Consider the following 132,774-nt stretch of genomic DNA (forward strand, 5'->3'; position numbering starts at 1 on the left):
TTTTTGTTTTTTTTCTTTTCTTTTTGTTTTTACACAGGATTAATGGAAAAAGAAGAAGACGAAGAAGAAGAATCGGAGGAAGAAGAAGAAGAAGAAGAAGAGATCGGAAGAAGAAGAAGAGATTGGAAGAAGAAGAGGAAGAAGAGGAGGAAGAAGAAGAAGAAGAAGAAGAAGAAGAAGAGATCGGAAGAAGAAAAAGAAGAAGAAGAAGAAGAAGATGATGAAATCGAAGTTGATGAAGAAAGAAGAAATTGAAAGAAGAAGAAATAAAGAAGAAGAAGAAGTAGGAGAAGAAGGATACTCAGCACTCACCGTGAACCTGAGGGAAGAGGTGTTGTGGCGACCTCCACCACCACTGCCATCGCCGGAATAAGAATCTTCCACCACTGCCGCCGGCTGGAAAGAAGAAAGGAAGAGGAAGAAGGAGAAATTAGGGAAAAAGTTAGCCACCGGCAATGGTGGAGGGAAGAGAGAAGAGAGGAAATAATGGGGAAAAGGGGAAAAACGGCTTCAGCCGTGAATGAGAGGAGGCGCCCTCTCTTTCTCTGTTTTGGGGTTTTTAAAAACAAGCAAACCGGTTTTGAACCGGTTTGCTGTTTGTTTTAACAAAATCCAAACCGGTTCCACCGGATTGTTTTCTTTATTTTGAAATGCAAACCGGTTTGTGATTATTATATATTTTTTTCAGTTTAAAAAACCAAATGCAAACCGGTTTGAACCGGTTTGTTTTATTATTTTTTTTTCTTTTTTAAAAAAAATCTAAAAAAAAAACAAACTATTTAAAAGAGTATTTAAAAAAAAACAAACTATTTACTAAAAACCTCAAACTAACTAACTACTCTAAAAATTTATTTACACTAACCTTATTTCAAAATATATCTAACTCTATTTTTAACTCTAATTTTTATTTAATTTTTATTTTTATTTTTATTATTTTTATTGAAAACTAAAACTAAAACTACTATGACTATAACAAAAACTAAAATATGCATAAAAATGTAAAATAAAACTATTTTTCATGCATTTTCTATTTTTAAATCATTTTAGCACATTTACTCGAAAACTATCATAAAATTGGGTTTTTGAAACATTCTTTTATAAAATCATGCATATTTAAATGTTAATAATCCCTGAATTATATGCATGATCAAATACCCCCATGCTTATGTTTTGCTAGTCCTCGAGCAAACTAGAAAAATGCAAGAAATCAAACTATCACCTAACTCACTTTCGTAGGAATCACGGTTGCATTTAGCTCATGCAACAAGCCCTTTCAACCCCTGGGTTACCCCAGTGGACGAGTAAGGTCTCGTGAGGGTTTGCAGTGATGCTACCCACAAACATCTCTGTCATGTATGCATAATATTACACATCTCATAAGCAGTAGGTAATTAAAGACTTTATTTTCACAAATATTTCCTGTTATTTCAAAATCGAAATATAATTAGAGTCTTTTATGCACCACCACAGAAAAGAATTTCTTTCACTTTTCTAAATATCACAATTATTTATGTTTTATTCTTAGAAAATCCAATAAACACATATTATTATTTACTTATCCTCACTCATATGTTTTCTGCACAGGTTTTCTCAATCACACTTCTAAGCATTGAACTTTTCTTTCTTTTTAAGCTCTTTTCTCTCTTTTTTTTCTTTTCACGCTTTTTCTTTTTGCGCACTTATTCTTCTCGTATAGCTTGCGTGTGGTCTGCTTTTATGCCTTGTGCAATGTCAATATCTTCTATACTTTTTCAATACATACCAAAAGATATCAACTAAGACATAAAAGTGACTTCCTTCATTCACCTTTATAACATGAGAGTCAAATATTTCAACTTGTATCTGTTCTCAGTTACTTAGGATCATGAAGTTTTCCACTCTCCTTTTTGAAAATGGAATTAAAAGTTTCAACTTACATCTAAGTTCCATCTACTAAGGATTGTGGAATTATCCAAACAACCTAACGCATGCTATATTTTTTCTTTTGAGCTCATTTTTTTACACTTTTGTTCATTTGCTTAGTTTTTTAAAAATAGCACTGTGCATATTCATATTTATGATTCAAAATAAACTCTAACATGTATCTATCATCATTTCCTCGAAATCCACATAAACAACCATAATTTTTAGATCTATGTCAGAAAAAATTTTCGTGGGGCTTAAAAATCCTCTTAAAACATCAGATTTGAAATAACATTCATATAAGTTCAAACTCTTTCTTTAAAACTCTACTTTTCATGAGATATGTGTAAACATGTGCAAGAACGTAAACAGAAATATCAAGGTGTGCATTCTACACCCTCCCCCATGCTTGAATGACACTGTCCCAGTGGCACTCCCCCATGCTTGAATGAAACTAAGTGAATGCACATGAGAGAAATAAATGAGGGAAAAGAGTAGAATGACCTGACATGAATTAAAAATACACGTTCTATGAATGTAATGAATGCAATGTATACATGACAAAACATGAAACTCATAGAAAAGATAGAAAACGAAAAATAAAACCAAATGAAATCTACAAATCCTAACAACAAATGTAAAACTGTACAGAATATGGGTTGCCTCCCATAAAGCGCTAAGTTTCACGTCCCCAGCCAGACGGATCCCTGGAAAAACCTTCATCGTCCATGAGATCAATGGACATGAAGTTAGGCTCAACCGGGCTCTATAAAGAAAAGAGTGTCATCTGTGACACTACGCACTGTGTTTCCATCCCTTCTACCTCCAAATTTAATATCATGACTCTCATGACATGAAGAACGTAGATTAGTCTCATTTGAAAGACTGGTCAAGAAATGAGAGTCTAGGACCGATCGAGTACCAATGAATGCAACTTCAGACAAGTGGTGAATATGATCAGGCTTGACTTGATCAAGCACCTTCTGCATCTGTACCTCTTGCTTACTCAAAACGATTGGTGATCCTAAAGGTTGAGAAAATGGGGCTTTATATGATGAAAATGTATGTTGTGAGTAAAGCCCTACCTGCTGAGGTAATATGGAAATCGACTCGTGAGTAGAAGTGATATGGGGCTCATGAGTCGATTCCTGAGTGGAGTGACACGCCTTCCCATACTGAAGGGATGTAATAGATTTGACTTGCTCATGATGTGAATCAGTGGGTTGCAAGTCAAATAACATTGAATCCTCTCCCTTTGAGACAACAGACTGACTATGAAGGTTCCCCTGACTTTGTCTACTCAATGTCTGAGCTAACTGTCCCATTTGAGTCTCTAGCTTGGCTATTGACTGCGTATGGGAACAAAGAGTGGCCTTGATATCAGAAAAGGCTTCTAACATCTTCTCTTGAAATGATGAACTTGGAATGGGCTCCTGAGGATGGGGTTGACAATACTGGGGATGAACCTGTGGAAATATAGGATGCGAGTAACCTTGTGAAGGGTTACTGGGTCTATACTGTGTCTGGGAGGGCTGATGGGATAGGGGAATGGATTGGTTTCGCCAACCTGGGGTATATGATGATGTAAACAAATCAGGCATGGGTCTAGCGAAACCTTGGGCAGCATTCACCTGCTCCTGAACGAATTCAGGATATAATGGTGCTGCCGGACAATCTGAAACACAGTGTGCAGGGCTAGCACATAGCTCGCACACTCTTTCTACTTGATTTCTCGAAGAATTGGCTAGGAATTGATCTAACTTCCTAGTCAACTGATTAACCTTGGTACGCAATTCTAATTCGGACCCAACTTCGGAAATCCCAACCTTCCTAGGACCACTAGACAGAGATGTAGTCCTATCGAGCCGTGAAGACAAGTTATGATGCATCGTGTTTTCACTCAAGGTCTCGAATAGAGACCACGCATCATCCTCACTTTTGAGCATAAAAGTGCCCCCACAAGACGAATCAACCATTTGATGATGCTTTTCAGTAAGCCCGTCATAAAAATACTGCACCAACTGCCAACGAGGCACCTGGTGATGGGGACACTTGCGGAGAAGATCTTTCAATCTCTCCCAAGACTCGTGAAATTGTTCTTCCTCAATTTGAGAAAAACTGGTTATAGCTTTACGAAACTGATTCGTTTTACTAATTGAGAAATATTTTTTTAAAAATTCTTTTTGCATTCCTTCCCAAGTAGTAATACGAACCGTCTCAAGAGATTTTAACCAGTGCTTGGCTTTATCTTTGAGAGAGAACGGAAACAAAGTTAACCTCATAGCGTCGTCTCCAAAATTATTGATTCGCACAGTCGAGCAAATCTCAAGGAATTCGTCGAGATGACGATATGGGTCCTCATTGCTAAGGCCATAAAACAAAGGTAACATTTGAATCACACTGGCCTTAATCTCAAAATGGCTCGCTCCTACATCAGGTCTCGTGATGCAGGAGGCGGGAGTATACGTATTTGGCATGAAGTACTCCCTCAAAGGACGGATCAATTGATGATCGTCAGCCATTGCGTACACCTTTGAGTAGACCGGTGTAGCACACGTCCTAACTTTGGGTTTTCTACCTAACTAACGCACTAAGCGGCCAAACCACGCAAACCACAAAGCGAGTGAACTAAAAACAACACAAAACTAAACAAACACCACGCAGTTACACATAAAAGAGATTATGCACAAGAAATATAAAATCTATGTGTACGGTACCAATCGTACACAGTCACCTCTAAGGGAATCCTAATAGGTGGCTGTGCAGAAAAGTAAGCTCGTCTCTAAGATATGCACATACGTGGTTCTAAACCTAAATGCACACAAACACTAGGCAATAAAGCGAATACTAATATTACGCCGTTCCCCGGCAACGACGCCAAAAATTTGATGTCTTTTTGCAATCGTTGTAATTTTGAAAAGATTTTTATATGAAAAACATGTGAAAACCAGACATCAAATAATAAAAACCGGTTCTCACTAGTGGATGAGACCGGGTCGAACTCAGGGAACGGGAATATTTCGTATTCAAGCACACAAATCTGAACTATTCTTTATTGCCGAATTATTTGAAATGTAAAATGTTCAGAAAAGGTAAAAAACAACAACTAACTATTACAACAAATGAATACCCTTCGCAGATGGCGTAAAGTGCAATATTTACAAACCCAAACAAATTCCTAATTCTAAACTAAAAAGTAAAAAGACGTTTTATTCTTTGTACTTCGTGTCACGTAATCGCTTCCGCTCCAGTCCTGTGCTATCCTGCACAATTTAGATGAACACGAGCAGTACCAGAGATAGAAGTAAACACAATATTAAACTAGCTAAATGCTAAAAACACTGAAATATAGCATCAAAAGAAACTAATGAACATTAAAACGATATTAAACTAATGTTAATGAACTATGTAATTCTAAAATTAAGAGTAAAATAAAAGACACTAAGCAATTTTCACAAACCGAATTTACTGAACTAAAACTGAAAACATGAATCGGAAATGAAAGAAACAAAAACAACTAGAAATTACTTGAAATTGATTAAGAGAAACTGAAACATGAAATAAAGCAAAAAATACAGGAAATGATTAAACTGAACTATGAAAAAACATGAAATTACAATATTGAAAACATGAAGAAATCGGAAGGTGCAGCCATTAGTAAAACTGAATTTTTTAAAAAAACAAACAGGAAATTGCAAAATTAAAAACTTAATGAAAGAAGACAATTCACGAAAACTAATGAGATGCACACAAAACACATAATGCAATGAATTAACAGAAGAAAACTACAGAAAAGAAAATAAAATAAAATCAAATGATGAATGAACAAAACGACAAATGAAGATCAATACAGAAAATTGTAAAATCAAAGGAACATTCGACTGATGCAAAAACAGAAATTCATTAAAATATATATATATATATATATATATATATATATAAAATGCACTATCAGACTTATAAAACTAATCTCTAATTTTAAATTTGTTGAAAACAGGAATCCGATACTAAATATACAGACTTTACTCTAATGCTTTTCTGTTTTTTTTTATTTTCTCGTTTTTGTTTTTTTTCTTTTCTTTTTGTTTTTACACAGGATTAATGGAAAAAGAAGAAGACGAAGAAGAAGAATCGGAGGAAGAAGAAGAAGAAGAAGAAGAGATCGGAAGAAGAAGAAGAGATTGGAAGAAGAAGAGGAAGAAGAGGAGGAAGAAGAAGAAGAAGAAGAAGAAGAAGAAGAGATCGGAAGAAGAAAAAGAAGAAGAAGAAGAAGAAGATGATGAAATCGAAGTTGATGAAGAAAGAAGAAATTGAAAGAAGAAGAAATAAAGAAGAAGAAGAAGTAGGAGAAGAAGGATACTCAGCACTCACCGTGAACCTGAGGGAAGAGGTGTTGTGGCGACCTCCACCACCACTGCCATCGCCGGAATAAGAATCTTCCACCACTGCCGCCGGCTGGAAAGAAGAAAGGAAGAGGAAGAAGGAGAAATTAGGGAAAAAGTTAGCCACCGGCAATGGTGGAGGGAAGAGAGAAGAGAGGAAATAATGGGGAAAAGGGGAAAAACGGCTTCAGCCGTGAATGAGAGGAGGCGCCCTCTCTTTCTCTGTTTTGGGGTTTTTAAAAACAAGCAAACCGGTTTTGAACCGGTTTGCTGTTTGTTTTAACAAAATCCAAACCGGTTCCACCGGATTGTTTTCTTTATTTTGAAATGCAAACCGGTTTGTGATTATTATATATTTTTTTCAGTTTAAAAAACCAAATGCAAACCGGTTTGAACCGGTTTGTTTTATTATTTTTTTTTCTTTTTTAAAAAAAATCTAAAAAAAAAACAAACTATTTAAAAGAGTATTTAAAAAAAAACAAACTATTTACTAAAAACCTCAAACTAACTAACTACTCTAAAAATTTATTTACACTAACCTTATTTCAAAATATATCTAACTCTATTTTTAACTCTAATTTTTATTTAATTTTTATTTTTATTTTTATTATTTTTATTGAAAACTAAAACTAAAACTACTATGACTATAACAAAAACTAAAATATGCATAAAAATGTAAAATAAAACTATTTTTCATGCATTTTCTATTTTTAAATCATTTTAGCACATTTACTCGAAAACTATCATAAAATTGGGTTTTTGAAACATTCTTTTATAAAATCATGCATATTTAAATGTTAATAATCCCTGAATTATATGCATGATCAAATACCCCCATGCTTATGTTTTGCTAGTCCTCGAGCAAACTAGAAAAATGCAAGAAATCAAACTATCACCTAACTCACTTTCGTAGGAATCACGGTTGCATTTAGCTCATGCAACAAGCCCTTTCAACCCCTGGGTTACCCCAGTGGACGAGTAAGGTCTCGTGAGGGTTTGCAGTGATGCTACCCACAAACATCTCTGTCATGTATGCATAATATTACACATCTCATAAGCAGTAGGTAATTAAAGACTTTATTTTCACAAATATTTCCTGTTATTTCAAAATCGAAATATAATTAGAGTCTTTTATGCACCACCACAGAAAAGAATTTCTTTCACTTTTCTAAATATCACAATTATTTATGTTTTATTCTTAGAAAATCCAATAAACACATATTATTATTTACTTATCCTCACTCATATGTTTTCTGCACAGGTTTTCTCAATCACACTTCTAAGCATTGAACTTTTCTTTCTTTTTAAGCTCTTTTCTCTCTTTTTTTTCTTTTCACGCTTTTTCTTTTTGCGCACTTATTCTTCTCGTATAGCTTGCGTGTGGTCTGCTTTTATGCCTTGTGCAATGTCAATATCTTCTATACTTTTTCAATACATACCAAAAGATATCAACTAAGACATAAAAGTGACTTCCTTCATTCACCTTTATAACATGAGAGTCAAATATTTCAACTTGTATCTGTTCTCAGTTACTTAGGATCATGAAGTTTTCCACTCTCCTTTTTGAAAATGGAATTAAAAGTTTCAACTTACATCTAAGTTCCATCTACTAAGGATTGTGGAATTATCCAAACAACCTAACGCATGCTATATTTTTTCTTTTGAGCTCATTTTTTTACACTTTTGTTCATTTGCTTAGTTTTTTAAAAATAGCACTGTGCATATTCATATTTATGATTCAAAATAAACTCTAACATGTATCTATCATCATTTCCTCGAAATCCACATAAACAACCATAATTTTTAGATCTATGTCAGAAAAAATTTTCGTGGGGCTTAAAAATCCTCTTAAAACATCAGATTTGAAATAACATTCATATAAGTTCAAACTCTTTCTTTAAAACTCTACTTTTCATGAGATATGTGTAAACATGTGCAAGAACGTAAACAGAAATATCAAGGTGTGCATTCTACACCCTCCCCCATGCTTGAATGACACTGTCCCAGTGGCACTCCCCCATGCTTGAATGAAACTAAGTGAATGCACATGAGAGAAATAAATGAGGGAAAAGAGTAGAATGACCTGACATGAATTAAAAATACACGTTCTATGAATGTAATGAATGCAATGTATACATGACAAAACATGAAACTCATAGAAAAGATAGAAAACGAAAAATAAAACCAAATGAAATCTACAAATCCTAACAACAAATGTAAAACTGTACAGAATATGGGTTGCCTCCCATAAAGCGCTAAGTTTCACGTCCCCAGCCAGACGGATCCCTGGAAAAACCTTCATCGTCCATGAGATCAATGGACATGAAGTTAGGCTCAACCGGGCTCTATAAAGAAAAGAGTGTCATCTGTGACACTACGCACTGTGTTTTCATCCCTTCTACCTCCAAATTTAATATCATGACTCTCTTGACATGAAGAACGTAGATTAGTCTCATTTGAAAGACTGGTCAAGAAATGAGAGTCTAGGACCGACCGAGTACCAATGAATGCAACTTCAGACAAGTGGTGAATATGACAAGGCTTGACTTGATCAAGCACCTTCTGCATCTGTACCTCTTGCTTACTCAAAATGATTGGTGATCCTAAAGGTTGAGAAAATGGGGCTTTATATGATGAAAATGTATGTTGTGAGTAAAGCCCTTCCTGCTGAGGTAATATGGAAATCGACTCGTGAGTAGAAGTGATATGGGGCTCATGAGTCGATTTCTGAGTGGAGTGACACGCCTTCCCATACTGAAGGGATGTAATAGATTTGACTTGCTCATGATGTGAATCAGTGGGTTGCAAGTCAAATAACATTGAATCCTCTCCCTTTGAGACAACAGACTGACTATGAAGGTTCCCCTGACTTTGTCTACTCAATGTCTGAGCTAACTGTCCCATTTGAGTCTCTAGCTTGGCTATTGACTGCGTATGGGAACAAAGAGTGGCCTTGATATCAGAAAAGGCTTCTAACATCTTCTCTTGAAATGATGAACTTGGAATGGGCTCCTGAGGATGGGGTTGACAATATTGGGGATGAACCTGTGGAAATATAGGATGCGAGTAACCTTGTGAAGGGTTACTGGGTCTATACTGTGTCTGGGAGGGCTGATGGGATAGGGGAATGGATTGGTTTCGCCAACCTGGGGTATATGATGATGTAAACGAATCAGGCATGGGTCTAGCGAAACCTTGGGCAGCATTCACCTGCTCCTGAACGAATTCAGGATATAATGGTGCTGCCGGACAATCTGAAACACAGTGTGCAGGGCTAGCACATAGCTCGCACACTCTTTCTACTTGATTTCTCGAAGAATTGGCTAGGAATTGATCTAACTTCCTAGTCAACTGATTAACCTTGGTACGCAATTCTAATTCGGACCCAACTTCGGAAATCCCAACCTTCCTAGGACCACTAGACAGAGATGTAGTCCTATCGAGCCGTGAAGACAAGTTATGATGCATCGTGTTTTCACTCAAGGTCTCGAATAGAGACCACGCATCATCCTCACTTTTGAGCATAAAAGTGCCCCCACAAGACGAATCAACCATTTGATGATGCTTTTCAGTAAGCCCGTCATAAAAATACTGCACCAACTGCCAACGAGGCACCTGGTGATGGGGACACTTGCGGAGAAGATCTTTCAATCTCTCCCAAGACTCGTGAAATTGTTCTTCCTCAATTTGAGAAAAACTGGTTATAGCTTTACGAAACTGATTCGTTTTACTAATTGAGAAATATTTTTTTAAAAATTCTTTTTGCATTCCTTCCCAAGTAGTAATACGAACCGTCTCAAGAGATTTTAACCAGTGCTTGGCTTTATCTTTGAGAGAGAACGGAAACAAAGTTAACCTCATAGCGTCGTCTCCAAAATTATTGATTCGCACAGTCGAGCAAATCTCAAGGAATTCGTCGAGATGACGATATGGGTCCTCATTGCTAAGGCCATAAAACAAAGGTAACATTTGAATCACACTGGCCTTAATCTCAAAATGGCTCGCTCCTACATCAGGTCTCGTGATGCAGGAGGCGGGAGTATACGTATTTGGCATGAAGTACTCCCTCAAAGGACGGATCAATTGATGATCGTCAGCCATTGCGTACACCTTTGAGTAGACCGGTGTAGCACACGTCCTAACTTTGGGTTTTCTACCTAACTAACGCACTAAGCGGCCAAACCACGCAAACCACAAAGCGAGTGAACTAAAAACAACACAAAACTAAACAAACACCACGCAGTTACACATAAAAGAGATTATGCACAAGAAATATAAAATCTATGTGTACGGTACCAATCGTACACAGTCACCTCTAAGGGAATCCTAATAGGTGGCTGTGCAGAAAAGTAAGCTCGTCTCTAAGATATGCACATACGTGGTTCTAAACCTAAATGCACACAAACACTAGGCAATAAAGCGAATACTAATATTACGCCGTTCCCCGGCAACGACGCCAAAAATTTGATGTCTTTTTGCAATCGTTGTAATTTTGAAAAGATTTTTATATGAAAAACATGTGAAAACCAGACATCAAATAATAAAAACCGGTTCTCACTAGTGGATGAGACCGGGTCGAACTCAGGGAACGGGAATATTTCGTATTCAAGCACACAAATCTGAACTATTCTTTATTGCCGAATTATTTGAAATGTAAAATGTTCAGAAAAGGTAAAAAAAAACAACTAACTATTACAACAAATGAATACCCTTCGCAGAGGGCGTAAAGTGCAATATTTACAAACCCAAACAAATTCCTAATTCTAAACTAAAAAGTAAAAAGATGCTTTATTCTTCGTACTTCGTGTCACGTAATCGCTTCCGCTCCAGTCCTGTGCTATCCTGCACAATTTAGATGAACACGAGCAGTACCAGAGATAGAAGTAAACACAATATTAAACTAGCTAAATGCTAAAAACACTGAAATATAGCATCAAAAGAAACTAATGAACATTAAAACGATATTAAACTAATGTTAATGAACTATGTAATTCTAAAATTAAGAGTAAAATAAAAGACACTAAGCAATTTTCACAAACCGAATTTACTGAACTAAAACTGAAAACATGAATCGGAAATGAAAGAAACAAAAACAACTAGAAATTACTTGAAATTGATTAAGAGAAACTGAAACATGAAATAAAGCAAAAAAAACAGGAAATGATTAAACCGAACTATGTAAAAACATGAAATTACAATATTGAAAACATGAAGAAATCGGAAGGTGCAGCCATTAGTAAAACTGAATTTTTAAAAAAAAAACAAACAGGAAATTGCAAAATTAAAAACTTAATGAAAGAAGACAATTCACGAAAACTAATAAGATGCACACAAAACACATAATGCAATGAATTAACAGAAGAAAACTACAGAAAAGAAAATAAAATAAAATAAAATCAAATGATGAATGAACAAAACAACAAATGAAGATCAATACAGAAAATTGTAAAATCAAAGGAACATTCGACTGATGCAAAAACAGAAATTCATAAAATATATATATATATATATATATATATATATATATATATATAATGCACGATCAGACTTATAAAACTAATCTCTAATTTTAAATTTGTTGAAAACAGGAATCCGATACTAAATATACAGACTTTACTCTAATGCTTTTCTGTTTTTTTTTTATTTTCTCGTTTTTGTTTTTTTTCTTTTCTTTTTGTTTTTACACAGGATTAATGGAAAAAGAAGAAGACGAAGAAGAAGAATCGGAGGAAGAAGAAGAAGAAGAAGAAGAGATCGGAAGAAGAAGAGGAAGAAGAAGAAGAAGAAGAAGAAGAAGAAGAAGAAGAAGAAGAAGAAGAAGAAGAAGAAGAGATCGGAAGAAGAAAAAGAAGAAGAAGAAGAAGAAGAAGAAGAAGAAGAAGAAGATGAAATCGAAGTTGATGAAGAAAGAAGAAATTGAAAGAAGAAGAAATAAAGAAGAAAAAGAAGAAGTAGGAGAAGAAGGATACTCAGCACTCACCGTGAACATGAGGGAAGAGGTGTTGTGGCGACCTCCACCACCACTGCCATCGCCGGAATAAGAATCTTCCACCACTGCCGCCGGCTGGAAAGAAGAAAGGAAGAGGAAGAAGGAGAAATTAGGGAAAAAGTTAGCCACCGGCAATGGTGGAGGGAAGAGAGAAGAGAGGAAATAATGGGGAAAAGGGGAAAAACGGCTTCAGCCGTGAATGAGAGGAGGCGCCCTCTCTTTCTCTGTTTTGGGGTTTTTAAAAACAAGCAAACCGGTTTTGAACCGGTTTGCTGTTTGTTTTAACAAAATCCAAACCGGTTCCACCGGATTGTTTTCTTTATTTTGAAATGCAAACCGGTTTGTGATTATTATATATTTTTTTCAGTTTAAAAAACCAAATGCAAATCGGTTTGAACCGGTTTGTTTTATTATTATTTTTTTCTTTTTTAAAAAAAAATCTAAAAAAAAACAAACTATTTAAAAGAGTATTTAAAAAAAAACAAACTATTTACTAAAAACCTCAAACTAACTAACTACTCTAAAAATTTATTTACACTAACCTTATTTCAAAATATATCTAACTCTATTTTTAACTCTAATTTTTATTTAATTTTTATTTTTATTTTTATTATTTTTATTGAAAACTAAAACTAAAACTACTATGACTATAACAAAAACTAAAATATGCATAAAAATGTAAAATAAAACTATTTTTCATGCATTTTCTATTTTTAAATCATTTTAGCACATTTACTCGAAAACTATCATAAAATTGGGTTTTTGAAACATTCTTTTATAAAATCATGCATATTTAAATGTTAATAATCCCTGAATTATATGCATGATCAAAAGGCAAGATAATCTATACCAGCGAGGATTTCTATGACGGCCTAAAAGGGGATGACAACCTGAAAGACCTTCCTCGAAAGTTCATTAAATTTGATGGAACCGGCAATCCCAAGGCTCATTTGGCTATGTTCTTCACAGAATGCAACCGGTTTGAAATGGACAACAGGGCTTTATTCATATGTTTTCCACGCAGTCTGGAGGGAATAGCAACAAAGTGGTATGCAGAGCATATCAATCCTATAGAGTTGCGAGACTTTGATAAGGTTGTCAACTTGTTCATCGAGCAATTTCTTTTCAATACTAAGGCTTTGCAAACCCTCAACCATCTTTGCAATCTGAAACAGAATGACAATGAAAAAGCCAGAGACTTCATTCATAGGTGGAGATCCACCTGCAATAAAATAAGAGATTCGATATCAGAAGGGCATGCATTGTCAGTGATCCTGAATAATTTTTCACAACCTTTGAGAGGCCTGATCTTCACTTCCCCATCACAATCCTTTGTCGAATTGATAGAATGAGTTGAATGACTCAGAATGGGGATGAAAATGGTGTATATGAGAGCCTCACACTCTCAAAGGGGAGCTCAAACTCAAAGAAGAAAGCAAATTTTACCTTCTTCGCCTATTCCGACATCAATAACACCAATAACAACAAGGGTGGCAAGAACAAACATATAGGTCAACAGGAGGAGCTCTTCAAGCAGAATGACAAGCCTATTCAGTCCAACTTTCAACAAAAAGAAAATATAAAGCGTGACGGTTGGGGTTATGACCGCAAGTTCACTCATCTAGATCAGTCCCTCGAAAAGGTCCTTGAATACATGTTGAGCAGATGAATAGTTAAACTTCCAAGAATTGTTGATCCTCCAGTCACCCTAAGGAAATGAAAAGATCACTTTTACAAGTTCCACCGAGCTATGGGGCACGATACTGAGCGATGCTTCATCCTTAAAAATATTGTCCAAGACTGCATTGATAAGAATCTTCTAGTGGAAGATGAGGAAGAGGATCAGCTAGCTGTCCTGACCAAGCCTTTCTCGAACCACTCAAAAGAATGGCAATGCCAAAGTTTTTATGCTTTCTTCATTTATGCCAGTCATCTTGTAGAGGCAAGTCAGTCTCAATCTTTTGTGTCCTTTGGTCAAATACCTGTAAATATTCAGTCCTTGTTATCAACTTTACTCATCAATGAAATGTCAATTTTCTTCATATCTTTGATGTTCAATGCCTCTTTCTTTTGCCATACTGAGGCATCTTTCATTTTTGAAATTCTATTTTTATTTCAAAATCTTTTCGCCACCGTCTATTAATCTTGATCAAATTTCTATTCTTTTTCCGTTCAGGATAAGGGGATAATCCTGAAAGTAGGCCACATACAACTAACTATGATGGTCCATTCAAATTATGAATTAAGATTTTTTCATCAAGAATTTCTATTTTCCAAATTCAACTCACAAAGTTGAACCCTTTTTAAATCAATTTCCTTCTTAAATTGTGGTTTTTAGTTTGAGTCCCTTTTCAAACCAAATTTTTTCTCAAAATTGTGATTCTTAGGTTGAATTCCTTTCGATATGGGTCTTTCATTAAAGATCCATGCTTAATCAATCATTTTTAGATCTTTGGGTCACCCAGTTTTTCAAACAGACCTTTTGGGTCAACCAATTTTTGCATTCTAACATTCGGGTTACAATCTTGTCAAATATCTCCTAAAACCCAACTTTTAAGTTGGTCTGATTTTCATTAAAAGTTTCGAGTTCTGACTTGAGCTTTCTTTCCCAAAAATCCAACTTTTAAGTTGGTTTGATTTTTATTGAAAGTTCCGAGTTTCGACTCGGGCTTTCTTTCCAAAAAATCTGAATTTTAAGTTGGTCTGATTTTCATTGAAAGTTTCGAGTTCCGACTCAGGTTTTCTTTCCCAAAAATCCAACTTTTAAGTTGGTCTGATTTTTATTGAAAGTTTCAAGTTTTGACTCAAGGTCTCTTTACAAAAAAATTCAACTTTTGAGTTGGTCTAACTTCTCTTGAAAGTACTAAGTTTAGACTCAAACTTTCTTTCACAAAATCCAACTTCTGAGTTAGACCTTCCTTCGAAATCCAACTTTTCGGTTGTCCCTTCCAAATTCAACCTTCAGGTTGACTTCAAATTCCTTTTCTTTTTTCTTTCAGGTTAAGGGATAAACCTGAACCTCGTTCTTCGAGGTATTTCCTTCCCTTTCAGGTTAAGGGATAAACCTAAACCTCGTTCTTCGAGGTATTTTCTTTTCTTTCAAGTTAAGGGATAAACTCAAGCCTCTTTCTAACAAGGTATTTCTTTTATCCCATTCAGGACAAGGGATAATTCTAAGACCATTCATAGAAGTAACACAATTCTCTATAATGGTTCATTAAAATTGTGAATCTTTCTAAGCTCAGAATTTTCACAAAAATATCATCACAATCATAAAAAATCCTCAATTCCAGCTTATAAGTCAAAATCCAGTTATCGTATTGGTCCTTTACCAAAATCCAATCTCTAAATTGGTCCTTCCAAATCCAGTTTTCTTACTGGTCCTTTACCAAAATCCAATCTTCCAAATTGGTCCTTCCAAATTTGGTTTAGTATCGGTCCTTCCATAAAATCCAGTTTTTACACTAGTCGAACTACCTAAACCCAGTTTAGCACTGGTCCTTCAAAATCCAAATTTTCAAATTGGTCCTTCAAAACCCAGTTCAACACTGGTCCTTCTAAACCCAGTTTAGCACTGGTCCTTCAAAATCTAAATTTTCAAATTGGTCCTTCAAAATCCAAATTTTCAAATTGGTCCTTCAAAACCCAGTTTAACACTGGTCCTTCCAAATCCAGTTTAGCATTGGTCCTTCTAAACCCAGTTTAGCACTGGTTCTTCAAAATCCATTTTTTCAAATTGGTCCTTTCAAACCCAGTTTAGCACTGGTCCTTCAAAATCCAATTTTTCAAATTAGCCCTTCCAAACCCAGTTTAGCACTGGTTCTTCAAAACCCAATTCAACACTAGTCCTTCCAAATCCAATTTAGCACTGGTCCTTCTAAACCCAGTTTAGCACTGGTCCTTCAAAATCCAATTTTTCAAATTAGTCCTTTCAAACCCAGTTTAGCACTGGTCCTTCAAAACCCAGTTCAACACTGGTCCTTCCAAATCCAGTTTAGCACTGGTCCTTCTAAACCCAGTTTAGCACTGGTTGTTCAAAATCCAATTTTTTAAATTGGTCCTTTCAAACCCAGTTTAGCACTGGTCCTTCAAAATCCAATTTTTTAAATTGGTCCTTTCAAACCCAGTTTAGCACTGGTCCTTCAAAACTCAGTTTAGCACTGGTCTTTACCAAGACCCAGTGTTTTCACTGGTCAGAATTATTAAAATCCAGTTCTACTGGTTGGGATTTCCAAAATCTAATTTTCAACCCAAAGGTCCCATCAAAATTGATATTCAGTAATTGTTTCACAAGGGATTTTTGAATATTTTGCCAATTTGCTAAAAACATTTGTTGATTTCAAAATTTTACTGCACAAAAGAATCACCTCAGATTACCTCTAGTATTATTTCCAAAAAGGTGAAGCTTTTTGCGAAGAAGGGCAAAATTCAAACCTTTTTCCTGTTGATCAACCAAAAGGATAAAAGAAATATCTTTGGTATGATTAGCGAAGAAAATTTCAATGATTTTGAAAAGTTGGAAGCGAATTAATATTGATTATAGCTATTGTACATTTTAAAAGATGATTCTTCTGGCAAGAAAGTAGTGGAAATATCCTGAGAAATAAAAAAATCCATTCAAAATTCTCAATAAAGCAAGTATAATTAATTATCTGCAAAAAGGAATCTCTCGAATATCATCAAGTTGAAGACATATATGCGAGTTAGACCCCCGGGGATAAAGAAGATTTGAAATATCTCCAAGTTGAAGGAGTATATGACTTGTTCTTCCAGGGAAAGATTAAACCATCGCCAAGTTGAAGGCTGATGCAATAAACCTCCCGACCAACCCTAAAAGATATTTGATTCATATTATCAAAAGATTTCAATCGAAAGAGATATCTTTATCAATTTCTGGGGACAAGGAAGACCCTGATTATCTCCAAGTTGAAGGAGTATGAAGTGTTCTTCTATGGAAAATCAAAACATCTCCAAGTTGAAGGATGATGCAATGAAATTCCCACAAAACCCCAACAAAAGAAATCATTTTTATGTCTTAGAAGGTGCAAAAAAGTATATCTCAGATATCAAATTGCCAAAATTGCCAAGAATCATCTTCTCGCATGCAAAATTTTTTTTTATCAATATCGTTTCACTACTTGCTTTTATAAAATTGAGAATATTTCTTCTCTTTTTATATCAAGGAAATGGATAGCTTCCTTGAAGAACATCATCAGCGTTAAAATTTGAATTTGACTCTTGAATCCATGGGGTTAACCTCGTTGGGGGGAATACTCTAGGTAGAAGAGGGAATATCTTTTGCACATACGTGCACACTTTTAAGCATTTGAATCAACTACTATTTCATCTTATTGGCAAAATTTTCTGGCTATTCAAACATGAAATAAATGCTTGATGTCTATCTTGATGAAACCTAGCATGGTTTACATCTTCCAAAAAGAGTTGCTTCATTCTGATGAGGCATTTCTTTAAGTCCCATCATGGTTTCCCCATCCTGACGAGAAATCCATATTGTTTACATCTATTCAGGTAAGGATTGTACCTGAGCCTCATCTCATGAGGTATTTTTCAAAAATGTCTCATCATGATTCTCCCATTCTAACGAGGAATCCATATATTTCCTTCCCCTTTAGGTAAGGGTTAAAACCTGAGCCTCATTCCGATGAGGTACTTTCATCTCCTGTTCAGGGTAAGGGTTAAACTTGAATTGTTTTTGCAAAAAGCCATCTGTCTTAAAAGCCATTCAGTCTCAGCAATGAGACATCCAAGACCAATCCCTTTTCAAGCTTTAGGGAACCCCCATTTTCTTTCTTTTGCAAACCCCTCTTAGATTTATTATGCAAAATTCAAAGGTTCCATCATGGTTTCTTCTTTCAAGGATTCCGTTTTTCCCGTTCAGGTAAGGGTTAAACCTGAACCTCATTCTGATGAGGTATTTCTTTCAGTCCCATCATGGTTTCCCCATCCTGACGAGGAATCCATATTTTTCATACCTATTCAAGTAAGGATTGTACCTGAGCCTCATCTCACGGGGTATTTTTTAGAAATGACCCATCATGATTTCCCCGTTCTGACAAGGAATCCATATTTTTCATTCTCATCCAGGTTAAGGGCTAAACCTGAATCTTTCCCAAAAAAACTTATTTTTGTCTTAGCCATGAGACTTCATCAAAAATCTCTCTTTTTCACAATTTTTGGGATCTTCATCCAAAAGTCCCATCACGATTTCCTCACTTCCTTTTATCCAATTATTTCATTATCGAGGATTTCATCATTTTCCAAGCTGTTCAGGATAAGGTGCTAAACTTGAGAATAATTTTCATAAAACAATTCTTCCACACTCAGTTTAGATTTTCTGACTGGGGCATTTTTTGTTTTAAAATTTGGTGTGTTTTCTTTGCTACTAAGCTCGACTTTCAACCGGCTTAGCAGCAAAGAGGGGCATCTGTGAATACCCCAAATTTTCACAATTTTAAAAATTCATTTTTTGCCATTGGCATCAACTTTCTAAGTAGTTAGGTCAATTTATATTCATTTCCTTGTTGAAGATCCGAAATCCAATTTTATTTTCCATATTTGGCCCAATCTCGGATCCACATCAGATATCCAAATAAAATCATGAGTCCGAATCTTTTATTTTCAAAAAAATAAAAAATCAATTCTCTGTATGGGCTCATGTATCTTATCCAGATCCGATCTCAATTCGAGATCCAAACTCGATATTTGCTCAAAACCTCAGATCCAGACTCATTTTAAAACTCAATTTAAAAAAAAACTAAACTCTGTTATTTTTAAAATTTCTTTTTTTGTAAAATCCTCAAAATTTCAAATTTAATATTTTTATAAAACTTTAAAAAAAACTCATCTGGATCCCATCTTTTAAATCCCTCATATTTCTAGGTTTTTTTCTCAAAAACATAAAAGAAAAATTTCGGAAAAGTAGCTTTTACCCTCCCTTTTTGAAAAACCTTGTAAAGGAGCCTTCTTTTTTAAAATATTTAAAATACTGAGGGGTCACTATTGAAATGTTTGTAATGGTCTCCCCCATTATAAACCAACGTAGGGGAGACCATCTTCTCATCCATCAACCACCTCTCATCTCTCGCATCTCTCATTTCCCCTCTTCCTTTCTTTCTTCTTCTCTTTCCCCTTTTCCTTCTCCCTTTCTCTTTTTTTTTTCTCCCCCGCTGGAGAAGGAGCTCAATCAACTCAGCACTAGCATACAGAGCCACGGTAAGAATCTCTTTCTTTTGAATTTTTCATAGCATTGGTTCCCTGTTCCTTTTTTTTTTGTAATTACTTGTTGCAGTTTCATTGTTCATCCTTGCATTTTCTTATCCTGCATCCACTGTTAGCATCTGATTAAACATCAGATCTGCAAGCTCTCTAGCTTCAGATTTGTGTCGAGATCTCTTACCATCACAGTCCAGCATTCCTTGCTGCTTCATTGCATCTCATGTTCTTATGTACATCTGTGCATCTTCATTTTTTTCCCTTTATTCTGCATATTAATTCTTGCATCATATGCGTTTTGGTTTTGAATTGCATTTTCTGCATTTCATCATTCACATCTACCTGAATCGGCAGTTCACATCGAATCATCTGCGATTCCAAGTTTGCAGGTGGTCATTGATGTTCTTCTGCTAAACATTAGGCATCAATTGTTTTCTGTTTAATGGCATCTACAACATAGCGATCACTGATCATTGCTCATTCCATTGCATTTCAAATTTCATCGGCAGCATCGATCTGTCTGTTTGCGACAGGGTGTGGATTCCCTTTTTCACATTATTTTTTAGCATTGCCATTCGTTATACATGCAAATTAAACCTCTGATTACTGTCTGTTCTTCTTTCTCTCACATTTCATCTGCATCTGTTATCGTCGCGAAATTTTTCCCCGTCTTCCCTTCCTTGCGGAAGAGAGAGAGGGAAACGCTTTTGCGCTTCAAACTTGACCGGATTTTGGAAAATGTTTTGAAATACTCGCCTCCATTTTGAAAATTGCGAGAAAATCCGTGGGATGGGGCTCGACCTGTCGGTACGAGGTTCGACCGTTCCTGCCGCCTTTAACAGGGGTAATCGAACCAAGGACCAAAATTGTGCTTGACTTAGTGAAATTATCGAAATTATGTTCTATCCTAAATGCACAGAGAATGCAGGCATGTGCTATGAGATTTTGGAAAATGCAGCTTGGGAAAACATGATGTATGCTTGGAAAATATTTGGAGTTGAAAAGAATTTCTCAGGAAAAAGATGAAAGTCAATTTCTCAGAAAAACTCATGTGAAAAAGGGTTTTTGAAATCACGAGAAAGTTCACGAAGATGTGGGAAAATCACGAATGGTTGAAAATCCCGGGAAAATAGAAGTGATTCTTGAGAAAAGGTGAACATTTGAAAAAGGGAAACACTTCTCAGGAAAACTCTGACTTTGAGGATTTTCTTAGGAAAATGATGGAAAATTTATAGGAAAACTCATTGGAGAAGAAAAATTGAACTTGGGAAATTGAAATCCTGGGAATCTTAGCCTTAAAATACTTGGAAATCGATTTTTGATTCATGAGGAAGATTGGAAAACTCTTTTTGAAAATCTTAAGAAAATAACGTTTTCCAGGGAAAACTGTGAAAAGACTTGGCTTGGAAAACTGATTTTAAAAGATCCTCAGAGTTTTTTTTTTGAGAAATCGATTTCTTGAGAATGAAATTTTCTTAAGAAAATCATGGGAAAATCAATGATTTCATGATGCAAATGATATGAGTGAATGAATGCACTTTGAAAGACTTTCTAAGAAATTTATTGAAAAATGTGTATTAAGTCAAAATAAATCCTTCACATATTCTGACTATGGCCATGAATATGTTCAGAGTTTAGTTGATTTAATGCACAATACTTTGCAAATATTGGAAATATGATGTGCATTTTAAGATAGCCTAAGAGTGTAGGCTCAATGTGACTGGTAGAAAGATGATGGATATGGGTCTCGTCCATATTCTGACTAGGGCCGTAAATATGGATTCCACCGAGTTCATCAACTCCCTAAGAGTTGGTGCACGTGTCATTCGTGTACATCCATAGTGCTTTTGAAATAGTGTGCATGAATCACATAAACAAGATATTGCATAAATTCAAACTATATGATATGCATCCTAGTCTAAGCAGGAAATTAAAATCTTATTCCAAAATTTATATTATTACATCACTAAATAAATGAAATAAAAGAAATTTGTAGACTTCAGCTCCCTCTTTTGAATATCCCTGCCAAACTTGAAATAAGGTTAGCTCAAATATGTGGGTTTTTCCAAGATTTTCCAATAATATTATGAAATTATTGGATTTAATTGGATATAAACCATATTCTCATACTTCCTTGATATTTGAAATGATGAAAATGCAATAAATTTAGTAGAAAATAGTTTGAAATTCGAAATTGTGGTCAAAATGACCAAAATACCCCTAATATTAAAGTTATACCTTTAAAATCAGGGTTTTTTGAAGGAAAATTTGGTAAAAATTGAGATTTTGAAAATCAAATTGAATCAAATGATCATGAAATGCAGTATGGGGCATGATGACATGCTGCTAAACACATTAGGACTGTAAAATCAGAATTTGATATCTTGCAATTTATCCAAAATAACGAATTTCGCTTGTTTTTCGCTTGGATCCGGGTCCTGCGGGGCCCTGTTTTGATGATATGGCTAAATCAAGCCTCAAATGAATTCCAAATTACACCAAATTCGGTATGAAGCATCTACCTACTCTGATAAACAGCCTAGAATGCTAAAAATCACTAAATGATATGATTTGAATACTAAAATTTAAAGAAAGTCCTAAAAATGGTGGATTTCGCCTACGGACCCGAACCAAATGCAACGCTTAATATGATAATGCATGATTTACACCATAAAAACTTCTGATATTTTGCAGACTTCTAAAGGACCCTAAATGAAACACTTTTGGTTTTTACATCCTCGGGATTTGAGCCATGGTGAGTTCGGTAGCAGGGATTTGGTTTTGACGGAGGTAAAATTCAACCTAATCTAATATAAAATGCTAAAAAAATAGAAACAAAGCCATGGAAATTTCTGATATTTAACAGAGCTTTTCACGACACATACAGAGACAACTTTTATGCTTGTGACTTTGGCATTTGATCAACAGAAACAAAGATAAAAATATAAATTTTCATGCCTAAAATAATAGAACAGACAAATGTGACCAAACAGGTGACTGACAAGAAAAATCCGAAACAGATATCACAACTGTTCTAAAAATCACAGGCTTTCAAGCGAAAATAGAGGACATCTCGGACATAACATTCATTTTTTACAGATTTGGATTTGAATCAATACCCAAAGAGAACCCATCGACCTAAGTCGATCCAAAGTCTCAGAGGCCCAAATCAGGCTCTGACACGTGTCCCGCACTCTCGGATTTTTGTCAGACATTAACAGAAATCATAAAAATCTTATAAAATTATGTTAAAAACTAGACATTCTCCCGAGCTCATAACATCTTTCGGATCGAAAATCGGATCTTTCATGAGGGAGATATTGATTTTACAAGTTGAAAAAGAGATTTTAAAATGCATCTCGGGTAATAAAACCCGACTCACCTTTTTGAACGTTTACCACAGTAAACGAATTTAAATCTCTCTGAATTTTTGGCACATTTATAGGGACACCTAAGGGCGCATTCCATGATTTTTTTGGAATTTTAAATAAAACATAAATGCATGAAATGACGTGTGGACTGACTGACAAAAACAGAGAGCTACTGAAATTGAGCAGAATTGAAATAAATGCTTAATTAATCCTAATTAATTCATGAAACATGCTAATATAACAAAATTAAATGCAAATTAAATCTATCTAAATGCATGAATGTTAAAAATCATCAAGAAAGCATAATTGAATATTTTTATATATGTCGTTTTATGAGAATAGCTCGATCCATCCCTCGGATGAGCTCTTTCTTCAAACGACAGCACGAATCAAATTATGATGAGCTCGATTGGAATAGGGGCTTACCTTTTGTTCTCCTGCAGTTTTGGAACTCCCGAAATGAACGACTATCTCGACAATGGGCTCCAGAGGGGCGTGAATCCAGAGGAAACCAAGAAAGAAAGAAAATGGAATTCTGAAGTTCAATTCTCAAACATGGCTCTCTCTGAGCTGGGCATGGGCTAGAGTATTTGTAGAAATTTTGGAGATTTTCAAAATTCAAACACAGTGAATCTGGACCTTCCATGTGACGCCATCTCAGGGGTGCTATTTTGATTTTTTGAGAAAATAAAATGGGAAATTTTGTGGATGAGACACCTCAGCAGAATTTGAAAATTTTGGAAAATGCACAGAGAATGCAGGCATGTGCTATGAGATTTTGGAAAATGCAGCTTGGGAAAACATGATGTATGCTTGGAAAATATTTGGAGTTGAAAAGAATTTCTCAGGAAAAAGATGAAAGTCAATTTCTAAGGAAAACTCATGTGAAAAAGGGTTTTTGAAATCACGAGAAAGTTCATGAAGATATGGGAAAATCATGAATGGTTGAAAATCCCGGGAAAATAGAAGTGATTCTTGAGAAAAGGTGAACATTTGAAAAAGGGAAACACTTCTCAGGAAAACTCTGACTTTGAGGATTTTCTTAGGAAAATAATGAAAAATTTATAGGAAAACTCATTGGAGAAGAAAAATTGAACTTGAGAAATTGAAATTCTGGGAATCTTAGCCTTAAAATACTTGGAAATCGATTTTTGATTCATGAGGAAGATTGGAAAACTCTTTTTGAAAATCTTAAGAAAATAACATTTTCCAGGGAAAACTGTGAAAAGACTTGGCTTGGAAAACTGATTTTAAAGGATCCTCAGAGTTTTTTTTTTGAGAAATCGATTTCTTGAGAATGAAATTTTCTTAAGAAAATCATGGGAAAATCAATGATTTCATGATGCAAATGATATGAGTGAATGAATGCACTTTGAAAGACTTTCTAAGAAATTTGTTGAAAAATATGTATTAAGTCAAAATAAATCCTTCACATATTCTGACTGTGGCCATGAATATGTTCAAAGTTTAGTGTATTTAATGCACAATACTTTGCAAATATTGGAAATATGATGTGCATTTTAAGATAGCCTAAGAGTGTAGGCTCAATGTGACTGGTAGAAAGATGATGGATCTGGGTCTCGTCCATATTCCGACTAGGGCCGTAAATATGGATTCCACCGAGTTTATCAACTCCCTAAGAGTTGGTGCACGTGTCATTCGTGTACATCCATAGTGCTTTTGAAATAGTGTGCATGAATCACATAAACAAGATATTGCATAAATTTAAACTATATGATATGCATCCTAGTCTAAGCAGGAAATTAAAATCTTATTCCAAAATTTACATTATTACATCACTAAATAAATGAAATAAAAGAAATTTGCAGACTTCAGCTCCCTCTTTTGAATATCCCTGCCAAACTTGAAATAAGGTTAGCTCAAATATGTGGGTTTTTTCAAGATTTTCCAATAATATTATGAAATTATTGGATTTAATTGGATATAAACCCTATTCTCATACTTCCTTGATATTTGAAATGATGAAAATGCAATAAATTTAGTAGAAAATAGTTTGAAATTCGAAATTGTGGTCAAAATGACCAAAATACCCCTAATATTAAAGTTATACCTTTAAAATCAGGGTTTTTTGAAGGAAAATTTGGTAAAAATTGAGATTTTGAAATTCAAATTGAATCAAATGATCATGAAATGCAGTATGGGGCATAATGACATGCTGCTAAACACATTAGGACTGTAAAATCAGAATTTGATATCTTGCAATTTATCCAAAATAACGAATTTCGCTTGTTTTTCGCTTGGATTCGGGTCCTGCGGGGCCCTGTTTTGATGATATGGCTAAATCAAGCCTCAAATGAATTCCAAATTACACCAAATTAGGTATGAAGCATCTACCTACTCTGATAAACATCCTAGAATTCTAAAAATCATGAAATGATATGATTTGAATGCTAAAATTTAAAGAAAGTCCTAAAAAGGGTGGATTTCGCCTACGGACCCGAACCAAATGCAACGCTTAATATGATAATGCGTGATTTACACCATAAAAACTTCTGATATTTTGCAGAATTCTAAAGGATTTTAAATTGAACACTTTTGGTTTTTACATCTTTGGGATTTGAGCCATGGTGAGTTTGGTAGCAGGGATTTGGTTCTGATGGAGGTAAAAATTAACCTAATCTAATATAAAATGCTAAAAAAATAGAAAAAAAGCCATGGAAATTTCTGATATTTAACAAAGCTTCTCACGACACATACAAGGACAACTTTCATGTTTGTGACTTCGGCATTTGATCAACAGAAACAAAGATAAAAATATAACTTTTCATGCCTAAAATAACAGAACAGACAAATGTGACCAAACAGATGACTGACAAGAAAAATCCGAAACAGATATCACAACTGTTCTAAACATCACAGGCTTTCAGGTGCAAATAGAGGACATCTCGGACATAACATTCAATTTTTACATATTTGGATTTGGATCAATACCCAAAGAGAACCCATCGACCTAAGTCAATCCAAAGTCTCAGAGGCCCAAATCAGGCTCTGACACGTGTCCCGCACTCTCGGATTTTTGTCAGACATTAAAAAAACTGATAAAAATCTTATAACATTATGTTAAAAACTAGACATTCTCCCGAGCTCAGAACATCTTTCGGATCGAAAATCGGATCTTTCATGAGGGAGATATTGATTTTACAAGTCGAAAAAGAGATTTTAAAATGCATCCCGGGTAATAAAACCCAACTCATCTTTTTGAACGTTTACTGCAGTAAACGAATTCAAATCTCTTTGAATTTTTGGCACATTTCTAGGGACACCTAAGGGCGCATTCCATGATTTTTTTGGAATTTTTAATAAAACATAAATGCATGAAATGACATGTGGACTGACTGACAAAAACAGAGAGCTACTGAAATTGAGCAGAATTGAAATAAATGCTTAATTAATCCTAATTAATTCATGAAACATGCTAAATTAACAAAATTAAATGCAAATTAAATCTATCTAAATGCATGAATGCTAAAAATCATCAAGGAAGCATAATTGAATATTTTTATATATGTCATTTTATGAGAATAGCTCGATCCATCCCTCGGATGAGCTCTTTCTTCAAACGACAACACGAATCAAATCATGATGAACTCGATTGGAATAGGGGCTTACCTTTTGTTTTCTTGCGGTTTTGGAACTCCTGAAATGAACGACTATCTGGACAATGGGCTCCAGAGGGGCGTGAATCCAGAGGAAACCAAGAAAGAAAGAAAATGGAATTCTGAAGTTCAATTCTCAAACAGGGCTCTCTCTGAGCTGGGCATGGGCTAGGGTATTTGTAGAAATTTTGGAGATTTTCAAAATTCAAACACACTGAATCTGGACCTTCCATGTGACGCCATCTCAGGGGTGCTATTTTGATTTTTTGAGAAAATAAAATGGGAAATTTTTTGGATGAGACACCTCAGCAGAATTTGAAAATTTTTAAAATTGGGTTTGCTTGATTTTCTCTGCAGGAGGCTCTCAGATTGCGCCACCTCAGAGGGTGCTCTCTTGGAGTTTGAAATTCAAATTTGCCTTTTGTAGGGAGCCCTCAGGTAGCACCACCTCATGGGGCTATTTTTATTAAAAATATAAAAGAAATAAAAGAAATAAAGCCAAGTGGGGCTCTGGATTGGCGCCACCTCAAAAGGTGTTCTGAGGTGTAAAGTTGGAAACAATAGGAGCATGCCATGTGGCATCACCTCTGGAGGCTCTTGACACATGTCAGAAGGATAGGAGTGGAAGAAGCAGACTATGCCACCTCAGAGGAATTCAAATTCTACTTTTCTGTAGGAAAGGAGAGGCTGACATGTGGCAGTTCCTCAGAGTGGCTCCTACAATGCCATATGGCAGGAGAACAGGACTGGAATAAGCAGAATGTGCCACCTCAGAGGGGGGGTTTTCCTACTTTTTCTGATGCAGGGAGGTTTCGACATGTGGCAGACAAGTGTCAGCTGTCTGGAGAAGCCTTCTCAAATGGCGCCACCTCAGAGAGAGATTTGAATTTCAAATGGAGGTTGGCTCTGAAGGAATAGAGGATGGACACGTGGCATTTCGTCACAGTGGCTCCTACAATGCCATGTAGCAGGAGGGAGGAAAAGGAGGGCAAGGGACACGTGGCACTATCTCAACAAATGAATTTAGGGAGGAGACTTCAGGATTTGCGCCACCTCAGCCTGAAGTTTGAATATTTGAATTGTTGCTTTTTCTGAAGGAGGCAAAAAATGACATGTGTCCTCTACTTTTTCTGAGAAGAGCAGAGAATGACATGTGTCAGTCTACTTTTTCTGAGTAGAGCAGAGAATGACATGTGTCAGTCTACTTTTTCTGAGAAAAGTAGAGAATGACATGTGTCATTTGCTTTTTCTAAGAAGAGCAGAGAATGACATGTGTCAGTCTGCTTTTTCTTAGAAGAGCAGAGAATGACATGTGTCATTTGCTTTTTCTAAGAAGAGCAGAGAATGACACGTGTCACCTGCTGCAGGAGAGAATACCTCAGATGGTGCCACCTCAGAAGGAGACAACTCTACTTTTTCTGGAGGAAGCTAGGAGTGACACGGGTCTCCTACTTTTCTGAGAAAAGTAGGAAGAGACATGTGTCAGTCTACTTTTCTGAAAGAGGGAGAGGTTGACACGTGTCCCCCGTAGGAGACACTCTTCAAATGGCGCCACCTCAAAGGAGACAAGTTTTGCTTTTTCTAGACAGGACAACACATGACACTTGGCATCTCAGGATGATCTTTGGAATGACACATGGCGCAGGGTGGATACTGACACATGGCAGATAAATGGGATGACATGTGACGGCTTCTTAAGGTAGCCCCTACATTGACACTTGGCATGGAAATTGGAGGAGAGAGAAAAGACAAGTGGCGCCAATCCAGAGAACAAGGCTCCTATATTTTTGGGTTTTTCAAAATTCAAATTTTTCAAAAGAAAAGCCTGTGTGGCACCACCTCAATGTGGGTCCCACATTGCTTCTTTATTGAAATAAGGACAAGACAACAACCTCTTTTTGGAATTTTCATAAAATCTGGACTAATTGGTAAAACAGAAGTTTTTTGAAAGAGTTGGCCCCTGTAGGGCGATTTTGTAAAAGGAAGACAATTGAAATAGCTGATAAAAGGCAAAATCTGAGTTGAACTTTATTGAAAATTATCCATATTGTTTTCTTAAGGAAATATTTTGAAATTCAGAGCCCTGGGGGTAAAATGGGAAGAATTGATAATTTTGAATACCCAGGGTTTTGAAATTGATTTTAAAAAGTGTTAAAATTCAAATCTGGATTGGAAATTTTGAAATCGAGAGTTCTGGATCTCGAAATGACATGCTGTGCAATGCAGTGATATGAAATGCTCATGCAATGCTATGCAATGACATATTTTATGAAATGCAATCATGAACCAGGATTTGGAGATTCCCGTCTCCTGTTAGGAGTAGAATTTTGGACATTTGAGCTAAAATAGAGAAATTTTGAGAGTTGCAGATGAAATTTAGACTTTTGCAAGGTTCAGGCTCAGAAAATGACCATTTTGCCCTCCGGTGATTTCAAAGGCTGAATGATGATGCTTTGTGGAAATGCTGGAGAGGTGAATGAAAATTTGGGGTGTTTACAGATGCCCCTCTTTGCTACTAAGACGGCTTGTGGCCGAGCTTAGTGGCAAAGAAAAACACACCAAATTTGGGTTATACATAAAAATGCTCCAGTTAGAAGGATCTGACTGGGTATGAAGAAATTAGCCCAAGGAAGATGGTAGATATGAAGCGAAAAATGGAGAGAAAAGACTCACTCTGTGGGAGTGAAATTCAGGTTTATGCCCTTAACCTGGATGGGACAGAAATACCTCGTATGGAACGAAGCTCAGGTCTGGCCCTTAACCTGATTGGGGAATGGAATATCTCATCGAAATGAGACTCAGGTTTGTACCCTTAACCTGATTGGGCGGAAGATGAAATACCTCTTTGATTGAGGCTCAGGTTTATACCCTTATCCTGATCGGGCGAAGAATGGAATACCTCTTTGGATGAGGCTCAGGTTTATACCCTTATCCTGATCGGGCAAAAAATGGATGGAATACCTCTTTGAGTGAGGCTCAGGTTTATACCCTTATCCTGATCGGGCGGAAAATGAAATACCTCTTTGAATGAGGCTCAGGTTTGTACCCTTATCCTGATCGGGCGGAAGATGAAGTCCTTAAGAGGGATTTAAAATTGGTGTCTGGATGTATCAAAGACGGACATCACGCTCTCACTTCGCGTCCAGATAGCTAGAAAATATTGTCAAAATGTTGAGAATTTTGTTGTTGATTAAAAGTATTTGAAAATGATATGCATTATTGCAAGATTATTCTTCCTTTTCTACCTGAAGCATTACCTCCAAACGAGCTTCACTTCATAGAATCAAGATTGAGAATTCAAATTGCTTGTGATTGACCTTCTTCAAGGAAGCTATCAATTTCCTTGATATGAACAGGAAAGAGAATTTGATATTATGAAAGCAATTGATGAAAGAGTATTGATAATAGAATTTCACAAATTTAAAGAAGATTCTTGATAAATGTGGCAGTTTGATATCCTGGGAGCTTCTCTCATGATAATCTTCCTGCGCTCTTTTGGCTCTCTTGGGTTTTTGCTACATTCTCCTTCATTTTGGAGATGTTCTGACTTTTTCTCTCTTTCTTTTTCCTCTCTTTCTCTCTTTTTGGGAAGGGTACGTTACAAACTCCTTCAACTTGGAGATGTTTCAATCCTTCTTGGGCGATGGGTTTGGAGATCTTTGGATGATAGCTGAAATTAAATATCTTTTAGGGATTGTCGAGAGGTTCATCGCATCTGCCTTTATCTCGACAGTGCTTTGGACTTTCCTTGGAAGGATCCGTCACAAACTCCGTCATCTTGGAGATGTTTCGAATCTTCTTTGGCCCCGGGGGTCTACTCGTCTAATTTGCCTTCATCTTGACGACAGGTGAGAGATCCTTTTTGCGGATATTTAATTGCAGCTTAGGTGATTCTGAGGAGACAGGGCTTGGATGAATTCTCTCTTTTTCTAGCGCTCAGGATATTTCCACTGCCTCATTTTCACAAGAATGGTCTTTAAAAATGTGCCATTGACTGCGATCAATATCAATCATCTATGGCTTTGAAAACATTGAATCTTCTTTTCTGGCCATATCGAGGATTTATCCTTCATCCTTTTGGTTGGCCAATAGAAAGAATCTGGATTTTGAATCCTTCTTCACAAAAGCTTTGCCTTTTTGGAAGTAATACTGAAGGTAAACTGAGGTAAAACTTTATGCAATAAAATTCTGAAATCAACAAGTAATTGATTGACAAATTGACAAAGTGTTCTCGAAATCCTTAGTAAAAGAGATCGCTTGACATCCGAGTTGACACATCCCTGATGATGGTACTCAATTTCGAAGGTAAATCCAATACGAAGTTGGAATTTTGAAGGTAAGTCCTGGCATAATGTTGGATTTTGAAGGTAAGCCTAACTCAAAAGCTGGTTTTGAAAGACCATCTGAATCAGGACTCAGGTTTCACAAGGAAAGCTGGAAGATTCGAGTCGAAACTCGAGCCTTCGAAGGAAAGCTAGGAAGTTTGGTTTCTAATGAGATAAAGTTCGGGTTGAAACCCAAATCTTAAAAGGAAAAACTAGGCCAATTCAGATTTTTGAGTCAAAACTCAGATATTCAAAGGAAAATTGGAAAGTTCGAGTCAGGGCTCGAATCTCAAAGGAAAACTGAGACGTTCAGATTTTGAAGGAAAGAAAACTTGAGTTAAAACTCAAATTTTCGAAGGAAAGCAGGAAATTTCGAGTCAGGGCTCGGATCTCAAAAGGAAACTGGAAAGTTTGGATTTTGAAGGAAAGAAGACTTGAGTTAAAAACTCAAATCTTCAAAAGAAAGCTGGAAAGTTCAAGTCAGGGCTCGAATCTCAAAAGGAAACTGGAAAGTTTAGATTTTGAAGAAAAGAAAACTTGAGTTAAAACTCAAATCTTCGAAGGAAAGCAGGAAAGTTCGAGTCAAGGCTCGAATCTCAAAGGAAAATCTTTAATCAGAAGATTGAATTTTTGAAAATCGATAGTGCGAGAGCTGGGATTGAAAGTTTTGAGAATGGCCAGTTCGAGGACTGGATTACTTGACTTGCAATGAAAAAGACCATCATATTTAGATGTATGTGGTCTGATTTTCAGGATTAACCCCTTATCCTGAACGGGGATATGAATAGAAATTGGAAAATCATGGAAAATGATTCAGGTTTATCCCTTAACCTGAAGGGGAATGAAAATGGATGCAGAATTGATGCAAAATGAAATGCAAATGCACATGAAATGTAAATGAATGCAAAATTAATGCAAGTGGGTGCATGCAAAATGAGAAGTTGGTTTATCCTGCCTGCATACAGAATGTTTTGAGGTAAAGATAGATTTTTCAAAAAAATGCCCCAGTGTAACTAGGGAGGAAAATTTTGAATACAGAGAAGGATAATCGAGGAATAAGGTGACATGCTTCTTGATTGAGAGACGTCCTCAAGATCGTTCCTTACAAGAGACATATTTGTGAAAAGGAAGGAGTCGCAAATAAAATGGTGCCAAACTATTGGCAAATTTTTTTTGATGCTTAAAAATCGAGGAAAGGAAAAAAAATTATATTATCCCTTTGAAATGATAAGAGCAAAATGAGAAGTGAGAAAGTGTTTGCACATGGGATCTTTAAAGTAAAAGGGAAATGTTATTTTGCAAGTGAGGAATCATTTTGGGAAAGGAAATCAACTACAAGGTTGATTTTGAAGAATGATCAGCGTGAGAGCTGATCTTTGAAAGGGGAATCAACACGAGGGTTGATTTTGAAGAGAGATCATCATGAGGGTTGATTTTGAAAACAACTTGGTTTAACAATAATTTTGGAAAGAAAATCAACACAAGGGTTGATTTCAAAAGATAATGGTTCAAAACCAATTTAAGAAAAGAAGATCACCGCGATGGTTGAATTTTGAAAAAGATTGAACCGAAATATTAAACTTTTGGGGTGATCATAACGAAGATGTTTGTAGAAAATTTTCAAAAATTTCACAACTTTTGAAAAACCCTCATAAGTAATTTCATTTCTCTCATAAATTGCCCCTCATCTTGAAAAGAATGGGCAAAGAAGATTCTTCAAAATGAAAACGGGTGCCCTAATGGGGCAAAAGAAAGAAGTATTTGATGAAGAAAATTGACATTTTATTGATAAGCAGAACTGATAACAAAAGATTGCATATTTATAAGCACTCGACCAAAAGGTTGCAAAACTGGGCGGACTTGCCCCTACGAGGTGACTGGCAAAACGAAAGGAAGAAAGCAGGAAACTTTGGCATCATCAAATTTCTGAATGATCTCGGAAAGGCTTGGTCAAGATGGCCATCTCGTCTTCTTCTTCATCTTCAGCAAGGAGGCTCTTGTCAATGCAATCCTGAACAATATTTTTGAAGACAAAACAATGATCGATGTCATGCCTTACTGCCCGATGGAACTTGCAAAACTGATTCTTGAACCTTCCCATGATGGTGGGAGGAGTTGTGGCCTTTGGGAGCTTCACTAATCCCTTAGTCAGCATGAATTCAAGGGCTTCTTCGAGTGTTTGTTTGAGAGGAGTGAACACACGATCATTACTCCAACCTTCACGCTTTATCTTTTCCTTTTGTGGAAAGTTGGGCTGAGATAACTTGCTATTCTGTCTTTCCTCTCGATCCGCATGGTTGCCCTTACTACTTTTGTTATCATTGCGGCTGATGTTGGCGGAGGAGGTGAAATTTGCCTTTTTCTTTGGATCTAGATTGTTCTTGACGAGGGTGATACCATCATAGACACCGTTCTCCAACCCCATCTCGAGCCACTCGGCTCGTTCAGTAAGCTCTATGAAAGACTTAGAAGGCGAGGTGGAGATAAGACTTCTCAAAGGTTGTGAGAAGTTATTCAGGATCAGCGATAAAGCATGCCTCTCTGATATAGGATCCCTCATTTTGTTGCAGGTCTCTCTCCATCTGTGAATGAAGTCCCTTGCCTTTTCATTTTCATTCTGCCTTAGATTGCAGAGATGGCTCAATGTTGGGAGCGCTTCAGTATTGAACAGAAATCGCTCAATGAATAGGTTGACCACCTTATCGAATTCTCGCAGCTCGATTGGATTGATATGCTCAGAGTACCACTTGGCGGCAGTGCCTTCTAGGCTACGAGGAAAACAGAGAAATAGGGTCCTATTGTCTCTCTTGAATTTGGAGCATTCGGCGAAGAACATGGCGAGATGGGCTTTGGGATCACCAGAACCATCGAATTTGATGAACTTGCGAGGAAGGTTCTCCAGATCTTCATCCCCTTCGAGGCCATCATAGAAGTCCTCGCTAGTGAAGACTTTCTTGCCTTTATCCCGAACCTGTAGATCTTTGACTATCTTGGCCATTTCTTTTAACTGTGCTTGAAGCAGTTTTTCTATTGCTTGGCCCTTTGGTTTGCGAGTTGCTCCATGAATGATCTTGCATTCTTCCTCGGTATCATCTGCTGATTATTCTTCGTCTGAAGTATCTTGAACATGCTCCTTGGTTGATTTATTGGCCACACGATCTCTAATTTTCTGACTGAATGGATTTTTGTCTGAGCTGGTGCCAGCCTGCTCACTCATCATCCTCTTCATCATTTTCTGAAACATTGCGTACATCTGAGGGTCGATACCGTCATCTTCTGGCTGCTCTTGGTCTTTGTCTGACCTTGGTGAATTCATCTCTCCTTCTGATGTTGATGAGTAGCTGATACGCTGCGATGATGTTTTCCTTTCGGACCTTGTCTGAACCATCAAATGCTGTGAAGGCTTTCTTGTGTTCTCTTTCTTTCCCTTTCTCTGCAGGACTCTGCAGGGCAAAGACATGATCAAATTTTGAGGATTTTTTTTTGGATTTTTGGAAGGAAATATGGTAGACCATTGGAAGATTATCCCATTACTAGGGATGGAGTCGCCATAAGGATTATGACAATTGTGTTGTCATCCTTTTGCAAGGGAAATAAACAATGGAAAATGTGCCTTGTTACCTAGGCGAGGTCGTCAACCATGAGGAAAACACCATTTTGAAGGAAATAAATATCTCTTGGAAAAACAATCCGCAAATGGATTTAGAATAAGGAGAAGGCAAGTGGGTAAACAATTTCCACCGCAATAATCAAGGTATGCGTGAGGAAAATAAGGTGAAGAATTTTGCAAATAGACAAAAGGATTGAAAATCCAATAGAAGAAAACATATGATTTTGGAAAATTGCAGGCAGGATGAAAATGCAGCTGGAAATTCGAGATCCAGTAGAACGGGAGAATGAAAAATCACCTGGAGTTTTGAAAGAAATTAGATATTTGGAAAAATCATCCAGGGTTTGAGAAAATAAAGGAAAAGATGAGAATATGGATATTTGAAAATATTTTTGGGAAAATGTAAGGAAATAGAGGTAACAAACAAACAATCACATCCTGCACAAACATTTATGCGCATACAACACTCCCTAAAAAGGCTCACTCTAGATGCATTATTTTGAAAACAGTTGTAGGACCCTAATCCTAACTCTAGGTTCAGATCATCTTTGTCCAATCCAGTTATGCTGATATACTCGGATCAAAATCTGAGGTACGTGGCATATAATTTCAACTCCGGTTCTAAGGTAAGGTTTTCCAACATCCTTGAGCGCCTACTGATATACTTCGGACTGTGGCCCGCGGTACGTGGTAGGGGGTGTTAACCCAAATAATTGGCCCAGTTGTGAGGCTCTGTCCCGAACTAGGGTTCTGGAAGAGAGCCCAGCAACGTGAAGACCGGGTAATGATAGGTAATGGAGATTTTGAAAAATGATCACATGCAAGAAATAGAGGGCTCTAAATCCTAGAGAGATAGATTTTGAAAACTTTGAAGAAGCATACATTGTTTGCATTCAGATCCTAAATTGAGGAAAGTTATATTTAGACCTAAGTCTATGTGAGCATGAAAGTTTCTCCTCAATATAGTCCTACCAAACCATGCCTAGTCTATATGCAATCAATGTCAGCTAGGTCAAAATCTAGGCTCCTAGGTTCGCATGATATCAAAATAAAAGAGCTGACATTTTGTGAACATAATTTCGATAATTGAACTAAGTCAAGCACAATCTAGGTCAGACAAGGACAGGTCCCATCACGGTCGCCAAACCTGTTATCGTCGCGAAATTTTTCCCCGTCTTCCCTTCCTTGCGGAAGAGAGAGAGGGAAACGCTTTTGCGCTTCAAACTTGACCGGATTTTGGAAAATGTTTTGAAATACTCGCCTCCGTTTTGAAAATTGCGAGAAAATCCGTGGGATGGGGCTCGACCTGTCGGTACGAGGTTCGACCGTTCCTGCCGCCTTTAACAGGGGTAATCGAACCAAGGACCAAAATTGTGCTTGACTTAGTGAAATTATCGAAATTATGTTCTATCCTAAATGCACAGAGAATGCAGGCATGTGCTATGAGATTTTGGAAAATGCAGCTTGGGAAAACATGATGTATGCTTGGAAAATATTTGGAGTTGAAAAGAATTTCTCAGGAAAAAGATGAAAGTCAATTTCTCAGAAAAACTCATGTGAAAAAGGGTTTTTGAAATCACGAGAAAGTTCACGAAGATGTGGGAAAATCACGAATGGTTGAAAATCCCGGGAAAATAGAAGTGATTCTTGAGAAAAGGTGAACATTTGAAAAAGGGAAACACTTCTCAGGAAAACTCTGACTTTGAGGATTTTCTTAGGAAAATGATGGAAAATTTATAGGAAAACTCATTGGAGAAGAAAAATTGAACTTGGGAAATTGAAATCCTGGGAATCTTAGCCTTAAAATACTTGGAAATCGATTTTTGATTCATGAGGAAGATTGGAAAACTCTTTTTGAAAATCTTAAGAAAATAACGTTTTCCAGGGAAAACTGTGAAAAGACTTGGCTTGGAAAACTGATTTTAAAAGATCCTCAGAGTTTTTTTTTTGAGAAATCGATTTCTTGAGAATGAAATTTTCTTAAGAAAATCATGGGAAAATCAATGATTTCATGATGCAAATGATATGAGTGAATGAATGCACTTTGAAAGACTTTCTAAGAAATTTATTGAAAAATGTGTATTAAGTCAAAATAAATCCTTCACATATTCTGACTATGGCCATGAATATGTTCAGAGTTTAGTTGATTTAATGCACAATACTTTGCAAATATTGGAAATATGATGTGCATTTTAAGATAGCCTAAGAGTGTAGGCTCAATGTGACTGGTAGAAAGATGATGGATATGGGTCTCGTCCATATTCTGACTAGGGCCGTAAATATGGATTCCACTGAGTTCATCAACTCCCTAAGAGTTGGTGCACGTGTCATTCGTGTACATCCATAGTGCTTTTGAAATAGTGTGCATGAATCACATAAACAAGATATTGCATAAATTCAAACTATATGATATGCATCCTAGTCTAAGCAGGAAATTAAAATCTTATTCCAAAATTTACATTATTACATCACTAAATAAATGAAATAAAAGAAATTTGTAGACTTCAGCTCCCTCTTTTGAATATCCCTGCCAAACTTGAAATAAGGTTAGCTCAAATATGTGGGTTTTTCCAAGATTTTCCAATAATATTATGAAATTATTGGATTTAATTGGATATAAACCATATTCTCATACTTCCTTGATATTTGAAATGATGAAAATGCAATAAATTTAGTAGAAAATAGTTTGAAATTCGAAATTGTGGTCAAAATGACCAAAATACCCCTAATATTAAAGTTATACCTTTAAAATCAGGGTTTTTTGAAGGAAAATTTGGTAAAAATTGAGATTTTGAAAATCAAATTGAATCAAATGATCATGAAATGCAGTATGGGGCATGATGACATGCTGCTAAACACATTAGGACTGTAAAATCAGAATTTGATATCTTGCAATTTATCCAAAATAACGAATTTCGCTTGTTTTTCGCTTGGATCCGGGTCCTGCGGGGCCCTGTTTTGATGATATGGCTAAATCAAGCCTCAAATGAATTCCAAATTACACCAAATTCGGTATGAAGCATCTACCTACTCTGATAAACAGCCTAGAATGCTAAAAATCACTAAATGATATGATTTGAATACTAAAATTTAAAGAAAGTCCTAAAAATGGTGGATTTCGCCTACGGACCCGAACCAAATGCAACGCTTAATATGATAATGCATGATTTACACCATAAAAACTTCTGATATTTTGCAGAGTTCTAAAGGACCCTAAATGAAACACTTTTGGTTTTTACATCCTCGGGATTTGAGCCATGGTGAGTTCGGTAGCAGGGATTTGGTTTTGACGGAGGTAAAAATCAACCTAATCTAATATAAAATGCTAAAAAAATAGAAACAAAGCCATGGAAATTTCTGATATTTAACAGAGCTTTTCACGACACATACAGAGACAACTTTTATGCTTGTGACTTTGGCATTTGATCAACAGAAACAAAGATAAAAATATAACTTTTCATGCCTAAAATAATAGAACAGACAAATGTGACCAAACAGGTGACTGACAAGAAAAATCCGAAACAGATATCACAACTGTTCTAAAAATCACAGGCTTTCAAGCGAAAATAGAGGACATCTCGGACATAACATTCATTTTTTACAGATTTGGATTTGAATCAATACCCAAAGAGAACCCATCGACCTAAGTCTATCCAAAGTCTCAGAGGCCCAAATCAGGCTCTGACACGTGTCCCGCACTCTCGGATTTTTGTCAGACATTAACAGAAATCATAAAAATCTTATAAAATTATGTTAAAAACTAGACATTCTCCCGAGCTCATAACATCTTTCGGATTGAAAATCGGATCTTTCATGAGGGAGATATTGATTTTACAAGTTGAAAAAGAGATTTTAAAATGCATCTCGGGTAATAAAACCCGACTCACCTTTTTGAACGTTTACCACAGTAAACGAATTTAAATCTCTCTGAATTTTTGGCACATTTATAGGGACACCTAAGGGCGCATTCCATGATTTTTTTGGAATTTTTAATAAAACATAAATGCATGAAATGACATGTGGACTGACTGACAAAAACAGAGAGCTACTGAAATTGAGCAGAATTGAAATAAATGCTTAATTAATCCTAATTAATTCATGAAACATGCTAATATAACAAAATTAAATGCAAATTAAATCTATCTAAATGCATGAATGCTAAAAATCATCAAGAAAGTATAATTGAATATTTTTATATATGTCGTTTTATGAGAATAGCTCGATCCATCCCTCGGATGAGCTCTTTCTTCAAACGACAGCACGAATCAAATTATGATGAGCTCGATTGGAATAGGGGCTTACCTTTTGTTCTCCTGCAGTTTTGGAACTCCCGAAATGAACGACTATCTCGACAATGGGCTCCAGAGGGGCGTGAATCCAGAGGAAACCAAGAAAGAAAGAAAATGGAATTCTGAAGTTCAATTCTCAAACATGGCTCTCTCTGAGCTGGGCATGGGCTAGGGTATTTGTAGAAATTTTGGAGATTTTCAAAATTCAAACACACTGAATCTGGACCTTCCATGTGACGCCATCTCAGGGGTGCTATTTTGATTTTTTGAGAAAATAAAATGGGAAATTTTGTGGATGAGACACCTCAGCAGAATTTGAAAATTTTCAAAATTGGGTTTGCTTGATTTTCTCTGCAGGAGGCTCCCAGATTGCGCCACCTCAGAGGGTGCTCTCTTGGAGTTTGAAATTCAAATTTGCCTTTTGTAGGGAGCCCTCAGGTAGCGCCACCTCATGGGGCTATTTTTATTAAAAATATAAAATAAATAAAAGAAATAAAGCCAAGTGGGGCTCTGGATTGGCGCCACCTCAAAAGGTGTTCTGAGGTGTAAAGTTGGAAACAATAGGAGCATGCCATGTGGCATCACCTCTGGAGGCTCTTGACAAATGTCAGAAGGATAGGAGTGGAAGAAGCAGACTATGCCACCTCAGAGGAATTCAAATTCTACTTTTTTGCAGGAAAGGAGAGGCTGACATGTGGCAGTTCCTCAGAGTGGCTTCTACAATGCCATGTGGCAGGAGAACAGGACTGGAATAAGCAGAATGTGCCACCTCAGAGGGGGGGGTTTCCTACTTTTTCTGATGCAGGGAGGTTTGGACATGTAGCAGACAAGTGCCAGCTGTCTGGAGAAGCCTTTTCAAATGGCGCCACCTCAGAGAGAGATTTGAATTTCAAATGGAGGTTGGCTCTGGAGGAATAGAGGATGGACACGTGGCATTTCGTCAGAGTGGCTCCTACAATGCCATGTAGCAGGAGGGAGGAAAAGGAGGGCAAGGGACACGTGGCACTATCTCAACAAATGAATTTAGGGAGGAGACTTCAGGATTTGCGCCACCTCAGCCTGAAGTTTGAATATTTGAATTGTTGCTTTTTCTGAAGGAGGCAAAAAATGACATGTGTCCTCTACTTTTTCTGAGAAGAGCAAAGAATGACATGTGTCCTCTACTTTTTCTGAGTAGAGCAGAGAATGACATGTGTCAGTCTACTTTTTCTGAGAAAAGTAGAGAATGACATGTGTCATTTGCTTTTTCTAAGAAGAGCAGAGAATGACATGTGTCAGTCTGCTTTTTCTTAGAAGAGCAGAGAATGACATGTGTCATTTGCTTTTTCTAAGAAGAGCAGAGAATGACACGTGTCACCTGCTGCAGGAGAGAATACCTCAGATGGTGCCACCTCAGAAGGAGACAACTCTACTTTTTCTGGAGGAAGCTAGGAGTGACACGGGTCTCCTACTTTTCTGAGAAAAGTAGGAAGAGACATGTGTCAGTCTACTTTTCTGAAAGAGGAAGAGGTTGACACGTGTCCCCCGTAGGAGACACTCTTCAAATGGCGCCACCTCAGAGGAGACAAGTTTTGCTTTTTCTAGACAGGACAACACATGACACTTGGCATCTCAGGATGATCTTTGGAATGACACATGGCGCAGGGTGGATACTGACACATGGCAGATAAATGGGATGACATGTGACGGCTTCTTAAGGTAGCCCCTACATTGACACTTGGCATGGAAATGGGAGGAGAGAGAAAAGACAAGTGGCGCCAATCCAGAGAACAAGGCTCCTATATTTTTGGGTTTTTCAAAATTCAAAATTTTCAAAAGAAAAGCCTGTGTGACACCACCTCAATGTGGGTCCCACATTGCTTCTTTATTGAAATAAGGACAAGACAACAACCTCTTTTTGGAATTTTCATAAAATCTGGACTAATTGGTAAAACAAAAGTTTTTGGAAAGAGTTGGCCCCTGTAGGGCGATTTTGTAAAAGGAAGACAGTTGAAATAGCTGACAAAAGGCAAAATCTGAGTTGAACTTTATTGAAAATTATCCAAATTGTTTTCCTGAGGAAATATTTTGAAATTCAGAGCCCTGGGGGTAAAATAGGAAGAATTGATAATTTTGAATACCCAGGGTTTTGAAATTGATTTTAAAAAGAGTTAAAATTCAAATCTGGATTGGAAATTTTGAAATCGAGAGTTCTGGATCTCGAAATGACATGTTGTGCAATGCAGTGATATGAAATGCTCATGCAATGCTATGCAATGACATATTTTATGAAATGCAATCATGAACCAGGATTTGGAGATTCCCGTCTCCTGTTAGGAGTAGAATTTTGGACATTTGAGCTAAAATAGAGAAATTTTGAGAGTTGCAGATGAAATTTAGACTTTTGCAAGGTCCGGGCTCAAAAAATGACCATTTTGCCCTTCGACGATGTCAAAGGCTGAATGATGATGCTTGGTGGAAATGCTGGAGAGGTGAATGAAAATTTGGGGTGTTTACAACATCCCATTTTAATTTTTGTTCATAGCATCGCTCATTCATCAGGTATTTATCCCTGCATCTCTTTTTCACTGTGTGATCCCACGATACCTTGCATCCTTGCCACTCTTTTTCTTTTTTTCTCATTTGTTAGTGCATCTGATTGTCCCCACCAGCATCGTCCAACATTGTTGCATTACCGCAACACTCTGCATCTCACCCTGTTTCAGCATCTGTATATTCCATTTGCTATATTCAATTTAGTTTTCATTCTTTTTCATTTCATCTGCATTCCCCATTACATCTTGTGCATATCAGTCAATTTCCTTGTATATGCATTCAAACTGCATATGCATATTATGTCACTGTGTAAGCCCCTCGATGTGCTGTCACTTTCTACTTGCAACCAGTCACAACAATGACTGTTTGCAGAGATCAGATTGCAACAAGTCGATTTGTTGTGTGCAATCGATTTTCTATAAATCAACTTGTTGTTGTCTTAAATACATTATTTGTGAAGGGATTTGTATGTGCATTATATCTGTTACTGATGAATAGGTATCAAAGTGATGTTCAGAAACTCCAACTGCTGCAATTGGGTGTATTTATATATTTTCCAATCATCAACCATTAGAAAACTATCGCTCTTAAACTGGGTCATGTTCAAAGTGTTGCCGTGATCTTATGTAGAGCTTGTATGCATCATAAAGATAGACCTCAAGTTTCCTAGAGTGGCTAATTTCCTTCAAAAGTTTGCTCCTACTATATGAGGTGAACTGAGACATTGTGCAGTATAACGAGAGATGTGAGATTCCAATCATGTTACATTACATCATGACAGTAATAGACCATGGACAGGCCACATTGACAAGCACTTATAGCCATGCTTAACTGTTAACACTTTGAATTCTGAGACCCTGAGATGGCTGGAACCAGAAGGCTCGGATATGGGTCTGTGATGGCTCACTACTGAACCCATTGCTTGATTCCACAACATAGCATTGCATCCCTTGTACATTTCCACTATGCACATTCCCACATTCTGTATATATGACTTACCTCACCTGCACTGTGGGATTCACCTAAAGGGTCTGATGGAACCGATGTGTTGCCAATGGATGACCCACATTGTTCTTACAAAATTAGTGCTTCTGTATCTTCCTAGTCTCTCTGCAAATAGATTTTTACATAGCTCATAGGTGGTTAGTTTCTGTATAGTTGTTTTGTCCTTGGCTGTGATTCAGCAAGCACATGTATGAGAGATTGATTTTCCTACTGCCATCACTTCTATCAGCTGTCAAATCCAATATGAGAGTGCCAAGGATGTTCACTTTCTTGGCTGTTGTGCTAATTTTGGTTTTGCATTGCTTTCAGCACTTGCATCTCAGATATATCCTCTATTCACCAGTCGTGTCATTGTTTCTATAATTTGTTGTCTCCTTACAAATGGGTTAATAGTCATTTTGATATTGATCTCTAAGTTAGTCTTTTATACCACTGCCATCATACATATTTTGTATCAAAGGTGGCAGTTCTGGGAGGGAGATGCTAGCTTTATGTTTCGATTACATATCATGAAACTACTCTCTTTCATTTCATCAATCAAGGCCTTTGCAAACTACATTGCTTTTCACTTGTGGCACTTGCTCGGGATTCTATACCTGGTTTGCATGTTATTCCAAACTTATATCTTAACAAAGTTGTTGTAGATTCATCGCCTGCATATTATCCATCACTTTTAATCACTCATCTATAGGTAAGCACAAGCATCTGCATCCATTCCGTTCCCTTTCATTGCTTGTATTACTCTGTGTCGCATATCAGCCTATATATTCCCTAATCTACTATGGTTTCTATATTCACAGCATTCCTGGAATTGCTGTAATTCCTTAAAAATTCACAACATTCCTGTGAACTGCTGTGACTTCTTAGAAATTCACAGCACTCTCATGGTGTCGTGACTTTATATGGATCACTGTAACTCGATAAGTTCACAACATAACACTTGATATATTCATAGCACATTGTTTAATATCTTCACCAACACATTACTTGATATTCTCACAGGTATGTTGCTGGATATTTTCACAGTACACCCTTTGATGTGTTCACATCACATTGCTGGATATTCCTACAACATATTATTTGATATTTTCACAGTACAATGCTGGACATTTTCACAAGCACATTGTTTAATATTTTCACAGTCCATTACTGCGCACTTCCACAACATATCACTTGATATCATACCACTTGGTATTCTCATATTATATCATTCATCCATACTTCGGCTTGTAACCAGTCCCAGTCATGGACTGTCTGTTGCTGTGTCCTTCATCCAACATTCTAGTTCCAGCATAGTGTAGGCATATCTTAACCTTTGCATCTTCCATATAGCATATAGGTATCTTAGGTAATTCCATATGCATTTCTTCATTTGCATAGGCATTGCACTTAGGCAATTCCAGAGGCATTTCTCCATTTGCATAGGTATTGCACTTAGGTAATTCCATATGCATTTCTTCATTTGCATAGGCATTGCACTTAGGTAATTCCATATGCATTTCACATTTAGCATAAGCATCACACTTAGGTAGATGCATATGCATTTCTCATTTAGTATAAGCATTGCACTTAGGCAAATGCATGTGCATTTCACTCATGCATTAAGCATTGCATCTTCATTAACATATGTATTCCCATTATAGCTTAGGCATAACCATATGCATATTAGTTTTAACATGGTATTTTCAATTTATTTTTTTATATTTTGCATTTATTTTGCTTTGTGTTATCTTGTGTTTGCAGGTAAGCATGAAAGATGTTGATTTCTTTTCTTAGATTAGGAATTTTAGTATTCAATTTCAATTATAATAATTTCATATTAATGAGAATTTCTATTTTTCTGTTTAGAATAGAATGTATGACATATAGTTGTAATTTTAAATTCTTATAATTGCTAATGGCATTTTATTTTACTTTATTTTTTAAAAAGCACTATAGTAAAACACGAATGACACGTGCATCATTCTAATAAGAGGTAATTAATCCTATGTAAATGATTCACATTTATGGCCATAGTCAAAATGTGAACAATACTTAGGATTTTTATCTTTTATGAAACAAAATTTGACCTACACTTTAGGTCCTTTCTGAAAACATCATATTTTCAAAAAAATGCATTTTTCTCTTTTATCAAAATTAAAAGTAAAGATTAAATCAAGATATATTTGTGGTCATAGTCATGAATATATTGAAATCTAATCTTGCCTTAAATTCTATAAAAGTACAAAAATTAATTTTATTCTTTCTTGGAATTTAAATGAAGATTAAGTTAAAATATATTTCTGACCATAGTCATGAGTGTATTAAAATTTAAATCTCATTTCAATTCTATTAAAGAATGAAATTTGCTTTTAAAATTCCAATTTTAAACAAATTCTTTCAATGTAATCATCATTTTGCATCATTATTTGCCATCTTTTCAAATTATTTTAAGTGATTTTCAAATTTTCAAGTGATTTTTTGAAATAAATTTTCAAAAGCACAGTTTCCATTTCCAAAATTCAAAATCATTTTCAAATTTCGTTCACAAATGCAAATTCGTCTTTTTATTTCAAAATTACACTCAGTTTTAAATCTCAATTCAAATTCCAATTTCCAATCCTTATTTTTGAACTCCACATTTCTAAATTTTATATTTTAACTTTGAATTTCATTTCAAATTCAAAATTCTTTATTTCTCTTCAAAAATTCCAAAATTTTGAATTTTCATTTTCAAATTCAATTCTAAAATTTCAAAGTTTACATCAATTCTCAATTCAATTCTAAATCAAATGTTTGAAATTTATTTTAAAATCTAAAGTTAATTCAATTTTGATTTCCATTTCAATTTCAACCTTCCAATTCAAATTCCTATTTCAAATTCAAACTTCAATTTCAAGTTCAAGTTTAAATCTCAATTCTGATCTCAGATCTTAGAATCGATTTCTAAGTTTGATTCTCAATTCAAAATCAACTCAAATTTCAATTTTCAATCAATTTGCAGATTTCAAAGTTTTCAACTTTGAGTCCAAATCTTCAAAATTTCAAATTCTCAATTCAAGTCCATTTTAAAATTTCAAACCTTTTTAATTCAGAATCAATTTTTGAACTTCAGTGTCATTTTCTAAAAAGATATTTTCAAACCTATTTCAAAATCACTTGAAAAATCCAAAATTTTGAAATCTTTCCAAGAATGTATACATTATAGCACAAGCATGATCTTATGTGCATTTAGGATTTCAGAATAATCACTTAGACAAATTTAGGCAAAGCAAGAGGCATTGATTCGATCTTTGGTTCAATTACCTTTGGTAAAGGCGCCAGGAACGGTTGAACCTCATACCGATGAGCGAATCCTGTCTCTCTATTTTTCTCGCAAAATTCAAAATGGAGGCGAGTAAATTACAAAAAAATCTTTTTCCAAAGGTCAAGTGAGACCTTGCAAGAAGTTTTCTCTTTTTCTCTAAGAAGGAAGAAGAGAAATTTTTTTACAATGATCACAATATATACATGTGAATTTGTCATCCTTTTGCTTATATACGTGCAAATTTGTTCTGTATATATGCGAATTTGTTTCATATACTTGTGAATTTGTTCTATATACATGTGAATTTTGAACACATGTATATGTGTCTTCCATCAGATACATAAGTGGGATTTGTTCTATATACGTGAAAATTTTTCATCCTTTTACAAAATTTTGCATATAAAGAGGAAATACACTTATGTGAAATTCACATATTTACTTAAAAATTCATAAATTTAGAAAATATTTACATGTTTTATATACATGCAATCTATTTTGTATATATGTAAATTTTTTATCATTTTGTGAAATTTGCACATACGAAGAAAATTTGCTTATTTTGAAGAAAACTCATATGTATATGTACAAATTTTTCATTCTTTTGCAAAAATAAAGTTGCTCATACATTGCATTTATTCTATTCTTTCATAAAATGAAGTTGCTTATATATTGCCTTCATTTTAATCTTTCTTAAAATGAAGTCGCTCATACATTGCATTCATTACATTCTTTTATAAAATAAAGATGCTCATGCATTTCAATAATTTTATTCTTTCACAAAATGAAGTTGCTCATACATTGCATTTATTCTATTCTTTCACAAAATACAGTTGCTCATATATTGTATTCATGACATTTTTCACAAAGTGAATGAATAATAATATATTGCATTTATTCTATTATTTTACAAAATGAAGTCGCTCATACATTGCATTCATTCAATTCTTTCATAATGATGCTGCCTTTTAGTGCCTCTTTGACGAGAAAAAAATAGAGTATGTGCAGAGGTACCTTCATCTCTTGGGCCACAAAAATGTTGCATATCATCGCATCTTTGATGGGAAGAAAATACATTATACCATCATTGATTCTATACTTTGTGTTGTTCTCCTATTTTTTTCTAAATCACTCATACCATGTGATCAAACACTGACTCTAAGTTACGTCGACTATGTGTTAATGATGAGAAAATATAGTATATCATCAATTCTATGTCATTATTGTCTAACACATCTATCTGGTTATCACAGTTTGTTAAACCAGAGGCACCCCATGGATTCTACATCATCATCGTTTATGATGAGAACATGTTTTCAGATGATCAATTGTAGCACTCACGAACAACTTACAAACTTTTAGTTTTCTATCCCACCCATACCATAAGATGCACTTATCGAAAGAACTCATCGTCGATGATTTTTTGTCGATGAAGTGTCACCGATCTTCTCACCACTGATGCTTAGCCCTGAAAAAATGGCTATAATTTTTCATTGATTGGAGACTACAAATATTCAGTTTTTGTGAAACCTTAGCTTTGTTTTTATACTATGCTCGTACGGAAATCTGCAAGTTTGAAAGAGAATTTTGCATCACCTCATTCGAAACTACGCATTTTTTGCAAACCTTTCAGGAATTCTACAAACATTTCAAGAATTTTGCAACAACCAATGCGAAACTCTTGACGAAATTTGCACTATAGTCGCTTATATATATATACAAGTAAATTCGCACACTAAAACATAATTTTGCATCTCTTAAAGTCGACAACATGCGAAAGTCCATGATTTCACAAACTTTTCATGAATTTCACATCGAAAGTAGACTTTTGCAACAACTAATGAGAAACTCTTGACTAAATTTCAACTCTAATCGCCTATATATATATACGTAAATTCATATGCTAAAACAAAATTTCGGATGCAAAAGTCCATAGATTCTGCAAAAGATGAATCTTGCATCGATAGACATACTTTTATAACCACCAACACAAAACTCTTGATGAAATTTACAAAAAAGGGATTTTCGCAAGAAGTGTCATGATGTTGTACTATTTATGCGAAATACGTGATTTCTACAGAAATATCATGTGAATTTTATTTTTAGTGAGATTTAACGAGATCGAGAGAGCGCTGCGATGTAACACATGAAAATCGTGGAGTTTCGCATTTGATAAGGGTAAAAAGGTCATATAAAAGTCAGAAACTTGCAAAATTGGTCATTGGACAGATTTTGGCAAATTTTAGGGCTTTTTGAGAAATACACCAAATTTGTGATACAGTAAGATCATTTTTTTGGGGTGGGTTTCATGGTGGGTTTGGGTTTATGGAAGGGTTATAATCATGAAAAACAAGCATGAACCGGTTTGGAGCATGTGAACCAAGGGTTGTTTGGGTGACATAAGTGGGGGCCGAACTGGTTCAGATACGAACCAATTTGACCAAGTTAAATTGCCAAAAATATGTTTTGATTAATAGAGCATAAATTAAGTGTGTTTCTAAAAAAATTCAAAAAAAAGTGGTGAACTTGTTAACATTAGCATAAGTTGTGGAAGTTGGCAACTCTCTCTGTCTCTCTCTCTCTCTTGTAAAATTGAACTTATGAGACTCGTTTTAGACGGTTTGTTACTTTCTTTAAAGGGACCTCTTTTTGGACTATCATGGTTTTTAACACTTTGAGACATTTTTATTCAATTCTAATCTGGATTTAATTCAGATCCGAAATTGACACAATCTTGCAAATTTTAATGGACAAATCTAGGCATGCTTTAACTTTTTTGGTGATTGTTATGTTAGGCTTGGAGAGTTGATCCCTGAAATAAGTCTGTGGCTATGTCACAGCGGCACGCCAAACAAGCTGGTGTCCCTAGTAGCATGCATCAGATAAGCTATAACACATTGGCACGATCCCCACATGTACAAACAAAATTCTAATATTTAATTATTTTAAGCATATTTATTTTTTACATTCATTTTTAATTATGTTTCAATAAAAGGTAAATTTGTATATTTTTTTTAGGACAAGAAGCATTGCTGAGAACCGGATCATTTAATGGGCCAGCCCCCTTATGAGGTAAAGCCCGGTGAGGTCTATAACTGTGTGTTCATGCAATACTCAATCATTGATTTTCTTCATCAAAAAAGAAAGGAAGAACATTTTTCTTTTTAGAAAATGACCGTATTGTACGAGTAATTTGACCCAATTCTTAAAAATACTATAATTTTTAATGTTATCTTGATGTCCAAAATCTCAAATATCTGACATCATTAAGACCTTTTTACCCTTCACAATTATGAATTGAGACTTTTTTGGGGATAAAATTGTATTGTCCATCGACTAGATTCAACTCTTACTTAAATACAAAATTGCAGTTTTTTTATACAAATTTGGAACTCACAAACTCATATAAATTTATTTATGATTTTTTTGGTAAAACTGAAGCCACAAAAATGGCAAATAACCTACGTTTTCTCGTATAATAAAATTTTTTGCATAAAAATATTTGTGAAACACCTCTCGCAAAGAACATATTATTTTGCATATATCCTGAAATTGCATTAATATATGTGTGAAACACTTATCACTAATTTCGTAAATAGCTTACGTTTTAACATATATTGCAAGCTCTCACATGAAGTTGTTTGCGAATCTGTATGACAAAAATGAGATATTTTTAATTTTTTATTTTTTGTGAATTTTTTGAATCATATATAAACCTGTTGTGGTTCCCAACCTGCTTATTATCGCATAATCTAGTTTTTTTTTCCAACTAGCGAACTCCATCTTGCATCCCTTCTGGCAACTAATTTCAACTCATTTGTTTATATCATACTTGTTCGATTGTACGTTCTAAAATTTCATGAAGTATATTTGCAAAATCCTACTAATCAACAAAAAACAGACAATTCTATAAAACTATTTCTCTATGTATAGACAAGTCAATATGATTAATATAGAACTAAATATAGTTGGTTTGCACGAAATCAGATAACTTAAAGTTTAATCATTACAAAGTCACATTAATCAAAGTTTAACTTCATCTATCAGATTACAAATCTATTACAAAGGTGCATAATTTTCCATAACTCGATTAGCTAGTCAGGCTCTTCTGACACCTCTCAAACCAATGACTCTGTATTTTCATTGTCTTTTGCTCCCTTGGAAGCCCTTTCTTTTATATGCTTGTAGAACTTGATCATATAATTCCTTATATTTGTGATGTCTTACTGCAAATAACCCTTTATTAATAAACAACTAACTTCAACAAACATCTTAAACTAGTGAACAACTGATATATAAACACATACCTGCATGAAGTTTGATATGCGCATCAATCTAATCATCTATTCAAGCATTTAGGCATTATTCATAGGCTAAAAACTCATACAAAAATGCATTTGAGCGTAAATGAGCTACAGTTCAAATTTCACTCGAATCAGAGTTAAATTGAGAGAGATATTGCATTTTTAGTGTATGAGCATGGATTTCGAGGCAAATCAGATCAAGATCCAACCCAAATGGCCTATTTTGGATCTTGGATCAGCTCATACACACCACAATTCAAACCACACACGATCCAAATCTAGTTCGAAAAATAATTACAAAAGACCCCCTTCAAAAAAGGCACCCAGCTAATAGAATTTTTTTAATCTTCTTTTTAGAATTTCAAAAAAATGAGATTTTTAGTATAAAAGCATACACAAAACCCTAGGCAAACATTTTTGCCTTGGAATTTATGCCCAACTGAGCTCCTCTTGCTCCTCCATGCCTCCCTCTCCATGCCATCTTCCTTCTTCTCCATTTTTGAAGCTTCATTCTAATCCTTCTCTTCCATTCTTTCTTGTTTTCTCCATTTTTGCTTTCTTCCTTCTTCTTCCTCTCCATAGTGCTTTCTTTGTTAACGTGTGCTTTCTGTTTTGTAGGGTTTGCAAACCAAGGAAGATGCCATTCCTAGCTGGTGTGCCGTCTACATCACTAGGAATGATTGGCCCTTCCTTTTTGGTCCTCTTCTCCACCCGAGCGCGACTCAGTTTTCCTTCCATCACTCAGCACCTCCATTGGATGTACCCCTTGCAACAGCCTGCAACCATGTTGACGTGAAAGCAGCCCCTAAATGAGCTCGGTGGCATAGATTCAAGGCTTCAACCTCTCTCCACTACCCCTCCATTCATCAGACGGCCCACGTGAGGTACATTCTCTTTTTCCTTCTCTTCTAGCTAAAACCTAGTAGTTGTAGTATTTTTGTTTTTTTTCGTAGATTCATGCTTTTTATCCAGCCTTAGTGTAATAAACTGTACTCAGACCAGCACACTAAGATCGATTCTAAGTCGTGTTTTGTTGGGATTTTTTTATGTTTTAGTTTTAGTTGTAGTAGATTCCAAGCTTGTGCCAAGATCGACTAGAGTTCTTCTAGTCGGTTTTGAGCCGTGTTTCAAGCGGAATCCACTTTAGTGATTTTGGGAAGTGTAGCATTGTTTTTATGCATTTGTACTTAGTTTAAGTTCTGTATTTTATTATTTTTAGATTAAAAAGTCCATTTGAAAATGTATTTCAGCCCTATGCCAAAAATCGGCTAGAGTTCATCTAGTCGATTTAGGCATTTTTTGAATAGGGAATATTCTATTATTTTATGTCTTAGCAGCGTATTTTTGTCATAATTAGTTAGGCTACAGAGTGTGTACGTTTCAGTTAGCACAATTAAATTTTTAGCATAGAGAGACATTAGTTTTTACTATTTGCAAAGCGATTTTTATGACAGACCTTTCAAAGAATTTTTTCTAAGTTTGTTTTGCTCGTATCCGAAGCATCCAGAGTGATTTTTACATTTCGTAAAATCGAGCAAATTCTCTGACGTGTCAGAAATCCAACACCATGAAAATCCTTCTGTTTGGACTCTGTTTGAGCCCCCAACCATTCTTTTTTTGACAATCTGTCAGAAACTACATTTGACGTTTGTGCAAGGGTAAAAGAGTCAATTTCTTTCATAACTAGTTGCTATATTTTTTTTTTGTAGTTTAGCAGAAAATTAGCATAGTTATAGTAGTGTTTTACTTAGTTTATTGTGCTTAATTAATGTGATTAGTTGGAGTCATGAGGTGTTCGTTTTAGCGTAGTTATTGTCTTAGCATAATAGTTAGTTTTTAGCATTAGCATAAGTTTAATTTTCATATTTGTTATCACAATCCGTACAAACTTGGGTTTTTGTTTTATAGGTAATAAGAAGCTAAAGGTTATTAGTGCAATTCGTCAAGCTTGATAGCGTATTACACCATTGAAAAGATGAAAATGCCCCTACAACCTAGGGCTTGAGTCACTTCGTAGATTTTGATTTTGTTACTTGTTCAAATTGTTTCGCATTGTATAATTGATTGTATTTGAGCAAGTGTAAGCATTTATAATATCAATAAAGTGCAAATTTTAGATTTACTTAAAATATATCCCGTTCCTTGTGGATTCGACCCTTACTCGCCATGAAAGTGAAAAGTCGGTTTTTATGATTTGGTTGTCGGTTTTTCAAAGTGTTTTAATGAAAAATATGTTTTAAAAATACCAATTACAAAAGAGCAACCAAAGTTCAATCTCTAGTTTCGACCCAAGTACTTCATATATTGTATGATATATATATCATAGTCATACATGTAAAAAAAAGGAGATACTAAGTAAAAAACATGTATATGTACGAAATGAGTTAACAAACAAATGTAAAGTAATTATTCATTTTCTTGTAGAGGAATACTCTTCATCCTCTGTGTCGTCTAATCTTTGTAATAGTTGAACCCAAATTGCACTAAAAAATGAACCTGCAATACATATGCACAAAAAAGAAGATAACAAAAATACACAAAAAGTGAGTACATTATTGAGTAAGTTATGTTATCGTACTATTTGTTTGAGATTTTTATCTGCTAAATATGTGTTTGACATGAAATTATATAACTTGAAGTCTTTTTTTTTCATGTCATTTTTTCAAAAAACCCAATGCTCATTGCCCAAGTTGAAAGGAATTAAGAGCTGCAACATAAATCTGGTGTAACATTATTGTATATGTAAAAAATTATTTGTAAGTATGCAAAGTTGTGTAAAATTATATCTTGTTAGCATTAAGGAAATGATACGACAAGTTGTTGCTCTCAAAGTTGTCAGTTGTTGTACCTCGATTATAACCCCCCAAAATCCCAACTTGAAAATCCATAGAATTTTAGAGTAATTTTTTTTTTAAACACTAAGCAAAGCGAAAAATCAAAAGGAGAAAAGAGTTGGAAATTCTGAGCGATTACAGGAGAAATCAACAAATAGAAACAATATATTGCCATTGGTTTTCAAAATGAAACAAAAAGATTTATAAATTATTTCTTTACAAATTGTCTCTCAAAGAGATGGGACATTTCCCCAAATAACTGCCATAATCACTAAGTTCTAGAAGTGTGGGATCCAAGCCTCATAGCACATCAAACCCCATCACACATCCTGTCAAACACTTGTATCTTCATAAAACAGGGTCAGTGTCTTGCGAGTTGGTGAGATAAATCATCCATATAATACCATTTTAAAGGAAAAACATGAAATATGAAGCATGAAACACGAAAGCAGATATGACATTACTCATAAACTACAAATAACACACTATAGCTAACATGATGGCACAGTTAGAGCCATTAAACTAAAGTACATGTGCATGTGAGCAAACATGTGCAGTGTGCTAACATAGCTAACCATAATAAGAGTAACAATTCATAGCCAACAGTGCTATGATGAAATAGTTAAAAACATGTAATCAAAGTACAACATCTACTATATCTCTACTACGAGAAAACATGAGTACAAAAGTATATAAAACTACTCTAAACAACCAAACAACGTAACTAACAAGGAAAGTCAGTCTGTGATTGGTTAGTAATTATGTTCTTCTGATTACTCATTCGAGTACGTGAAGGAACCTCACATTCTGTGAGACGTGCACCAGACATCTGTTATTCAATTTCTAATGTGGTAATCGGCAAAGCTACAGACCGAGTAACCTCATGTGAGCAGCCCATGGCTGAGAGAAACCACACATAAGTAATAAATTATAATCCCCACTACTACAGTAGTGGATGTACCTTAACAGGTAACCTCGACCTCCCTAACTCTGAGTGACTGGAGGTCAAAGGACGCCTTAGCTCCTATAAATGTGTCGTAGTAACGACGTGTCACTCAGAGCTGTACCATCCACCCTCTCTAAGTTGAACCGTTTTGTAAATAGGGCGACAACGGTTTATCTTTCTTAACTTGGTTTGACAATCACACCTCCTTCTGAGGTGTTTAAACATACTTGCCTCGTGGTCCCTACGGGGTATGCAAACAAGGTCTTAGCCTGCTCATTCACGTGCTCGGCCTCACACGGCCAAAGGAGAGCACATCATTGGTGAAGGTGATCTTTGACACCATTTTCATTTTTAGGGTATCACAACATGTGAGCTCTCTCACGGACATGGGACCATCGCCCAACACAACTTCGGAGGAGTCACACAACCACAACTGACAATCACACCAATACCCTACATGGTGTTAACCTCCCAACCCTTTGTCGGGATACATCAAGTGCATAGTGTGCGATAATGCATCAGTGTAATGCCCAGGGTAACATGATCTATTATAGAGCACAATCCTAAATGTGATACTTGATGTAGACAATAAACAAAGCTAATTTAGTGTCAAGATGTGCCAGTTGAGAGTGCGAAGCATACACATATTCAATCTTATATTTTTTTTGCACAAGTATCGCATGTGAGACAATAATTATTTAGTAAATCACATCAAACCATATTGCAATGTGCCAATATGTGCAAGTGAGAGTTGTCGAATATGCGATACATGACTTAGACATGCAATTTTACCAACTTTCTTGCGATTTTGACACTAAACACATAATAACGAATAATATTCATTCACGTGCTCAATGTGCCAGTGGTGTGTGATAATTACGCATTCGAATCGCAAAATTTCGTATTTAACATATATGTGACATTCAAAAACCCTTTTGCCTTTGTCATGCTCTTACTTAGCGAACTAACATGCCACATCGTGCGTACAACAATATGGATTTATTTCATTTACACATGTCATGGAAAACCCTTAAAGTATCGCATTTAAGACACGGTACATAGTGATAATTCGTAGCATAATGATTTGCATGCAAAAACTACGACAACAATGCTCGCAAGTGTCATGATGTGCGACATGCAACATTATCATACGTATGAGAATTTCATTATCATTTCCAAAGCGTCATTGTTGCGCTTGTGAAACAACTAAGGAGAAGCTCATGTGGCGCGATCGCGATGGTCTAAGAGTCATACAACCGCCAACAATAACTGACATAGGTTACGGAATCCACTGTGATGAGGGCGAAGTAGGTGAGCAACAAGTTGTCACTTGCTGTCCACCTCCTTGCCGCCGCGACAATTCAGCAAGGAGCGCCAAAAGTGCCAACGAGGTCAGTGAGGGTCATGGATACCGGTGCGACGGGAGCAACCCAGATGGGCAGCAAGCTGCCACTTGCGGTCCACCTTCCTGCTGCTGCGAAAATGCAGCAGAAGGTGCTGGAATGGCCATCAAGGCCAATACTGCAGGCTTGGTTCGAGGCCAGTGTGCTGCAGCCTAGACCTAACCCATCTGAGTACAAGACACAACCGGGGCCAATAGCCTAGGTCTGGACGACTGATCTAGGCATGTGTTGACAGCACAGGGTGTGCACAAACCATGTACATGGTCTGGACCAGTTGTCCAGACCGGTTATGGTGCTGCCACACCCAACAACTTCAACTGAATCGAACTTGGTTCAATTGTGGCTGACACGAGTGGCCTGGGTCTGGACTAGCCTGTTTAGACCCATGCCAAGGTGCTCATGCCCTGAGTCGTGGTCTGGACTGGAGTGTCCAGAACCGGTACAGGCTGTCGTACCAAAGGAAGAAGGAGAGGGGCGGTGCAGGCCTTGGGGCTTATAAAAGGGATCTGTCAGGGCTCAAAGAGTAGGAGCGCTTAGCAGCCAAAAGACCAACATTTTTGTGAGGCTTACAAGCAGATTCAGCTGCAATATTGAACACAGAAGTTGTGAATCTATCTCTTAGCTTTCTACATAATCCAACATATCAAACTTTCATGGAAGAAATCTGGATATATCCTAAAAATACGAGACACTATCCAGGACGTTCTGGATTGCTGACAAAAATCCGATTATCCTTTATTGACAGGGCTTTTTGAGGACTCTGTGGACCGAATCAGGGAAAGTTTCAACTGCAAAGTTGGAGGAATGCGTCTTAGCTTTGAAAAATGTTCAATAACACTGAAAATTGACCTATATCCAAGGAGATACAATCAATTTATCAGAGTTGTCTCTGACAACTCAGAAAATCAGGAAACCAACTAGTGTATGCAAGAAAATACCTTTTTGACATGGATTTTGGAAGACCCTGCAGACCGAATCAGGCCAAGTCTTCTACTATAAAGTTGGAGGATTGAGTCTTAGATTTCCAAAATGTCTGAGAACACTGAAAACTAATTCGTATATAGAGAGATACAGTCAATTTATCAGGGTTGTTTCTGACAAACTGAAAAGTCGGGAAAACCGGTTCCAACAAGAAATACATCGTGCTTGTGTGAGCATGATTGTGTGCATAATATCAGACCAAACATATGCAATCCTAAGAAAAAAAATCATGTTCTAATCCACCAAAGATCTGTGCATGCAACGGATGCACCGAGATCTCTTGGTTCCACACATAATACCTCATGCTATTCCAAGAAAATGAAAAAAAAATGAAGGATTGCTCACCTTGATTGGCTGGAAGGAAGAAGGTGGTGTGCTTCTTCTTAAAAAGAAGCCCCACCACACACACACACTCAATATTCAATGGAGGAAGGGGGAGAGAAAGAGAGAAGAGAAGGAGAGAAGAAGGAGAGAAGAGAAGTGGAGAGAAAAGACCAACCGAATGGGTCTTTCTCTCTCCTCCCCCTTTTCTCAAAGTCTTTATAGAGTTCAAAGAAGAATGGATGGTTGAGATGAAGATGGAAAGATGGAGGGCTCATCTAGCTCACCCCCCCCCCTCCTTCCTTTTTGACTTTTGAAAGACCTTCATTCAATGCTACCAACTCCCTTTTTTTCCTCCTTGATTTTGGGCTAACTTTATGGGGCTTTCAAAATCACCTTTTTACTTCTTTTTTTTTTGAATTAGTTTTTAAATTTGGCATGAGCTTCACCCTAGAGTGTGCTCATGCCTATGGAATACGTTGGCTGTGTGCCAACCTTTCCAAGAATTGAAAAAAACTCCTTTTTAGTTTTATTAATTTCGTTTTGACTCTTTTCAAAAAACCTCCTTTTTGAATTGTTAAATTCTTGTTTTAATTCATTTCCAAAAACCATTTCTTCTTTTTTTTTTTTTGAAATTAAAATTTGATCTTTGGAAACAACATTTCTAATTTTTTTTTATAAACCTAGCAATTTTCATAAACCATATTCAAAGTACCATTTTATGTTGAAATAAGTTTTAAGCTCCCTTTTTTTTTTAATTTGAACTTAAGGTTTGAATAAATTTCCTGATTCTTTATCATTCTTAAACATTTTAAAAACAATGAAAGAAAAACTTTTTTACTAAAAATCCTAAAACCTTTAAAGAGTTTGAATCAAATAAATACATATACGTATTTGTTCTAGGGTTTTTGAATTGCTCTTTCTAAATTCCAGTAAAACCTATGATTTCTTGTAAAAACTCACATTATTGTCAGGATGTCATGGAATACCTTAAACTTAGACATTTAAATTCTTGATGTGCAATTTAATTAATTCTTTATGCAATTAAGTAAAGCTTAGGGATTAATTATTTGTTACGATGTATGTATATATTTTTACAAGCGAATGTGCACACATATATGTATATACATGTACCTACATATACGTATATATAATTTTATACAAATATCTTTTGAAAATTCCATCATATATTAAGTTTTCTCAGAAAATTTGTGGGTCTTACATCCTACCCTCTTTAAAAAGGATTTCGTCTACAAAATCACAAACACCAAACAACAAAAGGTCGGGATAGTTTTTTCCATACTAGCTTCAGGCTTCCATGCACATTCTTCGATGCCATGGTGTTGCCAGCACACTTTGACCAACAAAGTAGTCTTGGTATGCAAAAATTTGATTGGTGCTCTTTAGTTGCAGCCATCTGTTGTGAATAGACAAGGTTTGCCAATTAATTTTTATTAATCGATAGTAAAACAATATAAACATCACTTTTATAACTAAAAAAAAATATGAGATAAGGTAAAGGGTCATCGGCAAGTTGTCCATTTATCTATCCTCATTTTGAGCTACTTGAAGTCTTTATACGAATCTTGCTAGATGGTATATTGTAAATTTAGTGTGATAACAAAAAAAAATCATGTGCAAATGTAAAAAAAAAATAAATAAATTAACATGCAAAACTAACACTTACGGCATTTGCTAAGAGAGTTTTTTTGTCAAACTCATATTCTTTCGACTCTGAGGCATTCTCTTCTATAACTTTTCCTTTCTCATTAACCTATTCTTAACAATAAATAAATTGCATATGATTAATATCAAATATACACACATGATTCAAGATATTACTTATACCTCATGTACGATCGGTTCATTTCTCTTCAAAACTTGAGGGCCTTTGAATTCTTTTCTTTTGTAAGAACGTGTAGGACCATACATCTCATACTACTTAGATATACACATAACAATGCAATTAATTAAACAATAGTAGATATACATATAAAGAAGCAATTAATTAAAAACATTGGATATACATATAAAAAAATAATTCATTAAATAACACAGGATATATATACATATTATTATTTGTGGTGCCACCTGTTGTGGCCAGCCTCACTACATACAATGCACTTGTATGATACAATATTCTTATGTTTTGTTCTTCATCTATTAACCTTAGGTCACCCTACTTTGTGAACAACTTTTGATGGATAGATAGTTATAAGTGTAGGCAGAGCGATGTGTGGTACATTATCCACCTTCGAGAAGAATGTATATTGATTTTATGCAGCTTGGTACATTTCAACTTTGAACCACTTGTCCTAGTAATCATCTAGTAGATTGCCCTCATGCAAAATGCATGTGATCACATGTTCACAAGAAATCCTGCTAACCTACCACTCTTCATAAGAGCACAAGTGCCTATAAAGATCAATACTATAATCGTAAGACCACTCACGGGCTTCGTACCATTGTTGGAGGCAATGCATTACTTACACATATATTTGTTGTGTCTTTTGCTTCAGTTCTTCTAGCTTTTCTTTTACCTTCAGCACCATAATATTGATCATATATTGCTCCCTAATCTTTATTTTCTCAAATTGTTTCATTAGTATGAGACAAATCTTTTCAATAAGTGGAAATAGGGGTTTGTTACGTATGATGAGAATCCATGAATTAAATCTCTCTACTATATTAGATGTTAAACAACCATATATTTTCACTTGAAAGTGATAGCTTAATGTTTCAGATCCATGTCAATGGCTATATAATTGTATGCTCATAATTTGTTCCTTAAATTTGTTAAAAAATAATTACATTGTTGTTTTGGGGCTCCTTCAGCTACACTCCACCAAAGTACATTAAGTGGTGAATCAAATTTCTTCAAAAGGTTCTTTATTAAATGCTTCGTGCAAAATCCAATATGACATGTAGGACATGTGTGGAGAACAATATACTTTAAACCTAGATGCCTATTTGAGATAATTGTCAATATTGATCTCCCTCTAAACTCATTGGAGTATATGAATTTGTTCATGAATTTTTGGACTCCTTATCAATAACTGTAAATGTTACCAGAAACATATCACCACAAAGATCAATACTATGGGCCGACAATAATATACCCATGCATTTTTCTTTTAGGAATGTCTCATCTATCATAAAAATTGAAGGGCATCATTTCAAAAATCTATCGATGCTTGACCGAAAGGATAAGAACATATACTTAAATTGATTTTTTGGACCAGTCTTAATATACCCTAGCGATTATCTATTGGCATTTATCAGATGATTCAAATAGGAAAGAAGCATCTCAAATGACTATTCAAATAAACCATATAATACAACCTTAGTATGTTCTCATTCATGCCATGTTTGTTTATAATTAACTTTCATACCTTCTTTGTGATTGATGCCATTCATAATATCTCTTGGAGTTATCTTCGGATTATTGTGCATGCGTTTATAAATAACACTTGAAAGACACTTTTTTCATTACAAAGTTGTTTAGTGATCCATCACATATATGCTCACTATCATACCTCTTCACTTGAAAGAAACCTGCTCCATGTAACTTTGTGCAATAAATCTTTCAAGGGCAATCAACCGTCATATGAGTGTTCTTTTTCATGCATACGATAGTGACTCTATTATTAAAGCTCTTTAAAAAATTTCTTTATACTTATTCTTAATCATATAATCTTTTAAAAATTTGCAACAATATTGGAGATTATTAAACATTTTGCCCAAAGCAATTTATCGATTGTTTGAGTGTGTTGATGACCATTGTAATTGTTTATAATCATTAAGTTTTTCATAATGCAATTGCTCATACAAATCAGATGTTTTCACTTCAATGATTTTCACTTGCTCTCTATTGTATGAAAATCCATTAAACGAGAACCAAAGGTTTGCATTCTTCAATGCTATTGGTGCATCACTTTCATCTATTTTACCCATCGTTATTTATCAAATATCATCAATGTTTTCATCATCTTTTATCGACATGATATACTCATCATCATCAATATCATCTGATTCTACATTGTCAACATGATCACTGCTATCACTAATTGATGGTTGCACCAACTACATCAAAATTTATTGTATCAATCACTTCATTCACTTTCATGCATGCATCATTATTGTATTTTCAATATTCAAGATTAACCATCAAAATATCATATTTATCATCGTGCCTACATCTCACTGCTATCACTAATTGATGGTTGCACCAACTACATCAAAATTTATTGTATCAATCACTTCATTCACTTTCATGCATGCATCATTATTGTATTTTCAATATTCAAGATTAACCATCAAAATATCATATTTATCATCGTGCCTACATCTCATCCATAAATTATATCAAAATTATAATTTGTACATATCATTTTAGTATGCTTGAGAAGGTTGCATGCCATTCAAATTATGGCGATAAAAATCACTGTACTTCATTGCTCACGTGGTTCCATATTTCTTGCAGCAATCTGTTAATCATGTACAACATCAATATCGTCTATTGTTTGAAAAAGTTGGATAATCGATAAAGGACTCAGATCGATACATGGTGTCTGAGATAGATGCACATTCTCCACAGGATTCACATTAATCAACTACTCATATATTAACTTTGTATACTTTCAAGTAAACATCACTACTAAATAACATTGATTTTACATTATCATCATCCTCAACATCTATCTATATTTCTTGGTTATTTAAGCTTGAAGAATAAGTATACCAGAGGCTCAATAAGTCTTTCACATATATAATTTTACCAGACATCAACATTGCAAATTTCTTAAAGGTAATATTTTTAAAGATCACTATATATTTTTAATTAGTGTAATCAGATATAAGATAGTGTACTTTAGCCCTTTTAGATGCCATTATTGACTGCCTATAACAATTATGATAGTTTACTTTAACCCTTTTAATGCGTATGCATAGTGAACCCCAACCCCATTACACCAACACAAGAACAATAAATATTAACTAAATTACAAGCAAACAATCATAAATCATTTAGAACAATATATTTTTCTATAAAAAAACTCATAAACATAGCAAACCATAAAGAGAAGTCAATCACAAGGATGATACCACAATCTCTTAAAAATAGGCAAGGGATATGCATGCATATATTGTATGAAACACCTTTTGCACCTAAAGATGAGAAAGTTGATCACAAGGATGATACCACAACCTATTCGGAATACAAGAATTACTACAAGGGTTCTACAAATAAGTTCTTTGCACACACAAATGAGAAGAAGAAACCCATGAACAAAAATGAGTATATATATGATTCGACAAAATCACAACTATTAAGAAAAATTACATATAATAATTTTTTTGCAAATATGTAAGTAGCATATTTGCTATTTTGTTGGTTCCCTTTAAGTGAAGTTTTGTACATGTATTAATGTGATTTCAGGATGTATACAAAACAATATGTTATTTGAAAGAGGTATTTTATAACAATTTTTATACAAAATATTTTATTACATGTGAAAGTGTGTGATCGATTTCGGTGGTTTCAGTTTCATAAAAATTTCGCAAATAAATTTATGTGAGATCATGAGGTCAAAATTCACATAAAAAATATGTGATTCTGCATTTAAGTGGGAGTTGAACCTAGCCGACATGCAATTCAATTTTATCTCAAAAAAACCTCAATTCACCGTTGTGAAGGGTCCTAACGATGTCAAATATTTGTAATTTTAGACATCAGAAAATAGTAAAAATTATACGGTTTTTAGAAAATCATGTCAAATTACTCATACAGGACAATCATTTTCTATTTTTTTTTAAAGGCTAGTTGGGGTTAGCCAAAGCCCCACCAGTCCATACTTCTAAAGATAAAGCCCCGAGCAATTAAATGGTTCTAGGGCATAGTTGGCAAACTAGTAACTAGGGCTCATATCACCCAATCCTTGACTCCCGAGTCAGTGGGTTGACTCAATGACTCAGCGAGTCAGGACTCTATACTTTATAGTTTAAGCACATGAATAAGACATAAAAATAATTAAACTTTAAGCTAATATGTCAATAATTAAGTTACAAAAATATATAATTATACATGATTATTAACTTTTTTCATTGAATAATGATTCTTTATAACGAGTGAGTTTATCTATTAATTATCATAAAATACATGATAAAAAAATTATAATCGACATTAGGATCGGTAACCTAAATTGGTGACCCATTAAAGGTCTGATCCGAGTAGACTCGCTGGGTTTGCCAACTATGTTATAGGGTGCAAAACTATGACGGATTTCCATACAAAGCTATTTTTCCATACAAAGGTCATATGGCATATGACAGGCTTCTATTATATTTCAATCTTGTTAGTTGACGGCTGGAAAATATTTGCTGCCCTCGTGACTGAAAAATCCTTTGGTGAAACTCATAAAAGGATGTTGTTTTGATCAAATCTGACCTCATGGATATATTCAGCCTGATCAAAATAATATTAACTATTTTTTACATTGCATTTTTTATAAACATAAACTTTTTTAAGAATTAAAAATCTGATAATTATACGCCATTGATTTTGTAACCATTCTAAAATTAGATATACACATTGGAAAAATATAATCTAGGGCCGTCTTTATTATATCAAACATATAAATCACATTTAGAGGGTTAGATGTGCAAAGAAAAAAAAAAGGCTTCTCACTAAGAGCATATTACCAATGTGACAAATATCATGATATTTATGAAAAAATCATGAAAATATCATAAAAAACTAATTGAAAGTTTTAAGCGGTAATTTTTCACAACAATTTTACAATATCACATTTTTTTTCAAAAACATAAATATTATGTTTAAAATGTGATATTATGTCTTTAATAGCTATTTATCACAAAAAAATAGTGGTTTTTTATTTTTAAATAGTTTTGTTTGAAATTATTCACTTAATGGTCCTATCCCTGCAAGGTAAACCCCTTTATGAAGCCCACCAGGTGAAGGCGCCACACAGCTTGTAGGAGTAGAACATGGGACGAAGGGTTCAGCATTTTTACCCCCAAGCCCACTGCCACTCGGGCGACCCGGGTGGGTGTTATCACATTGCACATTTGCAGCAGTTGGGAGGTGGGCATATCACTATTTTCCATCTTAGGTGCTTAATGCACAAATATTATTTGTGCAATCATATTGTACCTGATCTTTTCACCGAATTTAGTGTTTCCTATCGTTTTGGATTAGATACTGACGGAAGGTACATGATAGAGCGAACGGCCAAGGAAGAGCTTCCGGTCGTCGTTCGAAATAAAGAGACCACTACATTCTCTCTCTCTCTCTCTCTCTCTCATGGCCGTCGTCTTCTCTCAGCTCCCACCCAATTCATTCCCTCCATGGAGACACCATCATCTTTCTAACAGAGTCAGACGCCCGCATCCCATTACGCACAAGGCGTTCCCTCCCTCAGTTTTGGTGCACAAGGAGCGCGTTCTTCGTCTCCGCCCCTTGAATTCATCGGCCTCGGTTGATGGGTACGTGGGAAGCTTCGCCGAGGGCGATTCCCGGAACGAAGTGCATGTTGGTGCGAAGAATTTCAAGAAATTTATCGAGAATTTGAGGAGGTTTCTGCCCGGCGGGGAGTGGTGGAGGATCGAGGATCATGCCCTTCAAGGCGGCGCGAAGACGGTCACGGTTCCGTTCGCTTTGCGTCGGATCTGGGATATGATTTCGAACGAAAGATGGGTGATCTTCGCGGGATTTGTATCTCTGATTCTAGCTTCGGTAATTTGATTCGTCTTTTTTTTCTGGGGTTGTTGGGTTCTCTCCCCCATACCCCCCCCCCCCCCCCCCCCCCCCCACCACCACCACCACCACCACACACACACACACACACCATACTGATGCGTGATAATCAATACCAACTTCTCTTTTGGTCCGTTTTTACATGATTTCTTGGGAATTCATTTGAGAATTGTAATCACATGCAGTTTTCTTGGCAACCACTTTTCTTTTGTGGCTTCAATCTTGTAAAGTATAATTTGTAAAGATACGGAGTTGATTTGGTAGTGACCATGATAATTTATTTTCGGAAAATTGATATTTACTTATTAATTCTGCTGAAGTTCGGTTGGTTTGAACTGGATGGCTATGACGAAACTGTTAATTAATACCTATGCTTATGCGTAGAAAAGATTCTTCTGTTCATTGGTCTCTGCTTTAGCTTATAGGTCCTGTTTCACTTCTGCTGCAGATTTCAGAAATATCAATACCACACTTCTTGGCAGCATCTATATTCTCAGCAAAAAGTGGTGAAACCGCGGTCTTTTATGGGAATGTTCGGCTTTTGATTTTCTTTTCCTGTGTTTCTGGGATATTCAGGTCAGTTCTCAACTCTCCATTGAATATCCCATGTTAGCAAATTGTGTGATTAAATCTTAGAATTACATCTTAGTTGAATATATAGCAAGTCACAAGGTTGCATTCCTTGTTGGAGATGATCATCCTGTTACCCGTGGAGTTCCATTGTTTCAGAATTACTGAAATCAGCTGGGGTCCTTAATGCTTTGATGGTTGGAATCACTTTCTTTAGTTTGGTATAAAATATACTTAGTTGCATACAGAAAAATTTCGATGAGTGCGTGGTTGCGTTACCAAGTGCTGTAACAAAGCTGTGTTGTCATGTCTGTATCCTTGTTTTCTTTTAAAAATTTTAATTTTTCATATCTGGAGTGGAAAAAACAGAATGATGATGGGAATGGAAGGATAAGATGCTTATATTTCAAGGTTTTCAACAATATATTGCTAGAATAAGGTTTATGGGTATTTCCCATTTAGTTCTCTTGATTAAATAGTTACCAAGTATGACTAATGATACGTGTAGAGGGCAATGACATAAATACCATTCTTGAAGCAGTCTGTTGGTACACGATGGAAAAATTCCTCCTTCAAACTAACAGCAAATGTGTAGGAAACAAGCAAATACATTGATATACGAGCGAAAGCACAGTAACCAACAAGAGGATTAGAGGATTTGACTTGGGAGGAGATACAAGGGGAAGAGAAAAGAGACAAGGACAATAGGAAAAGGGAGAAAGAGAGGGCATGAGATGCTGCATATTGACCTTCATGGGACAGTCCTTGATATTTGCATTGTTATCATATTAAAATCCACTTGCAGAGTGTACTACTGCTAAACTTACAACTATGCATAAGACATTGTATATGTATTCATTGATGAGTTCTTGCCCTTCTCAAAAGCACAGTATGTGCCTTCTCCATTTCCTGTGTTTGGTTGAAATAGTTAATACTGAAACGGGTAGGTGTTGCTTACTGTTTGTTACAAGAAACATTATCAACATGAAAAGTACATCAACTAATGATGAAGAAACATTAAATGAAAGCTTTTACAAGGTCTCTCCAGAAAAAAACTGAGATATATTTGGTTCCTTTCTGTTAAATCTTCTTCATATATTGCCATGTTTTTCACTTTTGCAACATATGGGCATTTTCTAAGATGTCATCTGGTTTGGATGCATGTGTAGTATCATGTTGGTGATACTGATTGCATGTGCCATTTTTCTGACATGCAGTGGCTTGCGAGGCTGTTTCTTCAGTATTGCTAATTTAATTCTGGTGAGTTAATGTGAGAAGAAGAATGAAAGATGACTTTATCTAAACCATCTTGTCTCCATAGCTCATTCTTGTTGCTGGAGAATGCTCTACGATATTCTTGCTAATTCTTTTGTGACAGGTCAGGCGTATGCGTGAGAAATTATATTCAACGCTTCTCTTTCAGGTTTTTTCACTTCTAGTGATTATTCAGAGTTGTTTGAATATGTTTAGCTGCAGTTTTTACATTCTTCAAGTGCTAAATCTTTTTGGAATATTAAATGTTCTTATTTTTCTGATGGCATCCATCCAGGATGTATCCTTTTTTGATGAGGAAACAGTTGGAGACTTGTCAAGTAGGCTAGGGTCAGACTGTCAACAAGTGTCTCGTATTATTGGAAATGATCTTAATCTGATATCCCGCAATATTGTTCAGGTAAAATTTCTCCTTATCTACATTTTTTGTTTTTGCAGAAGATCCTGTCTTCCTTTTGGAGTTTTAATGTCTTGAATTAGTTCCTTCTAGGGGACAGGTGCACTTATCTATTTGGTGTCCTTGTCTTTGCCACTTGCACTATCCACAATGGTGATATGCAGTGCCTTATCAACAGTTATGTACTTCCATAGCCGGTATGACCTTTTACAGCTTTATCTGTTAATCTTAGGTTTCTCCAAAATTAAGTCACAACAAGAACCATAATTTGTGAAAATGTGATGTATTTATGTTCCTCATGTTTTAGTCGATGCTTATGATGTATTTATGTTCCCTTATTGTTCATTGATGTTATACTTGTTATACTGGAGATTGAGGCAGTTTCACAAATGAATTATGTTTTTCTGTTATATTGTGTTATTGCATACAAGTAATGCACCTTATGTAGTTTTGGTATTCTGCCAAAAGCCCTATTATATGTAATGGACGGTGGGCTGCAAGAGAAGTGTGAGTTAACCTCTTGCTATCTTATGTTTCCACCACTTTGCTATTTTTCTCCTTAATTCACATGGTATCATAGCCATGTTATATGAGGACATCTATTGATCCAAGAGAACCATAGTGGCTGTAAGCATCTTTCTTTTTCCTTTTTCTATCCAAGATTCCTTTTCTTCTTCATTTCCTTTATTCTCTTCAGAAAAAATGGAAAACAAAAAAATCTAAGATCCTCTGCTAGGGTTGATATCATCACTAGAACTTCTGTCAGCATCTCTGATTTATTCCAGACCTAAACAGGGTCAGCCACTATTTGCATCAGCATTATTTTGTTGACATCAGATCCATTGATCAAACCCATTGACCTTTATTAGTGTTGATATCAGCATCCTAGTGCCAACATCAAAATCTTAGACTAGCATCCTAATTTGAAACCCTTGCTCAATTTTACACAAACAGCATTTTTCTTAATTTCTTCAAGTTCTTGACCAGCTGATCAATTGCTTCATCCTTTAATTCATCATTCTTATCTCAACTTATCTTGCATAAACTTAATGTTAATTTTCTTGTTTAAAACCTTAGAATACATCTGAAAAAACTGATGAATAAAAGATAGGACGCTGGTTTCCAAGAAATTCTGAATATGAAGCATGGAACCTCATGGATCAATAGTTGGGGTCCTAGATCACATCTACTCTATTCCAGCAGACCTCACTTTAGGCCCCATCTGGTTGTTCTGTGAGAGAACCAAGTGATCATCTTCATGAGATGTATTCTTATCTTTCTACTTTTCATTTCGTGCATTCAAACTCACGTGGAAAACCAAAAAAGAGTTGGATCAATTATGAAGATTTCTTATATAGAATATGAGTGTTTTATATCAACCCTTGCTGCTGATGTGCTGATTCCGATTGATACCTTGTTGCATTCTTCTTAATGACTTAGGATCTAAGTCATTAATGACTTCCAATTGATACCTAGTTCAGTTGTGTTAAAAATGGCTCATTGATGACTTCTGATTGATACCTAGTTCAGTTGGGTTAAAAATGGCTGCAAAAAAGGGAATTCGGTGTCTCATCATCCATGGAGATTATCAAGTCAAAATGGCACACATTGATGCTTTAAATGTCATTGAATGGCCTCAGTTTGCCATATACCATAGGATACTCAAAGAACTAGCAAATTCATTTGATATCCTAACTTTCGGTATAAATGACCCGGTCTCACTTGTTCATGCTCTACAACTGGCTCGATATGCTAGAAGATCATCAATTCTAGAAGAAGGCGAATTCCAAATAGGCATAGGAACTCAAACAATTCTACCAAGGGTGCATAATCCTATTTTACATAATCCTATGCCAAAACCATTTATGCCCCATTTCGTGCCAAGAAATATTGATCATGAAGACAACATAATGGGACTAGTAGGACCATAGTTGCCAAACCCATGACTCGGGCTCGGATCGCCTGACTATTGACTCGCGGGTCAGCCGACTCGGTAACTCAGACGGGTTAGGACCTAAATATTTTTTGTGTTTTTTTAAATAATACTTTAAATATTGAATATAACACTATGTTTTCTACAATGTGAATGCAAATAATCAAACTCCAAGTAGCAAATTCACTAAATAAAAGCATCAAACACTATGTAAGAAGAAGAAGAAGAAGAAGAAGAAGAAGAAGAAGGAGGAGGAGGAGGAGGAGGAGGAGGAGGAGGAGGAGGAGGAGGAGGAGGAGGAGGTATTTCTTTTCCGTGCTTGTGTTGGTGATTCAAGTGGTCGTGTAAGAATGGATGACCATGAAAAAGTTACCATCATACCTATGAAACTCAACGGTACTAATTTTGTAATGTGGTCTTCAATTGTGAAGCACCACCTTTGGGGAAAGGGGTTGTGGAGACTAGTGGATGGTTCCGATCCGGAACCTAAACTAGTTCTTACCAACGTGAAAAGCGGAAAAGAATTACCTCTCATAGATGATGAGAAAACCAAGGCTTTAGCCATTTATGAGAGAAAGTGGAAAGAATGTACGTCTAAGGAACTTGTCTCATTTGAGAAAAAATATCACCTTTCATGGTTCATTTTAATAACCTCCATGCTCTAGCGATCTCCTCAAATCCATGTTGCCTGTGTAATGAGATATGCGAAAAAGAAATATATGTCCTACAATGGACGTTCACACATAGGAAGCAAAGAACAAGTCCAAAAGAGGACATACACAAAAGCCAACAATGGCTTGAAAGCATAAAATCTTATAAAAGCACAAGAGGGCTTCAAGAAGCCATGTGATACAAAGGGGGAGACCCCACTTATTTATAGGCAAGAGAGGAGTGAGAGAGAGTTAGAAAAGGGAGAGAGAGAGGCACCATTGGGAGTCCCAACAAGGTGTCGTTGGGCTCCCAACGGTCACAATTGTGACCGTTGGAGGCCCAACGACTTTTTGTTGGCCCCCCCAATGTGGGTGCATTTAATGCACAAAAAACAAAATAAAAATAAGAAAAAGGAAAAATAAAAGGAAAAAAGGTAAAAAAGACTACAATGCCCCTATTGGGCGAATTTACAGAAATACCCCTTATCGGGTATGGATGAATATACCTATATGTATAAATATATTGATTACATGTATTTTAACAGCCTGATGGTATGAAATTTAAGTTATATATGACAGTTTAATTGCCAACTGCAACATGGAAGGAAGGGAGCTGATTGACTAGTTAAGTCCAATTATCGGAGAATTATGTATTCTTGTATACATGCTTGTAATCCTGGTCAGGATGTTGTGATTTACAATTTATTTTAGACTTCAAACTCTGCTTAAGTCATACACGTGTTATGTTACTATAATTGCATGTAAAAATTATGAGTGAATGAGCAAGCCAACAGTTGAACATAACCAAATGATGGTACATGCCTTCTGGTTTTCTTCAACTCTCATTCTTGGTTGCTCTATCTTGCAGAGTCAAACTCAATATTTATAGGCCTTGTACATTAAGCTTGTAAAAGAACTCGGGTGGAGTGCTGTTAACATGTTTCTTTCTGTGGATTTCTAACTTAATACTTTTCACTTTAGAGCTTAAAGTCTTAGGATTGGATTCTTAAATGGATATCAACTTTTTAAGCACTAAATTATGTGCGGTAACAAATACAACCTTGCATCTATATAATTGGATGATATTTGAGGGAAGACATGAACCAGATGATCAGAAGCTAATGAATTCTTTAGAATGAATCTCAAACTGTAAAAGTTCATGGTTGTTAATTATATTGTAAATTTTTGGTTAAAGTTATGCGGTTACTAGCTCTTGCAGCTCTTTGTAAACTTCTCATAGTGTGTAGAAAGGAGATAATGATAACTAAGTTGAACACTTGTACTGAACAGCTACCAGAAACTTGCAGCTAAGGCAATCCAAGAGTGTGTTGCTTGTGCGAATGAGGTAACTTTGCTTTGGTCAGCACATACATCCTTAGTGAAAATTAGCTAGCAGTTCATATGAGGTAACCAAATATTTTGGATTGGTTGATTATATGTAAACACAGGTTGCTCAAGAGACATTTTCTTTAATAAGAACAGTCCGTGTTTATGGAACAGAGAAAGAAGAGTTCGGAAGGTACTAATTGATTCTGCTGGTTAACTGTTTGTTAAATCCTTCTTGTGTTGTATTTGCAAAATTACAGGGCCAATTTCTGGCTGAACACACTATCATTGGGTCTGACAGGCTGGTGATATGTATATTTCTATCAGCTAACCGCCTAGTTCTCAGTTATTGGGCTTAAGGACTGACATGACTTGGTTTGAACTGAAGGGCCAAATAGACCTGGACGCATCTATGCCAGGACTATATGGAGGCCCACCAATAGGCATGATATGTGGGTCTAGTCCATTTTCAGGCCTGTTCAATAAATTATCAGGCAGCATAATTGCTCTAACTCATATAAATCTAGGGTCACCTATATTTTTCTGTTGGTTTCAGTATCATTGCATAACCATCGGTAACAAGTTTCACAATGCTCTTTAGATACTCAAAATGGTTGGGGAAACTTGCTGATATCAATCTGCGACAAGGTGTGGCTTATGGCTTCTGGAATTTCAGCCTCAATGTGCTTTATCACTCCATTCAAGTTAGTCTTCTATGCTTCTAGTGGTGAAAAATTTAATTGTGAATCATACCTTGCATATTCTCTCTATCATTTCTGAAGTATGCTCCACACGTATTCTGCTGATAAATATTTTACCAGCTTCTGGTCTTTGAAAAACTTTAATAGGTTAAGTCCTATGGCACTTTTGTAATGAAATAAAGCGGAAAGCAAACCATAATGTGCACAAGCACACGGACAAGTCCTGCAAGAGATAATGCAAATGCCAAAATCAATACACAAGCACACAAGTGCATACAATGACTACAAAGAGCCTAAATGGGCACAAGCACAAGTCCACAAAGGGACTAAACACAAGCCAATCAATGGCAAAAACATAGGATCACAAGAGGCACTAATGGGCATACATAAAGAACACAAGAACATAAAAAATAATAATCCTTTATTGAGATACAATGCTTAGGAAAAGTATGAAGAGACAAGAGAGGAAAGCACCCCTTTATATACACTCTTAGAGGGCTCAAAGAGTCGTTGGGGAGATCCCCAACGGCTCTATTTCTAGATATTTTACCAGCCGTTGGGGAGATCCTGACGACTCTTTGGACATTTTACCAAAATGCCCATGACAAAAAATAGAAAACAAAATGCAGAAAAATAAGAATAAAAAAATATAAAAGACTGTTGTGCCCCTAATGGGCACAACCTATTACAATACTGTGAAAAGACAGTGGTGTCCGCCATCCACACAATGTGTGGGGCCCATGCACCTCTACAAACGTGGGATACACGGACACCTTTGAAAAAGCGTCCCTCTGGGACACTTTTTCATGGCCCAGGGAGGTCTGCCCTCCCCTCTGGAACAGGAGAGGAGAGGACAGGACAGGACAGGACAGCCTGGACACTTATTGAAAAAAACAAAAACAAACAAGTGTCCTTGTCCAGGCCTGTCCACAGACATCACATGACAGGATATGGTGTCCTTGTCCAGGCCTGTCTGCCAATCAAACGCCCCTTAAAGAATAAATGAGGTTGGAAAAAGTGCACTGTGCAGCTCACCCTTATAAATACGTTTGGTGTTAGAAATCGGTTAAAATATGGTTGGCTTCCTAGAATAGTGACTATTTGATGATACTTACGAGTCATGGTTTCCATTTTACAATGTTCTTGAATTAGGCATACATGCGAAATGTTAAATTTTCCATTCAGGTTGGCCAGATTATCATTTTATAACTGTGAATCTCGAAGAACTATTGTTGTTGTAACATATCTATATAGTGCCGTTATTTCTGGTAAAGCCATGATAATATGACAGGTAAAGTAAAAGGACTAAACATGATCATGCTATTATTTACTCTTACTATTTCTTTCTTTTTTGAATTCTATTGGCTGTTTTATTTGCAAATTGGATTATGGATGTTTGCAATATATTATTATTTAGATTTTTTGAATTGCTTCTATTTAAATATTTGTCTATTCAAAACTTCTCTTTGTTTAGATTTGTTTACTTATTGCACCACATCTATGGATGTTTGCAATATATTATTATTTTTATGTTATTGACCATTCTATTTATAAATATTGGATTTTAAGTGCTATTATTATACAAAATTGCTCAAGGCATTCTTCAACCTTTCTTATTTTCTTTGGTTGAACTTGCTTACTCCTACTGTGGTTGTGAGCGGTATATAATTTTTTGGTAACTTTATAGTCATGGATAGTAGATATCAGGGATTCTTTGTGAAAACTTTTCTATTTGGTACTGTGAGAGGATTAATTGTTATTAATATGCCAAATAACATTAATAGGTAATTGCTGCACTAGTTGGAGGAGCCTTTGTTATGGCTGGACATATTACAACCGAGCAACTGACAAAGTTTGTTCTGTATGCTGAATGGTTAATATTATCCACTTGGTGGATTGGAGATAATTGGTCATCCCTAATGCAATCTCTTGGTGCATGTGATAAAGTCTTTCACTTGATGGATCTGCTGCCTAGCAAACAGTTCTCTTTAGGAGGTAAGTACAGAATAGATGTTATAGGTTGAACAGGTTTCACTTTCCTCAAGCATATGCATGGTTTTACATGGAAATTTTAGTTACTAACTGTAATATCATTCTGTCATCTGTGTTCATCTTGAAGCATTAACAAAACTGTTGATGACGTCTTCTTACTATTCTTTTGTTGAACTTGTATTTGATATACAAAATCTTCTAATTCTTCTAAATAAATCAAAAGTATGAATAATGTTTGTTTGAATAAGATTCAAACAAGAAGTTAATTGGATTAAGCCCTTAATCTAGGTTGAACGTGTAAAGAATCAAAACACCTTCAATCACCAACACTAAGTCCACCAAAAAGTGGATAAGTACACAAGTGTTCTCTAAGGAACACACTCACAAATCCCACAAAGGGAATACACAGAAGAAGTCACGCTATAAAAAATAATATTTCATTCAATATCACAAGTGTGCAAGAAGCATACTTTTACAAAGGGGAGAACCCCTATTTATATACACAAGAGGGAGAGAAAATACGCTAAAAGAAAGAGAGAGAGGACCCTCCCAACGGCTAGAATTCTAGTCGTTAGACCTAGTCCAATGGCTAAAACTCTAGCCATTGGATCAAGTCAACTAAGGTTTACTTGGTCCAAAAATATATATATATATATATATACAATATATATAATATGTATATATAAATACATACATACGTATATATATACATATATTATATTATATTATATACATAAAAATATATAATTATATATACGTATAATTTAACACTCCCCCTCAAACTTACGGTATGATGACTGAAAGTTTTCCTAAGAGGAAGTGAAACCTAGGAGCAAAGAGAGGTTTGGTAAAAAAGTCTGCAAACTGGTACTCAGATGTGACATAGGCCAGATCAATGATTCCTTAAAGATATTCCTCTCGAACATAGTGGCAGTCCATCTTGATGTACTTTGTTTTCTCGTGAAAAGTGTTGCTCATAATGTAGATATCGCTTTCATTGTCAGAACACATCTTTTAAGCTTCTAGAATCTTGATTCCCATATCAGCCATCAATCTTCTCAGTCATACCACGTCCATTGTGGTTGTAGACATGTCTCAGTACTCTGTTTTAGTTGAGAAAATTGACACTTTTTATTGCTTTTTGCACCTTCACGAGATTAACGATTTACCTAAGAAAACACAAAAACCGGTAGTTGAGTGTTTGTTATTAGGATCCTCTCGCCAATTCGCATCAGTATATGCAAATAAATCTAGTGCATATGTGAAAAATGTACACAAGCCTCTAGAAATCAAATTTTTTAAATATCTAATAATACGCAAAGCAACTCTAATGTAAACAGCTACATACAAGAGCAGTGAGGATCATACTACTAAACAAGCAACTATAGCGATCCCAAAGATTCTAAAGGTAAAGAGTAACTAACTCTATCCAACAGTCAAGCAAAACAATTGCATAAGACAAACATTCATAACAATGATCGCCATACATACAATTATCATTAGATGACTCAGTCCATCGGCAAGTAACTACATTAATCGTAAGGCACAAGCTATTGCATCACAAGCAATTCATAAGCTACACATGATAAGCAATCATACGGTAGCAGTTATATCACAATATGTAAGCAGCTTATAAGACAAGCGGCTACAACCGTCCTACTTGCCACCAGTTCGTAAATTACGAACTGTATGCAATCACATCAATCATAAGAAACGCAAGCCAACGAATAAGCATTTAACTAGTATGAGAAGTTAGTTATTACTAAGCAAAGAACTGCGTAAGCAGTTTAACCAACTAGAGTAACGTCTCGACAGATGTGCATAGCTCAACGAGTAGCATATGGCCAAGAGAGTAAGCAAGCAATCAAGTCACATCACAACAAAACACACATATCTCATAATCATGTGCATAAGTTATATTTTGTTCTCTTTATAAGCAGGCCGTTGTGGGTACGCACAAGGCAAAACGTAGAAACAACCGAGATCGATTCGGGGGTCCATTATGCTATGTATCTTATTATACCCCGAATGACTAACTGAGTCCGCTCCTAAGGGGACGACCAGTGACCAAGAGAGTAAATCCTCAAAGGCAAACAAAGGCCCATAGATGCGTATCTGAACTTCTGCAGAAGTGGCCTGAAGTATTTCCCCTAACCTCCGATGACTGGGGAAGTCAGATCTTTGCCCGTGATTGCCATTAATGACTGTCCATCGGAGTTTTGTAGCATCCATCCTCTCTCTTGATGAACCGTCCCGAATGAACACGACAGAGAGTTTCTTAATCGCCGTCCCATTCTACATGCTCTGGTTTTTTGACCCACTCGAGCCTCTTGTCTGTGAAGGCGCATATTTATCATTTATGTGAATTACACGTGCCATTACGCATTCGAGGCAACCACACACCTCTCATCTTACTCACCGCAGTACGTAACATACCTGTTCAAAAGTACAACCACGATGAGAGGGGTAAGGATCTCTCGCAGGGAATCCTTCAACACATCTGCTTTACAGAAGTCCATAGTGAACTCATTTCAGTTCCAACTTATCATGCTCGGGTCCTTTAGACAATCGCAAGCATTCTGTTCATCAGGCGAATATCAACATAACAGGATTTAGCTTAATATGTCAATACACGTTTAGAGGTTACTATAGACCTCTCGTCCTGCTCTTCGCAGTCCAAACATACCGTACATGACTAAGAGTACAACTACAAGCGGAGGAGCATGGATTCCTCGTAAGAAATCCAACAACAATACCTTCACGAAGAAAGGAAGGCGCTAACTATCTGGGTTTGACCAAAAAGCCTAAAGACTAGGTTTCGTATCAGAGGTGATGTAACGCCAATCTAGCAATGACGCAAGTACCTCAATAAGATTCTTGCTCTACTCGTGCACAGGCTCCTAAACAAGGTGATCTGAGTCGTGTCGGATACGCAAACCAAAGTTGCAACACACTTCTCTCAAATACATCGATTTAGGAGATCCATCCGCTATCTCTGCTTTACAAAGCTATACATCTTTGAAAATAGGTTTGCACCTAAGACCATCATCTTTGGAGAACCGAAGTGCATAAGTGTGTGTCGTGGCTTTTAAGACAAGTGAAACGATATACACTATATACTCGAAACTGCACTCAAGGAGTGCAAGCTAACAAGAGGCAAACCCGTGCACATACTAATACAATGGCAAATCAAGGGGCAAGACTCGATGTGCGAAGCTGCACCTCGAGCGCAAAACGCATAAGCCACACACGAGGTATGAAATCATACCTCGACCATCAGAACACACAAGCAGACAACTACGTAAGCAACTTACGAGGTATGAGATCCTATACTGACTAAGCAAGTGTAAAAGACGACTCACGAGGCATGAGGTTGTACCTCGATTAAACGATAAGCGTAAGCAAGTAAAAGAGCATACAACAGAGATAAGAATACATGCACGAAGTGCAACAACAAAGTAAGGACGAACAACACATACAAAAAGTAAGTGCAAAAGAAGTACGACAACAACAGGAAAGTAAGGTACGAAAATCAAAAGCAAGTAGTAAGGCCATGACGCATAAAACGCGAGGCAATAAAGGTAAATGCAGAAAGCAAAGTGCGAGAATGTAAAAGAGGACCAGGATTGCATTCTGGAGTAAAAAGACAGTGTATACAAGTAATGGCCATAGCGCAAAGCGCAGGGCAACAAGAAAGTAAAGTACGAAAAAGTAGAGAGGACAAGGATCGCGAAACCGCGTTCTTGAGTTAAAAGACATGAAATATAAGGACATGAATTAAAAGCTTAGGCACATATAGCGCGGCGACAACAGAAAGGAAAATGTAAAAAAGTAAAGAGGACAAGGATCGCGAAACCACGTCCTTGAATATAAAGATATACATGTATATTATACGTATGCATTGTGAAAATGTCTACGAAGAGACAATACACATACAAGCACAAATACTTTGCACGAAGGCACTCTTACAACACTTGAACAAAATACGCAAAAAGCGTAAAAGTAGCAAACATGCACTAAGGCATGTATTTTATAGAAAAAAGCAAATGCTTGAGACTCTCAAGCTTGTTAAACAGTAAGGGGGAACACCCCTATTTATACAAGAGCAAAGGGGTACAAATGGGGGCTCCCAAAGGAGTCGTTGGGGAGCCCCCAACGACTCTATTGGGGGAACCCCCAATGTACCTTTATGAAAAAATAAAAGAAAAAAAAGAAATACAAAAAGAAAAGAAATTACAACATATTCCAAGTGGAATATGCGCAAGATGGGAAATTACAATAATACCCTTTTGGGTAAGAAAATAAAGTATGTATATATATATATTTATATAAAGAGATACGTATACATATATGATATATATGTATATACATCTCTATGTATATAAGTATATATATATATATATATATATATATATATATATATACTTACAACAATGGTTTTGGAGATACATTTTAACACCCCCTCTCAAACTTATGGTGCGATAACCGCAAGTTTGTCAAGAAGGAAATGAAATCTGGGCGAACAAAGAGCTTTTGTGAAGAAGTCCGCAAGTTGATACTCAGATGTCACGTATGGTAAATCAATGACCTTCTTCAAGTATTCTTCCCTGACATAGTGACAGTCCATTTCTATATGCTTTGTTCGCTCGTGAAAGGTGTGATTCTTGGCAATATAGATTGCACTTTTATTGTCACAACATAGCTTTGTTGGTTCTTTGATAAGCACTCCCATATCTTCCAAGAGACGTCGAATCCATATAATTTCCATGGTAGTGGATGCCATAGCTCTATATTCGGCTTCAGTGGATGACAGAGAGACCTTCTGTTGCTTTTTACATCGCCATGAAATCAAAGATTCACCTAAGAAAACACAAAAGCCAGTGGTGGAGTGACGGTTACTAGGATCATCTCCCCAATCTGAGTCAGTATAAGCAAGTAATTTTAATTCAGAAGAAGAAGATAGAAATACTCTCTTATTTACTGTGCCCTTCAAGTATCTGATGATGCGAAGAACAACACTCATATGAACGGTTGTTGGAGCGTGTTGAAACTGACTGGCGATGTGGATAGCATGTGACAAATCGGGTCGAGTAATGCTAAGGTACATCAAAGAGCCTACCAACTGCCTGTAAGGAGTGTGATCTGTTAGAGGAACACCGTCATCAATCTTCATTTTTTATCCCACGACTTCAGGAGTTTCGCAAACTTTGTCATCAGAAATCCTTGACCTGTCAATAATCTCACAAGCAAGTTTAGATTGAGATAGAAAATAACCTCGTTGAGAATAGGCAACCTCAATTCCAAGAAAATATGTCAGAAAAACCAAGTTTGACATCTTAAATTTTGAAGTCAAGACAAACTTAATACCTTTGACTCCTTGAACATCATCACCTGTAATTAGCATGTCATCAACATAGAGTAATAGTATCACAATCCCTGTATCAGATTTTCTAGTAAATAAGGCAGTATCAGTATAACATGAGGAAAAACCATTTTCCAGTATTACACTGGTAAACCTGTCATACCAGGCTTTGGAGGCCTGTTTCAAACCATAGAGGGCCTTCCGAAGACGAAGAACTTTATCTTTAGGAATCTTCATGCCTGGTGGGGCATCCATATACACTTTTTTGTTAAGATCATCATTTAAAAATGCTTTTTTCACATTCATTTGAAAAATGTTTCAATTTTTAATAGATGCAATAGTAATAAGACATCTAACTGTAACCATTCGGGCTACAGGAGCAAAAGTTTCTTCATAATCAATTCCATATTCTTGCCCATACCCTTTTGCGACTAAGCGAGCTTTATACATTCCCAGAGATCCGTTGCTCTTTGTTTTAACCTTAAAAACCCATCTACATCCTATAGTTTTCTTTCCTATGGGTAGAGTTTGGAAATCCCAGATTTTCGCCTTCTTAAGAGCATTAAGTTCATTTTGCATAGCTTCTTGCCATTCTATACATTTTTTAGCTTCTTTAAAATTTCTTGGTTCAAAATAAGAGTGGATGGCACTAAAACAAGCCCAATATCGGGGTGAAAAAGAATCAAAAGAGACAAAACGAGTTGAAGGTCTCCTATTCCTTTCAGATCTTCTGTGATCGAGAGTAGGAACAAACTCACTATATTGGTCAATAACACTTCTAAAGGTGTCTTGGTTTCTATGAGAGTAGGTTATTGGATCACTTGAAATTCTACTTCCTTGTTCATTGAGAGAGTTATGTTCATCACCATCATTTTCCTCATCATGGTTTGATGAGATATCATCATCACTAGATATATCATCATTACTAGACAGTACATCAAATAGGAAGGAGTAATCAAAATTTTCTTGTTGAGAAACATTTTTTTCAAAGCCACTTTCATTTTCTAGAAATGTTACATTTCTAGAGACATATAACTTATCATCTCGAAGGTCATAACAACGAAACCCTTTTTGAGTTTCGGAATATCCAAGAAAGGCATAAGGAATAGCCTTCGGAGAGAGCTTGTCATTCTTATCCGTAAGTATAAAAACACTTACATCCAAAGACTCGTAACCTATTATAATCAGGTTCAAGCTTATGTAATACCTCAAAAGGAGATATTTTCCCTAATATCTTAGATGGTAAACGGTTTATTAGATAAACAGAAGCAAAAGCTGCTTCAGCCCAAAAGTTTTTAGGAATGTTTTGGGATATAAGAAGGGTCTTAGTGGTCTCAATGATGTGCCTATGTTTTCTTTCGGCCAACCCATTTTGTTGAGGAGTTTTAGGACAAGACCTTTGGTGAACAATTCCGTGATCCTCAAGGTACACCTTAAATTGATTGGAGAGATATTCTCCTCCAGAATCACTTCTAAATATCTTTATGTTACTGTTGAATTGATTCTTGATTATTGAATGAAAAGTTTTGAAACACAAAAAAACTTCATGTTTGAACTTAAGAAAATATATCCACGAATATCTGGAAAAATCATCCACAAAAATTATATAATAAGAAAAGCCTCCTTTTGAAGCAACAAGTGCGGGTTCCGAAACATCTGAATGAACAATTTCGAAAGTTTTAGAAGAGAACATGGTTCTTTGCTCAAAAGGTAAACTTCGCATTTTTCTGAGAATATAGTCATTACAAGAAAATAAGCTTTTACATAGGTCTTTTGCAAAATGTAAATAAGATAACTTGGTGATATTAGGATGACCAAGTCTTTTGTGCCACACATTTATGTCTTTGTGTCAGGCAGCATTACAAAAAAAATTTGGAACTTAAAGAGATTCCATATAGTATAAGTCTCCCTTTCTAAAGCCTTCCCCAATCAATTTCCCGGACCGGCGATCCTGTATTAAACATTTATCACAAGAGAATTTAATATCTCAACCATGGTCCGAGAGTTGAGAAACAGAGAGAAGGTTTAAGTTTAGTTTAAGTATAAATCTAATTTTTGAAATAAAAAAATCTTGAGTTTCAAAATCACCTATTCCTTTAATTTCAAGAGTGGTTCCATCCACAGTGAAAACAAAATATGGATAAACATTTTTTGAGTAATCGAAAAGCGAAAAAATGTTTGGGGACATATGAAAGGATGCACCGGAGTCCAAAAGCCAAGAGACTTTACCTAGAGAGGAAGAAGTGGATACGGCAACACCGGAGGTAGCTCCCTTGAGGAGTGGTTGAAGGGCTTCCACTATTTGATTTATAGAGAGTGACCCACTTGAAGATGCCTCCTCCTTTTGTGGTACACCGGTGGTAGCCATTGCGAGAAGCTTCTTCCATTTGGGACATATGGGTTTGATATGCCCCAGTTCTTTACATAAATGACAAATAATCTTGCTATAGTTCATTTTTCCTCTTTGTCCACCATTTTCACCTTGATTTTGTGGTTTAAAGTGAGGAGGATGATAGGTTTTTACATTGTTTTCGGGTCTTGATACGGCATTGACCTCATTGTTTTCTTCATAATTACAAGGAACCGCAAGAACATTTGATCCTTGTTTACATAAACTCATACGAGTCTTCTCACCACTTAATTTGGTGAGAACATCTTCAAGAGAAGGAGGAGTAAACGAGGATAGAAGAGATGACCTTATTTGCTCAAATTCGGGCCTTAACCCATTCAAAAAGTTGAAGAACCGATCTTCTTCAAGTTGCTTATGACGGAGTTCAATTGCCTCTCCACTCCATTTTGGTTCAAGCATGGCAAGCTCGTCCCAAATGGTGGAAAGATCAACAAAATATTCCCTAATAGTCATTTCACCTTGAGTAAGAGAGAGAGCCTTCTTTTGAAGGTAATACTTATGAGATAGATCCCTTGATGTATACATTTTCTCAAGATAATGCCAAGCTTCCGATGCCTTTTTGAACTTGATAATGTTGGCATTAATCTTAGTTTCAACGGATGAAAAGAACCAAGAAAGAATCTTGAAATTCTTCATTTCCCATTCATCGTGCTTCTTAGAATACTCTTCAAGAGCTTTGATCCTTTATTCTCCCTCAAGAATCTTGATTTCACTTCCGTTTACCACGGTTATTTTGGGCAGTGTTGTGAGAGGCGTACGCCTCAATACTTGAAGCGTACGCCTCATAGGCGAAGCGCACACTCAAGGTATTGAGGCGTTGCAGTGAAGCGTTTCAGGCTTGAAACGCACGCTTCACTCATGTGAAGCGCACACCTCAAGTCGAAACGCGCTTCGCTTCTGAGGCGTGCGCATCATGTTGAATGTCGTCTTTGATTCTCGATTCTGTTTCGAAAGAGATCAGAAGAGGTGAAATTGTTGTAGTGAGGAAGCGATGGCGTTGTAGACGATGCTCGTTCCGCTCATGCCCAAGATGTAGGCCGAAGCCTTGAGCAGCCGCTCCAGCTCCGGCGGCTCGACGTCCACCAACACCAGGCATCCCGGTTTTTGATCCCGCGGCTCTTCCTCCGATTTCGAGACGGAGCTCGAGCTATCCGAGACGCCGTCATCGTCGTCGCCTCTCCCTTTCCGTCTGGCTCGCAGGCACAACCATCTCCCGGCGTCTTCATTCTTCTTCCGGTCTCCGGAAATTTCTGCCACGACCGCTGCGTCGGCCTTCTTTCTCTTCACCTGGTACCGGTAGATGAAGACCATAGACACGAGGCTCAAAGCCACGAAGTTTCCGACGATGATTCCGGTGATAGTTTTGGGAGTCAGGCCGTCTCTCCTCTGCTGCGACTTCTCCGGCTGAGGGCTCCCGTTCTCCGTCGGCTGCTCCGACAGACTCTCAGGTATGGCCGTGATCGCCGGTGGCGACGTCGTGGTGTTCGGCGGCGGGTTGGAGAGAGTCGCCCGGACGCTGCAGAGGCTCTCACATTTGTTTCTAATTTTAATGACATGACCTCTTTATTCTAATCCGTTAAAGAGAGGACCTCTCTTAACCGGTTCAAATATTTTCATAGTTAAAAGATTAAACATTCAGTATTAACTTATATTTGTTGATATAAGTCATGGCTAATTGAACGTTGTGCATAAGCTGGCCAACTTGTAGCATAACCGAAACTACTTTGTGACTATTAAGAGAGAGAGAGAGAGGAGTGGTTTGTGATCAATTTCCTTATTTATCATGGATCGAGAGAGAGAAACCTTTTGGGTTTTTAAGAAATTGCAAAGTGTCATGTAACACTTTGTTTATTGAAAGATATATGATACACAAATGCCCAAATAATTTTAAAATGACATTCTTAAGACACATGATAACAATATCAATTAAAAGAAGTTAAAAAGAGTCCAATTTTTGGCCCTTGATGCCCTTGCTTCTGCTTTATAATATTTAGGAAAATCCAGAGCCTACCGGATCTGGTACAGGTCGAGACTAGATCTATTACTCAACGAGAGGAAGCGCAGCGAGGGAGCGGTGGTGAAATTGTCTACCAGTTTATTTACGTGCTTCAAAGAAGAAATTGTCTATTTATTTTTTTACTTATCTTTTTTGGAGTTGTTGGATCGCTTGGCCGGAGGGTTGCCGGCAGTGGAGCACTTGCGCTTGAGGGTGGAGTTCTAGTGGTTCTTGATGGATTTGGAACTTAATTGATCTTGTGAGGACACAATTTATTTTATACTATCATTTATTACTTATTATTAGTTTTTATTTAAAATTTTCATTATTTTATTAATATTATATATTTTATTATTTTGATCATGAAGCTTACGCTTCAACGCCTCGAGGCTTATGCCTCGCTTCATAACAGGCTCAACGCCTCGCTTCGCCTCATCGCATTTAACAACCTTGATTTTGGGTTCCGGTTTCAGAATTGTGCCTTACACGTAACTCCATAGCCCTTTTCCTTTTATGTGACCCTATATGTTCCCGACCCAAATATGATAGTTGAACCCATTTAATTTGAAGCCAAGAGCAAAATGAGACTCTTTTTCGCCCATTAGAGAGTAAAGAGGAAGAGAGAAAAGGCGTAAACACAATATTTCAAATTCTAGCTTGCACAAGATTCTTCTAAAATATTTGAGAAGCAAGATCCACTACTTCAACCTCCAAAGATCCGAAGGCACGCTTTTCGAGGCACTAAAAAAAGGAGAATCCCACGATCTTCTATCACCAACCTTGCTCTGATACCATGTGAAAATGTCTACGAAGAGATAATACGCATACAAGCACAAATACTTTGCACGAAGGCACTCTTACAACACTTGAACAAAATACGCAAAAAGCGTAAAAGTAGCAAACATGCACTAAGGCATGTATTTTATAGAAAAGAGCAAGTGCTTGAGACTCTCAAGCTTGTTAAACAATAAGGGGAACACCCCTATTTATACAAGAGCAAAGGGGTACAAAGGGGGGCTCCCAAAGTAGTCGTTGGGGAGCCCCCAACGACTCTATTGGGGGAACCCCCAATGTACCTTTATGAAAAAAAAAAATACAAAAAGAAAAGAAATTACAACATATTCCAAGTGGAATATGCACAAGAAGGGAAATTACAATAATACCCTTTTGGGTAAGAAAATAAAGTATGTATATATATATAAAGAGATACATATACATATATGATATATATGTATATGCATCTCTATGTATATAAGTATATATATATATATATATATATATATATATATATATATATATATATATATATATATATATATATATATATATATATATACTTACAACAATGGTTTTGGAGATACATTTTAACATACATATCTATCGTCCTCTTTTAGTTATCTTTTCTTATTTTAGCATTTATCCATTCATTGTCCTTTTACGCAAGAATCCCCTACCTTGAGGGGTTGCGAGTCCTCGTACGCCAGCGGCGTAGGTAAGCACGAGCTCGAGCCACAATGGCGAGCTGGATCCACCGTTCAACCTGCGATGCTTAGAACATTAGTATCTACCGTAATATAAACGAGAAGCGTGTCCAATAAAACCTGCAGTAGTACCGGACCCCAAACACGAGAGTAGGCAGGGGGGACAAAGGCAGTAAGGCCTCCTGCAGACAAGGGTGCCAGAGGCAGGGGCCTCATCCCTGCTTGGCAACAGCAGCAGAGGCAGGGAGCAAGAGCTCCCTGTCTGCCATAACAGAGAAAGGCAGGGGAGGGAGCAGAGGCTCCCCGCCACACCTGCCATAACAAGACAAGGGGGAACACCCCCTGTCAGAACACAAATTATGACAGGGGGTGCAACCCCTTGCTGGGAAGGAGACATGCAGGATCTTTAACCTTGCCAGCAGAAAGATCAAGGCAGGGGGCAAAGCCCCTTGCCAGAGAACACTAGAGCAGGGGGAACTTTGCCCCCCACCAGGAAACACAAAGCAGGGGAGCCTCACCCCCTGCCAGAAAACACGAGAGGGACAGGGGTAGAGGAACCCCTTGTTGACAAGACAAATGGCAGGGGGACGGAAGCCCCTACCGACACAGCAAGAAGGGCAGGGGGAAGCGAAACCCCCTGCCGACAAAGCAAGAAGGGCAGGGGGAAGTGAAGCCCCCTGCCGACAAAGCTAATGGCAGGGGGACGGAGCCCCCTGCCGGCACAACAAGAATGATAGGGGGAAACAAAGCCTCCTGCCGACCCAACAAGGACAGGGGAACGAAGCCCCTTGCGGCAAGAGGCGACAACAGGGGGCTCAGCCCCCCTATCGGTCAACCCCTCACAAAGGAGAAAAAGAAGGGAGAAAGGGGTTTTTACCTCAAGAGACCACAACGATGGGGGAGTCCACGGACCACCCAGGAGATGGGGACGAAACCTCGCTCAATGGGCGAAAAGGGACCGAGGAGAGGATGGCCTCGGGGTTGCTCCGATGCTGGGAGGAGAAGAAGGTGGCTGATGATGGGTCACCGACACCAGCTCGGAGGGTGAGATGGCCGACGACAGGTCAGGAAAGGCGTCGGGGACAGGGGGTTGTCGACGCTCGAAGCTCGTCGAGACTCGTCGAGACTCGTCGGGAGTTGTCGGGTTCGCCGACGTCAGGAGGTCGGAGAAGAGAGGAGTCGACGATCGTTCACAATCGCAGACAAATTGGGGTGGTCGCTAACGGCTGGGGTTGCCAAAAAGACTTAGAGGGGTAGAGGGTGCCTGACGACGGCGATCGTCGGGAAACACAGCCAAGAGGGAGCAGATGGTGGCTGACGGCAACAGTCGAAAACTCCGACGTCGGGGCTCTGGCGCAGCCGACAGCCAGACAGGTTGGTGGCGATGTCGTTTGGCGACTGTGCTCGCCGGCAAAGGCGAGCTGGGAAAAGCGACAAGGAGACTCTGACGTCGAGGGCTCTGGCACAGCCGATGGTCGGACGGGAAGAGGCAGTGGGTTGCCGAAGCTCGAAGGCTGCCATCGGCTGATGGAGGTTCCTGGAGAGCGTGGGAGATGATGGGTTACCGAAGCTCGGAAGCCGTCAACGCGATCACCGGGGGTCACCGATCATTGTAGAAAAAGAGGGAGAAGATGGTGGCCGACGGTGGGTTGCCAACGCCAGCTCGAAGGGGGGAGATGGCCGACAGCTACGATCGCCGACGACGGGGAGGTCGGTCGCCGGAGCTCGAAGTCCGTCGGGAGATCTGCCGAACTCAGAGAGGAGGAGGCGACCGAACGGAGTTGGTCGTCGGCGTCTCCAATCGCCGGCAGTAGCGTGAGAGAGACGAAGCAGAGGAGAGAGAAGGGGTGAGGGTTTTTGCCCCTCGCCCGAGACACTGTGTCCTTTTAAGGACACAGGCTTCTCGAGAATTCGAGAAGCCGGGTTCGGGCTCGGGCTCGGATCCGGGTCCAACTCGGATCCGATGCGATGGGCAGACCACGACACGTGCATAGCACGTGTTCGATTTTTTTTAGCGGGCTTTACACTATGTATATAAGTATATATATAGATATACTTACAATAATGTTTTTGGAGATACATTTTAACAGTACCATCTCTAACACTTTTATCCTCTTATTTAATGAATTGAATTTTCTCTTGAAGAAAATTTTTTTGTGCCAAATTTTTTTGCACATGTTTTTGAGGAAAATCCAAGCGTTGCTTTTTTGAACTTAACTATACTTGCTGCAATCTTGAGTTTCATTAAGGAACCAAGAGAGGATTTGAGCATTGTCGGCTTCCAATCTTCCACTTTGATGTAGTACTCCTTGAGTGCTTTCTCTTTTTCTTCATCACTAAGAGTTGTAACTTGGTCACCATCCATTTTGGTATGAGTTGTGGTTCATATTTAGTATCACTCACATACCCCCATAACTTTTTGCCTTTAATATGATGTTCTATGACAGCGACCCACATCAAATAGTTGGAGTTGTTTAGCTTAAACATGATCATTGTCATGGATTCTTTTTCGCTCATCAAATAGTTGGAGTTGTGAGAGAAGCAAGGCTTGTGGAAGATCCTTTCTTTGCAATCACGATCTTTGAAGAAGCTTTACATAATTGCAAGAGACGTAGGCTCTGATACCATGTAATAAAACAAACGAAAATACAATAGAGAACCCAATAAGGGTTAACAAGAATACAAATGAAGTGCACACAATATCCACCAAGGGCCAACAACAAAAGATAAAAAATAAAAAATTGATTATAAAATGCTTAAGAAAGCATTGAGAAATATAAAGGGGAGAACCCCTATTTATAATACAATGGAGAGGTAGTGGGTGCAGCCCAACTAATTGTTGGGCTAGCCCCCAATGGTCATATTTATGACCATTGGGAGCAGCCCAACGACTAGGGCTGCTGCCCCAACAGCTATATTATGTAAAAAAAAATACGAAAATAAATAAAAGGACAATCAGCCTCTACTAGGCTGACACCTATTACATACATGAAATGACTGAAATATCCCTGATGGGTATTTCAGTTTACATGACTGCTTCATATGTGATTTTATGGTTGTATTTTGTGCAATTCATCATTGTTTCATGTGTTATGTTTTTTTTTTAGAAATTTTGCTATTCTTTTTTTTATATTTCTTGATTTTTTTGGAAAATTTGAAATTTTTTTATTAAAAAATTAACTGATTTTTTATGATACGCTAAGATACATATCTAACTTTGGGCCCAACCAATATGGGTAACGATGAACTACTTGCAACCTTGCTTCTGCCAACTAAATTGTTTTATATCTTTAACTGCTTGTTTGACAATATTAATTCTTTGTTACCATATTTGAATAGTCTGCAATACTTGTGCAGGGTCAAAGCTGTCTCAAGTAAAGGGTCATATCCGATTTGTGGATATGACTTTCCATTATCCTTCAAGGGTGACGGTATGTCTTCTAACCTTAAAACTAACTTTTTCTTTAATTTAGATTTTTCCTAATCATTATTTGAACTTTTCCTTACATGATCTTAAAGAACTGTGAAGTAAATTTCTTGTCATTTTTCAGTCTCAGTGGTATTTATTTTAGTTCAAAATAAAAGATTCTAGATATTTCTAAAAGTTATTGGCGAAATATGGAAAAAGAAGAAAAAGGAGAGATGGAAAAAGAGAAGTGTTCAAACATGACATCAACAGCCTCAAGGCTGTTTGGCTCATGGCTTTCTTGGCCGCCCAACCAGATCTGGTTGGAGGCTCGGCCTAGTCTTGAGTCTTGCTGATCCTCGAAGGTTCTGGCTATCAAGAGCCTGAGAAAAATCTGAACCCAATCAGATTTAGACTGGGTGCAACCAAAGACCGAAGCAGATTGGTTAACAATTATTTTAATGTTAATGCACAGTTAAACAGGATGTTCATATTTGTGGTTCCAATCTCATTTAAACATAACACAGGAAATGAAGAATCTGGATAGGTATATGGATAGGCTTGCTACATTACCAAATGTAGGAAATAATCCTTATGCTAGAGGGCATGAAAAGATCTCTTAAAGCTAGCAAAAGAACTTAAAATCTCCAATGTACATATGAATGAAAAACATAATCTTTGACCAAGTGTATTCAATATAAGCACAGCACAGTTTCAAAAGCCGCTTGAAATTTCCATTTCATGTCCCTTTAGATCATGAATTTGCAATATTAATTATTATTTTTGGATTGTGTTATAATTCTTAATTCAGCATAGTTAATTTACTAAATAGTCCATAAATGTTGAACTCTGCATATTGCAACTATCGATCTTGACTTGTGTCATCTCACAGTTACTATCTTATTAGGTGCCAGCTCTACAGCATGTTAACTTATCCATACAATCCAGGGAGGTGGTTGCAATTGTAAGGGAACTTTTACATTGGAATACCCTTTTGTTGCCGTATTCAACATTGAAGTAACTAATGGCTATGCTTTTGGGTAGGTTGGCCTCAGTGGTAGTGGCAAAAGCACCTTGGTTAGTCTATTGCTTCGCTTGTATGATCCTACAAGTGGGCAGGTGAACCCTATTAATCTTTAAAATTTTGTGATTATCTCTGGTATATTATTTGATATTTCTTTGAAATACTCTCTCCGAATAGTGAAGACAAGAAAGGTGAAATAATTAAGACCTTGTAGCATTTCTTATTCAATAGCAATTAGTATCTCCACCTGTTTTCAGATAAGCAGCATAAACATGATTTTTTTTTCAAATTATAGCATATTTAAGAGAAATATCAATAGAGCATGTTTGGCATCACATTAGTCTAGCCAATGCAGAATATGATGTTTAAGACTAATTTACACCTTTTTACTTTATTTTTTATGTAGTCTACATCTTTTCTTCATTTTAATTGTATAAGCTAACACTGCTTTTAGTTTCTTTGCTTTTAATTGCAATTGTGCTTTAGCAAATGAGATTTACCTAAAATCCTGTTTTCTTTTGAGTCCTTTTAGTTTGTATAGCATGATTGGATCCTCATAGATGGATTTTTTCCCTTTTTTTCTTCATGTATATCCCTCTAGAGGAAACAAATTTTTTGTTGTGTGAGATCCACGTATTTTGTGCTTTTCCTATTGGTCCCTTCATGAACTGTAACTGTCAAACTCTTTTATCTCTTGAGTTGCATTTCTTAGTGAGAAAACTTGTGGTTTCATGGCCTTCTGATTTTAAAGAATTAATCTAAGACCACCTAATTGGGCCATAGTTCCTTTTGGTGCATTTGTGCATGCGGGAAGGCTCTGCATTAGGTCTACTAGGACAGACTCAATTAGAAGTTAGGTTCTGCCTCTAAAGTGATAAAACTGGGTTTTCATCCAGGAATCATTCAAAGGAGAAAGCGCTATGCATATAAGAATTCTATTTCCCTACTTTTCCCAATCCCAGAAAGGAGCTATTCCTGATGGGAATGGTCAGCAAGAGGTGTTAGTGTGTTTCATCTTTACAATGTGAAAATCCTATTTTCCTTTGCTATTGATATTATATTTTCAGGCGTTGGTAGTCCTTGTTTCTTCATTCTAACACTGACAGTGTCAAAATTTAATGTCATTAAATCTGGAATCTAAATCTGATTTACTGTCATTCCTTTTACTATGATCAAATCTAATCGATGACTAACACATATATTAGTGCCAGATCTGAAATCTTTATGCTGAAGGGAGATATCCTTGGCATAAATGTGATGTCAATTATTTGCTCTGGTTTTCAAACTTGATCTGATTACGCGAATTCTTATTTATATCTGATATGTGTTATTTTTTCATTTTTGACCTAAAATACATGGACTCATTAGTCGCTGATGTCTTCCTCATATGCATAGACTGCAGGATAACATTTCAGTCAATTACTGCTTTTCAGGCAGGCAACAAGCCATGCTTCTTACAAAAATCTGAGTCTTGGCTCCATAAATCCTGAGCGTGAGCTTGTTCATTTAATCAACTAAACATGCTCAAATCCAATCTTATTTAGTTGAGCAAGATATGCCCAATCATGAGTATAGGCTTGATAAAAGCTTGTTTAACCATGCAATTTTTTTTTGAAATATGTAAAGCATATGTATACAAAATATATGTACTTTTTTAACACAAAAAACAATGATGATGCAACAGATACTTACCTTGTTTTCAATTGAAAGGTCACTGGCTCACATCCTTCTAACTCAACCACGACAAGCTTGAGCCAGGCACATGGACTAAGCGGAGCTCAAATTGCTCAGGCTTGCATTCAACTTTGCTCATGTGCAGCCCTACTACATTTCCATGGTCCATGTTAAATCAGCATGTACCTTTTGAAATTTAACGAGATGGTTATGTTCCATCTCTTAAATGTGTCCAAGTGTGCCAAATATGACTTCAATATGCAGGTTATAGTCCTCTTTATCCCAAAGTTACCGGAAGCTTCTTAGATAGGTGGGAAGCCCGCTTCCCGGAAACTCTTTTCGGAAGCGTGATACTCCTCACTTCCGAAACTTGATGGCAATCTCGATTCTCCCACGCTTCTCCTATGCTTTCCACATGCTTTATCTATTCTTTTTATATGTTTTCTCACTCTACTTTTCATGTTTTTGATGTGTTTCCTCTCATGCTTTTGACTCACTTTCATGTGCTTTCTCTAAATTGTCGGTCATCATTTTTAGATTTTGTTAAAAATTTAATTCTTACACTAAAAAATCATGAAATTTAAGAATAATCGCTTTTATTTTAGTTTTTATGTGTTCCATTTCTATTCCCATTCAATTCTTATATTTCTTTTTTTTATTCCTCGCTTCTTAATTCTCGCTTCATATATATTTTAAAATGCATTGCTTCTCGCTTTCGCTTCCCATATCGTTTTCCGCTTCCTAGTCTGGCAACCTTGCTTTATCATAATTAATTAGGATTTACATAATATTATTTGCAAATGTATGGCTTTCCAAAATTCCTACTAAACAAAATTTGATTTCTAATGAAAATGTTCAACGAATTTGCTAAAAGTAAAGGGTACATTTTCATATTTTTTTCCACTTTCTCCAACTAATGATTTTTGAATTGTTAGTGATTGATAAAATATTTGACTTAGAGCTGTTATTTCTTTATCATGTTACTGAAAGTGTAGGTTTAACACATGCAATGTTGCAACAACATACTTTTAAGCTTTTAGCAAGCTAGATGATTAATTTCATCCATACAAATTGCAAAAGGGAAAAACATCTGTCAGACCTTATCTATCTATCAATATATGTATGTATATATACATATATCTATATATTTATGTATTTATTTATTTATTTATTTATATATATGTATGTATGTCGTGATCATATCTTTGTTCGAAGTAAAATTTTCCTAACTCAAGTAATTTCTCTAGGTTCATATCTCAGTAACGTGTAACATTTTTCTTATTTTTGTGCCCTTTTTCTCTTCAGCATTTTGTTTGTTATAAACGTGACCCTGTTTCTATAATTGTGAGAATGACTCAATTTTGTAAAATTTCTTCTTCCCTCAAATGGATTAGTATTACCTATAATTGTACACATGTTCAGTTATATAAAGCTCTACTGCTTGCTTGTAGATCTTAATTGATGGCTTCCCTATCAATGATTTGGATATCAAGTGGTTAAGAGAGAGAATTGGATACGTGAGACAGGTGAATGTTATGTATTATATATTAGTTGCAAGGTTCATGATCCATAAAATAGGATTGACTGATATGTGCCTTCTTCATAGGAACCACGATTGTTTAGAATGGATATCAGTTCAAATATTAGATATGGATGCACAAGGGATGTTACTCAGGAAGATGTTGAATTAGCTGCTAAGCAGGCATATGCACATGAGTTCATTTTGTCTCTTCCAAATGGTTATCAAACTATTGTTGATGATGCCCTGTTAAGTGGCGGACAAAAACAACGAATTGCCATTGCACGTGCAATTCTTAGAGATCCAACCATTCTAATTCTTGATGAAGCAACAAGTGCACTAGATGCAGAGAGTGAATATCGTGTGAAGGTATCTATGCTTCCATTTGCTCTCTAGATTGTGGTTTTATGTCATTGAGTTTCACTTATGCCCTTTTCATTCAGGAAGCTCTTCAAGCAGTTATGAGAGACTCTGGGACAAAAAGAACTGTTATTGTCATCGCTCACAGGTGAAGTTCAAATCTTAAGGATTATAATTGTGTGTTCAATAAATTTTATGTCACTTAACTTGCATTCCTTTTGTAGGCTATCAACCATACGAGCTGCTGACAGGATAGTCGTGATGGACAAGGGTCACATTGTGGAGGTCGGTCAGATACCCTTTGAAGTTTAATGTTCTTTTTCCTGCTTGTGTATATACTTGTGCCTAAACAAGTAGTAGTTAAGACTTTTGAAATCGTATACTTCGATTCAGCTCCAAGTCCAAACTACTTGAATAGGTGCTTCAGCTTCCAATGTTCTTGAGGTCATCTGAATTAGAACCAAGATTATGGGGTGGTATAAAGGGATTAATCAGGTTGTCTGTAGGACTATGACATCATTATATTTGTGGCAAGTTAAAATAGTTGTGAGGCACTGGAAATACATCAATTGTACATGTAGTCATGTACACTAATGAAATTACATTGACAATGTTGTTCTACCTAGGAGATCTTTAGAGGATACATGTAATGCGACCTTTTGCAGTTGCGTCCCCAAGTTTAAATAGTGACTCATCCCATCATTTATATTTTTCTGTAGCCTGCATTGTGTTGCTGCTTTTCATCATATTGTAATACTTTTGCGTCCCTTAGGATAGACTTATTCATCATATGTTGACTTTAGGTTCAATCATCAATGACCTGGATCACAACCTTGTGGGCCCTGTAATTCTTTGCTACAGCCTTCTAGTAGATTGAGCATGCATTGTGAACATCGGCATCTATGATGCTTGTTTGATCCTAATTAACTAAGAGAATGGTGCAACCCTGGACGGCTATCTGTCTAAATGGGAGCATTGTTCATGTCAAAGATAATTTTCATTTCTTTAGATCATTTTAAAAGAAAAAGCTTCACAAGTTCTTTGAGAATATCCTATTCCACAGAAGTCATCTGACCCTTTCAAGTTTTCCTGTCATAACTACTTTCAAGGGCTACAACACCACATATCTTTGTATTCATATATTTCTGTGTGTGCTGATCAATGCAATATTGAACCTTGGCCACATGGTTCATGTTAGAGTTGATATTGTTGTTCTGATCCTTGCTGCTGTTTCTGAGATCTTGTTTTTTCTTTATGTCAATAAAGAGCAAAAGAAAAAGAGAGTTGCAGAACAATTGATATCCTTAGGGAAATCCCTCTAGCAGCCTCTTATGGAACATGAGATTGTATAAGGATCTAATAATGCCCTCTCACAATTGCTAATTACAAGTGATATCCACTGTGCTGTCGATAGAGCTCAGAGTTCATTTCAATTTTGCGATTATGCCAGTGAGTCCTTGACATGTATTCCTAACACCTCCAACAAACTGAGCATGGTTGTCAACCCAAGAGTTTGTGCTTGATTTTGTTATGCTGCATGCACATCAATGACTTGCAACCTGAAACTCAGCGCTAACAAAGTGTGGCTCAACTTTGTGGTCTTCTGTTTTTTCTTGAGAAAAATGTTCATCTTTCTTATTATGCTTCAATTTTATCACGTTGAACCAGATTCATAGAGATATATATCACACTTCGATTATCACAGTATAAATAAATTTCTCAAGTTGCTGACTCAATGGTCTCAATTCCATGTCAACTCCGCTGTGTCAGAGGTTGTGGCATGATAATTCTGTACTGGATCTACCAATGGTTTTATCCTTCCTACTACTACAAGGGACAAAATGTTTATTCAAGTAAAAGATAACTCATAACCAATCTTGTTTCCAGGTCTCCTGCCCAATCAACTAATAAGTAGGCTACAAATAACTCTAGGATGATTTGAAGTTGCTCCAAAACAACATTGCTTACACATGAACTCTTTCATGAAAGTCCCTTTAATGTAACACAGCATTCTCTTTGCTGCATCTAAATGAGTCGTCCTTGTCCTTGGTGAGAGATCTGGTTGACTGCATCCATAGTATCATATCTAGTGAATGTCATTTCAGCTCTAATGCTGCTGCTGTGCTGTTTTGATTGAGTTTACAATTCTCTGTCATCTATTAAAGGTGGTTTTCAAGACCGTGAGAGTCTTCACATGCTTGTGATTAATCATACCATGTGCATGAGTAAATCCAGTACATATGCTGAGTCAGTGATGCAATCAACCTTTCGGTCAATCTCTATCCAAGGCAATAGCATAACTGTACCAAATCTTTCATTTGAAACTGCTCCTGCAAAAGTTTTGTCACTTGTAAAATACAAGACACTTGGGAACATGGCAGGGTTCTGTTTATATAAGGAACATCCTTTAGGGGTATTCCAATAATGCCCCTCTCACTAGTGTTAATTACAAGTAATTGCCATTTGTGTGCTGTAGCAGTAGGCCTCAGAAAATAATTCAACGTCACAAGTATGCCATTAGGTTAACGTTCACATATTCCTAACAGTTGACAATAAACAGTGCCATAAATTACATTCTCAGCTAAGAAAGGTGTCTTGGTAGCTAGACTAGAACATAGTCTCACAGTGTTGGGGAAATGTATACACATAATGAAACACTCACGCACACAATTTTATCTATCTATCTATATATATCCACACACACACACACACACACACACACACAGATGCATAGGTATGAAACAACCTAGGTATGAACTGTGCATATTTGGTAGTTTTTTTTTGAAATCTGAGTATACAAATATGATCTACATGCTTGGATTCATAGGAACCAGCTGTTGGATCATCTAATTATAACATGTGAATAGGTTTTTCTAAGGCTTCAAAAATCAAGCACGCATTTTTTGTAAATTTCAAGGCTCAAAAAATCATATTTCTCACCAGAAAAACACGATCTAAGTGTCACTTCCTAGCAAATGAAACATGTCAAACACTTATGGTGGGTCAGATTTGCGAAAAGACATCAAACATGCCTAGTTTATATGTGTTTGCATCAAAGGTGGCTTGTATCTATTCATACACACACACATATGTATGTATTTATCGTGCACAAATAGGCATGATCAGAAGACAGTGAGAAATATACCCCAGCTATGACTCCAATTCACAAGTGAGAGCATCGCAGACACTTTCATTCGAGAGATAAAAAATTGTCAAAAATAGAAGAGCCTTTGCATCTTCTTGCATTCTGATGGACAATTGGTACAGATGCTTTTAGAATCTCTCTGTTTTCACCCGGGCCCACTTGATATTGTTTTCTATTTCTTGTTTCAGAAGCACTTACCTATTTCACTTAGGTGACAAGGCGACCTGCTTGATGCATGGCCGCCTCACTGATATCTAATGAAGGTAGGTTTAGAGAGAGCATAGAGGTGACGTCTTCATCATTTAGGAGGTGCTTTTGTTTCCTAGGCATTACTTTCTTGCCAATGGACTTACATTTCATGTATTTTTTCCCTTAGAGTACTGTTTCTTCCATGTTAGCTAACTAATTGTCTTCATTGCTGCCTTATGCTGTTTATGCGTAATTTCTGGTACAAAAAATTCCATTTGCTTTGTGCTGGTTATGTTGTTTGACAAACAAGTTGTTTGATTGTTACTAACAAAAGTTCATCCAACTTTTGAACATGTTCGGGTTGATTGTCTAGGCTGTATTTGTTATTTTAGCATTTAACATACCAAGAATCATATAATTTACCACTCATGTACAGATAGGAAGTCATGCAGAGCTTCTTCAAAAAGGAGGAAAGTATGCACATTTGACCAAAAGACAAGTCACGGATGCTGTGCTATAACCTTGCACCATTCTTGTTCCAACCGTTGTTGAATGTTCATGCAACAATAAATTGCTCCCACTTTTTATGAGATGGTGAGCAGTTGGAAGTCCATGCAACAATTCTTTGCTCTCACCTTTTATCAGATGGAGCGGTTGGTGATTAACAATGCAGGCCACTGGAAACATGGCTCGACGTACAATCTGGAGCTATTTTTGTTTGTACAAAGCAATTCATGAACTCGAAAAAATGTATTCAATGGGTCTTCTGAAACAATGGACTTCATTGCCTATAGCCATTATGCCATTAAACGGTTCCCATCACCTTATCAAGTTTCTGCTTCATGAATTTACATATCAACAAAGGAATTGGCTTATAAGAACAGATTGTTACTAGCATCATATTGATTTGTTTAAAATATTCATTGGTTCTGAGGAAGAACTTTTCAGTACATTATGTGTGTTCTATAATTCACTGTATGTTCAACATTTGGCTGCATTCATTGCTAGTAATCAATCACTTTGTGGTGCATTTCTTTTTATGTCAGTCCCTCAATATATGATGTACATCCTTTTTGATGGAGTACATTGTTTAAATGAATCTTTTTCCTGGGGTTGGACCTTTCACCAACACAATTGATTGCTTATCCAAGGATGGGCAATACGTGTGTGTACCACTGCACATTTTCAAGTAGATCAAACCACATTATCATAGTTATTTTACTATCAAACAGGCTTTACATCTAGCAATTTGGAACTTTTCCTTCCGAGTATCATGGATTGCTTGTCCTAGTCCTTTTCAGCTATGGGCTGCATATGTGATTCAATAGTTGAACAGTTTTAAGCCTTACTGGAGGATTTGAGGGCTAATCCTTTAACTAGAGTTGAGAACTGTTGGTGGGCTTGTGGTGATTGATGTTTATGTATTTGGTGAAGAATGAGTGCTATGTGAGAATGTGGATGTTTGCATAGTTTGAACTCCATGGATCTGTAAAGGATTATGACTTGCCCACATCAATAAATACCTCGTGCTTTTTTATTAATTGATGCTTGAGTTGGTTGGATAACATTAATCGGATCCAGATCGAGTTTAGCTTTTTCTTTGAATCTGATTATGCAAAATTCAATTACATGAGATTTAGTAATGCTTACATTTGAACTGAACACAACTAGGGATGATAACGAGACAGAGGGTGTTCAAGCTTGGCTCGTTTCATATGTTTAGCTGAGCCAAGCTTGAGCTAATGAAAAGTCTGAGCCAACTGAACCGAGCATGATCAAGCTCATTTACAAAAGAAATATTTTTTTAAAAGTTGAAAACAATAGAATTTGGATCCTAAACCTACTAAGCCAAGCACAAACTAGCTCATTTACAAAATAAATAATTGTTTCAAATTTCTAAGCAATAGAATTTGAACTCTAAACTTATTGCTTGCATGACAAACACATCAACAGTCTTTATTCTATAATATAAAATATATTATTATTAATAAACAACCCTATATAAGCTGAACCAAGATGAACATTGGTTGTTCATTCTCGAGTAGGGTTGTCAATGGGTCAGGTTTGGTTCGGACTTGGGTGAGTCCAAACCCAAATCTGGTTTGAAATGCTGGCACCGGGTCTGGACATGGCTCCAATCGGACTCACCATAAGAGAAACCATACCCGAGTCCTATAAGGATTACATGAACCAGACATACCCAATGAAATAATATTTTTTTTACATTGAAAAAATTGAAGATCTTAGTCGAAACTCGGGTTGGGCCTAAGACTTTTTCACAAGCCATATCCGACTCCATACAGTAATCAGACCCTTTGAGTGTGACCCTGATTCTAATCAGGCCACCTTATTTATCACCAAATCCTAACACTATAGGGTTTGGTACAGGTCGGGTCTGGGTCAAACCCAGGCAATTGACACCACTATTGTCGAGCCTATGTCACGAGTTAGAGCAACCTCTTTAGGAGCTGAACATGAGCGGCTCGTCTCGTTTCCCAGCCCTACCATTTGAGCCTATAAAATTTTCTTATATGTCATTATGATTTTTAAAGATAGTTTTGATATAATGATTATAATATTTAAAAGTTAAATATCAATTTATTTATTATAAAAAATAAAGTTGCTCATAAGCATACTTTTGTAGAATTTATTTCTCCTGCCAAAGTTAGGAGTGTGCGTAATGAAGTTTGTTAAATAGTTGCTAGCTTTTATCCTTTATATTAAAGAATTTGCAATGAAAAAGTTATCAAAAAATTCAAAATATCGTTGGAATTTGTCAGTATGATGTGAGAGTTGCTGGAACCAATCAAATAGAGTCCCTACTGGTCATAACTCTTAAGGGTAGCAAAGAGGTCGAATACGGGTCAGGTCAAGGTTTTAAATCTGGATCCCACTCAAGACATATAGTAGCATTTTGGATCCGGATATCACCTAATCCTTTTTGTGATACTGGATCCACAGAAAGCAGGTCAAGTATATTTGTTTCCATGCGAAATGGATAAAACCGGGTTAAGACAGACCCAATTCCAACCCGTCTCTGGACATATTTATGTCTAGTTTCCAACATAGGTCCAACTAAAGTCGGACATTATGTATTCTGAATTCGACCAAAATTTCAATAAAGACAACATGGATTCAAGAATATGGGCCGAATCTAATTCAAAACCTGCTCGGATCTCTTACCCATTTGCACATCCACAGTACATAAAACCGATCGGATCCGGTTCAGATCCGAACTATTGAGAGAAAACCCATCCCATTAAACCATGAGAAGGCAGAAGAGAAGCACCGAAACTTTTCCGCAGCCCTTTTTCTATAGGATCAAAAGGAGTGCAGGCGATTTCTTTCTTCTTCTTATTCTCTGTGTATAAAAGGAGAGGAAGGCGACCACTGTCTTCTCTCTTTTGAAGCTGCGGGGTTTCTAGAGAGAGAGAGAGAGAGAGAGAGAGAGAGAGACCCTAGGCCCCTTTTCCTCATCTCTTCTTCTCGTGTCCCTTCAATCGGCGGTTCTGAATCGCGTCTTCTACGATGAACCAATTCGACCTCAGATACGGCGACCCCAGTTCCTACCGGGAGAGGAGGAGGTACGTTCTCTCGATCAAAAGAGAAGAAAAAACCCAAATTTCTTCTGTCTCTTTGCTTTTCCCCAATTTTTCTTTTGACTTTTGGTGCTTTTAAAGGATAGATCGTAGGATTGATGGAAAACGGGTTGTTTTGTTGCAAATTGCAGTGATTTTGGGGCACCCCCACCTAGTTTTGGTGGTGGTGGTGGTTTCCCCAACACGGGCCGCGGTGACCCCGTTCCCTACGGAGGTTCGGGCGGAGGGTTCGCGGCTAGCGCTGGTGGACCGGTGGCCGGTACCAGCACCGGGCCGGTGCCGATCCCTGTCCACACTGCCAATTCCAGCCGCGTCGGAAGCGGAGCCCCTGGTGTTATTGGTGGTGGTATGCCTATTCTTGGCGGCGGTGTTCCTGGTATGGGTGGGCCTGGTGTTTTACCGGGTGTAGGTGGCGGTGGAGCAGGAAGGGGGAGTTTCAATGGTCTACTTCCTTTCCAGCCTGGCATTGGGCCGGAGGCAGGGCGTGGTGGTGGTAGAAGTGGGAATCGTGGAGGCAGATTTCCAAATGGAGACCGTGGTGGTAGGGGCTTTGGCGGAGATCGTGGTGGTGGTCGGATGGACAGTGATGCTGGCCGAGCCGGTGATAGAGGACCTGCTGTGAGAGGAAGAGGTGGTGGTAGGTTTGATACAGGGCGTGGCAGCCGGGGATTTGATGGTGGTCGTTCAGGAGGGAGAAGTAATGATTGGGGCCGTGGTGGTGGTGATGATTGGGGTCGTGGGATTGGTGGGGGTAGAGGTTATGGTCCTGGAGGACGTCGTGGTGGTGGTGGTGGTTTTGGTAGGGGGGGAAGAGACTTTGGAAGGCCTAGTAGTGACTTGGATAGTGTTTCTCTTCCAAAGGAAGACTTTGGGAATCTGATACCATTTGAAAAGAATTTCTACGTGGAAACTCCATCTGTGCAAGCCATGACCGACCAAGAGGTCGCCATGTATCGCAAGAGACGCGAAATCACTGTGGATGGTCATGATGTTCCAAAGCCTGTACGACAATTTCATGAGTCTAACTTTCCAGGTAATGCTTTTTGCGATTGCTTGAATTTCCTATCTGTTATTGCTTGTGATTAGCATATTCGTAATCAAAGATGTGGCTTGATGGATGCATTATTGTGTTTGCTTATTTTCTTTTGTGTAGAGTATTTACACGTTTTTTCCCTGCCAAATTGCTTGTGGACTCGTACCCATTCCTGATTTCAGATACTCCCGAGTTCTAAATCTAATCAGTAAATATCCTAGCTGCCTTCAACTATGCTGTAAATCGAGTTATTTAATGGTGCACTTATAATTGACTCCAGAGCTAGTGTGCTGGATTTATTTTGGCCATGATTCCATTTTATCATTGTAATGCACTTGGCCGTAACGTTGAACAAAGACAAGTGCAAGCACAAATTTTGGTTATGGACGTGCGCTATGATCAGACTCAAACGATGAGACCTATTTGTGACCCCGCCTAAGTAGGATAGGTCTGGCTTATGATCAACTGTCGTTGCATGATTTTATTCATGTTCAGGTTCAACAAATTCGAAATTATGATGCTTCTACGTAAAATACTCAAAAAAGGCAGTCTGTCAAGACTCCAGCATGTTGGCAATGATTTGTCTTATCTACAATTTCAGTTACCAGATATCCCTACAATGCTGGTCTAGTTTTTTTTTCGTGAGAATAATATGGGTTGTCATTATGTCCTGATATAAGTCAAAACGTACATATTTTTGCTTCTTTCATCACTTGCATGCATGTCTGTGCGTGAATGCATACGTGCTAGGTTGTGTAAATGCTTAGGTCTAATGAGATCGTTGCATGGTAAAATCACATTGTTTTTTTTTTCTAAAAAATTATTCTATTATAATTGAGGAGTCTTGGGGTCAAATCCCATGGAAGCTTTCACCCTATTTGCCCATAAAAAAGAAATAGTGTCATTTACCTTATTCAGTAGTAAAAGTGTTTCTGGTCAATCAACTACCTCAGGTGAAGTACCTTAAATGGTCTATCACCATATGAGGTACACAGGAAAATTTCATGATTATTTGTTGAATGTTTGACATAATGTTCAAATAAAAGTAAATGAACCCTAAGGAAGAGATGTTCATTTGTTGGTTATTTTGATAAATATAAGGGATTCATGTGCTATAGTCCACGATGAACTAACACTATTATTGTTCTTACGAGGATATTTGTGGGGAATTTACAGGAAGGTTGGATAACAACTGATTCGTATATGTGAACCATTTAAGTCACTGGACTTCATGAATCATGATGGGCTAAATGGAGAAATGAGTAATGTAGTAGCCAATCCTAGAGAAGAATTCAGTCCATTTTTTGATTTAGTTGATGCAACACGTTAGAGAATCAGGATGTGTGAAACAATAGGCTTAGAAATTACTGATAATGTATCAAAGGAAGAAGAAAACAAGTGGAATGCGTGAAGAGAATCAGTCCACATAGCATGGAAACAATAGGCTTAAAAATTTATTGATAATGTATCAAAAGAGGAGAAAACCATTAGAATGATGCTTTTCTGAAACAGCCACTTGTGGAGTTCAGAACCGATAGCCTATGTAACATGGGTACTTTTGGAAGGGTGTCATACCCATATCGACACACTATGACACAGGTATGGTTGCTGGTTCTTCATGGATACGTATCAGGCCAGCTTTGGATCTGCTCACTAGGTGTTGACATTGCATCAACAGCATCTTTGACCTGTTTTTTAGTGTTCTGCAATTTGTTTATCTGAATGAAACTGGTGATTATTGTCTTTATTTTTCCTTTTTTAGTAAAATGATAAAAACTGTTGGCATTATCTCTAAATAGCTTTCGTCTCCGTGACAGATTACTGCCTTCATGTAATCGCTAAATGTGGTTTTGTTGAACCAACCCCTATTCAATCCCAAGGATGGCCAATGGCTTTGAAAGGTAGAGATTTGATTGGAATTGCTGAGACTGGATCAGGGAAAACTTTGGCATATCTTTTACCAGCATTGGTACATGTAAAAGCTCAACCTCGACTGAGTAAGTGTCTTAATAAATTTAGACATGATGTCTTAAGTTTAACATGATAATTATTGATACTTATGGCTTAGATATTCCTCCAATTAATTGGATTAATTCCCACTTGTTTTTTTTTACTTCAATGTCTAGTGCACGGTGAAGGTCCTATAGTCTTGGTCTTAGCTCCTACGAGGGAATTAGCTGTTCAGATTCAAGAAGAGTCATCTAAGTTTGGGTCACATTCAAATGTAAGAAGTACGTGCATTTATGGTGGTGCCCCTAAAGGCCCTCAGATCCGTGATCTTCAAAGAGGTAAGTTGCACTATTTGCTGAAACTTGTTGCCTTTTATGTTTGAGAATAATATTTGGCCTCATTATTGTTGAAGTGTTCTTCTTTTCCATGTATATTTTAGCCAAAAGAAATTAGATGCTGATCTAGTACATATGTTCCAGGGGTTGAAATTGTCATCGCAACTCCAGGTCGGTTGATTGATATGTTAGAAGCTTGCAAGACAAACCTGCGAAGAGTAACATACCTTGTATTGGATGAGGCTGATCGGATGTTGGACATGGGATTTGAACCACAGATTAGAAAAATTATCTCTCAAGTATGAATAACTGACTCTTATGATAAACATTTCTTTTAAATGTTGAGTCTGCTCAGTTTCTTCATTTATGAAGCATGTCAATACAGTTAGGTGTTAGTGGAAATCATCATTGCTAAAAATTTTCTGGTAGGATTCAGAAATGATCGTGTGGTTATTCAATTGTCTATGCTAGGCTGATTGTTTTTATTCTGCAGTTTTATGTTGTGGTCATGATGAAAAGTATCCCAGACGAATCATATTTGATCTCATGGGAAAGCAATTTTCTACATGCAACCTGGCTAGTAAATAAAATTCACAATCAGTCTTATACTTAAAATTCAATTAGTTCTGTTGCATCAGGTCATTGTCTCCAAGTTTCATGAAGATTCAATGGCAGCCCTACATCTCTCATTGACTAATTGTCCTTCAATATTTTAGTAAATAAGGGTGTATTTTTTGCTGTTGTGGAAAGCGGGCCAGTTTTGGTAACATGTCAACAGTAAATCATATGATGTAGTTGGGGGAGAAAATGTCAAGGGAGGATGTGGGACAAGTTTAACACATCTTCGATCTTAGGAAATTGGAGGAAAAACTTGAAGAAGCTTGTTCTGTAATATGTGATGTACGCAGGGGTAAATTTCTTGTCACGGGTCCAGTTCGTGAACTGTTTTATTTACTTTCAGTTTCTCATTTGTTCCCTTTGAGTTCCCGCATTACCTTTGGTCAAATGATGCCTGACTTTTGGCTGATTTTTGTGCTGCCTTGTTTTGTTTTATTATCTTTTATGGGACATTTATTCCCTTTATTTTCGTCAATTGCTTTTTAGTCAAGGATCCTTGAGTTTCTGAGATTTTTGTTTAGTGCATCAGATTTACTGCTTGTATTGTGCTCTCTTTGGTTTGATGGGACTATAGAATATCTCATTCATGGTTATCTGGTTTTCAACATCATCCCAGACTTGCAATACGCATCCCGTGCCACCATGCTGCAGTCCCTCAACATAAGGACCATCTTCCCAAAACGGGAAGACAATCTTCCCAAAAGATACTCATTTCATTGGTGGAGTGCTGAAGTTTCATGTGTACCTGAACCTCTCATTCATGCTCTACCAAAACCCAACACCCTGTTTCTCGCATTAATCATTTGAGCATCGAATATTGATATTAGACGTAACTTTCATGTTGATATTGTAGCTGGTTGCCCAAGTGTGGCCATTCACTACATTCATTCTAATTTTCTTCCCCAAAAAAGAAAAAAGAAAAAAGAAAAAGAAAAACTGTACATGCCTTTTTATGCCTAGTGCCACCTTTGACTAGCATTTCCTACCTGAGGGTTCAAACATGTCCACTCATTTTACATATCAGATTAAATTTTAATAGATATCCCTGGCCGTCAAATTGCTGAACTTAGCTGATTGTTGATCCCTTGCATGGATGGCATGCATGCCTCATTGTCCGCAGCAGTATAAGCTGTTCCCATAGTGGATCGAAGAGGTATGACTGGGTGGCAACCCAGTGTTGGGCAGTTTGGCAAGGAACTGCTTGCTGCTAAACCATTAAAACACGGTGCTTAGGTTTAATGCATGAACTCTGCTTGAGCATTATCCATCTGCACCACCATCCTGCAATCTCCCACACTGTCCCTTGTTGGCAACGTACATTCTCATGGGCAACCTTAGTGTACCATATAAGAATTGAGGCCCTCTATACCACTTTTGTGCCTAGACTGCAAGTTGCTCTATGATCATTCTGCATAAGTATCTTAGGTGAAGACACACCTATGGGCAGACTATGAGATGCAAGACTGCTAGTTAAGGCAGTTAATGGGTGGTATCTGACATATGACATATTCATACCTAACGATTTTCCACAAAGTGGTGACGAAACGTATAACTTGTACAAATCTCAGCCTCTTTCAACTTATTGTCAGCCTCTTTCAGATATGAATCTATCTAATTCAGAAAGGAAGAACTTGCATCAGTATCTCAGTTTCAATTCAAACATGGGTTTGATTCACACTCCATGTTCTGAGAAATATTTACCATCCACAAAAAAAATGGAATCTTTGTCTAAAGAAATGCGTTGAGAAAGGGCAGATGTATAGAGCCTTTCAACGAGATAGTGCTTTTTCAAATCTCTCAAAATGGAATCTTATGTCAGGTATCTGACTGGACCCTAACCAAATTTGCAAGATGGGAATAAAACATTGGTCAACTCAAATGTTGTTCAGGTTGACTCTAACCTGAAACATATATTATTATGATTTTTGTTAGAATCCATGATCCAACCCTACCCAATCAATTTTATATGGTTATAATAAGTACAAATGCATATTTTAAGCAATCTTATAATTACACCGTTCAGGTCTCTGCTCATATTTTCTCAACCCATCATAACACAACCAAATCCATTCCCAATTTCATATTATGTAAGCAAATTTGGACACCCTAATGGGTCATATATCTGATAGATTGCCAGCTCTACTGCTTGTTCTGCCACTGGATATTTTATTTGATATTATCTCAGTATCATCACTGGACTGCAACTTGTAATAATTATTCTATTCTTCTATTGGTCTCATGCATTTTATTCAATTTTCTTGCTCAGTGGCTCTTTAATTCTTTTTTGTACTTGTAGTTGATAATTTGAAAACATTCTCTATCTTTGCAGATTCGACCTGATAGACAGACATTGTATTGGAGTGCCACATGGCCCAGAGAAGTTGAAGCTTTAGCTAGGCAATTTTTGTGCAATCCATACAAGGTATCCAAGTGATGAACTGAATTGGCTTTCTTTTCTTGTTTGTGTCATGTTTTATTCTTGCGGTATAGACGCTCTTGAACTGTTTGATATCTAAAACACACCTGCCTATTTGTAGGTCATCATCGGATCAACAGATCTAAAGGCGAACCATGCTATCAACCAAATTGTTGAGATTTTGAAAGAGAATGAGAAGTATCCCAGGTCAGTTTTTGCAGGAAAGCTGAACCAAGTCTTTTTATCAAATCTAACCTTCTGCCTCGTTTCATTTGTTTGCAGACTTATTAAACTACTGGAGGAAATAATGGATGGAAACAGGATCCTCATATTTACCGAGACAAAGAAAGGATGTGACCAGGTCACCAAGCAACTTCGCATGGGAGGGTGGCCAGCTCTGTCGATTCATGGTGATAAAAGCCAATCTGAAAGGGACTGGGTTCTTACTGAGTTTAAAACTGGAAATAGTCCCATAATGACTGCCACTGATGTTGCTGCACGTGGTCTTGGTAGGACCAGTTTATATTGGTCATCTTAGAGTCTTGGTTTTGTCTAATGCTAAATATTGATTGGGAGTCGGTGGGCTGCTGACCAGCATTCCAGGGAATGCATCTCGTTGGATGGCGGTGTTTGAGATGGTTCCATCAGTCCAGAAACGCTTACTGTTATTAGTACCACTTTGGTTCTTTTCTCAGTATTAACCTGATGGGTTGCTGGAGAATGGTCTACGATGGGTTTGGCACAAACAGTGTATTGCCTCCAGCACCATTTGTGAGTCTGATGGGTTCCTATAAAATCATCTGCTCGGGTACCTGATTTTCGCCGCCATCCACAGTATTAGGTCTGGTTTATGTGGCAGCCCAATCGACTCGTGCAGCATGGCAAGGCTAGGGGCCCTTATCCCTGCAAGGTGGTCATCATTCTTTGTCTGCATATGTTATTTGGAGCATAGTTGCATTGGTACTCATATACTCCTGCATATCCCATATCAAGCATACCTGTATCAGGTACTGGTATGAAACTTATTTCAAAATCCATGTGAGTACCAAACGCTAAAGAAGGTCGTTCCAGACAAACTCCGAAATTTCTCATGTACAATTGAAACTCATTTGATGTATATTTATATTTTGAAAAATGATATGAAAATATGATATCATTATAGTTATATAGTTAGGAATAATACAATAGCAATGTGAACAACTTGTTATTCTTAAAAATATGATTATACACTTAAAAAGGATTGTTAGTTAATAAAGAAAATATCAATGACATATTGGTCATGAACTTCAAATGTATGTTGTCTTTGCTGGTAAAAACATATATACAATAATGCTCATTTTATTGCCTTTAACAGGAAACAGTTAAACTGTTTCACTTGTAAATTTATTTTGGGGCATAAATTATTCTTATGAGAATTATTCCTGACAAAATTAGATGCCAAATAGTTACTTCAATTAATAACTAACCTTATTTAAAGCATGTATTAAATTATTGTTTTTTAATAACTTGTATCGATCTTTTTAGATACTTGTACCAATGTGGTTCATATTATTAGTTCATATGGATAATATTTTTGAAAGTGTACTAGCAAGTGTTTCAAATAAGGTCATACTCTTGAGACTTTTTAGGCCTCATCATAAGTACCCTGTATCCACACCTTTCTCTAGCAACTGTGATTTGGAGATCCAAAATTAACAAGCAGGGATGAGGGCAGCTGCACATTTCTCTTCTGCAAGTTTACAATGCCTTCTCGCTGGTGTTAACTCTTTATGTACTGCAGATGTGAAAGATATAAAATGCGTGATCAATTATGACTTCCCGGGATCCTTGGAGGATTATGTGCACAGGATTGGTCGGACTGGGCGAGCCGGTGCCAAGGGTACTGCCTTCACGTTCTTCACACTAGCAAATGCAAGATTTGCGAGGGATCTCATAAAAATACTTAAAGAATCAGGTCAAATTGTCAGTCCATCATTGGCTGCTATGGCTCATTCAGGAGGTGGTGGGGGTATGCACCAAATTCTGTAGACTTGTAATTCTTTTACTACTCACACACGAAAACACAAATGCAACTTTTTTTTTGTTTTTTTTCTTCTTTGTTTTATTAATAACAGATATATGCATTTCAACCTCTGGTTAGGATCTGGTGGAAATTTCCGGTCTAGGGGGCGTAATTTTGGCAACAGGTCAGTGATATCAGGCTCTAACGTCGTTCCTCTAAGTGGCATTCGGCGCTGGTAGGATTTTGCTGATCGTGAAGCCTCCTTGATTTTGTATTACTGGACTTTCAAATTCTAAAATAGCCTTGATTTGCGATTTTGTCATCTGGAGCTGGCTTCTTTTTTGCTCCTGGAAAGTCGCATCTTGATGTTAGTAGTTATTACAGCAGATGCAAGGTCTAGTCATACATGCATTGTACTGTGATTTTCTTTTGTTATATGTTTTTTTCCTTTGCAATACTTGCATGGAGAACCTTGAAGATATTGTGGACGTCTATACATGCTGCTCTGGTTCCTGAATACTTTCAGAATTAAATCAGACTTCATTCAATTAACCTGTATCAGTGCCTTGCTATAAAGGCCTTTTAGTAACTTGGTGGTAGATATGCTCTGGAGTCATACTCTTGTTCAAGAGTTTTTTAGTGAAGCTTCCATGATGTTACTGAATCCCCTTGTTTTTTTTTTCTGATTTATGACATGAAGTAACCACCCCTGGGATTGAGATCTAGTCATGCTGGACTTAGCCTGCTGGACCTATGGTCGCTGTCCTGGTAGCATAAGTGGCTGTCCCCCTCGATCCCGAGGGAAAGCCTCGTTGCTTTTCCCTGCAGAAGGGCTACCTGCTTGGACTCGAACTTGGGACAACGGTGAAGTTCCCTTTCCACAAGCCTGAGCCCATGTGGGGGCCACAGGCTGGTGGATCTGTAGAGAAGCTTGTGTTATAGAATGCTCCAACATGGTGATGTTGCCTGCTTTCTTTTTTTCTTCTGGTAGTTCATCGCATGGATAGAAGTTTATATATCAACAAAAAATATTTGACCTCTGTTGAAAGAAAGATATCAAGTATCACCACCGAGGTGGTATCTCCTGTTGTAAGCTGGGTCCTGTGACAAGCTGAAGGCCCAGGTTCTAATCCCTCTGCCACATGGGGGCTTAAGAGATATCTGGTAGGGGTCTGCCTAACCCCAGCTTTCTTTTTTAAAAAAAAGATATAAAGTATCGTTTACTTCAGGCACCTTTGGAAGGAATCGTTTTCACGTGCGAGTGATTCCCATATGAAAAGGATCACATTAGAGACTTACTAGTGAGTTGTTCATGTTTTTCATGCTATAAAACAAAACGTGATTCAATTTATCATGTTTGTTTATGCTACAAAGTATTAGTTTCAACCACCGAGGTGGTATCCCATGTGGTAAGCGGGGTCCTGTGTCAAGCTGAAGGCCCAGGATCGAATCCCTCTGCCACATGGGCGGCGGCTGTTCTGGTAGGGGTCTGCCTAACACCAGCTTGCCTTTCAAAAAAAAAAAATACTAGTTTCAGCTGGTTCCAAACTTTTTATAAATTTGATCTAATTTTTCAGCCATGCTGAAGTAAGTTGGATATTGATGTCTCTTTGATATTTTAACACTTTCAAAATTGAAGGGTATGTTTGGTTTTGCTGGCAGAGGTGCATGTGAATCGGAATCCCAAGGGCCCTCTTGCAATTCTGATTCTCGCCGAAATGATAAAACAACACTACAGAAAATGAGGGTTGGTTTCTCACATTCCATTCCCTCACATTTGTTTCGGCATGCGAGAATGGGGGCGATAATCATTCTCTGATTTGTATGGGAGAATGATTCTCATGGGGCCTAAACCAACCTCCCCTAAAGGTATGATGTCTGAATATGAATGTGTTTAGGTTTCTGCTGCTTGATCCAAAACTGAAGTCAAATCCCACCTGTGTTTAACATGGTTCAACAAGTTGAATTGTGTGATGCTTGGATTTGAACTCAACCCATTTAGTTGCACAAATCGGACAAAGAGGTGCACATTGCGGCGATTACTCCCATGGGAATTCGAGTTGCATGAAGCAAGGTATGCCTTTAAATTCCATGAAAAAAACACTTCAATTGGGATTCTATTTTCCCACCGACTTTGGGAAAGTAGATTTTTATGTTGGTTTAGATTTAGTGTTACATGATGTTAGGTTCATATGAAATGAATTAGTTTCTTGTTTTTCTAACATGCAATATATGATTATTAAAACGCGCAGTGAGAGGTACGGGGTCTGCGGAATCTGATTCTTTCCTCTACTTCTCATCTCTTTCTTGTTTGCTATTCTCAACGAAAGAACCAATCTAACCACACTACACGGAGCAAATTACTGAGCTAGATGCTATCACTAGATGGACTGCATTTTATGCTTATCTAATTTCATGAGAGAGAGAGAGAGAGAGAGAGAGAGAGAGAGAGAGAGAGAGAGAGAGATTCAACGCAGGTCCTGTTTCCAGACCATGGCTTGATAATTTAGCACGTTAAGGTGGGCCCATCCAGGCTCACACAACACTCAGACTGTTTTCCACGTGATGTTTTTGGTGAAAAAGACAATCAAACTAATGATTGAAGAATATTAATATCGTTTTGACTTGAAATGCCTTCAATATATATATATATATTACCTTAATTCTGTAGCTGCATGCAACTGACCTGACCATGGTTCTGCATTATTAGTAACATCTCTCATCATACTAGCTAGAGCCATCCCAAGATCTTACTACCTCTAGAAATGCCTGAATATTCAATCAAGACACTACTTATGAACCAAGTCTTTCAAGCTGTCCGGAGGAGTTGAATGAGTGCGGATTGCTTCTTGACATAATTTGAGGGCAGACGACTAGGAAGAGACTAAGATGGAAAAATGAAGAAAAGAGAGTAGGTGAGATTAATAATAATTGATAAACCATGTTCAGGCTCAAATTCACTCAAAGGGCTTCTAGTTTAGCTGTTGCAGAGAGGCCATAAGGCTTTCTTAGAAGTTAGGGCCGGAAAATGAGATGAGCTTATCATTGCTCAATAGTGCTCGGCTGGCAAAGAGCAAATATGTAAAACAAGCCGGGTCCTGTGCCAAGCTGAAGGCCCAGGTTCCAATCCCCCTGCCACATGGAGCTTAAGAAATATCTGGTAGAGGTCTGCCTAACCTCAGCTTGCCTATAAAAAAAATATGTAAAACAAGCTCGGCAAACTGAGCATGAGTGACTGGTGTTCAGTTTCACTCGGATCATATAAGCTTGCTGAGCGGGTAATAAAATGTATTTTAAATATAATTTAGATCAAAAGGTTGATTTTTTTGCTTGCAAATGATAGATTTAGAGTTCAATCTTATTGCTTCTAGCTTTAAAACAACTGAAAATGACCCAACATTATGACAAAAATGACACATTTTTTGAAAATGCCCTAAAATTTTTGAAATCCACCCCATCTTCAAATTGGCAAATGTCCAACTTTTTTAAAACCATTTTACCCTTCACACAAGCGAACCTCATAAAGTTTGCACAATATATTGGTATACTCTCCGGGTATCACAAACTCTCACTAAAAGCTATATTCACACAAATTTTTTTGTATAACATACAAAATTCGTATAACCAAAATCTACGAACTTCTTATAACTGAAACCTGTCAAAACTTTGCAAATATTTCACTAAATTCATATAACAAAATTCATAAACTTTCTGTAACTGAAATTTGTAACATCACAAATATTTTACTAAATTTGCATATATAGTATAAAGTTCGCATAACTAAATTTGTAAACTTTCTATAACTGAAACTTGTCATAACATAGTAAATATTTCACTAAATTTTCATATACATTATGCATAATGAAATTCGTGAACTTTATGTAACTGAAACCTGTCGTAACATGGCAAATATTTCACTAAATTCTCATATATATTACGAAGTTCACATAACTAAATTTGAGAACTTCCTGTAACTGAAACCTATTGCAACATCACAAATATTTCACTAAATTTGCACATAATATGATGTTCACAAAATTAAATTTGAGAACTTTTTATAACTAAAACCTGTTGTAACATTAAAAACATTTCACTAAATTTACATATATAGTACGAAGTTTGCATGACCAAATTCATAAACTTTCTGTAACTGATACCTATCGTAATATTACAAATATTTCACTAAATAAACATATATAGTATGAAGTTTGCATAATTAAATTTGTGAACTTCTTATAACTGAAACATGTCATAACATCACAAATATTTTACCAAATTCGCAGATATAGTACAAAGTTTGTACAACTAAATTCGTGAACTTCCTGTATCAGAAACCTATCATAACATCAAAAATATTTTACTAAATTTTTATATATAGTATGAAGTTCACGTAACTAAATTTATGAGCTTATTGTAATTGAAACCAATCATAACATCATAAATATTTCACTAAATTTGCATATTTAGTACAAAGTTCATATAATTAAATTCGCAAACTTTCTATAATTGATACTTATCGTGACATTGCAAGTATTTTATTAAATTCGTATATATATGAAGTTCACATGACCAAATTGGTGAAATTACAGTAACTGAAACTTGTTGCAATATCACAAATATTTTACTAAATTTGCATATATAATACAAAGTTCACATAAGTAAATCCACAAACTTCTTGTAACTGCGACCAATCGTAACATTGCAAATATTTTACTAAATTTGCATATATAATATGTTCACATATATAGTACGAAGTTCACATGACCAAATTAACAAACTTTCTGTAACTGATACCTATCGTAACATCACAAATATTTTACTAAATTCATATATATAGTATAAAGATTGCATAACTAAATTTGCAAACTTCCTGTAATTGAAACCTGTCATAACGTCGCAGATATTTCGCTAATTTTTCATATATAGTACAAAGTTTGCATAACTAAATTAGTGAATTTCCTGTAACTGAAATTATAGCATCATAATATTTTACTAAATTCGCATATATAGTATGAAGTTCGTATAACTAAATTTGTAAACTTTCTGTAACTGAAATCATAACATCACAAATATTCCACTAAATTCTCATATATTGTATGAGTTTCATGTTTATATTGCGAATGTGCTTTGTATATGTAGAATTGTTGACTAATTTATGATTTTTGCAAAAATTCATAAATGTTAGGAGTAAAGACTTTGTGGAATACCCTTTCTTATGCAAAATTTTGTATGAGCATTAAATGCGACTCTTCCTTTTTAAAACCCCTTCTTTTCAACCCATGGGCACTTTCATATAAACTAGGTTTTGTATTGGTCCTCAACGTTCTTCCCTCCGGCAAAATTTTTGACATCTATTTCCAACAACTGTTTTTGGTGAATCATCAACGTTACTTCACTGGTGACACTTCATTAGTGACAATAAGTTTTTGACAATCATCGATGACAAGTTTTTTTGGTGAGCCCATCTTTAACTGTTGAATCCGTTATTTTTCTGAAACATTGGAATGAACCAGTTACTTTGCATGTTTTTCAAGTTATTTGTGCATTTTCAATAGCATATTCCATTTTTTTTCTTTATTTAAAACATTTGCATGTGAGTGTTCAGTTGTCACTTTTTTTTCTTAATGATTGATAAGCCCTCATCCTCGAATTTGGTTGTTTATTTGTTATGTATCTTGTATTATAAACATGAGTAAAGAACACTTTCATCATTTTTGAGTTTTTTTGTTTTTTACATTGTCAATATCCTATTCTGTTTGTTTTTTCTAATGCTTTTTTACTAACCTATTCCCTGTCTCTGTTGCTCGCCTGTTTACCTATATATACCTTTATCCTTGAATTTTGTTGTTTATCTGTTGTGTATCTTGTATAATAAATATGAGTAAAAGAACCCTTGCATTATTTTTGAGTTTTTTTACATTATTAATAGCTTATTATGTTTCTTTTTTGTAATTATTTATGAACATCCTAACCCTATCGATATTTCCCATTTTGGTAATGTAGAAAATCCTAAATTTGTTTATTACAAATTTGCAATTGAGAAGACTGTCTCAGAGGGGGCCACCTACACCATCAGCTATTGTTGGAACACAACAAAAGCTAAAGAAGAGATATTACAAATTGGGTGATGCTTTCTAGCTTAAAGTATCAACCAAACTTGACAAGTGGGTAGAAAGGGAGCCTACTCTATGATCGTGAGTTTGGGTGTCACATTTTTCATAGAAAATGCAGCATCACAAAGCTGAGGCCCATAAATCTATGCTTAAACTCGCAACATCTAACACTTTCATAGAGACTTTCAATGCTTTCCAAATATAAGGTTGAAGCAAAAAAAAATATTGACAAGATTACTGACCAATTCTTGTCGCCCATCTCCGAAGCATCTAAGGAGGGGGAGGGGGGATCAATGGTGAAGAAGTTTGAGTCATTGACTCACTATTAGGTTGTTGCTAACTTCAATTCCCGATTGAAGGAAGCTGAAGACACAGCCACTTGAAATAGCAATGTTGAGATGTAGAGAAAGAGTGTGGAGAACAAAGGAGAAGAATCCTACACATGGGTGAATGAGGTACCTTAACAAGAGGATGATGCAAACCCTAAGGTTGAGGTTAATGTGGAGGGTCCTTAGAAAGTGGAGGAGAGTGAGGGTCCTTTGGCTGGATCAGATACTCAACCAAGGGTTGAGGCTGCGGTGGAGAGTGCACATGAGGATGCTCACAGGGATATTGAGGCTGTGCTGGAGAGTGCACAAGAGGACCTTCAAGGGCTCCATTAGGAGAGATCAGAGAAGGTTTCTCAAGAGTTTGAGGTAGAGGTCTTGAATAATAAGGTGGTAGATCATCCCTCATCGCAGAAAGTGCATGCTCTCAGAAAAAGGTTGCAGCGGCAAACAAGGTCCAGTGATTATGAAAAGTACTATCCTTATTTGTTATTCATTGATTAATCTGTTATATATGTTTAAAGTATATTTTTAGAATAACTAGTTTGAATATTGCAATTGATTAATTAGTTTATCATGTATTTTTGAAGCATGTTTTTAGGATAACTAGATTGAATATTGCAATTCAATCTTTAAAATGTTATATTCGTATGTGTGCAAGCATGTTTATAAGATAACTATGTTGAGTATTGTAATTTATTGGTTAATTTATTATGTATGTTTAAAACATATTTTTAGGATAACTAGTTTGAATATTACAATTGATTGATTGGTTTGTTATGTATTGTGAATCATGTTTTTAGAATAACTAGATTGAATCTAGCAATTCAATATTTAAAATATTATATTCATGTGTGTAAGCATGTTTATAAGATAAGTTATCTTAATATGATAATTCAATAATTAATTTATCATATATGATTGTGATTTGAGACTGAGTCCTATATTCATTAATTAATTTGTGATATTTGACTACAGGATCCATATGAACAAGATTTATCAGATTCAACAAGCTACATGCATTGATTCTACTGGTTTTAAGCACACGAGTTGTTCCTAAAACTGATAGAGAAAGCAAAGAAGTGGCTATATTGGATACATTTTCAAATTTTTTTGGAGATCACACTATGGAACATTAGTCACATTATCCTAGAGTCTGTTGTGCAGTTCTAAAATTTGTCAACCAATACATTTCAGTTCAAAAATATTGAGATGACCATTACGTTAGAGGATGTGGCACAAATCACTAGATTTAAGTGTTATGGGGAGCCAATGAGTGCACATGAGTCAGTAGATTTCAAGCACTTGAGTCTTTTTTATTTAGAAGTGAAGAATGATGCGTTTGAAGGTGGAATGCTTAAATTATCATGGTTGAGGAGCCGCTATGCCCCAACAATGGGAGAAGAATGAGTGGAAAGCTATCGTGTTATGGAGGGAAGAGCAGTCATAGGTTGAACAACGAGTTGAGATCATTCTTGCTCTACTTTTTTAGCATATATTTATTTATCGACACTGGTGGAAAGACGATCTATGGATCACATTGAGAAATGTTGCAAATCGCATTGAAAAATGTTGCATGACCTGGATCATGTCGATAAATATGCATGGAGAGCCACTACACTTGCAAATCTATATGTAAGTTTAAGTAGCGTGAGATGTGAAAGACTTAACATCTTTGATATGTTGGTGTTGTTGGAGGTATTTATTCTTTTATTATACTTAAACTTTTTATTTATACTCAAATATTATTTAACGATGTATTGTATTATGTATTAATGCATATTAATCCTTATATTGATCATTACATGTTTAAATATAAGAGCACATATCCATTAGAAGGCCCCTGAGACGTGATTGCCTATGTGAATTTCTCTGTGTTGCAATATGGAGTCGGTCACATAATGAAGAGGAGGAGAATGTTGGCTCCTCACATGGGAAGGGCCCAATGCATGGCAAAGTTGTGTGTGTTGACCATAGTATTTTTTAAACAATTTACTTTATTTTTTATAAAAAATATGATATACGACTAATCATGAATGAAACTTCATTCTGTAAGTAACATGGTGTCCCTACGAAGATGTGGACTAGGATGAGAATGTTGTGATTGTGCAAGTGAAGGACATTACAAGGAGAGACATTTGGTTGCATAACATGAATAAAGTTGAGCATTAAATGACCAGTTGAGTGGTCATGGAGTTTGGATTTGTTTCACAACCACCCCATCACCCTCACGTAGTTAGTAGAACCATATCGGGCACAATGAATGATCAAACGAAGGATTACCCCACGATGTTCCTCTCTTAACTTGAAGACTAAATCGACAACGATGAAGACATCAACTTGTCATCCATGGTTGTAGTTGCTGACAGAAGGGACGAGGATGTATTTGTTCACTAAGATGACAACCTGCCGTTTGCAAGCAATCCCTTCACAAAGTTGGGAATTGAGGAGGAGTAGGTACTCAGGGCGAGGAGTTCAAAGCATAAAAAGACTCCAAGTGGAGCAGATTCAGAGTTGAATGTATTAAGAGTTGAAAACTGCATGCCGAAAAATTTGCTTGAAGCAAAAGACTCCATTATACAAACTCAAGTTGACCTTGTTACATAGGACGCTGAAGTTATCGAGAAGCTACGAGCATGCCTGATGCATCCATAATAGTGACTTTTGTCTTTATTTTTTTAAATCATTATAATTAAGTAAATAATATTTTATAACTAATTATAAATGAAGTTATAATTGAGTCTCTATTTCATAGTTTAACTAGTTTGAATTGTATATACTTGCGTGATTGTAACAACTTAACTTTGAATTGTGATCAAATGCATATAGTTTTAAATATTACGGGTGAATTTGAATGTTATAGGTAAATTATGTATCTGTTAAACCATAAATTTGAATGTTATAACATTTTAATGTTAAATGTTTCAGGTGAATTTTAATGTTATAGGTGAATTTGAATGGTAAATTTGAAAGTTACGTTATGTATCTGCTGAATTGTAAATTTGAATGTTACAACATGTAATTTTGAATGTTACATGTGAACATGACCAATATATATGAGGATGGTGAAGTTTGCAAAAAAATTTGTGAACAATGACAAATACTAGAGAAACACAAGAACATTCATGACTTTTGCAAGAAAAAAGATGCGAACAAAATGTGCATATTTGCAAAATTGGTGGACTATTGGTGAGTTTTCGTGTTTAGAAACATGTAACTCCTCAACTTAAGGATTTGCGAATGTACACTATTAGTTGTAGAAGTTGTTTTGAACTTGGGTAATTATGCATTTAAACGAGATCCACATGAACTAATGTGCGAGGTTTCTCCCAAATATGCAAATTTTGAGTTACCTATGTGAAAATCATCCTATATATGCAAATTTCTTCCTATATATGCAAACTTATTCCTTATATGCAATTTTTTTTTCTAAATATGCAAATTTTAAATTTCCAATGCGAATGTGAATTTCCTTTTATATATGTGAATTTTCTTCTACATTTGTGATTTTCTCCTAAATATATGAAATTCATATTTCGTATGCAAATACAAAATATGTAAAATTTTATTTTCCTCCTAAAGTGCAGAACTTTCACCTTTTTAAAGAAAATCCAGAACTTACAAAACATAATTTATAGAAATTAAATAATTAAGAAATCTAAAATTTACAAAACATTGAAGAACTAAGAAACATTCAATGTGAACTGATGTTTAAACAAAAATTAAACACCCATTATAAAATCCATTAAATTTACATTCAAATGTTCAAAGATTCTATCAAATTTACCTCTAATATTTTACAATCAACATATACTCTCCATAATTGTCCATAACTAAACTTCTAAGACCTTGCCATCTAGCACTTCATTGTCTAATGTCTTCTCATCCTCTACATTTTGATTCACCTTTGGGTTTCTGTGTTTTACTTTAGTTCTTTTTTATTTCTTACCTCCTCCTCAACTTTCTTTTTGACAACCTTCAAAGTGGTCTTCTCTCTCATGTGTTTATAAAATTTAATCACATGATTCCTATAGTCTATTGTATCATTATGAAAAAAGGTTATTATCAGATAACTAATTATATGTTACATAAAAAAATACAACAAAATATGACATATAAACACATACCTACATGAAATTCAATTCCACATTTTTGTCCAAGTACTGCAGTAGGATAAGTATAGCATAATTATACTTGTAAGAATCATATACATGTATATGTATGAACTAAGTTAACAAACATATGCAAAGTAGTTACCCATTTTCTTGTTAGGAATACAATCTATGAGACAAGTCATTCAATCGGCTTAACAATCGTAGCCAAACCACCTTGCAAAAAAATGAACATTCAATACAACATTGAACTTAACAAGTATGAGATAAAAATAAGCATATTATTGAATAAATAATGTTATGATACTATGTCTTTGATGTTCTTATATGCATTAGTTGTAGACCCCGTAGAATTGTACAACTAGAACTCCTTCGCTTTCATATTCATTTTTCAAAGAACTCAGTGTTGATTGCCCCAATTGACAGGAATTAAGATCTGCAATATAAATCAAGTTTAAGGTCATTGTTATTTTAGAAAAGTCTATGTTTTGTAATTATGCACATCGAGTTTAAGGTCGTTGTCTTGTCAGATTCAAAGAAATGATATAACACTTTGTTGATCTCCCAGCATCCATGAGTTACATCGTGCATCCCTTTAGTTCCATCACTTTGCAATGAACAATTAATGTTTACCAATTAGTTTCTGTTAGTTGGTAGAAAAACATCAGAAACATCACTTTTGAGACTTAGAGAAATATGAAGTAAGATAAATGGTCTTTGTTTATTCCACTCTCGTTGTCATATCTTGGTTATGAGAAAGTTGGAGTCTTTCTATGAATCTTGCTAGATGTCTAGTGAGAAATATTAAATAAAATACAAGAAAATATACAAAAAATATCCATGACAACAACCAAACACAAATACATATGGAGCTATTAAATGCTAATATATACAAAGAAAAAAGTTAAGAATGAAAAAACAATATGTATATATATTATTTATATGTAACTCACCTTTCAACCTGACCAAGAGAATCAATTATAAAGGATACCGCAACCTCGTCAGAATTGAACATAAAACTTTTATAAGAATCATCGTAAGGGGGAGGGAAAATGTTGAGGGTTCTAGAAGAAAAAGGGTTAGAGTTCTTTCTAAAAAAAACAAGAAAAAAAATAAAAAAGACTTTATATATGATTCAACAAACATGCGAATGTAAGAAAATTCTCAAACCAAAAATTTGCGTAGATCGCCCCATATTTGTGGATCAGTTACTTAAGAGAGATCTACATTGTTTTATGCAAACTTTATACTATATATGCAAATTTAGTAAAATACTTGCAAAGTTACGATACATTTTAGTTACCGAAAGTTCATGAATTTGGTTATACAAACTTCGTACCATATATGCAAATTTAGTAAAATATTTATGAATTTATGATAGATTTTAGTTACAGAAAGTTCATAGATTTAGTTATGTGAACTTCGTACTATATATGTGAATCTAGTGAAATATTTGTAAAGTTACAACAAATTTTATTTACAGAAAGTTCGTAGATTTGGTTATGCTAACTTCTTACTATATTTGTAAATTTAGTAGAATATTTACGAAGTTTTGACAGGTTTCAATTATAAATAGTTCACAGATTTAGTAGAGTATTTGTGAAGTTTTGACAGGTTTCAGTTATAGGATGTTCACATATTTGGTTATGTGAATTTCGTACTATATATGCAAATTTAGTGAAATATTTACTAAGTTTCGACATGTTTCAATTATAGGAAGTTCACAGATTTGGTTGTACAAATTTTGTGAAGTATGAAAAAAAAATGTGTGAACCTACCGTTTAGTGAGAGTTTGCGATACCTGAAGACCATACCAATACATCGTGCAAACTTTAGAAAGTTTGCTCTTGCGAATGGTAAAATGATCCTAAATAAGTCAGACATTTGTGAATTTGGACATGGGACAAATTTCAAAAATTACAAGGCATTTTGGGAAACATGTCATTTTTATTGTACAATATAATCATTTTCTATTTTTTCTAGCATCAGATGTTTTGTTTGATGCTAGCTGACTTTTTTTTGTCTTATGCATATGTTCATTTTTTAGCATTACACATTTTATTTGACGCTGATTTCTTTTTGACTTATGGGTCATCACAACCAAATGACAATATGCATTTGCATCCAATTTATCTCTCTATAGCAAACACTTTCTTGCCAAAAGATGTCCTTTTTTGAAGCAAGGCATAACCAATTGCATTTACAATTTTAGACTTTCTTGAGGTGTATTATCAAGGAAGGTCCCAGAAAGGAGACAAAATGGAATCTACCCAACACTTGAGCAATGTTCATATATAAACTGACTTTTTTAGATTTTCTGGGCGAGTGTTACATTATTCTTGTAGAAAATTGTAACACTTAGGGCCGATCTTGGCCATAAAAATTGATGCTAAAGGCATCGTGTGGGTGTTTGTGTGGCATTGTTGGCTTCTTCTTGTACGAGGAAGCATATGGTTGGAAAGGAATAAAAGAATATTCATGGATGAATCTATTCCAGTGGAAGCACTCTTGGCTACCATCAAATGGGAATTCAAGGAAAGATTAAAAATTAAATGGCCTAAAAAACTCTTACTTGGTTGGGTGACCCAAGAATGTGACATGTCTATATCATTTTCTGATGAACTTCTTTGACGCTTCTCAATGCTCTGGACAAGCTACAAGTGATACATCATTACTTGTACTTATGAATCAATATTGATTATCTTAATAAATAGTTAACTTTCTTTCAAAGAAGATATTTTGAGTGTGATTCAAACTTTATCTGAGGTTGTAAGACATTGTGCTTGATACTAATTCTTCGATGAAGATTACAAACAAAAGGAATACTAAGAAAGGAATAACATTCAACATGAAGTTTGAATTCACGAGGATCAAATCTATGGTTATTTAAAAAGCCTGCAAGTATGTTCCTTATATCCTCATTAGGCACTCATTCTTGCAATAATATACCTTTTGGAAAGATAAATTCTTGGAATGTTTGTCAGCTCCTTAAGCTCTACACAACAATTCACTACAAGAAACGAGACCTCTATTGGCACTAAATTAGCACAACCAAAAGTCTGTCTAGTCCTAGTAAAGCCCTTTACAGGCGATAATGTAGCACCAGTAGTTTCACCAATAAAAGTGATGCCGATAAAACATTTACTGGCACTAATAGATAGCACAAGTGAATGGGATTTTAATGGTGCTAAAATAGCATCAGTAAAATACTTTTTCTGGCGCACTAAAAACGTACGCCAGCAAAAGCGGCTAATAAAAAAATTATATGATAATATAATAGTATAGTAAAAATTATACTAAAATAATTCAGAGTTTAAATTTAACAAAAACTTAAAAAATCATAAATCATAAAAAAAAAATTCCCTAAAAATTCAAAACCCTTGAAATAAAAAACCTACAAAATCATAAATCATATTTAAAATGCAAAAACCTTAAAATATAAATCATACATGAGAAAAACTTGGACTTAGCATGCTTTCACTCAATAAATTATAAAATTAGCAACTAAAATATAAATTTTCTAAAATCTAAATCATACGTGATAAAAAAATTTGATTTATCATGCTTTCACTTAAGAAATTACAAAAATATAAATTAAAATAAAACCCTTAAAATCTAAATCATACTTAAAAAAAAATAAGATTTAGCATGCATTTACTCAATAAATAACAAAAATATAGATTAAAATGCAAAACCCTTAAAATCTAAGTCATTCATGAGAAATAAATCGGATTTAGCATGCTTTCACTCAAGAAATTATAAAAATATAAATTAAAATTAAAAAACCTTAAAATCAACATCATACTTGAAAAAATTTTTGATTTATCATCCATTCACTCAATAAATAACAAAAATATGGATTAAAATACAAAAACCTTAAAATCTAAATTATACATGAGAAAAAATCGAATTTAGAATGCTTTCACTCAATAAATTATAAAATTAATAACTAAAATACAAATTCCCTAAAATCTAAATCATACATGAGAAAAAAAATCTAATTTAGCATGCTTTCACTCCAAAAATTATAAAAACATGAACTAAAATGAAAACCCCTAAAATCTAAATCATACTTGAAAACAAAATTGAATTTAGCATGCATTCACTCAATAAAAAACAAAAATATGGATAAAAGCAAAACCCTTAAAATGTAAATCATATATGAGAAAAAAATTGGATTTAACATTCTTTTACTCAAGAAATTATAAAAATATGGATTAAAATATAAAACCCGTAAAATATATATCATACTTGAAAAAAATTGAATTTAGCATACATTCACTCAATAAATAACAAAAATATAGATTAAAATGCAAAATCCATAAAATCTAAATCATACATGAGAAAAACATCAAATTTAGCAAATTTCACTAAAAAAATTACAAAAATATGGATTAAAATGCAAAACTTCTAAAATTTGCATCATACTTGAAAAAAAGATGGATTTAACATGCATTCACTCAATAAATAACAAAAATATGAATTAAAATTTAAAACCCTTAAAATTTAAATTATATATGAGAAAAAAAACAGATTTAGCATGAATTCACTAAATAAATTATAAAATTAGAAATTAAAATGCATAACCCTTAAAATCTAAATCGTATGTGAGAAAAAATCGTATTTAGCATGCTTTCATTTAAGAAATTATAAAAAAATGGATTAAAATTTAAAAACCTTAAAATCAAAATCATATTTGAAAAAAAATCAGATTTAACATGCATTCACTAAATAAATAACAAAAATGTGGATTAAAATGCAAATCATCTAATATCTAAATCATACATGAAAAAAATATCAAATTTAGTATGCTTTCACTCAAAAAATTACAAAAAAAATGGATTAGAATACCAAAACCCCTAAAATATAAATCATACATGAAAAAAGAATCAAATTTGGCCCACATTTTGGTATAGAATGATAACGAGTCTGTTTACGACCAAGACACTAAAATAAAATTCAATTATGGAAGCAGTCAATATCAAATTTCAAGAATATGACAATGACTGACACTACAAGAATTCACTAAAAATATGAATTAAAATGCAAAACTCCTAAAATCTAAATCATACATGAGAAATAAATTGTATTTAGCATGATTTTACTAAAAAAATTATTTTAATATGGATTAAAATGCAAAACCCTTAAAATATGCATCATACTTGAAAAAAAATTGGACTTAGCATGTATTTACTCAATAAATAACAAAAATATGTATTGAAATACAAAACTTCTAAAATCTAAATCACACATGAGAAAAAAAAATTGATTTAAATGCTTTCACTCAATAAATTACAAAATTATCAACTAAAATACAAATTCCCTAAAATCATACAAGAGAAAAATATCTTATTTAGCATGCTTTCACTCAAAAAATTACAAAAATCTGAATTAAAATAAAAACCCCTAAAATCTAAATCATACTTGAAAAAAATTAGATTTAGCATGCATTCACTCAATAAATAACAAAAATATGGATTAAAATGCAAAACCCTTAAAATGTAAATCATACATGAGAAAAAATAGGATTTAACATGCTTTCACTTAAGAAATTATAAAAATATAGATTAAAATGCAAAACTTATAAAATCTATATCATACTTAAAAAAAATAGAATTTAGCATGCATTCAATCAATAAATAACAAAATATGAATTAAAATGCAAAATCCGTAAAATTTTAATCATACATGAGAAAAAAAATAGAATTAGCATGATTTCACTTAAAAAATTACAAAAATATGGATTAAAATGCAAAACCCCTAAAATCTACATCATACTTGAAAAAAAAAGATTTAACATGTATTCACTCAATAAATGAAAAAATATGGATTTAAATATAAAACATCTAAAATTTAAATCATACATCAGAAAAAAATCTGATTTAGCATGTATTCACTAAATAAATTATAAAATTAGAAATTAAAATCCATAACCCTTAAAATCTAAATCATACATGAGAAAAAGTTAGATTTAGCATGCTTTCACTTAAGAAATTATAAAAATATATATTAAAATGCAAAACCCTTAAAATCTAAATCACACTTGAAAAAAATGGATTTAACATGCATTCACTCAATAAATAATAAAAATGTGGATTAAAATGCAAAACACCTAATATCTAAATCATACATAAGAAAAAAAAAACATCGAATTTAGCATGCTTTCACTCAAGAAATTACAAAAATATAGATTAAAATGCAAAAGCCTTAAAATATAAATCATGAGAAAAAAAATCAAATTTAGCCTACATTTTACTGCAAAACGATAACAAGGCGGTTCACGACCAAGACACCGAAATAAAATTCTATTGCGGAAGAGGTCAAAGTGAAATTTTAGAAATATGATAGTCACTAATACTACGAGAATTCACCTCAGTAGGTCACTGAATTTGAAAAAAATATCAATAGAGAAAACATAGACAACAGAAATATTTTTTCAACGAATCAAAAATCATAATTTTTCGATATCGGGGTGGAAAGATATGATATGAATAATAGGTCTAACTGACACACTAGAAATACAATCACCCGAATGACTATACTATTTGTTCGGGTCTGTTTTTAGTGACCTAAATATAGAATTTGTCAACAAACCGAACATGAGAAATATAGGAGAGTTTGTTAGCTTTCCAACGAATTTAAGCATGCACAAAATAGACCTATATCTAAGGAGATACACTCCAATTACCAAGAATAGGTCAGACAAACCAAAATGCAGAAATGCACAACAAACACAAACACACAAGTTTTTATTTTCGATTTTAATTTTTGGGTGATTAAAGTTTGACCTGCATGAAAAATACACTCCTAATGGTGATTTCTCAAATTTTCAATAGCCCTTCCTCTGAAACCCAACTCCGATTAGACAGTGCTCAACTCAAACATGAAAGATATTCAACCATTAGATTTTAAGAAATAACTTCACAAAGCCGAATTCTTTTAAAGACAGACATATTCCAAATATGGTGCAAACGCAATCCAACTCTAACAATGAGCTGACAAGTTCAAGAATCAATAACAACATCCACAACACAAGTTTAATAAAACAATCAGTTTTGAGCCAAACCGATGGGAACAAAAATTGGTCAGTTCAAACCACAAGCATCCCCTTTTAACTCCAATGGCTACAAGATAAGAAGTGCATTGTAAAACTACCACCAAGAAACACACACAACACTATGGGTCATGAACATAAGCAATGGTGCACTTCGAACAACAATGGTGGATGCCCTTCACATCCAGCACGATGCCACAAGGATGGAGGGTATCCTACTCAGCTCCTTCAAGCTTGAATACTCCAAGCTCAGCTCAAAACACCAAAATCGGCCATTCTTTCACCAAGTTTATTCTCAAAACTTTTTCAAAAATTTTCAAAGATGCAAAAAAGACCCCCTCTGAAATTTTCTAGAGTTCTTTTAAAGAGGGGAGAAAGTGGTTGTGGCTCCCATTGGTCCCTTAGGAGGCCACCTCTCACAAAGCCAATAAAGGGCCATCTTTTGAAAATCGAATTTAGCATGCATTCACTCAATAAATAACAAAAATATAAATAAAAATGCAAAATCATTAAAATCTAAATCATATATGAAAAAAAATCAGAATTAGCATGATTTAACTCAAAAAATTATAAAAATATGGATTAAAATGCAAAACCCCTAAAATCTACATCATACATAAAAAAAATAGATTTAACATGTATTCACTCAATAAATAAAAAAATATGGATTTAAATATAAACCATTTAAAATTTAAATCATACATGAGAAAAAAATCAGATTTAGCATGCATTCACTAAATAAATTATAAAATTAGAAATTAAAATGCATAACCCCTAAAACCCAACATGATTTCACTTAAGAAATTATAAAAATATGTATTAAAATGCAAAACCCTTAAAATCTAAATAATACTTGAAAAAAATAGATTTAAATTGCATTAACTCAATAAATAATAAAAAGATGGATTAAAATAAAAAACACCTAACATCTAAATCATACATAAGAAAAAAAAAACATCGAATTTAGCATGCTTTCACTCAAGAAATTACAAAAATATGGATTAAAATGCAAAACCCTTAAAATATAAATCGTACATAAGAATAAAAATCAAATTTAGCGTACATTTTGTTGCAGAATGATAACGAGTCGGTTCACGACCAAGACACCAAAATAAAATTCTATTGCGGAAGCGGTCAAAGTGAAATTTCAGAAATATGATAGTCACTAATACTACAAGAATTCACCTCAGTAGGTCATTGAATTTGAAAAAATTATCAATAGAGAAAACATAGACAACAGAAATATCTTTCAACAAATAAAAAATCATAATTTTTCGACATCGGGGTGGCAAGATATGATACGAATAATAGGTCTAAATGATGCACTAGAAATAAAGTCACCCGAATGACTATACTATTTGTTGGTTCATTTTTAGTGACCTAAATATAGAATTTGTCAATGGACCGACCATAAGAAATGTAGGAGAGTTTGTTAGCTTTCCAACGAATCTAAGCATGCACAAAATAAACCTATATCTAAGGAGATACACTCCAATTACCAGGAATAGGTCAAACAAACCAAAATGCAGAAACGCACAACAAACACAAACACAAACACAAACACAAACACAAACACACAAGTTTTTATTTTTGATGTTAATTTTTGGGTGATTAAAGTTTGACTTGCATGAAAAATACACTCCTAATGGTGATTTCTCAAATTTTCAATAGCCCCTCCTCTGAAACCCAACTCTGATTAGAAAGTGCTCAACTCAAACATGAAAGATATTCAACCACAAAATTTTAAGAAATAACTTCATAATGCTGAATTCTTTAAAAAACAAACAATTTCCAAATATGGTGCAAACACAATCCAACTCTAACAATGAGATGACAGGTTCAAGAAGCAATAACAACATCCACAACACAAGTTTAATAAAACAATCAATTTTTAGCCAAACCGATGGGAACAAAAATTGGCTTGTTCAAGCCACAAGCATCTCCCTTTAACTCCAATCGCTACAAGATAAGAAGCACACTATAAAACTACCACCAAGAAACACACACAACACTATGGGTCATGAACATAAGCAATGGTGCACTTCGAACAATAATGTTGGATGCCCTTCACATCCAGCACGATGCCACAAGGATGGAGGGTGTCCTACTCAGCTCCTTCAAGCTTGAATACTCCAAGCTCAGCTCAAAACACCAAAATCGCCCATTCTTTCACCAAGTTTATTCTCAAAACTTTTCCAAAAATTTTCAAAGATGCAAAAAAGACCGCCTTTGAGTTTTCTAGAGCTCTTTTAAAGAAGGGAGAAAGTGGTTGTGGCTCTCATTGGTCCCTTAGAAGGCCACCTCCCCAAAAGCCAATAAAGGGCCATCTTTTAAAAAATTTGTCGTACTCTCCTCATGACTGGCCAATGGAGAGCCACAAAAAGTGAGAGGATAGTCTCTCTTGGGCGGCACCTCTAAGAGACCTAACAAGGATGGGTGGTGAGGTAGCTGCATTTGATTGGACCCTTAAGTGGCCACCTCACACCTTGGCCAATGACACTCTAAAAGAGTTGGCCAATAGGAGGGCTCCAACCTAGATGTATTAGACCTTCAATATTCAAGAAAAAATTGGATCCAATATTCGGAGGGTTAGTATAAAATATAAAACTACCATTTTACCCCTTACACCCTCATAAGCCACAAATAGATCCTAATAGGCATTAGAACTATCAAGATTCATAGAATCCGACGCCTATAAAAAAATAAAATAAAACAAAAACTTACAAATATTTTATAATGATTCCAAAGTCACAAAAAATGGAACCACATATAAAAAATAATTTTCTAAGATGAATGAAACAAAATCCTTAAAATGTTAAATCATATAAAATGATCAAAATGCTCTTAAGATCCATTTGGACCCAAACATGTCGAATTAGGCATGGATCTTCTGGGGCAAGACTTCCTGGTCTTCAAAGATGGATCACTCTTTTGCTCCTTGTTAATATCCAAATGCTCTGAATGCACTGTATCACATTCATTAAATAAATTATAAAATTAGCAATTAAAATGCAAAACTCTTAAAATTTGAATCATACTTAAAAAAATATGACATAGCATGCATTGAGCCAATAAATTATGCCTAAAATAAAGAATCCAATAAAACTCACATGGTACATGACAAAAGATGTGGAACAACATTGTTGATTGAATTCTCAAAATAGCATTTTCTTAACAAACAAATCCCAAAGCAAGTAAACAAATTTCATAGTAACTGAACAAAAAAATGCAACCAAATGAAAATTTTCTTCAACTAAATCTCCTGTTGTTAAAGTAAAAGTCTGTCTTAGGGATTTCTCAATCAATGTCTAGTGGATTAATGGAAACATCACAGAAATAAATCGAATCTATCAATCAAAGGATTTCTAGATGGAATTGCAACAACAGCGATTTAAAACTTGAAAAAGCCTAAGTTATAGAAAGAAAAAGACAGAATCACATAATAAACGAACTGATAATCGTAAAAATTGAATATCAAAAAATAAAAAGGCATGGGAAAAAAGATATGTGCTCACCAGCACCGAACATCGAGCATTGAAGACGCACCATAGATCGAAGGAACAAAATTTGATGGATCATAATAGCAAGTAGCAATCATCCCCTTGACGAACCTAGGTATTCGCATGGCATCCTTGAGCCTCCAATCCAAGACCCTAGAGTCGTTCACCGCATCAGAGGCCCTGAAGTGGCCGAAAGACATGGACATCGAAGGTAGTGGTTGAGGGAATCAATTCAGTCATAGGCGAGCACCTTCACAACACATCTGAAATTAGGCTTAGCATTAAAATTAATGCTTTGGGTTTCATCAAAGCTAGGGTTTGGGGATATTAGTGCTTTCTAGTTAGGGTTTGGGGGTCAGAGGAGGAGGAGGAACGAGTGGGGCAGAGAGAGGAGGGAGATGGTGATGATGATGATGATGATGATGATGATGATGATGATGATGATGATGATGATGAGGAGGAGGAGGAGGAGGAGGAGGAGGAGAGGGAGGGGGGGATCGACGGTAAGGGGATACATAGAGTTTTGTTAGTCTCACCGCCAGAGGCGGCAGTATTCTGACAAAGACGAGAATCGCCTCCGGCGAGATGCAATCAATGATGGCAGAGAGGTTGGACGATCAGAAGAGAGCTTGAGAGAGAGAGAGAGAGAGAGAGACCACCAAAGAGTGAAAATGTTTTTTTAAATGCACGTCTGGCGCATTTTTTATCTGCGCCAATTGTTTTTAATTATACTGACGCTAGTGCCGGTATAACTCACTTTTTCATTGGCGTTAAGTAAATTAGCGCAAATGAAATTGTTTTTTTACTGGCGTGCTAAAAAAACACGCCAGTAAAAAAGGCTTTTCATGTAGTGATTGTATGATCTGTTCTCATCTCATTCGTGTGTGAGGCCACAACTTCCCAATCGAGAATGAAATTTTATTATTACTAATATAATAAAATGCGGTACTCAATATCATGTAATTTGTGTTCTCCATTATTAATTAATTCTATTAATTCCCTAACCTCCAATAATACAAATAACAATAATAATTGATTGTGTAAATATGGTCAGCAGATTGTATGGCATAAATGTCTTACGATTAATACTTTGTAGCATATACAAAAGCAGCACAATATTCTCATTATTAGCAAGTAGTAAAATATATGTAATAGCCAGACACAGACTTTCAAATTATGGTAATTATAGGCGATTGTATTGCATAAAACTTTTATCATTAATTATTTAGAGTATATACCACCATAATATATATTGTAACCATCAATAATTATAGTAACACATAACTAATACCGACACATTTTCTTTAGACAATTCCACATAGCTTAATCCGACTATTGCTTATATAAAACTGCTACTTGACCTCAATTACATGGCATTAAAAAATCTGCAATCAAACACTCAAGTAGTACAAGCCGCGTGTACTATGAGCTATCTGCATACATGATAAATAGTAACATAGTGTGCTCTTTATGAGAGAAACAAAGGTGTGCCACTACTTTTGTACCCATCTTAGACACAAACAATTATAAATTCCTGGATAAATGATGAAACATAATGCACGCCTTCTGTTGTGAACATATGGATCTGATGGAGTTTTAACAAAGATGCATTTTGAAATGAATTCGGGCTTTATTGTAAGAGAATTGAGATCCCCACCTAGTCTTTCCTTCTCATCAACCTCATTGGGAACTTCGGTTCTCCTTTCGATTTGAGCTTTAGCATTCAACACCATGTGCCTCATAAACAATCTTGTGAAAAAGGTGAGCTTGGACACCACCAAGACCTAAAAAAGATCTAAAGCAAACAATATGGTATCTGTTAGATAAATCTAATCTTATTTTGAATAAAATAACAAATAAATTAAAGAAACATGGATACAAGTCTCACTTCAGGCTTAGGTAACACTTTCTATAATGACCACAAGCACAATAACATACAGGAAAAGCTTAGGCTCCAAGATTGATGAGACAATGATATCTAGATCTAGGGGTAGGGTCCAGGATTTATGTATGCATCCGATAGAGTCTGACTAAGAAGGCTTCAAGACCATAGATGTTGAACCGAGGGGGTAGGTCCTATATTTATAGGTATAGAGATGGATCCTGAACCTAGATCTAGTGAATTCTAGACCAAAGAAACTAGATCTAGGTGTCATGTAGGTGTCTGAATATGGTTGGCCAAAGAGATACGAGATGGCACAATTCTGTTGACCAAGGCTTTTAGCTTAGGGGTAGCTTAGGGGCTAAGAAATTGGGTTGGGCAGGTTGAGGGGATTAAGAAATCAGTTTTGCAAGGCTGCAGGAACGAGTTTTGGGCTTTTTTAGCAAGTTTCACAACCTTGCTTATGGGATACAACTAAGCTCACACCTACTCGTACTATACCAACGACCTTGCAATCGTCTACCATGACTAGGGATGGCAGTGGACCGGAGGAAAACGGGGCCCCGCCCCGCCTCGCCCCGTTTGGACCGGGGATGAAGGGTATGAAATGGGGATGGAGGCGGGGGTGGAGGATAAAATCCATCCCCCCCCCCCCCCCACCCAAAAAAAAAAAAAAGGAGAGGGTTGTGAGAATAGGAAAAAAAAGAGATTGTAACAATGAAAGGAGGAACTTGAGCCATAGAGACCATGGGTCATCTAGGGTACAAATAGACCCTGGTCTATAAGACCAAAAAGGTCTGTAGCCCTAACTGCCATGCATGCACTAATAATGGTCTAGCATGCATCCATAAAGGCTTGATAATAGCCATCATGCACCCACTAACATCCAAAACATTGGGCTAGTCATTTGGACTAGGTGACATGCTCAAAATGGGTTAAAAGTGACCCTTGACTAGATAGCCAACCTCCCAAAACAGTTTGATATTAAGAAGATTTTAAATCACTCAAAAAAGAAGCGATAAACGGAATGGTCAAGCCCAAGCCCAAGCCCAAGCAAACTAATTCGAGCTGAATCCAAATCCAAAGTTCAAAGTAGGGGCTTTGCCTTCAAAGCCAACTTTACACATTTTGGGTTTCTAAAAAATGATCAATGTGGGACTAAAAGATTTTCATAAAGTAAACTTTTCCCTCAAAACATTATTTTCCAAAACTTAGGCAAATGAGATGGGTATTAAGTCAATATGCATGGTTCAAAGGTCATGATCTTGGGGAACCAGTTTTCTTAAAAAAGGAAGTGGGGCCGGTCCTTAAAATAAAATAAAAAAATGTAAAAAAATGCAGGGAAGAAAACCCATATAGGCTAAAAAATAGGGTTTTAAAGAAAAAGATACAAATTGATGTGAGATTGGTTTGTCTTCTTTGGGGTAATGAGGAACACGAGTATTTGCCTCCAAACAAAAACGGGGTTCTGGTGAGTGAAGATTTATATGTTCTTTTGCAAAGGGTGGGCACGAGTGTTAGGTGTCGCAAAGGTAAAACTATTGAGTGAAGTTGGAAGCAGAGTTGTCATTTGTCTTGCTCTTGATAACACTAATTTCACTAGAGACCAGTGTGTTTCTATGAGTCAGAGATGAGAATTAAGTAGCCCCCCTCTATTTTAAGTTTCTCCTCTGTGTGTGTGTGAGAGAGAGAGAGAGAGAGAGAGAGAGAGTGAGTGAGAGGCTGCTCTACCATGTGGTGCTGCAAGGCATGGAGAGAGGAGCCCTTGCCGAATGTTACGAGTGATTGAGAGAAGAGCTGAACGACTTTGGTCATTGAACGTTGGGTAAATCATAGAGAACATAAACAACCAAAAAGAAAAAAAACAAACGCGGGAAACCCAACAGAAGAAAAGAAGGCTCAATGTGTAAATTAGTAATTCAACCTCTTAACTCAAGGTGGGTTAATGATAACCCAAGTGTTTTTTTGGATTAGCAAACTGGGGTTAAGCAGATCCTAGCCAGCATACAATATTAACAGATACAAACTCTAAAATCTTACATCTTCGAAGGAAACCAATCAGGCGGTTCATCTTCCAACAACAATCCTTTCCAAGGACTCCTGCCTTAGCTAACCAGAATGGGACATGAGTTGCGTGCAGGAGTCCAACTACATCTGATTCTATCAAAGCTCTTGAAGAAATCAATAACTTGGGAGGGTGTTGCGTGTTCTCCCCCGAAGACGCAGGGTTTCCTACAGTGCATGTTCGAGGGTCCAAATGAGCGCCACATATATAAGCACGTGGGGCTCGTATCCCTGTGTCTGTCGGCATCACTTAGTGTTG

At 36.0% G+C, this 132,774-nt stretch overlaps 2 protein-coding genes across 4 annotated transcripts; both read left to right on the forward strand.

Moving 5' to 3' along the window:
• Positions 1 to 63,525: 63,525 nt before the first annotated feature.
• ABCB26 (transporter associated with antigen processing protein 1) lies at positions 63,526 to 96,480 on the forward strand. Its single transcript, XM_090016085.1, has 18 exons — positions 63,526 to 64,083; positions 64,553 to 64,680; positions 65,892 to 65,934; positions 66,053 to 66,097; positions 66,224 to 66,346; positions 66,437 to 66,540; positions 70,217 to 70,271; positions 70,375 to 70,445; positions 70,854 to 70,956; positions 72,738 to 72,948; positions 87,552 to 87,625; positions 88,508 to 88,564; positions 88,645 to 88,719; positions 91,750 to 91,824; positions 91,905 to 92,186; positions 92,261 to 92,325; positions 92,402 to 92,462; positions 95,948 to 96,480. The coding sequence occupies exons 1-18, from the start codon at positions 63,652 to 63,654 to the stop codon at positions 96,029 to 96,031; spliced, it is 2,088 nt and encodes a 695-aa protein (XP_089872211.1). The 5' UTR covers positions 63,526 to 63,651; the 3' UTR covers positions 96,032 to 96,480.
• Positions 96,481 to 98,793: 2,313 nt separating this feature from the next.
• Positions 98,794 to 108,053, forward strand: LOC149829775 (DEAD-box ATP-dependent RNA helicase 20-like). Of its 3 annotated transcripts, none has more exons than XM_090016086.1 (10): positions 98,794 to 99,095; positions 99,242 to 100,143; positions 101,961 to 102,140; positions 102,270 to 102,431; positions 102,573 to 102,727; positions 105,376 to 105,468; positions 105,584 to 105,669; positions 105,745 to 105,971; positions 107,243 to 107,470; positions 107,603 to 108,053. In XM_090016086.1, exons 1-10 carry the CDS (start codon positions 99,040 to 99,042, stop codon positions 107,701 to 107,703), a joined length of 2,190 nt encoding a protein of 729 aa, XP_089872212.1. In that variant the 5' UTR covers positions 98,794 to 99,039; the 3' UTR covers positions 107,704 to 108,053. The 3 variants fall into 3 exon arrangements, 2 of the variants coding, with proteins under 2 accessions (XP_089872212.1, XP_089872213.1); XR_016433746.1 differs by having other exon boundaries at positions 98,804 to 99,095; positions 105,745 to 106,372; XM_090016087.1 differs by having other exon boundaries at positions 98,804 to 99,095; positions 102,600 to 102,727.
• The last annotated feature ends 24,721 nt before the right edge of the window (positions 108,054 to 132,774 follow it).

The sequence above is a fragment of the Nuphar pumila genome, chromosome 8, assembly GCF_984573655.1.
Source record: "Nuphar pumila chromosome 8, dmNupPumi1.hap1.1, whole genome shotgun sequence".
NCBI lineage: Eukaryota > Viridiplantae > Streptophyta > Magnoliopsida > Nymphaeales > Nymphaeaceae > Nuphar > Nuphar pumila.

Excerpts from the sequence above, each read along its gene's own strand:
- ABCB26 (XM_090016085.1), top strand. The coding sequence starts at position 63,652 with ATGGCCGTCGTCTTCTCTCAGCTCCCACCCAATTCATTCCCTCCATGG. Across the intron at positions 64,084-64,552 it reads TATCTCTGATTCTAGCTTCG|ATTTCAGAAATATCAATACC; the intron begins GTAATTTGATTC and ends CTTCTGCTGCAG. Across the intron at positions 92,463-95,947 it reads ACAAGGGTCACATTGTGGAG|ATAGGAAGTCATGCAGAGCT; the intron begins GTCGGTCAGATA and ends ACTCATGTACAG.
- LOC149829775 (XM_090016086.1), top strand. The coding sequence starts at position 99,040 with ATGAACCAATTCGACCTCAGATACGGCGACCCCAGTTCCTACCGGGAG. Across the intron at positions 100,144-101,960 it reads TCATGAGTCTAACTTTCCAG|ATTACTGCCTTCATGTAATC; the intron begins GTAATGCTTTTT and ends TCTCCGTGACAG. Across the intron at positions 107,471-107,602 it reads TCATTCAGGAGGTGGTGGGG|GATCTGGTGGAAATTTCCGG; the intron begins GTATGCACCAAA and ends ACCTCTGGTTAG.